The sequence below is a fragment of the Schistosoma haematobium genome, chromosome 1 (assembly GCF_000699445.3).
Source record: "Schistosoma haematobium chromosome 1, whole genome shotgun sequence".
Taxonomy (NCBI): domain Eukaryota; kingdom Metazoa; phylum Platyhelminthes; class Trematoda; order Strigeidida; family Schistosomatidae; genus Schistosoma; species Schistosoma haematobium.
The window spans coordinates 79560842-79705020 of NC_067196.1; the positions used below are offsets into that span (position 1 = coordinate 79560842).

At 36.3% G+C, this 144179-nt stretch overlaps 4 protein-coding genes across 6 annotated transcripts in view; 3 read left to right on the forward strand and 1 right to left on the reverse strand.

The window, feature by feature from the left end:
* Positions 1–3617: 3617 nt before the first annotated feature.
* RFX7 (Regulatory factor X, 7) lies at positions 3618–25045 on the forward strand. Its single transcript, XM_051209786.1, has 12 exons — positions 3618–3871; positions 3911–4249; positions 8492–8608; positions 14935–15431; positions 16582–16680; positions 17407–17759; positions 17938–18221; positions 18451–18739; positions 19445–19888; positions 20489–21146; positions 21998–22071; positions 23605–25045. Exons 1-12 carry the CDS (start codon positions 3789–3791, stop codon positions 23656–23658), a joined length of 3291 nt encoding a protein of 1096 aa, XP_051075250.1. The 5' UTR covers positions 3618–3788; the 3' UTR covers positions 23659–25045.
* A 5495-nt stretch (positions 25046–30540) lies between these two features.
* Positions 30541–53111, forward strand: ABCA3_4 (ATP-binding cassette sub- A member 3). Of its 2 annotated transcripts, XM_051209788.1 has the most exons (11): positions 30541–30835; positions 30881–31039; positions 31077–31193; positions 31224–31308; positions 34927–35182; positions 36207–36303; positions 42787–42851; positions 45537–45679; positions 46783–46838; positions 50820–52617; positions 52642–53111. In XM_051209788.1, the coding sequence occupies exons 1-10, from the start codon at positions 30757–30759 to the stop codon at positions 50888–50890; spliced, it is 1128 nt and encodes a 375-aa protein (XP_051075252.1). In that variant the 5' UTR covers positions 30541–30756; the 3' UTR covers positions 50891–52617; positions 52642–53111. The 2 variants fall into 2 exon arrangements, with proteins under 2 accessions (XP_051075252.1, XP_051075251.1); XM_051209787.1 differs by having other exon boundaries at positions 30881–31193; positions 31224–36303; positions 46783–53111.
* Positions 53112–57258: 4147 nt separating this feature from the next.
* Positions 57259–105967, reverse strand: MS3_00000935 (uncharacterized protein). Its single transcript, XM_051208502.1, has 34 exons — positions 105864–105967; positions 105677–105832; positions 105484–105640; positions 105363–105454; positions 104077–104317; positions 98770–98859; positions 97048–97246; positions 96679–96821; positions 95728–95794; positions 94069–94197; positions 92981–93216; positions 92211–92387; positions 90915–90974; positions 89245–89339; positions 88382–88623; positions 87681–87907; positions 86347–86508; positions 84105–84198; positions 83877–84004; positions 82203–82415; positions 77513–77683; positions 76805–77057; positions 74986–75428; positions 74088–74268; positions 72856–73268; positions 72263–72351; positions 69262–69552; positions 67239–67284; positions 65480–65582; positions 64036–64221; positions 62198–62407; positions 60532–60925; positions 59079–59682; positions 57259–58346 (listed from the first exon to the last, which is right to left on the reverse strand). The coding sequence occupies exons 1-34, from the start codon at positions 105941–105943 to the stop codon at positions 57963–57965; spliced, it is 6756 nt and encodes a 2251-aa protein (XP_051075253.1). The 5' UTR covers positions 105944–105967; the 3' UTR covers positions 57259–57962.
* Positions 105968–120068: 14101 nt separating this feature from the next.
* The window catches only part of MS3_00002213 (uncharacterized protein), a gene marked incomplete at its 5' end in the record, with an annotated part of 26267 nt that continues 2156 nt past the window's right edge, over positions 120069–144179 (forward strand). Inside the window, 7 exons of one of the 2 annotated variants that reach the window (XM_035731210.2) lie at positions 120069–121121; positions 133453–134200; positions 135980–136116; positions 137459–137600; positions 141005–141450; positions 142849–143019; positions 143752–144010. In XM_035731210.2, coding sequence (XP_035588303.1) covers positions 120069–121121; positions 133453–134200; positions 135980–136116; positions 137459–137600; positions 141005–141450; positions 142849–143019; positions 143752–144010 — 2956 coding nt within the window. Of the gene's footprint in view, positions 121122–130654; positions 130771–133368; positions 134201–135979; positions 136117–137458; positions 137601–141004; positions 141451–142848; positions 143020–143751; positions 144011–144179 lie in introns of those variants that run through there. The other variant, XM_051209789.1, reaches the window with a different exon arrangement.

The window sequence follows — 144179 nt, forward strand, 5'->3', positions numbered from 1 at the left end:
GAAAATGATTAGGTGCGGATGCTTGGCTGATCTTCAGCCAGAGGTGTGCTCAGTAAGACTAATAAGGTCGGAAAAACGTCGGTGACTTACAGAATTACTTATTCGAGGAGTTATATACATCTCTAGTTGAATTGAACTTAGTTAAAACTATTGTAGACATTAAATATTTGGTACTGTTAATTCTAAACTATTTTGGTGTTGTATCCGGTACAGTTGTTTATTAATAAAAAACATTTTAATTTTTTTTGTAATTTTGTTCTTCTCAAGTTCAGTTTATTTCGAACGGATAACTATTGTACTCTGATTCCATTACTTGTTGTCAACCATCATAATTGCATCTACTGTAGGCCTAGCACAAACATTCATATAAGCACAAAGGAATCAGTAGAGTAGCTTAAAAAGTGAAGAATGAAATCAACGCACAAACTAACACCTTAAATAACTATGTCTTAGGTTATGCATTAAACTGATAGATAAGATAATTTATCACAAACATGCACACAACATGGACACATACAAGAGCCATCTATATAACTGGCGAAATTAACAAGGACATGTACAAAACATGTGCATGTATGGAAAGCCCCGATTATCATTGAAGATTGTGAAGTTACTAGGAGGATAAAAAGGGTATCTAAATTATTATTATCTATTCGAGTGAGAATAAATTAACGTGGGTGTATGCAAAGTCATTACATTTCCTACATCAGAAGAGGTCCCAGATATCACTCCACCTGACATGTTAACTTGTTCATGTTTTTGTATTCTGGAACTAACAAATCGTATTGTATCGGGGTATTTCTCACCAAAAATGGGAGTGACTTATTTGAGAAACTATGTATAATTAAGGCAATAATAGGTAATAATGTACCTATCTATGCTACTAGAATATTTATTCACTTTGGGCTCACCAGTGTAGAATTATGGTCTGCTTCGTTATAAGTACTGCTCGAATAATAAACCGAATCCGAAAAATTGTAGATTTGTCATGATATAATTGCCTAATCTCTAAGATCTTACGTGGAATTCACATCATCGTCTACACTAACTCATTGCATCGTAACAATCACCAGTAAATGGTGGAGAACTCATTTATGTTGGAGATAGGAAAATATAATTAATATGAATAAAAGATATATGGCAACACTCAAGAGTGACCACTCTTGCAAGGTTGAGCCAAGCCATCCGATTCATTCGGATTAATTGAATTGATTCCTCCCGCCTTCTACATCGTTGGGTTTTTCTCCGTGTTAAATGTTGAATATCTATTTTCCCAGATGTTCCGTGTTCAGCATTGAGGATTGTGTGGTTAGGGCCCAACGCCACTACAGCCTGATCAAAATTTTTAAATTTGCTATGTCGTGACTTCGTAATCTATTGCATCTGAAGTAATAGTCACATCATCATCTATACTGGCCCGTCCTATCTTAAAAGCCACCTGGTTCTGAAGAACACAACCAAGATGGGGGTGGAGTAACATATTCAATATGATTAAATATGAGGTGATGAAGAAAGACCACACCTGAAAAGCCGACCTATGCCGTCTAAATTAAATCTTTTTGCTCCCACCATACACGATTTTAATCAAGTATTCAACGTTTAATGTAGGTCATCACAGTTACCTTATATGCGGCTTCAAAGATCGTGTGTTTGGGGACCAATACCATTACAACTGCCCAAAGTCGCTCACAAAATTTGGCTAGAACCTATTTCGAAACTAAACTTCATTGTGTTCCTCTGTTTTAAGAGGGATACCACCATCCTCGAACGCTAAGGAAGTCATTCGTACCAAATTATTAATCGCGATATTTATACTTAGAATCATTAAATATCTGACCTGCACAGTACGGAATGATCAGGAGCAGTGTAATCATAATAAGTCCTACCGTTTGCAATATCACTAATCCCAACAGGTCAATAATATGTCTTGGTGCTAAAGTGAACTTGATAGGGCGTCATTTTTGTATAGAGACAGTACAGAAAATGCGCGTGACTGTTTTCGTCGTCAAGACATGTAAAATATGGGGCTTACTATTAGGTGATGTAGTGGGCCTGTAGTGGTTTTGGTTCCTAGAAGCACGATCATTGATGCTGAACATTGAATTACTTAGAATATTTACATTCACCATGTAGCACTCGCAGGTGGCCAAAAATGATAAATGCCGGAACAAAATGGAAATTTCATGGCTCGACCATGTAGGCATGATCACTTTGCATGACTCAATCCTCTTCACATTAAACATGTTATCCTACCTCAAGACCGAATGTGTTTTCCGAAGGTGCTGAATATCAGATTACTGACTATCACTTCAGGACTAGTCAGTATAGAAGATGTGACTTCAACGTAGATAATATAAATTACAGTTGCGGAATAGATCTGTTGCTTTAGTAGCATAGATAAGTGAACTTATATCGAACTAGACTATAATTCTACAGTGCCTTTGGAGGATATCTGCAAAATAACTTTCGGCCTTTACTTTCTCATCACCAAAAAATGTTCAGACTTTTTGGTTCCTCAAATATCATAACTAGGGTTATGACTAATAATATTAGATCTATCCATTATTGTTTGGTAAGAATCAAATTCTTTGTATGCAGTGCCCGGTAAGATGTTATGGCTTTTTTATACCACAAAAGAACATCTGCATAGATGTGTGTGAAATAAGCAAATAAATTAGACTGACCAGAACACGAACGCACGAAGCTAAGCCACATACAGAATGGACCAGAATTTTTAAATGAACAGCACTTATCATGGCCTGAAAGCATCACCGAAATGGCCCATATACCATATTCTTGAACTTTTCTGTCTGGTAGGTATCATAACTATAGCCTTAAAATTCAACCTTTTGATTCCCTGGTTAATCAAACATGTCGGCTTTTGAGATATGGCTTGTTTTTTCTTCTTGCAAAGCCTTCCATTTTTCTCAAATCTTTCTCAGTTGTGAAGATGTCTATCAAGCAAATCTTACAAATATCGTTTTAGTTAAGGTCACCAAACGTAGGTGATCTATACCGCATGATTAAGCACCTTTCGAGTGAGACAGGAATAGTATGACCAGTCAACTCATAGTTAGTGCTTAACGTTGATTAACCTTTCGTCATATCCAGGTACTATAGTTGCATTGATGACCATGCAACACAAACGACATTATCACGAAAATATATTGATGAGTGGGTATAAGGAACGGATTGCGACCAATGTTGCATGGCCCATTCCATGGCGTGCAATCTATTATCACGCACTGATCACCCTTTACCTTGACGAGGATCAGAAAACCGTTTGCTATTCATTGACTCGATTGACGGATGATATGGATAGGGTCCAATGTCATTTCACTGGTCCTGAAGGCCTGAAAGGATGTAATAAGACCATTTTAACCTTTAATCATAAACGTGATCTACAAAGCAGGAGATTAGATGACTGAGATGGAGTTTATTTGAGCAACGACACCAGTGACAGTATGGTCGATCAAAACTTAGTATATGTCGATTTGGATAACTTTTTTGATGTTTTATAACGTCAAACAAGCATTTTACAACAGTGACTGTGCGTGAAACAAACACATCATTTTGCACAATTAGCATTGAACCCTGAGCGAATAATTATTTGTGGTGTTTGTTTAGTCGCATGTTATTGCCTTTCACCTTTACTGAGGCTCTTTGTTCAATTTCGCCTATTGTGGAGGCGTATTATGCATTTTAATTACCTTATCACCGTCTTTGAGGATCTACAAAACAATTTAACAGGAGCCTAAATCAGGAAAATATCTCACTGAATCACTTTCATGCTGAAATCTGAAGATCAAGATGAGGATTGCGCCAAGAATGGCTATGATTTTTTGAAATCAAGCTTATCTGGCATTATAACGTAAGTTGCTATTCTTTTGTTATATTATTATCTTCCTAGTCAGGACACACGCACTAGGATCGACACACTGATTCAGGAAGTTGCCTCCTTGAAAGATGTTGAAAAGCTTCTTTTTTGCCTACTTCTCCCAGTGGATAATACTCACGGTTCTCATTGTATCAGCAATACTTCTTTTGGCTTTGCGGGTGATGAACTGGAAGTTTCCTCTGGTTACGACGTCAATTCTCTGGGTATTGGCCTTTTCTCACCGGGTGGACAGTCTTCGCTTCACTTATCCAATCAAGTAGAGCAAAGTCAAGCCTACACGTGGATTATGTCTCATCTAGAAGAAGATCCATCAACTTGTTTAAGAAAAGATGAAGTATACGATGACTACAGGTACCTTCAGCGTTTAGCTTATAGCCTTGTAATGTCCATAGGATCCGTGTTCTTCAGATGTTAGATAGCGGTTGAATTCTAGGTATATAATTTCCGACTCTATTATGATAAAATATCGACATTTCTTTTTAAGTAACGTGGTACCAAGTGTTTTATTCGGATTGTTTATTTTAGTTATCTCGCCAGCACTTTTCGATTCGCAAAATGTTTCATTCATGGTTTAGAAAAGTTATGGAATGTACCATCATTTTCGTAACTGTTATGCCCAAATTTAGTTGGTGATAGATACCAGTTTTTCATAGCACTTATCATACGTTCTAAAAGGACTTGGTCATTCAAAACCACCGAGATGTATTAGGTTTAATGACCGAAATATAGAATATTGACCGATAACTAAAGTCTCTGATTACTCGTAGTCTATTATCCCGTGTAAATTTTAAGCTATGTACCGTAAATTCGTGACATTCCTGTAGATGTTGAACATTTTCCGTATTTCTCACGACAATCCTTAGATTGTGTTTATAAGCATCAAGTCGTCTGTGTGAATACCGGGGGTAATTAGTAGGAAAAAACCCATTTCCGGTAGTTTAATGTCTTTTGCACGTCATATTACTGAACTCCATCACATTCTTGAAGACATACTAAAAATGTACAAATATAACCTCAAATTAAGATAGGACCACAAAATCAAAATATTCACTTCCAATATGATATCCATTAGAAACTTTCTGATAAACTGGGGCACTACCTGCAATATAGGTATAATAAATATTTCTCCCTACTTTGTCTCGTTCATGCTAGTAAAGATGAGATCTTGTGATAGTCATGACATCTAGTTGGGTAACGTTCCAAAGTAGTTCGGAGCACAACTAGTTAAGGGAGCAAAGAGGTTCGTCCTTATGCACACATCAAGTTATGTAAAACCAGACATCTCCAACGTTTATGCGATAAGTACTTAGTTGATTGTATACACACATTAAATTCTACACTCATGAATATCTGAATTCACGTAATCTCAGTCGATTAATAAATCATTATCCTCTATGAGTCTCTTCTATACAGAAAGCTGGAATTCGGGATTACAGTCTTCTACCGAACAAGTCTACTAAGGAAGTTGCAGTGATACTGCATCAAACTTAATACACGCTTTCGAAAATGTAAATGATTTTATACTATAGGTGCATTGGTTGCTTTTGTTGAACATAGTTCATCGGTTTGTTGATGCTCAGACTGACGCATTTGCTATAACAATATGAACTACTGGAGTGTTGTACTCTGTCTTGGTTGTCTTCCAAGTGTCCTTTTAGGAGTGGATTCTGTAAATACGGCTCATTAATAAGTTATTTCTAGACCCAGACGGGCATTTTTATTTCCTTTACTATAGCATATTAAACTGTAGGTAACTGATAAAAAAAAGAAAACTGTGCTTTAGTGAAGCCAAAACTTGCTGAAAAAACTAATAATCACAAAGTCATATTTTAGGCAGTAAATTTCTAAAATTCCATGTCTTGAGGAACAGTTCGCGAACCGAATTCATTTGTCCCATTGTGCTAGCGATCTTGTCTACAACATCATTTGATGAATCAACGACATCTAGTAAAGCAGTTCGAATGTAACATCCAGATGTGACACATCAGGCAGCCCTTAAATGCCTTGCTACGGCTGGGAGTGGGGAGAGTCGTCTGTCGAAATTCCCTCACATGTCCACGCGTATATAGCCTCTGCCTTCTCGTGGCGGGGGTGGTTTACGAAATTGAGAGGACGAAAAGCAGATGTCTGGCGCTTTAACTAGGTTGGTGGACATGGAGGTCCACCTAGGGGAGTTGGAGAACCCTGATTCCAAACCAATGGTGCACATGGGCTCCAGTACCCTGAGGGGACAAATGACGTACAAACCAATCGTTGGTCACCGGCTACCATGGGACTGCATCTTCTTATGATGCTCCACTCCCTTGTGGATCAGTCCTTTAGGTCGAAGGCTCCGAGTGTGGCCTCCTATGAAAACCACATGCTTTGGTTTGAGCACCCGGGCAGTATCCCAGCCCTCACACAAATTGAATGGTTTATTTGGCGCATATCTATTTGATGCCTCTTTGTACCAGTGCTTGTGTTTAGATAAATAAATAAGATTAACCTCGTACCAGGAGATTCACTTACTGTCGTAGAATACCCAGACAATACAATTCTGTTTGGTGATGCTCAATAAATTCTGAGTCCCTTGATCGCTTTGCGCAATTATGCAGCCATGCTTGTGATGTTTCTCTCCTAAATGCAAAACACTGCTTCGGGGATGGCTTGCACCAACTCCTAAACTAATGTTAGTGAATAAAACGTATCGACCATTTCATTTATCTTAGAAGTCTCACTAACCCTGGTGGATTGGTGTCTGATGAAATCTCGGAAGAGATTCGGAAAGCTCAGTTGGCTGACACCAACTTGCGTCGCGTGTGGAGTAGGCGAAATGTCTGTCTACCAAACAACGATGGAGTGTACTGCCTAGTAGTAGCTCGCCCTGTTCTACTTTCTAGATGTGAAACATGATTATTAAAAATAGAGGATATTTTGTAGGTTACTAGTATTTGGTCACAAGTGTCTTCAAGCCACTAAGTGCGGAATGTTTAAATTAAACTCAAGGTACTGAGCAAGAGTAGCCGATTAGTTGTTAAGATTGTGGATATTTGTCATCTGAGATGGTTTAGACGTGTATTACGCATGTCAGCCTACTTTCACACGCTATATTGGCTCATGTAAAAGTAAAATAGATAGCTGGGGACGGTCAAACTAAAATATGGCATCAGTCTATGAATTTGTCGTACTGCAGACGGCTCATGTGTCTATACTCGAAGATAAGACCATTCATTTATCATCAATAAAGAATCTTGAGCGGACACGTTTTCATGCAATGTCCCATATTGTAATATACGTGACTTTAATTCTGAAATCCGTCATTAAAATCGAGATCGGTGTTCTTTCATCTGCCACACAGTCACCAGGATTCAACCTGACCGTCGTTTATGGCGTAGGCGAGATATCCGTCTACCAACCAAAGGACGTGTTTACTGCGCAGCAGTTCGTTCCGTCCTACTTTATGGCAGTGAAACGTAGCTGGTAAGAGTAGAGGATATTTGCAGGTTACTAGCATTCGATCATAGGTATCTTCGAAGCATTGCTCGTATATCCTGTGACCACCGAGTAAGTAATGTAGTTGTTAAGAAACGGGTACTAGGTAAGGATGGTAAATCAATTGATGAAGTAGTGAAACCTCATCAGTTGAGATGGCTGGGACATGTGTTACGTATGGTCAACAACCGACTGCCTCGACGAGCAATGTTTCATGATGTAGGAATAGGTTAGAAGAAAGCTAGGGGCAGTCAGACCAAAACATGGCACAAATCCATGAAGTCACTGACAAGTGGATTGAGCCATGTTGGTAGGTGTAGACAACCTGGTTGGCATCCACGAGACGGTAGCAACCGATGATTAGAGACCTTGAATGACATGGCTCAAAATCGTTTGCAATGGTGCAGGTGCATCCACTCTTTGTGTTCTCCCAAATTTTAATCTTCTGAATTCTTCATGTCCCTTTCTTCCTCTTTCCAAATTTATTTCACTGCTCCTTGAATAACATCTTCAGCGCTAATATTTCCGATTATCGCTTATACTTTTACTACCTCTACCACTATGGGATTTGAATCGACAATTGTATCTGTGTGCTAATGTGGTATGGCAACTCGGACTGATATACGTACATACGAAGTTCTACGTTGTTACTGACTGACCAGGATTCCAACAACCGAGATACAAAAATTCTGAATTACAATTTGCTTACCTAGAACTCCATTTCGATACAGAAATGTCAATTGAAGTTCATTGAGCCAGAAATAAACATCATATAGTTTGTCTGCTGTGAGGTTACTCGGAATCATCTTTATCATGACGTTAATCATTTATTGTAACAAATAATTTCGGAAATCCACGTACTTATCTATTTACTCAGTTATCGCTTTTTACGTAATAACATGGGAAACAGTAAGATGCGCCCAGGATAATGAAGTTAGTCAGTCCAAATCTCTCGTACATTTTGTCGCATACTAATTCATATTTCCAATTTTTCTGCCTAGGTCGGTTACCGGTTTTCACAACGTTTTATAGTGACTTTTCATCGTCGCATTATTTGGAGAAATTAGATTGTCTGTGAATACGTATACGAGCGCAAATTTTGTCTTTATGTTTTCTCTTTAGAGCATATTGTGAGAAGCACCACATGAAAACTCTAAATACGGCAGATTTTGGAAAGGTCATGAAACGTGCATTTCCAAATGTAAAACCACGACGTTTGGGTCAACGAGGACAGTCTCGGTAAGTCCGTTTTTTCACTATCCTCGTCGGTTACTCTTTAAAAAACGTAATCGTATAAAAACAGCATGCCAGTCGTACAAAGTTAGTTTATGAAACACTGCTTTTCATTTTTTAATATGTAGTCTTCAGTTTCTCATTTGATTTTCATAAACGTCTAGACCATTTCATATGTTACCTATAATTCTTCAATATCAGTGAGTTATTACTTATAAAATCTCAATCTCATTAAACAATCCTAGTTCTGATGAATTTCAAATATATTCCCTAGTACTTATTTATTATTTGGAACACAAACATTGGTACGAGCGGGCACCAAATACATATGCGTCACACAATAACAATGAGAGTGTGAAGAGATAAAGAATGTAAGGCACGTATAAGTAAAAGTGGAACAACAAAGAACAGAAATTAGTGTATGAAAGTGAAATAATAGTAATGGGAGAGACAGTTCAATTAGCAGAGAGAATTCTTCCAGTTAAAGAAGCTACCTCCTTTTTTATGATGCGAAATAGTTACAGCAGGATCACCACTGGCTTCTGTTTTGAGCCATATCTGATAACATCTCTAACCACTGTTGTACCATCTCTAGGACCCCAACCAAGGAGTCGTGAAGGTCCAACAAAAGTCAGTCCTGTACAGCTTTCTTTCATACCATTACATCATTTTATACACTGACCACCTCTCCGCTTTATCCAACTAGTTCCAGCGTCCGCAAACAATGCACGATGTGGAATTCTCTTTAACGACATTCGTAGAATATGTTCAAGCCACCGAAGTCGATGTTTCAAGATAGGGACGCAAATTGAATTGTCGTCTCTGTGCTCGAACACACGATGCCGAACCTCTGCATTACTAACATGATGTTGCCAATGAATGTCAACAATCCTTCGGAGACAACGTTGATCAAACACAGAGAGTCGCCTAACATCCACAACTGGTAGAGGCCAAGCTTCACAAGCATAGAGCAAAACTGCTCTCATCGACGCGTTGTAGATCCGAAGTTTTACAGCCAAACTAACATTCCTAAGGCGCCAAAAATGGTCCAGATTGGCATAAGCCGTTCTGACCATCTCATCACCCATGCCACCACCAGCACTTATGCAGCTACCCAGATACACGAACTTATCGACTGCTTCTATCTGTTCACTACCCATGGTGAGCGCAGGATCATGATTCTGCCATTCTAGTGAAAGTACTTTGCACTTGTAAGGTGCAAACCACGTACCAAAATTATGGACTCATTCCACGATGTTGGGACACTCTCTAACTCCTAAACCTTTGTAAGCAACTCAATCAGTTCCATAACCAGGTCTCCACCATCTTCAAAAAGGGCCGGAAGTCATCTGAGCCCGGTGATTTTTAGAGCTTCAGGAGTTGGAGTTCCTTGCGAACTCCTGCCTCATTTGGTTGATCAGTCGTCACAGGCCATGGAGGGCAGGGCAGTGTGATCGATGTTGCCGGGGCAGCAAACCAGTTGAACTGCTCCTCGAAAAAAGAGGAGCAGTTGTTGCTACCTCGACGTGGTAGTCGGGCTTGCCTATCGTAATGAATCAGTTGAGCTATACTGGCTGGAACAGTCTTTTCTCAAGCTCCTACCATGCCAGACAGGTCGGGTGAAGAACGGTAAGACTGAAGGCAGCAAACCCAAGGTCCGAGAGTGAAGTCGTACTGACGACTGTACCGAGGTATGGCGGCAGTAAGGTGTTTCCTTCAGACAACCAGCATAACAGCAATGCTACCTTCCCACATGGAGGGCTGGGGTTAGAAAAGGTCGATCCTAAAAATGCACACCTCGCCTTATCCCACGGATATTCGTCTCCGGTAGTAAGGTCTCAACAAGTACGGAGCTAACACGAAAATCACTCATGTGTGACCGGCTTCAAACAGTTGTTACTTGGGCACTGCGGTCACGCTCTCAGGTCACTAAGACCATCTCTAACTCAATTTCCTCCTCAGGTACCTCCAGAAGAATCCTTCCACGGTGTGGACAACCTGGAATTGATAACCGCCCTCAATTCTAACAGTACTCAAGACCACTGTATTCATAATCAACCTCCTTCAATTCCTAATTCCTCGAAAAACTGCCTATCGTTTAAGACGTCGATAGATGTTAGCGATTGGCATCCCATCGTCTTCGCAGATTGTTTCGCTCACACCAGACTTCTTACTGCCAGTGGCTCGGATGAGTTGAAAGCGCTTCCGGCAGTTACCAGATGCAACTTCTGCTTCCAACTCATTGGCACGCTCCGATCACCAGGCTTCTCGGTACTTGCACAAGCTTTAATCAATTCCATTATGTAACAGTCTCCATTTATGGCCATACTCGCGGTCACCGAGAGTAGACCAACGGGCTTCAATAAGTTGTAGGGAGCCAGAATAAACCGGTGCTTATAAGTGGGATGTTTTGCGAAGCCACAAGTGACTTTACTCGTCATCTTCACAGCGTCGTGCAATCTCAGTTGCTCATCTGTACTTTTCGGTGGAATGTTAGGTATCCTTGAAGCTAGCTTGGTTTGATAGTTAGTTGCAACAGGAGCTGAAACCAATTTACTGACATCGATCCGTTAAGGACGATGTATTTGTTGGCCGCGGAAAAGTAAGGTAAGATTAACGCAAACAAGGGCTTGATCAAAGTCGAGATAGGTACTCCAAAAGGAGCGGCAGTCTTGTAAACTACCACACCAGCGGTAGCTTGTCGTCATGTGGTCAATCTGAGTCCAGGCTTGGGATGCAGAGGGAGGAAGCCAGTTAGTACATCGGTGATTACTGTGGCGGTAGTTAGTGCTAGCCAGAAACAGGTTGTAGTCTGCGCACAGTTGCATTAGACGGTCCCCGTTATCTGACCTGCGATCAATAAGTCCTCATCAGTCATCTAAGCGACTCTTGTTTGCCTCGACGCCCGACCTAAGCATTGAAGTCTCCAGTTAGTACTGCAATATCTGTCGAATACTTGTGGTAAAACTCATCCTTGATGGCATCTGGGTTGTAATCTATCGGAGCATAATCGAAGGTGACGAAGAAACGTCGGTTCTCACACCGATTTCTTTATACTTTCTAGAACTTTCTAATCTAACAGCACATAACCAACTGTTGTTGGGGATCCAATCGGTTAGTACTGCTCAGCTCTAGTGCTTAGTGCGACTGCAAAACCAGACGAAAATGCCACACGATCCCCAGACAAACTTACGCTTTAAAAGCCTTTCGAAGGGACATATGTAGAGCGAATTTGGGTTACTTCACTATAGTCTTGAATACGGGTCTCTGATAGAAAACAGACGTCAGTATTAAGACTTTCTAAAGACATAGCCGACTCTATCTGTTGTCCGATCTGCATTAGTTATACGAACGCTGAAGGAGGCCAGTTTGAGTGGTATACGTTGTTTCAGAAAGACTCAGTATTCGTAGTCGATGGCAGCACTCGACTTCTAACCAGTGACTCGAGATCATTTAGATAGAACAAGGTTTCCACCATGGACGAGCTGCTGTGTAAGTTGAAAAATGAAAAACGCATAATGAGAATAAAGGAGAATACTTAAGTGTAGTATAAAAGAAATAAAAGACGAATGTTATCAAATGATTATGAGTGGGATTTGCTTGGATGCAAGTTGAAGCAAGAATGATTTTTCCAGTAGCAATTATCATATGGTTTGTATGAGGGCTGTAATGCTTCCGGGGCGCCCAAATCGAAGTGGCCTTTCTGCAAATGAATACGACGGTAGTTCACTGATCCAAATCTCCTCATTTCCGAACAATGATGAATAGAGGAATGTTAAAAAATGTCTTTACTCTATACAATTCTAACTCATTGTTGATTTTCATGAAACTATCCTTGTTTTAACTGCATATAATTTTCAGAATTTGAAGGCTGCAAATTATTTTCAAATTACTTACGTCAAATCACTTATATTGCAGGATCGATACAGGCTGACGTTTTGATTTTCCCTCTCCTCGAGGCTGAGGAGTCCCATACCGGGACGAAACGGCCGTCCAGTGCTTCCATGTTTTCAGTGGTGGTCTAAAATTCATCGATTCGTAACCTCAGTCAAAATTTAAATTTGCTCGTTTATCATAAGTGACTAACCATTTTGTTTAATAATAATTGGTAAGGCTCTCTCTACTTTGATTCCAGCCTAATATGAAAGACGATCAAACGAGTTACCACCCTCAGACATCCTAGTTTGTAAATGTTCAGCCTCATCGAAAAATCCATATTCTGTATCTTAAATCTAACCGGTAGGCTAACATGCGTAATACACGTCTAAACCATCTCAGATGACAAATATCCACAATCTTAACAACTAATCGGTTACTCTTGCTCAGTACCTTGAGTTTAATTTAAACATTCCGCACTTAGTGGCTTGAAGACACTTGTGACCAAATACTAGTAACCTACAAAATATCCTCTATTTTTAATAATCATGTTTCACATCTAGAAAGTAGAACAGGGCGAGCTACTACTAGGCAGTACACTCCATCGTTGTTTGGTAGACAGACATTTCGCCTACTCCACACGCGACGCAAGTTGGTGTCAGCCAACTGAGCTTTCCGAATCTCTTCCGAGATTTCATCAGACACCAATCCACCAGAGTTAGTGAGACTTCTAAGTTAAATGAAGTAATTATTATAAATAGTCAGCTTTATAAATGACTAATATCCTCATCATATTTAATTAATCTGTCCTAGTCAAGACAGACAGGTTAAGTATGTACACCCGTTTTGCAAACCAATGTCATTGTCCTAGGCTATCAGTAGCTAAAGGAAGTTCATGGAATATTTAAATCAGTGTAACGCTACTACAGTTGTTTTTTTAATGTATAGCGCAGGAAAATTTTACCAGGTAACTTTTATCCACTTCATGTATACAGTCAGGAGAGCAGTGCTTTTTTCATCTGAGATCTCGTCTGAAATTCGGACTGTGGTTCACTGAGTTCTCATTTGGGCTTACTCACTTCTGCATGTTATCAAATATATCGAGTCGTTATAACAGTCGTAAATATGAAAATTTTCAGTTTTTGACACATTTGTTTTTATATTGATAGAGATGTGTTATTTCTCAGCTGTTGTATATTTAAATCACTCATTTAGTTTCATTTAGTGGGTTATTTGCCTGAACTGACTATGGAAATTCTATTTATATAACTGTTGAACACTATCAGAAACTATTCATTGGCTACCATTGGCACTACTAAATCCAGTGCTACAACGTTTGGTAAAAATCCCAAACTTCGTCAAGTTCTAATCTTCTGGAATAATTTCCTACCGATTTGATTTTTAATATAATTCTAATGAATAAAACTCTTACTACCAATAATCCCTCAAAATTCTTACATTTTCAAGCCGTATTGCTTTCAGCCTTTGTTTTCTGTACGTGTGAGTCAATAGCATTTTGTCTACCAGCCTGCGTGACCCTTGATTATTCCTATCCTTAGAATTTGTTGTCTTGTAGAGATTAACCGACTCGAAACCTTTAATCTATGTAACTTTCAGGCCTTAATATTTACAGGGTGGTTTAGTTTAGCTTTGTCTACAGAGTGAATAGTTTGATTCATTTAGTGATAGCTAGGTTAACAATTACAAATATATTTGAAGGGAATAAGCATTAACCCCCCTAACTGAACTGTGTTTCTATTGGTTCGTGTGAATTTCATCCATTTTTCTCTCACTCGTATAAAGTTGGGTCATTCTTATTTAGACTAAATCTCTCAAAGTATTAAGTGGTGTTTATTCCATTTTAGTTGTCTGGTTTTGCCTGTCGCTCATACAAACTGATTCAGGAAGTTTTACACAGTTTTCAGATGATGTTACCTGTCTGGGCGTAATTACTTCTACGATGTAAAGAAACTTATTATTTGTTCATATTTCAAGCTGAATGTAATTTGAATATTCTTCCCATACACACCAGTTAAATTGATTAAATGCTTGCATCTAAACGTACCCTGTAATATGTATGAGTTAAAAATTCATTTCAACCACTAATATTTCGTTTATTTCCAAATCACTTTATGTAAATCACTTTCATAATCTATATTAAGTATATTCGAATTTCTCTTTATACCTTCTAAATTAAACATTTAAATGTTAGAGCTATTACATCAAGTAAATATTTCTCAAAATAAATACTCGTTCCCTTTGCTCTATATGTTTAAATTTATCTGTATACCCTGCAAGCTCTATTCAAATCTTTGATTATTTGAAAACATTTCTCTTAAATGGTAAATAACGCTTTAGAAACCTTTGTACCGAATTGTCCTGATTGTAGTTTAAATCAAATAGTTGCATCATTTAGTTTACATATCTATTCAGCTTTTTAATGTTTGTTATTTTAGATACTGCTATGGTGGAATGCGTAAAAAGACAGAAATTCAACCACCCTACTTACCTGATCTCACCAATGAAGCTCTTGGTATTAATTCTCAAAATATATCTGGAAGGTCTGTCGGTTCACCTGGAAGTAGTTCTGGTGGAAGCTTCGAAGCTGGGTCTCAAAGGCATATGTCATCAAATAGTCCACTAATTCGTCTTTTAAAATCCAATGGATCTGATGCTGATATTAGCAGTTGGGCTGATGATCCATCTGTGCGAACTGTTTTAGGAATTCGTGGTTCCGTCGTCGCAGACGTGGCTCATATTCTACTGGAATATGGTCACCAAGTTTTTGGCATACAATTCAAGTCACTATTTCAGCTCGCCCAACATCTTGTTGCTAACCGTTATGTTAATTCTAGGTCCAAACATGCGTTTGCCTTGATCGCTCATGCTGCTAATCCTCCGAGCTCCTTTTCACCACCACCCTCTACAGCCCTTGCTGAAATGCTCCAAAAAGGTTCGTTGATCTATTTATTAACGCAAATTTTTTGAAATTCTTATCAAACAGAGGACCCATGAATTTATCATATATTTGTTGTAACATATTTACATCTACCAGAAAACCTACACAAAGTCCCTCTCATCCTTCAGTCGTATGAAATCTGTCTGACATATTCAATCCACTAAGGTACTGCATATGAAGTGGCATCATTTAGCTAGCAGTTCATGGCTTATGATGGCTGAAAATAGTAAACTCGGATGCTCGTTTCTACTATGTTCTGCCTGGCCATTCGTTATTCTATTTTTAACCTTTATAGCTTCGACTTAAGGCCCACATTCATGATATATCTCATCAATTATTTTGTAATCATGTAACTTAATTTTAAACATAGAGGTCACATTTATTCGTTTATTTTTCTCACGACATTGCGTTCACACCTGTCTGATTTACATAGATAATCATATAGCTGAGTGTATCTAGTCTTTTTTTTCGGTTTTGTAACATATCCGCTCGATTTAATAACCTGGTACGTCTAAATATTCTAATTTATATGCAAGAACCATTTTCTTTGCATAAGTAACTAGTTCACATGATGATGGTTTATCAACTGGTAATTGGCAATTCAGTTTGTGAAAGACGACGAATATATGGTTGTACGCAACTTTTAAAAATAAGTTTTCCTTCTCTTGCATTGTTAGGGTATCATAAATTCACTTGTCAGATAAACTAATTGTTATTCTCCCTCTAATGTCACTTGATTCACTATGGTGATTTTTCCTATTCAGTTCACCTGTTTCACCGGTCAATAGTTTTGTATTGAGCTGGATTTTTCAGTGTTTTGTTATGATAAGTCGTAAACTTTAGTTATAATACACCTGTTATTCAATGTTCACTACCATTAAATTTCAGCATCTAGCTCATCAGTGTATAGCATTATCTATTATCCTCCAAATTGCACATCTAGATAGTTTCATAAGTCTTTACACACTAAAAAGATTAGTGCCCCTATACCCGACTAATCAGTTCCTAATGAGATTTTTATGAAGTTCGGTCATTTATTCTTGTTCTTTAGAGATTTTACCAAGTTAAAATAATATTATTAAACAATTTTCAAAAGTCTGACTGTTTGCATCTTGTTAAATAGTTCATTTTTTTTATAATTCAGGCTCTGTTAAATCAGCATTCGGTAAAATACAAAACAAACGTCAGAATTCGTCTACAAGTGATTTATCATCCTGTAAATCGGAATGTACTAAAAATGAAAGTAGGTTTATCTAGTTTCAATATTTTAATTACCGAGATTTCAAATACGACTATCAAACCTAAATACGTTTTCTAAATGATTCAATTTGTAGGTCAATTGTTAGGTGGGTTGTATTTAATTCTTATTTTTTGCTACATGCTAAGTACTAATTTAATGTTTTAATTAAATGGTGGGTATTCTCATACATATGTGATGTTCTACTGTAGATATGGCCGACTAATATGATTTCATAATCTTTAATAATTTAAGAGATATCCTGAAAAGTAATTTTACATTTGATTTTTAAAATAGTTATACTTGTTTACCCATAACCTTTCTCATTGTCATAATTTTATATCGGTGATCAACAAAATGCGGTGTTTTAATCGTTCATTAAACACCTTGATTTTACGTTTGGTTATTATTCTTGTTTATATTGAAATGATCCTCTAGATTCTAGCATCCTAATCGATTGATCTTGTTGTGTCACAATCATTGAAAGAATGTTCATTTATTTACTGCTAATAATTCAAATTATTTTTGGCAATGATTATGTTAGTCTATATACCACAAGTTCTTTTTGGGAAACTCATTAAACTATTCAATCAATTACCTTTTTTGTTTTGGTTATAATTGTACTGCTTTACGAACTAATTATTATAAAGTAAAATTATCCACATTGCTTCTCTATAATTTGTTTACAATTTTGTGTCGACATGACAATTATTAGTCATTCTACATTTATAGGTTTTCATCCACCTTCAACAAACAATGTTGACTCTCCAGTCACCAATGTTTCTCGGTCAACTGTACCAGATAATAGACATTTAAATCTTCCAATTCCTAACCTGAATCATAATTTAAATAATCATGGATTACCATCCGTCCCATCTCTCATTGGTTCTGGCGATAACCCTGCTATGCAAATGCCTCATTGCAGTACTCCTCAACGTGGTAACTGTTACAAGCCCTATGAACTACAAACTTCTTTGCCACAAACTAGTGGGGTTGGTGCATATACAGCTGCTGTCCTGGCATCTCCGTCTGCATTACAGTCTTCCCATCAACAATTGTCTAATAACCCATTCAGTTTTACTCAGGTATTCTACCTTTATACGTTACATAGTTCATAAACATTCCTAAAGTTTCTTTCCTGCCTTAGTTTATTGATATATATTCTGTCTAGACGCATCATATATATATATATATATATATATATATATATATATATATATATATATATATATACATATTTGAATTACTAACCTCTCTTTTTAGAACTTCCGAAATAACTCGATCAATCATCCATATTCCCATAGTGGTACACCTGGGTTAACACATCCATCTACAGCAATGGCATTGGCTGCAGCAGCTGCTGTTGCAGCACATCAAAAACAACAGTCTGGTGTGTCAAAATTTCCTTCATGTGTTTTGGGGTCTAATTTCCCTTCAGCACTTGGTCCAATTCCCGGTCCCATATCGCCATCCGTTGACTCACGACATATTACTGCAAACACTAATACATCTACCCCTCCTATTGCCCACACCGAAAAACATACTAGGTATGATTATCATTCCACATATGTGTTTTAGAATTTTACAATTAATATCATATGAAGCTCCTTTTGCTCTTATATATATATATATATATATATATATATATATATATATATATATATATATATATATATATATATATATATATATATATATATATTAATTTGTGTATATCTTTGTGCTGATTATAGTAGTATTTTATACGTCTAGCTGTTATATTTGTTTCATTTAAAGCATTTTGGAACCATCCACACCAAAGTCTCAATGTGATTCCGCGTATACAAACTTGGGTGGTTATCATTCTCCGATAACAAATAGCTCAATGTATCCAGCCCATCAAATTACATCTCCATACCCCAGATCCCAGCAACCGCCTGCCCCACTCCCTCCTGGTGTAGGTGCACGCAGCCCATATGCCCAAGTGTCGCATCTATCTGCAGCGAGTACGGACTGTAGTCAAGTAGGGTTTAAGCGAACTGTCCTACCACATCCTGGAGAAGCCCCAGGTGCATATGAACCATCGGTATGTTTTACAATCTTAAATATATTCAGTTTGAGGCGATTACTTATCTTACTACTTTGACCCTTGTGTTCATATTAAACTTTACTTCCAAGTAGCATTGCAACCAGTTGATTTATATCTGGTGATTAGTACACGGGAATCGTACTAAAGTTAGAGGTAAAGATTACAGTGCTGCTCTAAATTTTGTGAATAAACAGAATTCCCAAAACAATTGATAATGTTAACTATACCTGTGTATCTGCTTTGAGCAGTTGCTTATCGTAATTTCTTGAAGTACTTCGAGAATAATATGCCTCTCCTGTTTGTTGAAACTTTGTTACTGTCCTTCCTTATCGACATGGTCCAATTGAATGTAGTTGTCATCATATGTATATAAATACCTACAGCTTTGACTTTTAGCTCTAAATTCTTTTGAAATATTTTCCATCGTAATTCATAACGCGTAATGTTGTCAAATATTAATCCTAATCATTCAGTTTATTTCGATTCTAATATTCCGGTTTCTACTGTATTAATCGCCCACAATACTCCTTGTACAGTTTATTTGTTTCTGCACTGAGGAAGTATGTTCTCCAGAGCATAAATGATTATGTATCACGTTCTTTAAATACCATTATTTAAAGTGAACTTTAGCTATCACTGTTTTCCGCTTCCTAGTACTATTATTTGAGTTTATTAAACTTTTGTTTCCCAATTTACTTGTAGCCACGATTTCACCTAGGCGGTCAAAGTCCCAATAAACGTGCTCGTTATTTATCTACAGCCTCTGGTTCGAGTTCTAATTCGTTATCAACAGATGGTCCACCACTCAGTGGTGGTAGTTTTCCAGAAGGTAATGAACGGTATTCTGAACAAGTAGCACCAGTCATTACTCATAACGCCTTAGCTGTTCCTTCACCTGCAAGCAGTGGAAGCAGTTCATCTAATCCCCCTCAAATTCCAACCAACCCTACAGGATATTCTGGATCATGTGGTACTTCCCGGCAGTACGGCGTAAACACTCTTGATCAGTCACCATCTATGCCTTCTCCTTATTATCCTGGTCGGTATGAAGGACTTGAGATGCATAGCCCTGCACCACCATCACATGGACTTCTAAGACCTCATCATGTACAAAACAATACCGGGTCGTCGAATTCGTCTTGGAATGTGAGTTTTTAAAAAAATAAAGATCGTTTGAAGGTCTTCATCTCAGTAATTTTCACTCAACGTCTGATGGTTATTAAAATTGAAAGTTTTACTTTATCCAGCTCATTATCAACACACTTTCGATAAAATGCAGGTACCAGGTATCCCCTCACATTTATCTCTTTTGTCTTCAACCAAATTGTTTTTACTCTGATGGAAGTAAAAATTACAAAATTGTGGAGAAAAGATACATCAATTAATAGTTAGCGTTAGAAGTGAAATTTATTCAAATAAAGTTCTTTGTAGAGTGTTGTTAGTTTAACAACTTTCTTACAAACTATTTTAACTTGAAATAGTTAAATATTTACTTTAACATAAAAAGTAAAACATACAGTAAATGATTTTATCTGATGTTCATCATAATTTATGTTACTTTTTCCTAATATTGGTAAGGAGTCTAAAAACGGAGATTACAATTTTAAGATTGCCATTTTATAAAACACTTAAAAAATGATCAGACTTTGAGAGAAGAATCATTAAATACCTACTACATTCTTTTTATTCCTTTTTCATACTATTTAAATAAATTTAAAATGTATAACCGATTATTTTATTCTTCAGATTCCCGGTCCATTATCATCTAAGACTAATCTGTTTGATCAGCAGCCATCTGATTATGTAATAAATTCTAGAAGTCAAAGTTATAACCCCAATCTTTCTGTTTCGACCTCTGAACGTACAAATGTTGCTACAGTGTTTCGTCCCCCAATTACCCCGTTTACTCTGGAGCTGGAAAGTGAAGATGATGGAGACAACTTGCCTAGGTTAGGCACTTCTCCAGGACCACAAATACCTCCTAGTTCACCCACAGAGTTCTTACCGTTTTACTCTGAAGCTGCTAATAAATCTGCTCAAGCTCAACTACGACAGAAACATTTTACTGAACTTACTCCAAGGATTCATAATACACCAGATAGTGACGATCGTGGAACAAATTCTGATAATAGTTCTCCGTGTATGACGCTTGTAAATCGAGAGCGATCGGATATTCGAAATAATTGTCATATTAAATCTAACGAATTTGTAACTACTACTCCAATGACCAACCCTGTTTCACATTCTGATGAAGTTTTGTCCCCATGTTCATCAGATTCAAACGATCGTACTTTAACCATTCTTGACAATTTAGGCGAAGTAAATACTCCGCCAATGCCAGATGGTTTGGCTGATGCACCATCTCCAAGCGAAGTAATAAAAACTAGTTCCATGGTGCGAAAACGTAAGTTATTGTGAATTTTTTAGTGATAATGATATTTCGTTTATTTTTTAAATGTTCCAATAAATAACATTCAAGTGTTTAATATGGTACCATACATAACATTTAGTTTACTCTTATTCATGGGTTTAGCTTATTCTCCTTATTTGTTCTTTCATGCTATTCCAAGTCGGTGAATTTCACACATGACGTTATTAGAAATAAAACAAATTTTACTGCATTTTTAGCGGTTTGTTATGTCAATTCAGTTTTCTTGTAACTTATCTTCACGTCGTACTGCTGTCGTCAGTAAGAGTAATACCCAAATTTAGGCTTCGGCGAGGAAAATAATGCAGATCATTGATCATACTTAATATTATAAGTCCTTAGTTTATTCTCGTTTCTTGCAATGGTGATCAGTGGTATTAAATAAGAACGCTTCATTGTTGCTTACATACTTGTTAACGTGTATGCATGATAATAGCTATCTATACTTGTGTACGCAAGTATTATATGTCTAGTTACTTATCCTCATGTAGTTAGGATGATTATCATGTCCAGAATTATCACTCTTGAGACAACATCGTGATAGTTTTAATAAGAGAACTTGACTTAAGTTTTGTTGTGTTATATACTCCGAAATTTCATGTCCAGTTTTTTTAAGGTGTTCAAATCTCAATAAGTTAGCTCGACATTCTTAGACTTAACAAATTCTTGATGTTGATTTTACTATTGTAAGCAACTGATAAAGCAGCCAGTCAAAGCTGTAATGTCCGTTCAACAGGAAATGTGAGTCCAAAGTTATGGTAAAAATGATTAATTTATGAATTATTTATGTTTATAATTACTGATTCAATCTCATCCGTACTGTGTAGGTGAAGAATTACAACATGAATTGAGCACTCCTGGTCCAGCTGATGGAAGTAGATCCCCTTCTTGTCCCAGTAACGTGAGTTCTCTTGGCTTTGTTTAACTACATCATTTTCTAATCTCCATATTTTACCTGTTCTGTGCTATAATACTACCCATATAATGCTCTGTGATTTCTTCTAAGATTTTTGAATAGTTTAGCGCTTCCTCTTTCCTGTTTTTTTGAGTTGTTTCGTATAAAAACTAAATGTACTTGCTTTTCTTGTTAACATGCTAAGAATAAATCACATTTTTCGTCTATATGCATCATTTAGGTCATAAATGTGAAATTTATTAAAAAAATCATTGTCTCCATCCCGCTTTCTTTTTATTTATTTCTCATCTTATTAGTTTTCACACTTCTGTTCGTATGAATCCGATTTTTGACAGTGTCAACCTACATCTCATTGATAGAATGTGTTGAGTTTATCTAACTCTGTGTACGGTTTGAAATATCCTTCCATACCCTTAGTGAGCATAATACTTCGAAATTCAATAGTGTGTTGTTAAGTTCCTACAATTTTGCAATAACTAAATAATTTCTTGAATTCTAGTGTCAGTCAGTTCGTGACCCTGTGTCTACGCTTTTTGATGATTAGCTATCATTAGCACAGCATACCTGCGATCTCGAGTGAACTGATTCTCGTGGGATCCATATTCAAGTCAGTTTCAGACATCACCACTGGCCGATGAGGACTGCAATTGACTCTTTCCACGGTTGAAATATTTACATTGACAACCGACTGGTATCCAGTGCCATCCTAGTTAAGACCTTTGTGCTAACAGTATTCCATCCATCAAGTTTCATCCTAATTTTATTTTCAAAAAACTTGATTGTGACGGTTAACGTACATAATCAACAGAGAACCTGACGCAGATTCGTCTCAGCTCGAGTTACCATACACGATGACGAGACAAGAATAACAAAACAGATCAAAATAATGTAGTAACAGTGATATAAAAGAAGACTGGATCTTTGAAATATGGTTTAAAAAGACAGAGTGGAAAAATATATGTGGGGAAATATGGCGACTCAAGTTTTACAAGGATATAAAGCATGAATGAACCTGTGCTATTGTGACTGATTCCTCGAAATCACCTCGTCTCCAACCACTGGTCACGATTATAATGTGGACCACAACTAAATAATCTGCATCTACCAAATCACTCAGACTTACAGTTAATGACTTCATGGAGTGATCCTGCATCTTAGTTCGGTCGTTCCTAGATTTCTTCTTACTTCCGCACTAGAAAGCGCCTCATATAGGTAGGTGTAGACATTCATACGTAACGAGTTCTGACCACGTCAGTCGTTTGTGATTTAACATATCACGACTTCAACATTGCTCATTCATTCCATGAAAGATAATCAATGTTCCAGGATCCTTCATAGAGTATGTTTTGCATCGGCAAAGTAAAAAAGGGCGAACTCCTGAAGTTTTTTGTGTGGTTGTATTGGTGCTTTCTAGGAAAAACGTTTGATAACTAAACAATAGATCAGACTTTTGTTTTCTCTTTGGCAGCTAAGCTCTATATTTGTATGAAACTCGCCAATATTTTCTATCTTTTTCAGTCAGCCTCAGTTCAGTGTTCAAGTTCAGCAGATGTGAGTATCACAGCGTTTTGAATTTTGTGTGTTCGTTTCACAAAGAATATATGGTCCCGCATTTACTTATTTTCAATTCCGTGTGTTATTGTTGAGAAAATATTCCATGGATGAACGCGCTTAGTTCATTTTTTAAAATTCAGCCATCGTTCATCTCGTGATAATTCTGGACACAAAACGACACAATCTCTAGATTCTTTTTTTGATTTAGCAAACGCTATTCTACCTCCAAAAGGTTTTAATAGGCATTACTTTATTTTTCAAACTTGAGAATTCGTACAGCTTTTCACATTTCACCTTATTTTTTTTAATACGATTTTGATATGTACATTTTTATATGACGGTTGTTTTTCTGTATCTGTTCGTGCTTGGTGCATTCCTCTTTTATAAACTATTTTTTCACTTGGTTTAATCAAAACAACCAAAGAGTCTTTTACACTGATATCCGATCAGTTATATAATTTAATCAGATTCTCAGCTTCCTCTGTTGCATACTTTGGATAGTTTTCCTACAATCCATTAGATAAATGACAGTGAAGTTGTGGTTATAAGTTTTCCCATTTTTACTGTTTATGCATATACCAAAGTTTTGTAGTTTCATATTTGACCAACTGAAAAGCCTGTAAAGTTTTTTCTCCATTTATTGGCTGAAATACCATTCATCTTTTTGAGTGTGAAATTAAATGCATTTTATTAAGTCACACTGGCTCATGTTCACGTTCTTTTAAATGGTAATTATAAATTAAAAGGCGAACTAAGTTTCAAATAAAAAGTTGGGTTATTAGTTCATTATGTATCTGTCGGGAACGGACAGTCAGCGGAGACCTTTTATTATGGCCGTTAGAGGTATGAGGGCGGTTATCACTTCCTAGCTGCCCACATTGTGGAAGGGTTTTTCTTGAGGTATTTGAAAAGGAAATTTGCTTAGAGGTGGTCTTTGCGGTCCGTTCTCCAACCGACCTGTCTAGCATGGTAAGACCTCAGGGAACGATTGTCCCAGTCATTATCGCTTGATTGGTTCATCACGATAGGCAAGCCCCACGATTACGTCGAGGCAGCAAAAACTGGCGGGATTTTGTAATATACCATTGTGGGCCGGTGTAATTTTACGTTAGTTTTCAGGGGAACTGAACACTATGCAGACTTTTACGTAACAACCGAAAGCCAGTGATTGGAAATTCTGTGCGACGGCTCAAAATCGGTCGCAATGGCGTGGGTGTGTACGCTCTACTATGAGACTAAAGTCGTTTTATATCTTTCTGTACTGTATCCTTATACACCCTCTCTTTTATATATTACTACCATTAAAGTAAGTACTATGAATTCGGTGCTCAGCTTAGTGTGCTAATGAGGTCATAATCTTATACCTTGTGTCCCGTGTGAATTTTTCGAACAGAAAACTGGGCATCCTCAAACAATTAAGTCATCCAGTTAAGAAGTTCTTAAACTGCTCCAAATGGTTTATGAGATGACCAAATTCCTAATGTTAAGGATCATCTCGACTGAATGAACATATCAATCTGAAGGGTGAGTGCGGTGATCCCATTTTAGGTGTTACGACTCACTAATATCGTTGAGCTCCCGCAATGATGGTCTTTGTATTCTGTACATCTGCCTCCCTGTCTACAACGGTCTTAATCGCTTGTGCTTGTTGAGACTTCAACATTTGTGGGAAGCATAGGATACAGTGGACAGCTGGACGATCTAGACTGTGGATGACCTAGCTCTTCTATCACACACGCAACAAAAAATGCAGAAGGCCAGTGTAGCAGCAGCAGTGGATCTCAATATACACAAAGGGGAAAGCAAGATTCTCCGATACAACACGACATGCACCAGTAAGGTCATTCTTGACCGAGATGCTTTGAAGGATGTAAGTGCCTCTACAAATCTGGGCGGCATCGTTGATGTGCACGGTAGACTTGATGCAGATGTGAAGGGCGCAAATCGGCAAAGCAGCAGCATATTTACAGCTGAAGAACATCTGGAACTCGAAACAACTGCCAACCAACACCAATGTCAGGGTTTTCAATACAAATGTCAACACAGTTCTACTGTCTACTGGGGCGGAAACTTGGGGGACTACGAAAACCATCATCCAGAGGTTACAAGTGTTTATTAACAGTTGTCTACGCAAAATACTTCAGATCCGTTGGCCAGACACTTAGCAAAAACTTACTATGGGAGAGAACAAACCAGACTTCAGTGGAGGAAGAAATCAGGAGAAGGCGCTGGAAATGGATAGGACACATTGAGGAAAGCATCTAACTATGTCATAAGGCATGCCGAGAAATGGAGACAGACATAAGAAGAATAAACAAAGATTGGATGGAACTAGTATGGAAGGCCCAGGACAGAATGGGTTGGAGAATGCTGGTCGGTGGCCTATGCTCGATTAGGAGTAACACTCATAATTAAGTAACAAGACTGACCATGCCTTCACGGCATGTTTTCACGTGGTCATCTTTCTTGATGCCTAATCGTGAGATGTTGAATTTAAACGTTTTTAGTTGGCTCATGTCCAGCTTCAAGGATTGTGTAGTTAGAACTACTACCATTTCAACTCGACCATACAAAAACCTGATTGGAAAAGGATTCTTAATTTCTATAAATTCTTACACTTATATTCAGGAAAATTCATGGCTTGGATTAGGAGTGTATGAGTATTGTATGGTGCTTAGTGAGTGATCAGAAATCAGACGTTAACGAACAACACAGGTTAACCGTGGGGCATGCACATTTTCAGACCGATAACAAGTGTCGGACAGACCTAGTTCGCTTCTCCTTGTTCATAAATGAACCTGTTCCGTTAAATTCAGACGGCCTTAAAATCAACGTGTAATGAGTTTACTGGACATCAGAACCCTACTGGAAATTTAAGTGACACTTTATCTGACTATAAATTGTTTGATGACGGCAGCAATCCTCGTATATAATCACTGACTTGCGTCATTGAATAATAGAATGAAATCACTCGAACGCGAGGATGTATTTTGAATACGCATGTTTCCTAAAATCGTTGAGCCCGACAGACCAGAAAAACAAGTGGTAAAGCGAAGAGGTGACAGAGAGACAAAAGAAGTGACGCGCAGTGGAGTGGTGGGTAAGTCAAGTCAATTTGATCAAGTGTGAATCGATATTTATAGTTAGGCGAAGGTAAGTTACAGACACGCGATAAATGAGGCAAGCAATTAACGCACGTGAAATCATGTAAAATGCAGTCAGGATTAATAGGTGACGTTGTAAACATTTGGCTTGAAAAGAATGAATGTATTGGTCTGTCCTGGAGCTAGAATAGACTGTGTAGGCTTGACATAGTACCAGCTTTTGCAAAATGAGCTTCTTTCTAATATTGGCAAATGAAGAACATCAGTAGTTATAAAACCTGATACATCTGCATTGTATTTTTCGATGAATTTTAGCATTACATTCGTTGTCACAATAAAAGTTTTTTTATTTATACATATGAAATGCCATTTGCATTCCTCCTGGAAATCTTCGTAAAATGGCTTTTGTTTGGGAGTGTGCATTATGCAACACAAAAGAACATAGTTTATGGTCATAGTGTGCCGTTTCTAATAATTAAAGAAATATGTCTCCAACCTATCTATAGAAAAGTATAGCTGTTAAGCGATGTGAAGATGAGTGTTGCATCATCAGTTTGTAACAGTACTCAAATTGGATTAAATTGAGGTATCGGCGTTTAGCTTTATTACTATATAGTTGTCAACTCAGTGTTGATATGACAATTCGGGAGGAAACTTTGATGCTGACGCACGACATTGCATCTGGAAACGCTCAACGACAACATCTGCATTCATTCTTCTTGATGATAAACCTAACTAAATTTTCGTTCACTCCTGACGATAATATGTAGTAGCAGGTCACCTTACGCTACGTTCAATGCGATCAGTTAATTATAAGCGTAAAAACTAGTTGCGAATAACAATATTCACTTGACCTCCAGTCCTTTCCTATACAGACTGAAGAAATCTGTTGGCTTAGTTTGGCATGTTTACAAGTTCTGCACGCTATTCATAAAGAACAGTGGTATTTATTCTCTGAGTATATCTTATAGTATTCATCGTCAAATTACATATCAAGACCACTGTTTATGCATTGATCGAGTTCATTTCAGTCGAAGTAATCCTTAAGAGTACCGCTATTTTTCTAGAGATGCTTATCATCTGTACTTTACGAGCGCAGATACAAAAAATTAGGGTATTGGTATTTATTCTCCACCGTTGAGTATATCTTTGAGTATTTTTTGTACCCATAGATGTTAAAGTCTCTTTGTAACTGCTGAATTCAGATTTTTTTTATTATCGTTAGGTACAGTGATATACAAACCTGCTTTTGTTTATGTTTAGTGTCTATCGCTTATCACGCTAGAAAAGACACTTTATCTAGGGATCAGTTTTCGCTGTGAAATCACACAAGAAATTTATAGTGCAAGTAAAACATCGTTGTGGCAGAGCTGGATGCTCTGGTTATTCTATTCTCATAAACGGCCTTCCTTATTCCAACCCTGACTATCCTTCCTTCATTTGAACTTACTCCACCATGGTAAATATCACAACTTATTGTTCTTTATTACTGCACTCTCTCATCTGGAGCCTCTGATCACATTTCACTCTCGCTACAAAATCTAGTATGAATTTAACCCAGTAATTTATCTTACCTCTGTCTATTCCACTACAAAATGTTAAGTATTGTTTAACGTTCAAACTCGAGTGCCCTCTCTTTTTTCAGAATCTTTCTCTAAGGGCACAGCTTTGGAATTTCTGACATGTGGAACAAACTGGACGTACATGTTTTCCAAAGGTCATATTTAACACCAAGCGATCTACAAGTCTAATTTATAACAACTATAAACTTTAAAAGTTGAATTGAATAAATAATTAGCAAGACCAAAATTCTAACACAATTATGCCGGGATTGGATCTGCTGCGTAGCGTGAGCACGATACCACTTTGGAAAATATTTTGACGTTTACTCAGTCAATCTTAAGGAATGAACTGATATTCACTTTTATAGACTGTATCAATTTAAAATGCATACTGAGAAGCAATAAATGTTGCAATTTGTAGATCATGCCTGCAAAAATGGCGCGTAACTTCCCTTGCATAAATATATTATGTCTATATCTATAATTCGAATCCGGGAATCTCAGAGAAAATATGAAATGCAGTTGACATAATCTGCACTCAAGCAGTCTTAGAGACTATTCTCATACATAAATTACAGGACAAGAATGTAGCATTGGATTCCGAGCTTAATCAAAGAAGGGAGTGAAGCTGGAATGATAGAGGATGATCAGGAAAACTCAGAGGCTATGAATAACTATTTTGGGGAAGTTTTCACTCAGGAACTTCTAGACGAAGAACCAGACTCACCGATGGCTTTGATTGAAACGATAAACTTAATGCTCTTAGCACCTTAGACATGGAAAAGTCAACAGGACAGGATGAACTACACCCAGAATCCCGAGACATATTGCATAATATTTCTTAACCCTATTCACTCTGATATTCAGTATGTCACTTGACCAAGGTGTGTTACCTATGGAATGGAAGGACGCAATCGTCATTCCCAAGCATAAAACAGGACCAAAACCACTTCCTTTTTACTACAGACATGTCAGCCTCGCCAGTGTTGTAGTTAAAATATTAGAATGTCATAATGACATTTGTGGAAACCAACAACATGTTAAACAGCGAACAACATGGTTTCAGAAATAGTTTATCTTGCAAAACAAACCTCCACATAACAAGAGAGCTCTTAATAGAGGCACTAGACAACGGAAACTCAGTGGATGTTGTCTACATAGACTTCATTAAGGCATTTGACAAGGTGCCAACAAATACACTGTTATTAAAGTTGAAAAATCTTGGTATTGCCAGGCCTCTCTTAAAATGGATTACGGATTTCCTAGTAGGTCGTAAACGGAGAGTAAGAATAAATCCCAATTGCTCCATCTGGAGACCAGTACTTAGTGGAGTACCTCAAGGTTACGTCCTAGGTCCTTTACTTTTTATAATGTATCTAAATGATCTTCCAAGTATAGAACAGTCTCCAATGTTATTGTACGCTAACGATGTAAAGATCTAGTGGGCAATAACCGGAGATACAGACGCATGTGCTCTTCAGGCAGACTTAAATAATATGATTAACTGGACTAAAGAGTGGCTGATGCCTATCAACGTGGCAAAGTGTGTCTATATTTACTCTAGAGATACAAAGGTTATTAAGTACAGCATAGAGAAAGTGCCTGTACCCGTGATCCGATTTCATAAGGATCTTGGGGTGACAGTGAATCATGATCTCAAGACCGCGGCCCATTGCCTGGAGGTCGTAGCTAAGCGGTTTGGAACCCCCTAGGCTTTAAGCCGGATATTCACCAAATTAGATACTACTGCGTTCACTACAATAAACAAAACCTCAGTAAGAACTAAGTTTGAAATTTACATTCAGGCTGCAAGCCCCTGTTTGAAAAGTGACTCGAATATCCTGGAAAAATCACAGAGGGCAGCTACCCATGCAATTTCAGATCTACAGTGTTTAACATGCAAAGAGCGTCTTGAAATCTAGGCACCTTCACTCTGTCCTATCGCAGACTAAGTGGCGATCAAATTTCGACGTATAGAATACTAAGAAACGATTTTGGACCTAATATATATTCTCTTTTTCTTCCCACTAGGCTGGGACATCTCAAAGGACATAGCAGGCGAGTAGAAAAGCTATGAACGAAAAAATACCCTTGACATACACATCGAGTCATCAACACTTGGAACCTGTTACCCGGAGCAGTGGTGTCCACACCTTAAATTGATTCATTCAGGTGAAGGCTGGAAAAAGGAATAACAGGCTGTAGGCATTCTGTACTACTACACAAATCTGAATCTTCTTTAGTATGATTGTTTAAAAAATTGATGGTCTACTGTTTGTGTACACAGTGTTTCGTTAAGATAGGAGTTTTTTAATTTCTTCGCCAACCATTTGACCACTCAATTGTATGTCGTTATATTGGACGTGGCACGTCCTCTAATGACCTTGTCTGCATATGCATACATTACGAACTAAGTGGGAAGTTGTTGCTGTTCAGTGATCGTTTATGTCATGAAGTCTCTTCAGAATTTCGATGCTTTTGCAAAACCACTCAAAGACTTTCGTATCAAAACGCTGTCTGGAGCTTTGGGTATTTTGCTTGCATTTTTGGTCTAGCTCACTTCATCGTTTTCAGTTTCAATAATAAGTAGTCTAATCATCGGAATTTTGTTCACATCAGAACTTCTCTCGTTTATGCGCACACGGAGTAAGCAGGAGATTATTGTAGATGTCAACCGGGGAGAAAAGATGTCTATCTACTTGGATATAACGCTAAACTTTATCCCGTGCAGATGTAAGTCAAGTTTGTGCGCCTTGGATGCAAACTTTAGTTTTAAGCCTAGATACAATGGACACGACGGGCGCGCAGCAGCTAAATGTTATGCACGAAGTTTACAAAACTAGTGTTTCAGTTGATGGCACTCCTTTATCGGATAGTGTTCGCCATGGTAAGCTCATACTCAATAATATTTTCCCAGCTGTAAATGATGCTTCGGCTATCACAACGACGAGAGATCCCAATTATTGTGGCTCATGTTATGGGGCAGAGTCTCCTTCAAGGAAGTAGGTCATAGAACTACTGAGTTTTTTTATCAGTGTATATATTATTTGTAAGTTAAACTTGCGTTTTGTCTTCACTATGCCTACCTCAGTTATTTGCGTCAGATTAAGTAACGTCTATTTGACTGCATTCAGTATCAACTGTAATGATAATTAAACTGTCGCTTTGAAATCTATTTCTCTGCGGACTCTTGGTACGCTCGTGAATCGTCATAGAAATGTCTTTTCGATGAGACTATACCTTATAGATGCCCTTTGATTCAGTGTAGTGTAACTTTGAGAAGACAGATAAATTCTGGTGTCGAAAGGGTTTTGGATTGGGATTAGAATTTAGAAGTTAAGTTTAGGAATTACGGTAAAGGTTTTCATCACGAATTGACACCAGCTGTAATGATGAAATACTGTCTAACCATATAGATAAATGAACTTAGCGCTAGAATTCGAGACTTGCTATCGTTAATATCATTGATTCCCGTTAATTATGGTGTTGTAGTCTTTTCTAATTTTGAAAAGCAGTGATGTGTTCCTAACTAAAGCAAAGAAATTATGCACACTTGCCCCATCCAAATTTCTTAAATATCTTGCTACACTAAACTCTGAGGATACTGTAATATCCTCTCTGCATGTCTTTTGAGGATCCTGAATTGATCTAAACTATCCAAAGTTACTTATTTTACAACAAGCTAGATAAAATTGTGTTGTTTCAGCATTTACCGTGTATCTTTATGGTGTTCAGTTCGTCATAAGCACTCTGCATATTGTTCCCTCGGTAACAAGCACCCTCCCTATCCCACGTTATTCAATTCTATTTTATACGTTTTGGCTACGCAATAGATGCACTTCCGTTTGGGATTACCGCTGAGGCAAAACACATAGATCAGATGCTGGAAAAGTGTCTGTTGACGACTTTCGGAATCCCCGTTTATTTTACGTATATTTATGGCTACAGGTGGTAAAAATAATGATAACTTTAGTGAATATGTATATATGAAGAATCAACTAGAATAGTTTTCACAACACCAAGTAGAAAGTATGCACCATGTATTTTCGGAATCTAGCAATATGACAACAGCTTAAACGGACAAGATGTACGTAGAGAGGTACGTTATGGTGAATGATAATCAATGTAACATATATTTTCCGAAGGGAGTTAACAGTTTGATTCGAACAACAGTTTGGAAACGGCAAGACGAATTGTACAAACGGGACACTATGAAAAATATTAGCAATCATAAAAATTTCGTAAAAGTCTAAGTTAACCATCTATATATGCTACCTGAAATGAATGGGACGATTGTTAGAGATACTAAGGTTTTATTGAACGTCTTGACTTATTGATCTAGATTCAGTAAATGACATTGTTATAATGCAGTGGCTTTAAAATTTGGATACACTTCACCCTCCATCATTTCCATTCCCTTTTACTGAGCCTTCTACATATGCTTAGTAAATCAATCAGATGTTTGTAATGGTAACGTTAAATAATCGTTCTTTGTGCTAGGGTATCACTTCTGGTTCTCACGATGATTTCTCAGTTCATTCAGTCAGTCACAACGTAGAAAATGGTACGTATGTACATCGGTTTAATTTGTCATACCACATTAGCACAGAGAGATGAAATTTTCAGACCAAATCTCAGAATAGTAGAGTTAGTAACATTATCATTGGTAATAGGAAAGATTAGGCATCAAAAATACAACTCAAAAAAGATATAAATTAGTAAAATAAAAACTGGAAATTTAGGAATCCAGGATCTCAGGGATTGAGGGAAGGCAAAGAATCGATACACCTGTGTCAACTTATGTCATTCAAAGTCTCTAATCATTGGTTTTGATAATCACGCGGACCACAACCGAGCAATCTCCACCTATTAACGTGGCTAAATTTAATTGTCAGTGGCATCTTGGACCGATGCAACGTTTTGGATTTTCCGCCCCTAGCTGTCTCTGAGCCTACTTCTACACCAGAAAACATTGTCAGTCGAGGAAGATAGTGGTTGGTATACGCAACATATGTTCCAACCACTTCAATTGATGAAGATTTACTACCTTCTCAATTAATTCCCCATATTTATTTAGTGCTATGATTCTGTGGTCCTAGAATACACGAGCAATGATTCGTATACACCTATGATCGAATACCAGTAGCCTACGAATATCTTATACTCTTAATGGCAGTTTCATATCCATAAAGTAAAACGGAGTGAACTGCTGCTCAGTAGACTTGCCTTTTGGTTGAAAGACGAATATCTCGACTACTCCACAAGTGACGCAAGTTGGCAGGAGCCAATGGAGCCTTATATGTCCGTGCTGAGATTTCGTCGGAAACCAGACCATCAGTACTGTGAGGCTCTCCAGATAAATGGAGCAGTCAATCCATTTAGCTACTTCATCCTCTATCACTAATTCAGGTGGTGACGTAAGCCAATCTCGAAGTAACAGTTTGCATTGGGAGGGAGAAAATCGCATTCCAAACATCCTTAGATTGTTGCTTAAGGTAATCGGAAGACTGTATTTTGTCAGTGCATCCAGCAAACAATACTATATAGTCTGCGTACTCTAAGTCGACAAGTGAATCTCCCGTTACAAAATTAACCCCTGAAAAAGTCAGACGATGGATGTACTATCGCTAAAAGCATGTCTGTGACAAAATTAAATAAAAATTAGGAAAGAGGACAGTCCTGACGAACATCATTTGAAGTAACCAATTCCGATGACAGTTTGCTAAGCTCTGACTCGACCAGAAATTTTCAGGTAGTAAGTCTGTACAAGGTTAGTGTACTTCTTTGGTACTCCTTTCAATGACAGACACTGCCACAGAACCTCACGATAAACAAAGTTGAATGTTGCCTTAGGATCAAGGAATACAACTGTAATCGGACGTCGGGGAGCATGTCTACGTTCCATAATTTGCCGGAGGGTGAATATTCGGTCTACATGTCCAGGTCCATGCCTGAAACCAGTCTGGTTTTCTCGGGTTCGCTCTTCAAGAGCTCTATTTACATACCGAAGTATTGAGGCTAATATTTTAGATGTTATATTAGATAAATTGATTGCTCTGTGATTGTCACAAGAGGATTTTTATCGTTTCTTATGAATTGAGACGATCAGTGATTGAGACCAGTCAGATGGACTACATCCAGTTTTTAGATGTTAGCTAGTAGTTCACTTATTCTAGCTGCTCGAACTGAGCCACCATCCTTAAAATTCTGAGGGATTAGTTGATCAGGTCCCACTGTTCTCCTTCTCTTTGGATTGATTATAATCTCTTCAACTTCACTAAGAGTTGGAGGACTTACATCAATTTGCCATTCAGGTTGCTTAACGCCAGCCAAGACTTCTCAGGGCACCAACCCAATAAGGCTGATGAGACTCGCAAGATAAGTGAAGCGGTCAACGCTTTCTGTGAAGAATCTAGGTGATGTAATCGGTCCCGAAAAAACATTTTTGATTTCTGGGGAAAGAAACTCTTTCCGAACATACTCGTTCAAGAGGCTCCGTCGGACCAATCCTTTCATCAAATAGGACTGTGTCAGCATACTGTATGAAACTTTGTTTTCATATTCCCTGATTTTGATTCGTTCAATAATCGATGTATATACTGCCATGACTATATTTTAAGATGCTGTAATACATGTGAGGAAGTTCAAATGGCGTATAATGAAATGCGATGGGTATTTGTAAATATTTCTGCATTTGAACAGTGCCGAAAGGAAAACTGGAACGAGATTAAACAAAAGATAGGCAGTGAAGGTTGCAGAATTCATGGAAATTTAACAGTTAATCGAGTTGGTGGGGCGTTTCATATTGCTCCTGGTCATAGTTACACTGAAAATCATGCACACTTTCATAGCTTTCAAAGTCTCGGTCCTGTTCAGGTGAGTTGAAGTTTAATTCAGGGTTATAGCATTGAAAACAGTTTCGTCCACACTGAGGTTCACTTATTTTGTTATCTGTTTTTGTATTCTTAACAGAAATATTTGATTGAGTAGTCTTCGTACTTGATACGATACCTGTCACAATAATATATTTTGATAAAATTATATAGTTTTTCATCTGACGTGCGCCTAATTCTAGAGGCATCATTTATATAAATACTCAAACTACCATGTGATATATAATTGATGATTTTGGCATATCAGTTATATTGGTCAAAATTCAAATCATAGATAATTATATTTACCAAACATTTTCTGCGCAAGTTAGATGTAATTTGATTCAATTCTTCTACTTTGCCACACTGATTTTGAGATTAAGACTTTAATTTATAAGAGCAAGGTCAACTGCAGGATTTTCACTAGTTAAGGACAACACAAGATGCAGATATGGTAGTTAACAACAAGTTTTTTATGCTTTTGGATTTTAATTTGACAACTGGTCACCAATTTATGAGGTAAATAACCAGACAATTTGTCTAAAACTTCATGTAAACATACTCATGAATGCAAAGAAGATATAAGATCTGCAGGTGTTCTCTTCATTTGATGTCAGTAGTCAAGAGGAGTGCACGAAGTAGTAGGTTCACAACAGTTACCTTATGTTATTGATTACGTTGATTTACTACAAACTATTACTGCTTTTCATCTATCCATTTGTTAATCGCTTTAGTATGCTTATATGTACTCAATTCTTGATAATGAATTTATTTGATCGTTAGAATCTGACAGTGGTTACTATCGCCCTTGTTTGTTTATCTTGATTAAGTTACGCCCCCAAAAGAGAAGATCTTTTTCTTAATAACACCGGTTTAAAGGCTGCTCTGAAATAACGCTTAATTATGCAAGACATTTCCTAAATTAGTCATCGTTTGAAAAAAAACTGTTCATTCCCTATAATATTTCTTTACAAAGTGTTTTCATTATAATTATAATGCTGTGATTATACAACAATGTTTTAACCTAGTTCAACGTGTCTCATTCAATCGGGGAGCTTCGTTTTGGTGACTCATATCCTGGTCAAGTTAATCCACTAGATGGAACAAAAATGGCGGTACAAACACGTAAGTATTAATCTGTATTTATTTAGAATGTCTCATCTTTGCCTTGATAACTTAAAAATAAACACTCGTTCACCACCCTGATGACACATATGGCACCCCTGACGTTCAGAGACACCGCCGAGTAATTAGTAGAAAAATTAGAGATGACAATTCCTATGGGAGGTAAATCTCTTGATGAAGTCTAAATTGAATAAGAAAAAGAGAATTCAGCGAAGAAAATTTTCTTTTCGACGAAATCATTTACTTAAGCTGTACATTCGTATATATAGTTATATGGAAAATGTATGTCTATAGAAGGATAGAAAGGGTTGTATCACAAAAAAAATGGATTCGACAATAAATAACAAATGAGGTTAACGTACTAATCAAGGGGTAAGGAAGAACAAAATTTAAGGGTCAGATAATAGTCCAATTGACAGATTGACAGATATGAAGAAAAACGACAAAACAACAAAGGTCATAATAATAAACTGAATGATAATCAAGAAAACTTGTAAAAGGTAATAATAATAAATGATTAAAGTTTAAAGTGCAAAATAGTAATTTAAAAATATGGATAATAATAAAAGTGCATTAGGAAGTCTAAATTTTATTCGCCAAAATATCCGACGAAATGCCTTGCATACGCCTAGCAGTCACCTCCCACGTATCATATCGATTTATTCATGGTAGTGAAATCCTGAAAGTAAATCTATTTCAGCAGTGCTTACAGACTTACGAGGTTCCAAGAGTATTGGAAATTGATAATGAGTAGTCAGTTTCTTGGCCGTAGTTGGTAAATTTAGTCACTAGTCATACTTGCTTATTGCAATGGCCGGTTAAAGACTGCTGAGATTAAAAGCAACTAATTTCAAATTTGAGGGTGAAATCATACTGTCGGCTGTGTTTGAGGTTTGACCGCATTAACCTATTCTCCATGGTTAACCAAGATCTTCAGTTATACTCCCTTCTCACAGGTGTAAAAATGAGACAGAGAAGGTCTCCCCTAAAAACGCTATTAACTCTTGGACCATGTATATCCAACACTAAGCTTAAGTCCCGAAAGTAGAGGACTAACATAACAAAAATCTCATATAACAATCCATTTTACTCTCAGATGTCAACTGAAGAAACATTTTTCCACAATGTGGAGAACCGAGAATCATTAACCATCTACACAATCTGTACTCGAATCCCTCTGCTTTAGTGAATAATTATTAAACAATAAGAGCTGTAGTTATAAAGAGACTAGTCTTTGCACTATGTACATTTATACAAAAGTCGTGGTCACAAGTAGTAAGTACTTCAGTTGCGTTTTATTCGTTGGGCTGCATAATATAACGATGAGATTCTTTTGAAGAAAACTAACAAATTATATTGAATTTCGCTTACTACAGTGAGTATACTCCTGCTTCCTTAAAAACATTACCTTGGTTTGCTCAACAGTTTTCAGTGCAATAGGATTATTCAGTCATTCTTCTCATAATTAATCTCTTGAAAGATTTCATTAACATTTAACTCATCCTAGTAGCTACACTTTTATTTTCTAATTATTAAAAAAGGAGACAAAGAAAACTCAGGAAAGAAAATCTTTCTTAGATGATGACTTCATTTACCAAAGCTGTACAGTTGGACTTATAATTTTAATAGTTGAGATCATGAGTCGATTGAAGCTAGACCATCATGAAAAACCTGGAAGCACTAGGTGGCCGTTTCGTCCTACTGTGTGACTCCTCATCAGTGCACATCCACGTCTCACAGTATGACGAAACGTCCTCCCAGTGCTTCCAGGTTTTCCATGATGGTCTAGCTTCAATTGACTCATGATCTCAACTAATAAAATTACTATAATATCCACAAAACCCCTTCTGGTACTTATAATTATTTAGTAAAAATAAAAAGACCTTACTTCATCAAGTATTTAGAGATTTTAAGTGTCGCCCGAAAATTACACAATGATTTTAAGGTTAAAAAATTCTTAGATTGTATATAGTTTGTTGTTCACGAGTATGAGATTATTGTCCACTTGATAGAGATTAAAAAATGAGAATCTTGGAAGCACTAATTATAACTGATTACTGAATAAAATTAAACTAGAAGAGGCGGTTTTTTTCTCCTAGATTACCTTTATTTCTTTTTTAATACCACGATAGCTCATTCAGTGATCAATTGATTTTAATCAGTATCACAGAACAGATAACAATATTGTTTATAATTTGACAACTAATCTTTGAACACAATAATTTTTTGAATTGGATTTATTCATTATTACTATTAGTAACATGTTAAAAGATCAACAAAATACATAGTAACCAATGAGAGGATTAGGAAAAACATTTCTGATAACCATTTAAATATTGTTAATAGTTACGTAAGATTAGAAAAAAAAACAAATGTTACAAGTAAGATCGGAAGAAGGAAAACAGATTTGGAAAAAAGTGAAGTAATAATTCTATTCTAACACGTTTATGTTGATGGCCAAGGTGGGGGAAAGAAAGAGGTTGTAAGGAGTTCAATTGAATACATCATTTAAGTTCATTGATATGAATTCCGATCGCTTCGGAAATATGAAAACGATGCACACAGACTCCGCCTAGAGTCCCTCCAGGAGCTACTGCCGGTCCCAAGCCCAGATAAAGGAGGAGGGTTGGGCATGGGGTTGGCGTCCCCATCCCGTAGAAAACCAACTCGCTAAAAAAACGCTAACCAGAAAAAATTACTCAAACCTTTTAAACTCTGCCCTGGGAGTCAGAAGGTCTTCATTTAGAAGAACTATGACGCCTCATGATGAAAGCCGAATTCCTTCGGAAGTTACGAGGCCGATGGCCCTTCTGACAACCAGAGCGACCATTTATTTAGGTACATGGAATGTTCGTACAATGTGGGACACCGGGAGAGCCTTCCAAATTGCTGCAGAAGTGAGAAGATACAACCTAGAGGTGATTGGGATCAGTGAAACGCATTGGACACAAGTTGGACAACAACGACTAACTTCAGGAGAACTCCTGTTATACTCCGGCCATGAAGGAGAAAAAGCTCCACATACACAAGGAGTTGCATTGATGCTGTCCAAACAAGCGCAAAATGCGCTTATAGGATGGGAATCTCATGGACCAAGGATCATCAAAGCCTCGTTCAAAACAAAAAAGAGGGTATTTCAATGAACATCATCCAATGCTATGCGCCTACCAACGACTACAATGAAGAAGCGAAAGATCAATTCTACAATAAGCTGCAGTCAATCATCGAGAAGTGCACAACAAAGGACCTGACCATTCTGATGAGAGATTTCAACGCCAAGGTTGGAACGGACAACACTGGATATGAAGACATCATGGGACGACACGGACTGGGAGAAATAAACGAAAATGGTGAGAGATTTGCAAATCTATGTGCCTTCAATAAGCTGGTCATAGGCGGCACCATATTCCCACATAAACGCATACACAAAACCACATGGACTTCACCGGATTACACCACGCAGAACCAAATCGACCATATTTGCATCAACAAAACGTTCAGGAGGACTATAGAGGACGTGAGAACTAAGAGAGGAGCTGATATAGCCTCAGATCATCACTTACTGGTCGACAAGATGAAATTGAAACTCAAGAAGCACTGGACAACGAGGCGGACAATATCACAAAAGTTCAATACGGCCTTTCTTCAGGATACTAACAAACTCAACAAATTCAAGATAGTCCTCAGCAACAAGTTCCAGGCCTTCCATGATCTACTCAATGGAGAAGAAACTACTATGGACAGCAACTGGAAGGGGATCAAAGAGGCAATCACTTCAACATGCCATGAGGTCCTGGGTCACAAGAAGCACCATCACAAGGAATGGATCACTGTTGATACACTGGATAGGATTCAAGAAAGGAGGAACAAGAAGGCAGCAATCAATACCAGTCGAACAAGAGCAGAAAAAGCCAAGGCACAAGCTGAATACACAGAAGTAAACAAACAAGTGAAGAGGAGCATCAGAACCGACAAACGTAAATATGTGGAAGATTTAGCAACGACGGCGGAAAAGGCTGCAAGAGAAGGAAACATGAGACAATTGTATGATACGACAAAGAAACTCTCTGGAAATCGCCGCAAACCAGAACGACCAGTGAAAAGCAAGGAAGGCGAGGTAATCACCAACATTGAAGAGCAACAAAACAGGTGGGTAGAACACTTCAAAGAACTCTTGAATCGACCAGCTCCACTGAACCCACCCAACATCGAAGCAGCACCCACAGACCTCCCAATCATTGTTGACCCACCAACAATTGAAGAAATCAGCATGGCCATCAGAAAAATCAAGAGTGGCAAAGCAGCAGGACCAGACAACATTCCAACAGAGGCACTGAAAGCAGACGTAGCGGCAACTGCAAGGATACTCCACATTCTCTTCAATAAGATTTGGGATGAGGAACAAGTACCAACAGACTGGAAAGAAGGACTTCTGATCAAAATACCGAAGAAAGGCGATCTCAGCAAGTGTGATAACTACAGGGGCATCACTCTTCTCTCAATACCGGGAAAAGTCTTCAACAGGGTATTGTTAGACAGGATGAAGGACTGCGTAGACGCCCAACTTCGTGACCAACAGGCAGGATTCCGTAAGGATAGATCGTGTACAGACCAAATCGCAACTCTACGGATCATTGTGGAACAATCAATTGAATGGAATTCATCACTCTACATCAACTTCATTGACTACGAAAAGGCATTTGATAGCGTGGACAGAACAACACTATGGAAACTTCTTCGACACTACGGCGTGCCTCAGAAGATAGTCAATATCATACAGAACCCATATGATGGATTACACTGCAAAATCGTGCATGGAGGACAGTTGACAAAGTCGTTCGAAGTGAAGACCGGTGTCAGGCAAGGTTGCTTACTCTCACCCTTTCTGTTTCTCCTGGTGATCGACCGGATCATGAAGACGTCAACGTCTGAAGGGAAGCGCGGGATACAATGGACATCTAAGATGCAGTTGGACGATCTAGACTTCGCAGATGATCTTGCCCTTCTATCCCAAACGCAACAACAGATGCAGGAGAAGACGAACAGTGTGGCAGCAGGCTCAGCAGCAATAGGTCTCAATATACACAAAGGGAAAAGCAAGATTCTCCGATACAACACAGAATGCACCAATCCAATCACAATTGACGGAGAAGATTTGGAAGATGTAAAAACCTTTATGTATTTGGGCAGCATCATTGATGAACAGGGTGGATCTGATGCAGATGTGAAGGCGCGGATTGGCAAAGCAAGAGCAGCATATTTACAACTGAGGAACATCTGGAACTCAAAGCAACTGTCAACCAACACCAAGGTCAGGATTTTCAATACAAGTGTCAAGACAGTTCTACTGTATGGGGAGGAAACCTGGAGAACTACGAAAGCCATCCAGAAAATACAGGTGTTTATTAACAGTTGTCTACGCAAAATACTTCGGATACATTGGTCAGACACTATTAGCAACAACCTACTGTGGGAGAGAACAAACCAGATCCCAGTGGAGGAAGAAATCAGGAAGAAGCGCTGGAAGTGGATAGGACACACATTGAGGAAAGCACCGAATTGCGTCACAAGACAATCCCTCACATGGAATCCTGAAGGCCAAAGGAAAAGAGGAAGACCAAAGAACACATTACGCCGAGAAATGGAAATAGACATGAGAAAAATGAACAAGAATTGGACAGAACTAGAAAAGAAGGCCCAGGACAGAGTGGGTTGGAGAATGCTGGTCGACGGCCTATGCTCCATTGGGAGTAACAGGAGTACGTAAGTAAGTAAGTAAGGTTAATAAAATGTTTAGAGGAAACGTTTATTTTATCCATGCTGGATACAGTAGTCAATAATCATTCGATTATGCCAACCAGAAACAAAGATAAAATGTTTGACTTCACCTCATCCATGTGTATTTATCATTTTTACTGCTCACATCGAGCTAGTCACATAGGAAACACAGGTAGGTAAGTACATCATCCCCTTTTCAAATACCATCCCGTGTAGTTAGATGGATGACAATTAACGATGATTAAGAACTCAATACTTGATCAGCTGATAAATATAGAAAATCAAGTAGTTCGAAATAAATTTTTTCAAGTCATCTACCGTATTTCATCAAATATACACGATTTATGCGTGAATCTTCTTGATACTGCATATGGCATTCATATCAATAAACCTGACTTAGGCATTCAGTAGAAATGTGTACAATCCCTTTCTTTCTCCACCTTAGCCATCAACATAAGCTATAGTAGAGTAGAGTTAGAATGCACTTATTACTACGCCTTTTTCCCAATCTGTTTTCCCTTTTCTGTTTTTGTTTTTTTGTTTTTTTTTTACTCTTACGTAATTATTAAGAATTTTTGATTAATTATCAAAAATGTATTTCGTCTGAATCGTCTCACCAGTTATTATGTAATCTTTCAACCCTGTAACTGCACATTTTAGTTTATTTACAAATAATTACTATTTGTCTTATTTCCGAACTTTCAGATTCTCAGATGTTTATTTACTACTTAAAACTGGTACCGACTATGTATACCGGCGTTAACCGAAATGTATGTTGTAACTCATATGTGTGTTACACTTAAAATCATATTGGTAAAATTTCGTAAATCCTGTACATAATATTCTTTTTTTTGCTGGAAGTTTTTTAGCTCTTCAACATGTAGTTGTTAAGACGAATATTGAAAAAAAATAATTCAACGAATTAAATTATCTTTTCGACAGTGTCATTTTCTTTAGTTGTGCAATCGTATTTATCAGTAGTTTTACATATAGTATTCTGTCATAATATAAAGGAACAATTACATCACTGGATAAATTTACTAAAATTTATTCAAACCTCATATCATATTACTGATAAATACTATTGTATAGTATAAAAAATGACATTCTAGAAAAGAAGATTCTCCTCTTTAGAACATCTTCATTCTTTTTAATGACTTGATAAGTTTTCTTCGTTGTTTCAAAATACAACAATGAGTTAAGAACATGATAATATTCAATTCATTGATATTCCTTAGCGTACACATCTAAATCATTGGTACTAAATACGAAGATATACTATTGAACTAATGAATATTGAATATCTTATGTTTTAAAACATTTGTAGTGTCAGTTATTATTTTAAGCCCATAGTATATCTTATTCTAGTTTTTGAACAAACCAATCTATTCATTCTACTTGAGTCATATTTTGACCATGTTAGTTATTCGCTTATCAGTCTTGACTGTTTTTATATGAGCGTATATGTGTGTACATTTCTTATCTCATTACATACCACATGTCTGTAGTTTATTTTGTCTGCCTATAAATATTGCGCAACGCCTGGCTAGAAATGGAGTTGGCTTACCAGCAGCCATCTCCCTTGCGCGTCATTTTGCTGTGTTCTATCACTTTCACTTTACATACAAAATATATGTATTCAAAGGCCATTCTCGTTAATTGACCTATCTAAATTCCATTATTGACTAACGTGATTTAGGTCGATAATTGTATACGAGGATAGGTGATAACGAACATTCTTACGATCTAAATGGAGTCAGATCCACGGGCCACTAAACATTCTTATACAACACTGATTAACATTTCAAACAATATTTTGTCTGTAATCACTTCATCATGGTAGTCATCATTACTTCAAATACTTAGTTCCTGTAGTTATTGTACTTTCTTTTCTCTCATTTGAATGGTAGTACAATTTTAAAAACATTTTAAAAAGGATTATTTTATTATGATTCATTTGATATCAATTGAGTAAAGAAAAATACAATGATCTAACCACCTACGTAGTTAATGTTGCTCTTAAGAACTTATTTTATTATACCTTACTGTGTGTTCATGGATGGCATTAGAATAGCTAACTTTCAGAAAGCTTATCTTGATAGATTATTTACCTTATATTCTAATAAGTTGTTATGTTACGATTATTTGAATAGATCTAACTGACTGCTGAGACTTATTTCAAAAGAAAAACCGTGTTAACACAAAACTTCGCATTATGTCCCACTTCAACTTTCCTTACTACACAACATAGATAAAGGAAATCGATAACAACAAAAAATATGAAAACAAACAAAGCAAAATAAATACGAAGTATTATGACGTTGAGAATTTAGGAAGTAAATGTTGGTGCATATTTGCATAACTATCATAAATTTTAGACTGTTTCGTCTAATAGAATATTTAGCTGGTTTCTGTGATATCAAAATCCTTTCTCATAAAGTGTTCGCTTCTATCTACACTGTTCAAACTAGCTGTTAGTAATTTTAACGACTGATGCTATGCCTTGGTTTGAACACTTATTCCAGCCAAATCTTACTTTAGCTGACATTGCAAACAAAGATAATTAGTAGCATGTGTAACTCCTGAATCAGTCTCTTCATCTAATAAAGTTTTACAACCTCATCAACTGATCTACCACCCTTATCTAAAACATCAATTTCATTCTCAACAATGCTTATCGAGTGGTTTCAGCACATAATTAATCTTCCAAGCGAAACGCATGATTGAATACATGTCATCACACAAGTCTTAACATCTTTGTAACACAAAATGGGATTCCACTCAGTAGTTTGGAGTCACAAGTAATGCAGGGCGTGATACATAGGTACCACACTTCACATCACAGCAAGAGCAAAATAACGGTATACTCACTTTTCTATGGACAGTCGACTATTTCTTACAACATAAGTGATATTTGTTAACAAATGACAAAAGAACTATGACCATCACTACCAAGATGTTATCGGTGACTTAACCACTAGACCTGACTCAATCACTCGAACCGCTTTCAGGTTCAACCATCACTCTATACTTTTCAACTAGATGACGTTCCAGATCAATTCTGGATCATTTTCTTAGCATTTTACTAACTTGACATTCACCTTCAACTAATTTAAACAATCGAAATACAGAAATTAGTTGCAAATAAAAAAGATGGACAATGAAGAGTTAACATCTACTAGTTATCCATTCTGTAAGGAAAAACTTGCTTTAATCTCACTGCTGATATGATATAAATGACTATCAGTTACTTATACCGATTCATTATATTTCACTAATTTAATTTGAAATTTTTACAAAAATGAAACTATTATTAGTTTACATGCATTAATCTATCGTTAACACAGGCTACCACAAATTTTAACGTCCAGTGTACAGTTTACATGTACATTTTTCTAAAAAACTTAGTATCTGCTTACTTCGTTAATTCTGATTTTATCTGTGTAAATATGTAGGAAAGCACTGTGATAACTAATCAGTACTCGGCTACATGGCATTCAAAAGGTACGCCTCTATCTGGTGATGGTCAAGGATTACCTGGTATATTTTTCAATTATGAAATAGCCCCTTTACTTGTTAAAATTACTGAAGAGAAAAAGTAAGCACTCTAATAAAATTATGTCGAAAATATTATAATGTATATAAAAGACATTCACTTTATAAAATTGTATCCTTTACTGTGACTTAGTTAATATTTGATAAGATGAATAAAATTGATACTGATTGATAAATGATGTTCAGTGACACAATGTGGCTGCATGCAGAACTGTACTGTTAACGTCAACTCGTCAGGTGAACGGATATCAGAAGATAAACAGCTCGGTAGAATGGGTCTTCTTTGCTTAATAGCATAACAATTGTTATAAAGTCGGACGAATCTTATTTTATTAGTCACTCGTTCTCCAATTTGTAATTCCTTAACTATTAGGCTTCCCTCTCATATCATATATGCATTTTACTCAACCTTACATTTCTTAAGTGTAGATCGTTATCTGTTATTATTGTTGTTGTCGATACAAATAACTACCGTCTTAAAATGAAAAACTTGAATATTTTCCAACTAACTTTATTATTACATTAGTTAACATAAATCTCTTTATCGTATTCCGATTGACTTTTAAATCTTACTTACGCCTGTCACCCCTCATGGAGGAGCATAGGCTGACCACGAACATTCTCTATCGGACTCTGCCGTAGGCAATCCTTTCCAGTCGCTATTCACCCTTTTAATATCCGCTTCCAATTCTCGGCACAATTTGCTCTATGCTATCGCTTGCTTCGCGATGCAGTTCGGTGATTCCCGCAATGTACGTCCTATGCACTTTCAAAGTGTTTTCCCTAATTTCCTCTTCAGATGGAAGCTGGTTTGTTCTCTCCAACAGTAGGTTGTTGCTGATGGTATCCGGTCAACGGACATTCAGTATCTTGTGTAAACAATTGTTTATAAATACCCGTACTTATTTGATGATGGTTGTAGTAGTTCTCTAAGTTTCAGCTCCGTACAATAGAACTGTCTTGACGTTTGTGTTGAAGATTCGGACTTTGGTGTTGGCTGACAGATAGTTGATATGAGTTCCATACGTTATTCAACTGTATGAATGCGGCCCTTACTTTTCCAATACTCGCCTTTGTATCTGCATCAAATCCGTCTTGTTCATCGATGATGCTGCCCAGTTTTAAATCTATCCACTTTTTTTCCAGGTCATTTATACATTTCCTAACAAATACATGTGCAATTATTGGGGGAGTATTTACAGGTGAGAGTATATTGGGCCTATTTTCTATGCTAGAGCTTCTTTTTTACATTACGGTTTACAACATTGTCGTTAAAAATTTACTTAGGATGTTTTGCCATTAGAAATAATAATGGTACATCGTTGGTTGAATGCTGTACTTGGTAGATTCAGTAAATATTCTTAATAAGTTATTTTTGAAATCATTTCCATTCTCAATTTATGTCAGTTAAAAAAGTATTTTGAACTAGAATAAAAAAGTAATAGACAAAACTATTCAGTTTTTTCTTAAGATTTTTGATATCACGTGGCTAGATAAACTTGCGTGGTTGAAAATGATGACTGAATACATGTGATAACAAAGTTTATCAATGATGTCACAGACGTTCACTTTCTCTCTGTCTATGTTTTCCTATGTGCTGTCATTCAGTTAGTTTTAATCAACCTGGAACTTCACCTTAATATGCGTTATCCTAGGTTACCATACTGCATTGGCACGACTCGATGGAATTAACATAAACAGAATTGCAGTAAGAATAATTGTTGTAGCGATGAGCGAGAAAAATGAAACTCTTAAAACACAGTGAGATGGAATGAAAAGATTACACTTTTGGACATCGCTCTACATACTCATGTCTAATAACTAGGTAATAACATCAGCTCTTATAACCTATTGTATAATATACAAGTATGTGGTAAATAATTTGCCTGGGTTTATTTGCAGGATTATAACTTACTCAATGACTTATTTTAATTGCTCATTGAGATTAGAAATTTAAAACACTGGATCTCGGCTCAGTGCTCGCCGTGTGACTTCAAGTCTCGAGCTTGACTCACAGTGAGGTCGTGGATGCATACTGCCAAAACGTCCCTTACTAGCATTAAACAGCTGTTCAGTGTTTTCTCGTTTTGAATGGCTGTCTAAGGTCAGTTCGTGAAGATCAGTGACCTCGATTAATCACTTATAATGTTTTAATGTTTTTCTTATTTCTTATAGGTTATATTACCCCACTGTTATACTATGTTAGATTACAATTATTTTCTTATATACTTAATCTAGCCTTTAGATAAAAGTTACAGACTGTTGATGAACAGTCACGTATATTTACTTTTACTTAATTATTGACAGCATCTCTCGTGTAAGCATTAATGACATTGTTAAGTTAACCGAATCTTGTTAGAGGAAAGGGTAGTTTAATTTTTAACTTATGAGTGTTAGTTTACACGTTACATGTTCAATAAAATTTAGGCATATCATAAGTTATCACGTGTTAAATATATTTTAAACTTCATTCATTTATAACAAATAAAGTTTGTTACTTATCTGCCAAATAAACAATCATATCATTTAGTTGTAAACATCAGTAGCTACTAATTACATGGTCTTGTTTGGTGACTTCTGTTTATCCAATCTCCATGTTGTAATATCCCGACTGTAGCTGCTACCTTGACGCGATGGTCGGGCTTGCCTATCGTGATAACCCAAATGAGCTATATTGGTTGAAACATATGTTCCTGTAGGCTCTACCGTGCCAGGCGGGTCGATTGGAGAACGGCAAGACTAAAAGCAGAGTAAGTCTCAACGTTGGACCCAAATAGATCACATCGCTATCAGCCACCGATGGATGGGCTCGATAGAAGACTGTCTCTCATTCTGGAGCACATGCCTAGATTCAGATCATGCTCTAGTGCGAGCGCGTACTTGCTTGCGTCTTACTGGACGTAGGAAAGGTGCTGCAAGGAAACCTCTTAGGGTCTTACTTAATGAAGACCAAGCTGGGAATATATTCCAGGAAAAACTAGAAAAACAGTTAGGCAGCTATGTAAGTGATGCCCACCCCGAGGCAGCGTTGAATGACATCCGAGAAGCTGTGGAAACAGCAGTGATATCTGCTAGTACGGTAAACCATAAGGTTAGGGAAAAACACTGGATCTCAGCAGCATATACCGCACTGGTAGATGCTCGAAAACTCATTCCATCTGGATCTGAACATAACGAAGAGCGGAGTCAGCTTATGTACAGGCTGATAAGAAGCCTACGCAATGATCGCGAACAGTGGTGGATAGCGAAAGCAAGAGAGATGGAACAGGCAGTGGCAATAAGTAACAGCAGACAACTGTTCAGAGTCGTTAGGGAAACCGGTATTAGGAACCCGACTGTTAGCGAAACTGTCTCGGTAAAAGATGGACATATTATGCATTCTCAGTCGAGGCGATTGGATCGATGGGCAGAACACTTTAGGGATCAGTTCAACTGGCCTTCAGCCACACTTCAGTTTCCCACGATCTCTAGTCCACCTGAATGACAAGTTAATTTAGGTCCTCCGACAAATATAGTGTCTAAAATATTAGCTCCAATAATACTTCGACGCCTAGCCAAAGCTCGTGAAGAACAGACTAGAGAAAATCAAGTTGGTTTTCGACCCGGACGTGGTTGTATAGACCAAATATTCACACTACGTCAGGTTCTAGAACACAGACACACGTTCAGACGCCCCACAATCGTAGTATTTCTCGACCTTAAGACAGCATTTGACTCTGTTGATCGTGAGGTTCTATGGCAGTGTTTGTCACTGGAAGGAGTACCAAAGAAGTACATTAACCTTGTAAAGGCTCTCTACTCGAACACAACTGGTCGAGTGAGAGCTTCTGGCGAACTGTCATCAGAATTGATTACCTCAAGTGGTGTTCGTCAGGGCTGTCCACTCTCCCCATTCTTATTTAGCTTTTTCGTTGACGTGCTTTTAGAGATAACACTCTCCTCATCTAAATTTCCAAGGGTTGAACTTCTACCAGGAGGTTCACTTGTTGACTTGGAATATGCAGATGACATAGTTTTATTTGGTGAAGACGCTGACAAAATGCAGAGTCTTCTGACCACTCTAAGCAACAATGCAAGCACGTTCGGCATGCGATTCTCTCCCTCGAAATTCAAAATGTTTCTTCAGGATTGGGTTACGTCGACACCCGAACTAGTGATAGGGAGTGAAGTAGTTGAGCGTGTCGACCGCTTCACTTATCTTGGAAGTCTCATCAGCCCTTGTGGTCTGGTGTGTGACGAAATCTCAGCACGGATACAGAAGGCTCGACTAGCTTTTGCCAACTTGCGTCATCTATGGCGAAGGCGTGATATCCGTCTATCAAACAAAGGACGTGTTTACTGTGCAGCAGTTCGTTCCGTCCTACTTTATGGCAGTGAAACATGGCCGGTAAGAGTAGAGGATATTCGTAGGTTACTAGTATTCGATCATAGGTGTCTTCGAAACATTGCTCATATATCCTGGGACCACCGAGTAAGTAACACAGTTGTTAGGAAACGGGTTCAAGGTAATTATGGTAAATCAATCGATGATGTAGTAAAACTTCATCAGTTGAGATGGCTGGGACACATGTTACGTATGGCCAACAACCGACTGCCTTGACGAGCGATGTCCAATGGTATAGGAGTAGATTGGAAGAAAGATAGGAGCGGCCAGACCAAAACATGGCACAAGTCCATGAAGTCACTGACAAGTGGACTGAGCCATGTTGGTAGGTGTAGACTACCTGGTTGGGGGCCGCGAGATGATAGCAACCGATGGTTAAAGAGCCTGAATAAAATGGCTCAAAATCGTTGGCAATGTCGAAGTGCATCCACTCTTTGTGTTCTCCCAAATTCTAATCTTCTGAATTCTTCATATCCCTTTTTTGTCTTTCCAAGTTTATTTCGCTGTATTATACTCCTTAAATAACATCTTCAAACCCTAATCTTTCCGATTACCGCTTATACTTTTACTACCTCTACCACTACGGAATTTGAATCGACAACTGCATCTCTGTGCTAATGTGGTATGGCAACTGGAACTGATGTACGTACTTACGATGTTCTACGTTGTTACTGACTGACTGATGATGTAATATGGTTATGTTTACTCAATTCATAGATGACTGAACGAACTTCTGATCATTTTTTGTAATTATTTCATTTAATCAGTACACTGATATTTTTGTTTTAATTGATTTTAGTGGCGAGTCTTCTGGATGCATTCATTTATCACTCTACATGTATATTACGTAACCGTCATCATAGAAATTAACATTATTAAATGTACAATTATTTTGTAATTTATTTGTTCTCTACTTCCTTTCTTATGTTTATTCGTCCTTCGTTCTATTTTCTAACATTCTAATTTGTGTTGAAGAAACTGGTTTGGTGTAAACATTGCGCGATTCCTCATGTCTTTCGACCCCCACTATTTGCTATTTTTTCTTTATGTGTATACATCGGTATCAATATACTGTATGTAAATTCTTTTTGAAAATCCATTTATTATGAGCCTAGCATTCTTTTTTGTGATAATTGGTTTCGTAAAATGTACAAATAGAGTTATAGCAACGAACATACAATACGTGTTTATGTATTACTGCTTCACTCAGATGACATCATCATTCTCTAGCTTAATGGCAGACACCGTAAATATGACAACTGATGTAAGTAAATGATTTAATTATTATTCGCTATTCTAAGTAGATGATAAGCAACTGTCTCTGTTTACGCTCTGACCTCAATCAAAGTAACAATATTACTAGGGAGTCTTCTCCTTTCTTATGTAATTATGTTAGCTAATAAAGCGTAACCAATAAGGTCATTCGTATGGTATGCTACTTACTGATCTGAAGTAAAAGCTAGCAAAAGTTGGAGGATCCTAATAGCCAGATAGGGACTCATTTTTTTACTTGCCACCTACCTACTCTGACTAAATCCTAGCACCATGATGGAAATGTGTCCTAGCCAAGGATTTATCTAAATATAACAGGCAATGTAAGGTTACAAATAATTCACCTACGATAATTCGTAGTTCTCAATGTATTGTTTTGTATCTTTATTACAATATACTATCTTCAATACCATGACTGAAGTAGTAAATATCGATAATAAAGGGGTAGCGATGAGGGTATTTTATATCCTAGCTTTTTGTATTAATGTATTTCCAACAAATATTTTAGGATCCAAAAGGGTCAAACGATTATTGTTGTAAAATTGTTTCCCTCGCTTGTTCGGAAACGGGTCTTTATAAGTTGTGATAAACTTTCATTAGTGGATAAAATTCCAAATAATAATTTGACGAGTCATTCACACTCAACTACTGATTAAGTACCATAAAGTGAATAAGTTAATGATGTGCGCTCCTATTACTTCGATCGATTTTATTACGAAATTGAGGTGTGGAAAGGTAACAGGTTCTATCTAATTGTTAAGAAATATTGTCATCGGTATTAGTGCAGAATTACTAGTTAAATAGACTTTGGCTGAGGTAAAGTTCGGTGCCCCAAAATGCCCTGGTATGGGCGAGAGTGGGGTGGGTTCGCCCTCTCTCTCGAAATACTCTCACACGGCCACGCGTATACAGCCTCTGCCAGGGAAGTCCTACTCACTGCCTTCTCGTGGCGGGGGAGTTGTTTACGAAAATGAGAGGACGAAAAGCGAATGTCCGGCGCTTTAACCGGATTCCAAATCAATGGTGCACATGGGCTCCAGTATCCTGCGGGAACAAATGGCGTATGAACCAATTTTCGGTCACCGGCTGCCAGGGGACTGCATCTCCTCACGATGCTCCACTGCCTTGTGGGTTAGACCTTTAGGTCGAAGGATCGGGGTGTGGCCCCTAAGAAAACCACCTGCTTCGGTTTGGGCACCCGGGCAGTATCTCAGCCCGCACACAAAAACATGATAAACTATCTACTTATGAAAAATATTACTCTCGCTCCAAATAACAATCAAGTGACTCGCAATATTATTATTATTATTATTATTATTATTATTATTATTATTATTATTATTATTTACTACGTCTTTATTCACCCTCTTTTATTCCCACTCTATTGATACTTTTTTCGACTTATACAGCAGCTCGTCTATGGTGGAAATTCGACTGCATCTAAACGTTCTCGAGTCACCGTCCGGTTGAAAATTGTATGTTACCACCGAATATGAGTACTGAAGCAGTTTTTCTGAAACCACGTGCACCATTCAAACTGGCTGCCTTCAACGTTCGCACATTTATGCAGGTCGGACAACAGATAGGGCTGGCTATGTCTTTGGAAAGTCTTAATATTGATGTTTGTTGTCTATCCGAGACCCGTATTCAAGACTCTGACGAAGTACTACAAATTCGATCTCCATCTGTCGCTTCGAAAAGCTTGTTTTACGTGAGTTTATCCGGGGACCCTGTGGCATCTTCGCCTGGTCTTGCTGGTGTTGGTGTCGCATTGAGCGCTAGAGCTGAGGCAGCACTAATCGATTGGATCCCCATTAACAGTCGGTTGGTTATGTGCTGTTAGATTAGAGAGTTCCATCAAAGTGAGAAGAAATCGGCGTGAGAAACGATGTCTTTTCGTCATATCCGCCTATGCCCCGACAGATTGCAGCCCGGATGCAATCAAGGATGAGTTTTACCACCAGTTATCTGTTCTTCCCCAGAAAGTGCGTCCGACAGATATTGTAGTACTAGCCGGAGACTTGAATGCTCAGGTCGGGTGTCTAGGCACAGAAGAGAGTCGTTTAGGTGGCCGATGGGGACTTCTTGGTCGCAGGACAGATAACGGGGACTGTCTACTGCAACTATGCACAGACCACAACCCGTTTCTGGCCAGCACTAACTTTCGGCACAGTCATCGCCGATGTGCCTCCTGGCGTCCCCCTTCTACATCTCAAGCCTGGACTCAGATTGATCACATCGCGACCAGCTACCGCTGGCGTGGTTGTGTACAAGACTGCCGCTCCTTTTGGAGTACCTATCTGGACTCTGACCATGCCTTGGTCTGCGCCAATCTTGCCTTACTTTTCAGTGGACAACGAAGTGACCGCCACCAACGGATTGATGTTAGCAAGCTGGTTGCAACTTCTGTTGCAAGTAAGTATCGAACCGAGCTAGCCTCTAGGCTAGCTACCACTCCACCGAAAAGTATAGATGAGCATTGGTTGCAATTGCATGACGCCATGAAAATGGCGGATACAGTCAGTTGTGGGTTTGCGAAACGTCCCGCTTTTAAGCACTGGGTTTCTTCTGGTTCCTTACAACTCATTGAAGCCCGTCGGTCTACTCCGGGTGACCGTGAGTTTGACCATAAACGAAGGATGTTACGTAAGGAAATTGGGCAAAGCTTGCGTAAGGACCGAGAAGCCTGGTGGTCGGAGCGTGCTAATGAGCTGGAAGCAGCAGCTGCATCTGGTAACTACCGGAAGCTCTTCCAGCTCATCCGAGCCACTGGCAGCAAGAAGTCTGGTGTGAGTGAAACAATCTGCGAGGATGATGGGATGCCAATCACTAACATCCATCGACGTCTTGGACGATGGGCAGAATTTTTCGAAGGGCAGTTCAACTGGCCTGCTGCTCCGACAACATCGGTCAGACTGTCCTGCCCTCCATGGCCGGTGACGACTGATCCACCAAACGAGGAGGAAGTCCGCAAGGAACTCCAACTCTTGAAGAGCTACAAATCACCTGGCCCAGATGACTTACCTCCGTCTCTTTTGAAAGATGGTGATGACTTTCTGACTAAGGAATTGACGACGTTGTTTACAAAAGTTTGGGAACTAGAGAGTGTACCAACGTCATGGAATGAGTCGATAGTTGTCCCTATCTTTAAAAAGGGTTCACGTCGTTCCTGTAACAACTATCGGGGGATAAGTCTACTTCCGATTGCATCCAAGCTATTGGCTTCCGTTATATTTCGTAGGTTGTTCAAAACCCGAGAAAGATTGACTCGCGAGGAGCAGGCTGGGTTTCGTTCTGGTCGAGGATGTATTGATCATATCTTCACCCTCCGCCAAATGTTAGAACACCGCCATATTTATCAAAGGCCAACAATCGTAGTGTTTCTTGACATCAGGGCTGCCTTCGATTCGTTGGATAGGACTGTTCTCTGGGATTGTCTATTGAAGAAGGGTGTGCCTGAGAAGTTTATTAGCATCCTAAAAGCCCTATATAAAAACACCTCAGGCAGAGTGAGGGCATACAACCACCTCTCTCCATTGTTCCATTCGAGCAGTGGGGTTAGGCGGGGTTGCCCAATCTCACCATTCCTCTTCAACTTTGCCATCGATGATATTGTGGAAACAGCTCTGATGGATGTAAGTAATGGTGGTGTGGATCTGTTGCCTGAAGAAAGACTTCTCGACCTTGAGTATGCGGACGATATTGTCTTACTGTGCGATAATGCCCAAGCCATGCAATCCGCACTTAATCAGTTGGCAATCAGTGTCCGTAGGTATGGTATGTGCTTTGCACCTTCGAAGTGCAAAGTACTTCCACAAAACTGGCAGGATTCTAATCCTGTACTCACCCTGGATGGTGAACAGATAGAAATAGTCGAGAAGTTCGTGTATCTGGGTAGCTGCATAAGTGCTGGTGGGGGTGTGAGTGATGAGATCAATGCACGAATAGTGAAAGCCAGAGCGGCTTATGCCAATCTGGGCTACCTTTGGCGCCTTCGTGATGTTAGTCTGGCTGTAAAAGGTCGGATCTACAACGCGTCGGTGAGAGCAGTTTCGCTCTATGCTTGTGAAACCTGGTCTCTCCGAGTTGAGGACGTTAGACGACTCTCTGTGTTCGATCATCGTTGTCTCCGAAGGATTGCTGACATCCAGTGGCAACACCATGTTAGTAATGCAGAGGTTCGGCATCGTGTGTTCGGGCACAGAGATGATAATTCAATTGGTGTCACCATCTTGAAACACCGACTTCGGTGGCTTGGACATGTTCTACGAATGTCGTCCTAGAGAATTCCACGCCGTGCATTATTTGCCGACTCTGGGACTGGTTGGAGAAAGCGGAGAGGTGGCCAGTGCATGACATGGTATGAAAGAAAGCTGCAAAGGGCTAGCTTCTGTCGGTCCTTCACGACTCCCTGGTTGGGGTCTGAGAGGTGGTGCTACACAGTGGCTAGAGACGTTATCAGATATGGCTCAGAATAGAAGCCAGTGGCGATCGTGCTGTAACCTTCCTTTACTTCATAAAACGTGGTTGTACCTTCTTTATCTGAAAAATTTCTTCTGATTGTATCCTTCTGTCCCCCTACTATTACTATTATTATTACACTACCTTACATCAATCTCTTCGTTATTGTTTTTTTTACGTTCCTCACTTTTTTTCTTTTTCTTCTTAAATTCTCATTGTTTTGTGTGACGCATATATATTTGCCGCACTCCTGTACCAATATATGTGTTCAAATAAATAAATAAAAAGTTCGGTGCAACTTATTTCCCAAGTTGCACTACCTGTCGAGGTAGATTTATTGCTAGGATTATGTAAATCATTCCAACCACCTCAATCGATAATGTTTATTGTCATGAGTGAAATCATCTGGCTAAAATGCTCTACTTAGGAATGTAAGATGCGGATCCCAGTTAAGAAATATGTAGGGACAGTATACCTACTGATCTAATCTCTTAATTATACACGCACGTAGCAACAGTAGAGTCAAAAAAACTAATTAATTATACGGATAACTCACAGGTGACAATATAATGTTTAGTATCTCAAGTTGATGTCTGTCCAATAAACATGATCAGTAGCTAGAGACGTTGAGTACCATGGTTTATGATTGGTTACATATAAACTCACTCTACATCTTTCTCTAGATTTTAAGTTCCAATATTCTTCCACACATTTTTGAATCATACTCTCCAATATATATCTATCTTCTCACCATCATCGATACTAGACATATTTCGACTCTTTATCTCGTTAATTTCCTCCCATTGTGCTGATTTGGAACGGAAATATGGGCTGATGCGCAATTATGTCAAGTTCTACGTTGACTAAGGTTGAATTTCAGTATTCACAAAAAACCAGAACGTGGTTTAAATTTATCGATGACTGGTAAATGTCGAGTAGGATTTCGAATAAACTGAAAGACTCAGTTAGTTTTCTAAGTATTGACAAGTCAGCATCTAAACCCAATCTGATCAAACAAAGCTAGGTGCTTAAAATAAGTAGAGTCCAACCAAGTTCCGCGTTCCAGATAACTGTGTGGTGATCTTATTGAAATAGATTTACTGTAACAGCCTTAATCATGTACTTTTTTGTATGCTTGACTTTTTTGATACAATAATCCTGGCAGATATGACAAGGTGGACAATTACCATAAATTTTTTGTTGAACAAAATATGAGCATCAAATAACTAAAACAACTTAAATACTGAAGACAGAATCGACCTTTTTGATTGTTTCAATCGATTTAAATATATGACTTGTAGTCACTAGAACTGTTCAGCATTACAATAACAAGGTAACATGTAATTAGCTTTTACCGCAACTTTCAAATGAGACTACTTACCCAAATCTGAATTTATTGCGCTTCTTTTATTTGAATTGGTTACCGTTTGGCAGATATACATCTTACAAAGACCAAAATATTATATGTAACCTATTCATTTGAAACAAAACTCTACTAATGTTTATCATATGTTTATTTTCCATGAACAATTCTATGGTCATTTCTTAACGAATATTTCTATATTTTAGACAGATAATTCACGAATTCAAAATTGTCATCCATTCAGTTGGACTTTGACACCAGATAGACTTATATAATCAAAATTAAAATGAATTTTAAAATATTAGCTTTTCAATGTTACAAATTTATCAAAATGAAAACCAAGTAGGGTAAAACAGTACAGAGATTTACTTAAAATAAATAGGAGTTTTTTTTCAAATCTAAAAACCATTTGTGAAAAATACAATACTCTATGTAAACATGGCAGAACCTTCTTGAAGTGAAACCAGTAGATAGCATAGATAAAAAAAAAACAACTGCATGATAGAATTGGATACAACCAAGTCTACTGTTTCATTGTATTTTTATTCTTTTAACTAAAACGGGGACAGGGAATGAATAATTAAAATAAGAATCACTCATTAATGAGATCTCATATTTAGAAAAATAATGATACCACGAGTCAAAACTGCATAAACTTAAAAGGTAGGTATAGTGATCCCCCTTAGTAAAAATATGTTTTGCAATTTTCTCAAAATAAAAGTATGCTAGGCAACAATAATGACTGAACAACTGGGAAAAAACATTAGATGATGTTAATGTTGAATTTCCGCTTCTATTCTTAAATTGTTTCTCATTGTAGAGAATATATGATAAGCTGTTTAATATTTATGGCATAATTGATTTGAATGTACTAAGAGCTTCTAAAAGGACAGCACGTCTTTGTTCTGGTCTCAATATCGGCAAACTAGTTGCGATTTGTGATAGTTTATCTAAAATATCTTTTTCCACATCATTTTCTGTTGAGTCACTCATCATTGTTGATCCTGGTTGATTTTCTTTATTATCACCGACGGTATCGTCCTTCACTTCACTCTCTTTACTGTTCTCATTCATGATTTCATTATTATTGTCAGGCAATGTCGAGGATGTAACATCCCGTTCATCAATGGTTTCATTAGGACCAATGAGACTAGAAGTTACTACATTTTTATCATTAGTGTCGTTATTATCTGTTAAGATGGCAATTGTTTGGGAGCTTGAACTATTATCCTACATTTTGTAAAAAGAGTAAGGAAAAAAAATTAGTAAAAAAGGTGAATATTTTAAAGAACACAAGTATTCATGTATTTAAAGTCTGCAAGGAATTAGATGTTTTGCAACTAGTTATCTAATATATCACACTAACAAGAACAACCTAATAATGAAAGTAGACAATATAGGGTATTATTGAAAATAAATTTATAAGTTGCGATGCATACCTCATTGGAAAATCAAGGGGATGATCTAAGGCCGCTTTTTCAATATCATCGAGTAATAAATTCACAGTTAATGAAAAGGGTAAAATATGTAAAAACATTTCTTAACTTATAATGACAAATTACATCAACACCCTACTGAGTTTAAATCATGGTCTTTTTTACATTGGTAGGATTATTATACTATAGATTATTAATCTACTCGTGTAATAATTCATGTTTTGCTGGCCAGTCTTAAAGATTGTGTGATCATGACATTTTCATATACAGTCAGTTAAGTTAGATAAATTCAAGAAAAGATATATATTCACACCGTTGTTCAAGTTCAATATTCTTAGAATTAAATGAAATTAATCAAATTTACGTTCAAAATATCTATAATTTCCTTTTGGAAACACCAAGGAAATGATACATTCCTACAATAACATCAAATACTGAGAAATATTGCAACACTATATAGTGATATAACGATATAGAATTTGCAGGACAAGGAAAAAATTAACAATCATCATATAGAAAATATTACCTTTGTATCACTATTATTATCATTATTCATTTCTGAACTCTCTTCTACATTGATAGGTGAGAAGTTATATTGATTTATTTGACTATTCATTGAAGAAATCAACTGATCTTCGGTGTTATTGATTTGACTACTACCTTGACTCCCTTCTATTAATATGCACTCATCATCAACATAACCATCAGTAGTAACAAATTCATCCTCCTGTGTTTGTTTATTAGAGCGAGAAGAATTGTCACCGATGTCATTTGTTTGCAGAGTACTTTCCTCTAACTGAGTATCTGCTATCAAGGTTGACTCACTGTCGATTACAAGGATATTTTCTTTTTTATTCATATGAAGTGATTCTGTTGATTCACTTGTTTTTGAATCATAGGAAATCACTTCTGTTTGATGAACAGGCTCCATGAATAACGGTCTACCTTTGGATGACTTTAAAAGTTGGTTAGAACTTTGATACTTATATCCAGATGAGACTTTTTTAATCGGTAATTCCCGTCGTTGAGGAGAAGCTGATTTACGACGATGATGTAGACTTGGTTCAAAACTATTTTCTGATAATGTACTGGGAGCTGTTTCTTTATCAATTTCTGTAGTAATCGAGAATCTGTATAATTATTTTGCACAGAAAAGAAGACAATTAATCTTAAGTCAACTACTCCTGAAATAAAAAGTAAACAGGCAACTTGGAAAACACTGACGTTGAGAATTTGAAAATGTAGCACATTTATCATTGCAGAAAATATTTAGATTAAGTTAGATAAAAAAAAGTCAGTGTGTCTTTAGATAAAAAATATGTAGATTCTATCAGTCAGGCGTAGGCAACATAGATCATGGAACGTTCGTCCACCAATTCAATTTACCATACCATATCAGTTAAGAGAGATAAAACTATAGATACAAATTCCAGAGTAGTGGATTAGTAAAAGTACAAATAGGAATATAAAACATTCAGTATAGATTATATAAGTTAACAGATAATTAGGAATTAATGGAATAGAAATAAGTGTAAGGTTATTCTAAAGCTTAGGATTCAAGGGAAGCCAAGTAATGAATGATTCTGAGCCATTACTATCGAATCTTTGATATATATATATATATATATATATATATATATATATATATATATATATATATATATATACTAGATTTATATTTAATGGTAGCACCAGTTAATAAAATAATTAATTATCAGATTGAGCTATGTTAGGTGGTGCAGATTAACTAATTGACTTCTGCTCGATAATAGCAATCAATAAGGTTAGATACGTTGAGTGACGTATGACGCAAGATTAGTGTCAGGTTTTAGATTGACTAAGATTGGCTAGCTGATTAGAAAATAATTATTAGCGAAATAAACCTTGAATGCTTGAATTTCTTTTCATATAGACGATTTTTTTTAGTAAACCACTGACAATCTTGAAATACAATATACAAATATACATTTAGAACATACACAGATTGTGATGAATCTTGTGAAGCATCTAAATCAACAGGAATCTGTTTCGATGTGACATCAGCTTGAATTTTTGACATAGGTATCCCATTTATTTCCATCTCTTCATTCTTTTTGTTGGATTCTTTCAATTCTTCGACATTACCGTTAATTACTACTTCGTCAGGTTCATTTCCATTCAAATCATTAAATCCCTCGTATTTATCACCATCATCATCATTACTGAATACGATTCTTTCTCTATTAGTACTGAAGTCAATTTGATTATCATGATCATAATCTTCATCGGATTCTTGTTCAATAGAATTCGTCGGTTCGATTGTATAAACTACTGGTTGTTCAACAAACGATACACGCTGAGATTTTTTCTTTGACCATAAATTCCGTATAATACCTTAATAAAGCGAAAATAAATGAATCACATTAGGAAAACACCACAATGTTTTCTTAAAAAAATTCAGATTAAATTGAATGAAACTCAGTAGGCAAGTACGTATTTGAAAACTGTTTCAAGTTATAAATGTTGTGGTATGAAGGCTGATGAAATTACCCGGTGGTTTAAACGAAAATAAATAGAATTGAACCAGAATGTGCAGCCAAATGTTTCGAAGAAAAGTGCCCTATCTGGTCAATAACCATTATGATTAACAAAGAATAATTTTAAAATATGGAACCTGTTACAATGAAGTGACTTGAGTTGTTTTTATTAAGTATACAATTATTCAACAGAATGAGAAGATAATGTAGTTGTTCTCCCTCCCCATTACTTCAAGGCTATGAAACAGTATTTTCAAAGAGCCACAGTGTAATCCTAAATGAAAATAAGGGATCGACTGATGTTTAGTGCCTGTTTTTGACTCCGTAACGATCTATTGATAATGACGTTAATAAAATATATATCCTATTTACTCCATATATATTTTGTCGATTAACACATTAACAACAACGGTAAATGAAAAGCCAATTACGAAACTGTTCTTATATATATATATATATATATATATATATATATATATATATATATATATATATATATTTCAGACATCCATTAGTGCGGAAAGACGACGGCGGATTCGAATTTCAGATACCAAACAGGCCAGTTCAACCTTATAAAAGATGAATGATGTATCAATTATCGATAACTAACTAGAGTATGGACGACAGACTCATAGAAAGCAAGCACATGTAAAAACTCACATTATATGATCAACAAAGTCATAGATAACAGAGTATGTAGGAAGAATATAAAATCTCTAAGTTAGAATAGCCAGACAAAAATAGACTACTTAGGAGTGTGATAAGAGCTGCTATAAATGATGAGGCTGTTAATCTTTATTAACTTAAGACAAAACCCTATGTTGAGTATTGCGCGAGTAGGTTGGGACAACACTAGAAGATGGAAAATAGCGGAATCATTGACTATTGTAATGTCAATTTATTTTATAATAACATGCAGCGTAAGAACTTGTAAGTTAAATAGTTGTTCCATCTCAGTCACAGACTAATTATAACTAAACAATCTAGGTTACTTTTGATTTCTATCCAATTTTGTTCACATTCACAGGACCTACTCTTTAAATCATAACTATTAAACACATTGATCAACAAACAATGAAAACACACCCCTAAGGGTTTCACAATACAAAAACTAGAAAAAAATAGCTACCAGATGGAGAATCTGCTACCGAAGGATTGAGTGTCGAACGAGATGAAGAAGCCAGCAAATTTAACGTTGATTTTCGTTCTGTCAGTGTAGGACTATTATCCAAAGACAGACTACCACTGTTATGATCTCCGGAAGACGATCTCTGACGTGCAGTCTGTTCGGCGGCTTTTTGTAAACCTAATACAAGCATTTTCTGAGCACGACTTGATCCTAAGTAACGAGAATGTTTTTATAGAAAGATTTCTGATACGTTACGAAAAAAATCCTATATATAAGAGAAAGGAAATTAGAAAACTTACTTAATGTGACGAGTCTCCATACATTATTTCTGAGATTTTTTCCTTGGATGGTTTAATCTACTTATCACTTGTCTCAACTCGAATTAAGTCGATTGTTGGTAAGTATTAATTAATTTAGCGAAGATTAACCTACATGCTATTATGCTTTAAACTACTCTTAGCATTAATTTAATTTTTAATGGTTTGGATTATACCATTTTAGATAGTGACCAGTCTAAGTTGACATTTGTGCAATCTGCGAGAATTGTCTCGATACAGACATTGAAAAAAGAAGAAACGCGTGTCCTGGATTTCACTCCTAACCACATTCTATCTATTCGATATTTACATTTTTTATTACTTATGTGAAATCTCTTCATATAACTGATCTGAATATGAGTAACAATTGACAAGTTACACTTCAATTAACTGAAAACAAACCCACCAAAAAAGTTGGTTTTTGAAAAATAAGCTGACTAGCTGTTTTCAATACTCAAGCAACACATGTATCTAGACTGATTTTGATCTATGCCGACTTAGTAAGTGAGGATGATCTTAATAATTATATACATCAACCTTATTGCATTCTTGTACACTTGAAATGACCAACCATTATTTGAACATAGCTATATTAACTAGCCAAGCTTAACTATTAAGTACATTATGTTACAACTTACAAGCTAATGATCAATATTTTGTACTAACAGCTAATATATAAATCCATTTATGTCAATGACAAAATGACACTACAATTTTGTTTAGTCTTCAATATTGTAAACTTTACATATGCTTATAACTGTAAGCAGTAATGGACCGTGGCTAGCAGTGGAATTCAGGAGTCAGGTTTCGCTCTATTTGGTTTTTTCAGATGGGTGTACTTTCATATAATTGGATTTTTAAGATAGCAATGATAAAATCTAAATGATTTTGATTTGTTGTATGTTGATTGCAAGAGCTTTTGCTCTAGATGTGTTTTCTAACTTTATGTAATTCTTTACGCAAGATGTTAATCAATTGTTGTTATAAGTTCTTTATAATTATCATGGACGATCATTGTCCAAAAAGTGAATTTACCAAAAAAATATGCTACAGTTGAAGATCGATACTTTACCATTTACACTGAGTGTGCAATCATAGTAACGTATTTTCATCAGCCTACGGATTTCAATTAGAATAAATTTCGATTTATTAAATTTTAATTCCTAGAGTACGTCGTATTACTTCTCGGAGGTGCGTCGATAAGACGGTGTGATACCAGCAAACATAACGTTCAGTTATTAAGAGCAAGGTAAAAAATTCAAGAAGTGTGATTATACATTATTTTAAAAAGTAGAAAAAGGACTAAATCACTGAAAGATGAAGATTTATAAAAATGTAATTTAGTGGAAAATTACTAATTGACTTTGCACATTCCATACACAAAACGAAGACAATTAAAATAAGTTTATGTAAATAAAACCTACAGTATGCTACATCTCTATAAAACACCTGGATCATTTCTATTGAAAAAAAATTATTGTTGATAGTAAACATTTTTCAAGACAAAATACGAACACTAACCTCTTATTAATGGGCTAGATAATGTATGATTATTCGGACGAGAGGTTAAAATTGGTGGAATAGACACAGTAATGGTCGGAGGTGATACCTTATCGTTTTCATCTTTAGGAGACTGTTTAGGCAAAGTTGTTGAAGGTAAATTAAACGACTCGTTAAACTGATTTGAATTTGTTTGACCGGACAAATCTGAAAATATTTTAGATGAAATTAAAAAGATTGGAAGTCATTCACTGAGGTACGTAAAATTCAGTTTTAATAATACTCATTAAATCCCACTGGATACGTAATGGGAACTACGCCACAATCAATTTTTTCCAATTCTTTGGCTAACCTTCATTCTATTAAGGAATTCATCACATACAGTTTTTAGTTTACTTACTTTATAGAATATTTTTGAGTTAACAGCAATTGCTATTTTGTACGATATAATACTTCAAACAAATCTACTTTCTCGTACATATTATATTCATCTATTGCGAAGGAAACACCCTACATTCCACCATTTAATGTTATTAATCACCTTAATCGTACTAGGAATTGAAAACAGGACTAATGTTATTGGCATCATTGATGAGTCAGTGCGTATATTGCTCTGATGATTAGCCGTTAAATTTACAGCATCTTTTCTAATAACCAATAAATAGGAATATATGTACTTCCTTTGGTTGATAGCATGGCAATCCAAACAATGTTATCTTACATTTCATTATTCAACCATATCGAGGTACTAGAAATAGTATTTGAAAAATCCAGATATATAATTCAAGAAGATGGAGAAACTTTTTTGAAGATGCGTCATCTAAGCTGGGTTGTTATTCAGTTGTGAAGCTTTAATTCTCTTTCTAGACAACATCATCAGCACACACTTCAAAAATAAGTGAGCTGATAGGATTTCTCCACAGATGACTAACGAACGATTTGATTATTTGTTGTCCGTAATTGGAGAAAAAAAGATGTAGAGGAAAACAAATAAAGTGACGGAATTTTGACGAGTTTTAGAACTTACTATGGTTTCAGAATCATGCTGAGAATTAATAATATATTAACACAGATTAGAAGTAGTCGACCATAACATTATTTTAACTTTATGAGTGCAATTCGCTCAAAGTCGTTCAAAATAGAATATTAAGTGGGCCAAATCACTAACACTAGTAAGTTACGATACGACCTAACCCATAGTTTTAAGAAACATTTGAGTCAACAATATCCACTTACTATCTACAGAGCGAATGAGCTCTCAGGACTCGGTGGTAGCTGCGACCAACCAGAAAAAAGTGTCAAATTGAAGGCGTAACATTTATATTTGGCAATTAATCAAAAAGTAAGGTTATGGAAAAATTAAAGTTTTTACTAAACAAAAGGAAATAAAATACAGTAAATAGCATTTAGGAATTTCAAATAATCATAAAAACATGTTACACAAATTTATACACATTCACTTTACCAGATGTATTCAATCTAGATGAGATTTCATCAACACAATCTAATTCGCATTCTGTATTAATTGTCTCAGTATCTTGTATGATTTCAAAGTCATCCTTCAGATCCTGTAAGTTAGGTAATACAAATTAAACTTGTTAGTATAGTATAAATAGAAAACTCATAAAAGAATCTGTTGTGAACTGTGACTGGTTAGTATGCGAAATAAAACACGTCTACACCATAATTAGTAACATAAATCTCAATACTAGAAGTTTGATTTTAATGTGGATTGCTTGTAATTGCTGGTTTATTACCGGGTTTCCAATCGCTGAGTAGGACATCATGTGAGTTGTGTATATGTATCTAACACAGTGGTCTAATAATCTCATGTTTAGTGTATCGATCTAGTGCCCAGATGGTATAACATTGTGGTAAATGGAGATTCTATTTTTATTTTCCGTCACAATATTGGCCACAAATCTACGTAATATTATTAACAATTTGTGATTGTATATATTTTTTTGTCAGTCAAGAATGAATACTTGGGAAGACTTGCTAGGTCTATTGGAAATAACAAGTATTCTAAAAGAAAAACTTAGCGATGTATTTTTATTGCGGAACCTACAAAAGGTGAAAAAACGTAACATGTATAATATAATTTATGCTCAGAAAAATCATCAAGCGAATACTACAAGTTCTGTGTATGCAAATGTGCACAATGCTTACAAATAATGTGTGAGTTATGTATAGATAACGTTGATTGATAGTCAAATTATTCACAACATTGCAGTACAAAGATCAAACACTGTTTCGTGAAGGAAGAACAATCATATACTGGATGAAGAGGCAAAAGAAAATTGACGTCAGAGTGTATAATGTCAATTATTTCAAACGAAGCTAAATATGAAATCCTACGTAAAATCTTCTCGAGGAAGCTAGTGTGGGCTGTGAATGACTAGTAAACGAAGAAAAACATCCACGCCATAATTTGTAGCATAAATCATTATCTCTACACTAAAACTTTGAAATTACTGTCATTCCTCTTTAAAACCCGAAATTCTGAAGGAGACCTTAATAAAGAAATTTTAATGATTTAACAGAATTTAGGTGAATATTTATATTTTGGTTAGTCATTCAAAGTTTAGGCAATTGTGTAAATATGATCTGTAAGAGGTATAAGAAGACAGATCAAATTTAATCTTGTGTAACAAGTAATCATTAGATATAACCAACTCATTCATCTGGCTGAAAAAACACTGTATCAGTAAATCCAAATCAATAACAGAGTTGATATTTATGTGTCGGAATCTGCACTACACTTTCGTAAGTGAGGGGCTGGGCTAATACAACAATGGACTGCTAAACTTGAAATCGAAATGATTGAAAAAAGAGCTTTGATCATAATACTGTCAGCCTTGAAAGCACCGTCAACTACGTTGTAATGTTGTAAGTGAATAAAATTGTATATATTAGCGATGAAACTATTTTTCAACAAATAAATTGACTATAAAGAAATTCTTTAGTCAAGACAGTTATGTCAATTGAGAGCAACATTGACGACCTAAAAATAATGTGTGTTTGTATGCACAGATGCATACGAAATCTGATATAACTAAAATCAAGGAATCAAGAGAAGAAATCGGTTTCCAATTAGTTTTTCATTATGGCTTTAGACTAATATAAATGATTTACAACAATGAAGTAAAAATCGAGTAGTTGCGTAACGTAATAATTTTATAATGAAATATTAATTATAGCTAAAATCATCAACAAGGACTTACAGATTCTTTCTCAGTGAGAGGATCAATCGATGGAGATAGAACAGCTCTAAGTATTTTTTTTAAAAATAAAAAAAAAGCAAAATGTGAATTTCCACAACAAAAATCCTCATAAACATGAAATACTGATTTTATAGATAAATCATAATTCACAGAAAGCGAATCGATATGTTTAACATTGAATAAACACAGAGGGGCTCCAGGCGGAGTTTTCAATAAACACAGAGTTCTGGATTAATGTTACGTATCTTACAATTATATATATATATATATATATATATATATATATATATATATATATATATATATATATATATAATAGGCAATAATATTCGTTACAAAAGTATAATCAAAAGATAAATTACACGAATAATATAAGATACGAATGTGAATACAAGAGAAAATATATAGATTTATCATCAGAATGATTGAATTATAAACAATTTACGACATTGCATACATAAAGTTTGAAGGATTGCTACTTCCCTTTACTCTTTATTATATCATGTAAGGATTAGCAAAGATTAGAATTAGCCCGTTATTGATAATCAAAACTGAACTTTGATTAGACTTTGTTGTCGTATGCACATTAGTGTTTAGAACGATATGTACTGGGTTTCGAGTGTAAAATAGGAAAATTGACACTATGATTCATGTACAACCCCAGCTGCCAAGTCTAAAATAAGTCCAAATAAGTATTCTGGACTTTATTGCTAACTAGAATTTATCTATTCTATAAAACTTGTTCTAGATAATGTCCTTTTTTTCTCAAACTAATGAAGTTCCATAAAGTAACACTTTTTTTTGCACATTATCATTAACGACTAAGATAATTAACTGAAATCAATAATAAAGAGTATATAACTTATAGATCTTCTGATTAGTTGTTTCATAACGTTTCTTTGTTACTTTGAATAGTTTTCTGTTTTATTGACCAAAAACAAATAAAGAATAATTTTAAAAGTTTAATGGTTAAAATAAAATAAAAGTGGAGATAGAGAGAGAGAGAGAGAACTAAAACTATTCATTTAGAATGATAACAATAAACTGTCTCTTTTACATAATAAAATAAAGTAAACAATACTAACACTTAGATGAACTGAAACGAAGCAGTAATATTTACATTGACATTCTAAACTTTTAAAAAAACCTTACACAACAAAAATAATACAATAGAGAATAAAGAAATTTGTGTGGTTTGGACAAACATGACCAACAATAATTAAGAGAACCTATAAACGCTTAGAAGTTTATTTAGTTATCAGATAGTGATAGGTAAAATAATACAATGAAAAATGAAAGTGTTTCAATAAAGTGAACAGATGTAAATTTTGATAGTCCGGTATTGGAAGCAAGATGGATTTGAGTTTTAAATCAAGATTTTTTTTCTAAAATCGAATTGAATTTCACGAAAGTGAAGTGTTAACCAACATCAAGGAAATATTCTGAACATTTTGTCGAACTATTACCACTAAGAAAAGATTAGTTATGATTTGTTATTAAATTTGCTGGAAGGACATTCCCTAAATGTTTATTTCATGTTTGATAAGTTTAATCAATCGAAAACACTCAACTTTTCTCTTGAATGGTATATTAATACACATTTGTAACTATTAGAAGCATGATTTTAATGTCTTGAAGAATCTTTGAAAAAGCAATTGAATTATTAGTAGTGCTATTGATCTGTGAGTGTGACTCTACAGAAAGCAACAGCCAACTGTTGTTTGAGAATAGTTAAATAGGACTCCATATGGAGAAATAAATTCATTACTAGACATTAATTAACTATCAATGTAGAGGCTAATATGATTTAATATATGAAACTTATTATACTGTGAACTAAACAAGAGCTTAACGTTGAATTGATGATTTTCAGTTCAGGCGCTGTGTTCTCTACATTAAAAAAAGAAGAATCGATAATGTTGTCCAAAACGAATGAAAGCTCCACTCTTAAACTATGGTGAACAAAGTACACAATACCATAAAGAGTTTAGTTTTTTTTCACTGGAAAAAGATATATACTTACTTGGTAGGTATGCATTCGGATTCCATGCAAAGTGGACTGGTAGAATTCTTAACAGTAATATTTTCGGTCTGACTGCTTTCGTTGTTCAACTCCTCTGTTACATTCGGTTTCGTATGAGAGTCCAGTGGTTCTAGTGTTTCAGAGACTTCTTGACAATCTTTGTTGACAGATGATTGAGGACTGAATTCAATTTGAGACTGCGATTCACTACCACCGCCCCCACCACTTATGGAAGACCATGACTGTTGACTAATATCTAATTCATTGTACATAGTAGGTATATATTCACGTCTAGTAAATAAATAAAGTTTTAAGTAGGCAAAATATTAGACACGAGTAAGAATGTTGACGATAACAAATTATGTTAAAATCTCATAGAAAGAAATTCAAGTTTTCTGGTAAATCAAAATAAATCTTAGTAATAAAACTGAATCTAGGAATATAGATAGAAGTATTACACTCAATCAACAATATATATTTACAATTGGAACACTGAATAATGAAAAAAATTATAAACTGCTTAAAAAGTTTAGTTGAATTAATAAAGAGTTTAGTAAAGATTATGAACATTTTACATTTTTTAAATCATGAACTCAGATGTGAGACAGTTATTTGCCACAGGTAAGGGAAGTTGGTCGCACAATTTTGTGAATCGATTACGGTTAGTCATCAACACCATTGAATCCAGGCTGTAGTTTAGAAGTTGGTCATAGTTTCAATGTCTGTATGCGGGGTCATGGATGCACATTGCTAACAAGTACCATACTAGGATGAGGTGGCCGTTTAGTGCTTTCAGGTTCTAAGTGTTGGCATAAAATCAGTTTGTGATCCATTCGAATATGATTATATAAGTTTGATAAAAATGATTTTAAGTTGTATTCAATTTTACTATTAGCCAACAAATATTCGATTAATTTCAATAGGCCATATCCTGCCCGTTGTTGCTACCTTGACATGGTGGTCAAGCTTGCTTATACTGGCTGGAACAATCATTCCACAAGGTCCTACTATACCAGACAGGACGGTTGAAGAACGGTAAGACTAAAAGCAACAAACCCAAGGTCCGAGAGTGAAATCGTACTGATGACTATACAGAAGTGTGACGGCAGTAAGGTGTTTCCTTCAAACAACCAGCATAACAGCAATACTACCTTCCCACAAGGAGGGGTGGGGTTAGAAAAGGTCGACCCTAAAAATCCACACCTCGCCTTATACCACGGATATCCGTCTCCGGCGGTAAGGTTTCAACAATACGGAGCTAACACGAAAATTACTCATAAAAAGGCGGTGTGTGACCGACCTCAAGCAGTTGTCCCCTGGACACTGCGGTCACGCTCCCAGGTCACTAAGACCACCTCTAACCCAATTTCCTTGTGAGGTACCTCCAAAAAAACCCTTCCACGGTGTGGGCAACCGGGAAGTGATAACGGCCCTCATACCTCCAAAAGCAATCAAGACCACTGTATTCATAATAGGTCATATACACACAGTACGATCAAAAACCTCTAGAATGAATAGCAACTCTGTTAATTTTGGGAAACAACATAAAACACAATGTATCTTATTAACCTACGATGCCATAAATATATGGTAAAATACCATTTAATATCTAATACAATTTACTTTCTGCCAATATATCATAAGTTTCAACCCCGCAACATCTCCTTTGATAGCACGATGATGGAAACCCTAACCCTCAGATATGATTAACGCAAGGATCAGGCTTAACATTCAAGTTCAATTTAATTGAAGAGTAAGTGACTTACGAAACTGATTTCCTTTAATCGTATATGATATTTAATCATACTATTTTGTTAAAGAAAAAACGTATTTATCTTGGTTAGTTGTCTTGTCTTCTAATATCAGTTTCATTTGAGGTATAACATCAATAATTTAGTCAGTCAGTCAGTAACAACGTAGAACTTCGTACGTACGTACATCAGTTCGAGTTGCCATACCACATTAGCAGAGATGCAATGGTCGACTCAAATCCCGTAGTGGTAGAGGTAATAAGAGTATAAGCAGTAATCGGGAAAATTAGTGTTTGGAGACGTTATTTAAAGAGTATAATCCAGTGAAAAAATTTGGGAAGAGGAAAAAAAGGGACATAAAGAATTCAGAAGATTAGAATTTGGGAGACCACAAAGAGTGGGTGCACCTGCGCTATTGCAAACAATTTTGAGTCACGTCATTCAGGGTCTCTAACCATCGGTTGCTATCATCTCGCGGTCCCCAACCAGGTAGTCATTGACGTACTTTTAGAGATAACTTTCCTGGTCTAGATTTCCAGGGGTTGAACTTCTACCGGGAGATTAACTTTTGACCTAGAATATGCCGATGACATAGTTTTATTTGGTGAAGACGCTGACAAAATGCAGAGTCTTCTGACCACTCTAAGCAACAATGCAAGCACGTTCGGCATGCGATTCTCTCCCTCGAAATTCAAAATGTTTCTTCAGGATTGGGTTACGTCGACACCCGAACTAGTGATAGGGAGTGAAGTAGTTGAGCGTGTCGATCGCTTCACTTATCTTGGAAGTCTCATCAGCCCTTGTGGTCTGGTGTGTGACGAAATCTCAGCACGGATACAGAAGGCTCGACTAGCTTTTGCCAACTTGCGTCATTTATGGCGTAGGCGAGATATCCGTCTATCAAACAAAGGACGTGTTTACTGTGCAGCCGTTCGTTCCGTCCTACTTTATGACAGTGAAACATGGCCGGTAAGAGTAGAGGATATTCGTAGGTTACTAGTATTTGATCATAGGTGTCTTTGAAACATTGCTCGTATATCCTGGGATCATCAGTCTCATGAACAGCCATAATTTGGCCATTTTACATCACTGTTTATTATCTATCAATTGGTATCCTTTTGCATCATTTCAACAATCAAAAATCCATTCATAGAATCCTACTTCATAAAAACTTGGCATTAATCACTATTTTGTTCAGAAGGTTTTGGGAAACTAGACTACAAATAATAATAAGTATAAATAAAACATACAGTTGCTCTTTGAAACGTTCCTTCTGATGAGTAGTTAAATAGCGACGTCGTTTCTTCACACTTTCTGATTGAGGTGGGATGAAAATAAACTAAAGAAGATAAATTTTGAGGAAAAATCAGCACAGAAGAAAGAATAGAGTTTGGGCAACAGTTTTTAAACAGAAATTACTAGCAAACCAATTTACAAGGAATAAAAGTACACAGAATTACATAAAGCTGAGTATTTTTCGAGAAACCGAGGTCAATTTCTTTAAGCTAAGATGGAGTATATTTTTTCCGCTAGAATGTGAATAAAAATCAACTTTTACTCAGCTAAATCTAGTTACTGATCACCCTACAACACATCGCTTGGAAAGGTGAATTCAAAGTAAATAATACTAATTACCCAAGAAAAGCAATCTTCATGCTAATTGCACGATTTTGTAATAACCCCAATAAAATGTCAAAAGAAAAAAAACGAGATATTTCAATAATTATCTGACGTATCTATCTATGTAATAATGAAATAAATTATGTGAATTGTGGGTTGAATAATACTGAAATAAAATGAATCACGATAACACCACACTGACAAATTATTTTATTCAACTTACATCACAAGTATCTTCACAACAAGTTGAAATAGTTACAACCTTAGAAGTAGTGGTATTTTGTTCCGAGTCAGAGAAATGTCGTTTCCTTGTTGGTTGTAATGACAACTGATTAGAATTGTTTGATTTACTTTCTGTCACTGGCACTTCCTGTGGTCCACCGAATAAGCGGCGTTTAACCAATGGACGACACGGAAGTGGGCCAGGAGATGTTACTGTAGGAGACCAATTATGATTATCGTTTTCATTATCTATGAGACTTGTACCAGGTGGAATTCCAAAAGCTTCAGCAATAATACCATTTGTAGGTGATGGTTTAGGAGAGGCAGGAAAAAGATTAACACCTTTTCTACCACGGCCACGCCTAGATGAGGAATTAGATGGAGCTGACTGAGTAATATTTTCTGTTTGTTCAACTAAATGAGGATAGAAATGAGATAATATTTGAGAATTTCAATAACTTTAAATTCCAATAACGGTTTACCTATTTTAAACCAAAAAATATCTGTAAAAAAATAATTAGCTTTACAGTTCAGTGGCACTTTAGTCACTAGAAAATAAATAAACTTGTATTGGAGTTTAAGCTTATAAGGAACTTCATAACCTTGTAATATATTGATTACTGGTTTATTAACGATACGTAACAATATGTACGAATATGAATTACATTAGTACAAACAAATGTTTAGTCTTTCAACAAAGACTAAGCAAAGAACCCATTGAGTACTTAAAAATTTCTTGATAAGCAAAAGGATTTTCACTCTTTAAAAATATTCAATACTTCTTTAAGTAAAGGGGTAAAAATGATATCAATGATATTAAATGAGAGCTCTTGTAGTTAAAGGATTAAGAATGTTCATATTCTCCACTCTATGGCTTCTGTTTGTCAGTTAATCTTACATTGAAATCGGAAATAAAAAAGATCATGATGAAGTAACTGACAATACTTTTAATCGTATTTGTTGAAGTTCTACGAATGAGTTCAATATTATTCTTGATGTAACACGGCGATGAACAGTAATTTTATGTTAAACAGTAGTTATAGAAAAAATATTTTACATCATTTAGGCTAATGGCATAAACGTAGAAATAAACAAGCATAAATTATTCACCACAAAACACTTTTTATGTTTTAGTACCAAGATCATTTTCGTTCAAAGAACTGTAGCTTTCAATTACGTAAAAAGTAATAAATTAAGAACTTAGTTCGGCAATAATAAACAAACAACACTTACATGATCGTCGAACAGGTGTAACCATTTTTTCAATTGGACTATTAACTTTTACTAATGAAAGGCGCCCTCGACGTGATCGAATAGAAGGGTTATGTGAAGGTTTTTTAGGATCATTATTATTCTGCGAAACAAGAATATCAGAGAACAAGTCACCCACAATTGTATTTGGTTTCCGGGACTTCTGAATTTTAATAAATTACCAATTATTAATGTGATGGACAAACAAAACACATATAAATAATACTAAAGTAAATGATGTTAAGACCGAAAATTGTTTAAAACACACTTATATTCTTTCATGTAATTATAAGCAAATTATAAAAATGGTTATTTGCTGTTAACATTAGTTCAGTAAATTGATCCTTTCCAAAAACTTTCCAAGATTTCCAAAATTCTCCAACATTGTTTGTCTTGTATGACCTATGATACTTATTTAAAATGAATTAGTACAACAGATGAACATATTAAGAAAATGATCAATTAAAGTCCGAAACATCAATGGGAAGATTCAAGCAACCAATATAAAAACGAATCAAACTTCAACCAATTATACAAGCTGGTGGCCATCAGGACTCAGTAGTTGAGTGGATAACGTGATGGCATTTAAGGCGAACGGTATTGGGTTCGAATCCCGGAGTGGACATTGACTCTGGGATGCAGGTACATCCAACTGAAGAGTCCCAAATCGGATGGAACGCAAGTCCTGGATTCCACTGCTAGCCACCATTCATCTTTGCCTATAATGCTAGTGACTTAAGGCAATATCGAGGAGATCCGCACAGGATACAAATGTGTCAAAAAGACTGATTAACTGCAGTCCTCAACACCAAGAGAAGGATTCAGACAGCCAATAAAAAATGAATATATTTTTTTTATAAAAATTAATTTAATAAATTACCTCTGGTTTAAATTTATCTTTAGCAAAAGATAATTTTTTATCAGAACGTGAAGTGGTTACCAAAGAATCAATAGGAGAGTTCTCTTCTATTTTCAACTTCAGATTATTAGAAATTACTGGCGATTGGGAAGAAGAAGAGGAGGACAATCTTTTTGATAAACGAGACAGACGTTTAGTTGGTTCCGACTTGGGCGTTTTGCGAGAAATAGATTTACGCCTGGAGGTACTCTTTTCACTAGGACTTAAGTCAGTCAATTGTTGAATATTTGGATTTAATGTTCGTATAATAATTTTTTGAAATTCAGGTTCCAAATTAATCAAAAAGTTTCGAAAATTTAATAATTTTGACGAATTACTTTTAGTTTGTTTTACACAATACTGGTCGACTAAATAATTCCAAAAACCGATGAACCAATTCATGAAAGTAACAGACAATTGAAGTGCTGTAAAATAAAAGAAAATATGAAGCACTCAATCATAAGTCCATCAAAAAACATCTCAGCTTCTACTACAGCGAGAAGTTAATAAATTAAAAACCAAGAAAACAACTTAGGTTATGACTATTACTATTGAAGTCTACAATAAATGATTGTTTTTAGTCCACATATAATATGCAGAAGCAAAAACTGAAAGTCTTAATTTCCTATAATAGATAATCTCATATATAAGCTTGGAAATCAGATTTGTAAAAATATAAAGGTTAACGTGTACAACATCTAGGTACAGAGTATTCTGCTAACAAACTAGTGTTAAGATAAAATGAACTGTAATTTTGAGTTATTTTTAACCTATCTTAATAATTACATTGCAATTCGATGGGCAAAACTCAACCGAAACTAAGGACTAGACACAGTAACTGTCAGTACTTACTAACTGTTTGGTAAAAGGCAAAAGAATAGCTGACATAAAATTTTTTCAGTGAAGAAATGATAAGATTTTCGGTTCCAGAAAGATGAACCTTTATGTCGAAAAATTCCAACACAGTTTAGTACATACATGAGTAAGTTTGTCCATATATGTAAGTTGACCCAAGAAGCTAACACTTTCCGAGAGAATGTTTAAGTATTAGGAAGCCTATTTTCTATGGGTGACGAAAAAAAGAATCTAGTCAATCTACAACAAATTGAAGCATTTATTCAAAATATTTTTAACTTGTGAACGAGACAGACTGTGTTTAATCTTAGGTAATGGGAATAATATAGGTTTTTCATACCGCTTAGATAGTAGATCGAGTTTGATTTTAAATGGCATTTTTTAAGGTCTCAGTATAAAGTGAAGTCTTTCCCTAGAACAATTTTGCTTCTGGTAGTTCTTAAGCATATTTCCAGACGATTTTGTAAGACACAGAATTCTATGACACCCAAAAGTTTTGTCCAGTTTTCTCCTGGAACTGTCGATTTTAGAACAAAAACACTTCAGGAACATAATTAATTCCCCCGAAGAACTAGATAAGAATGCAACTATTGCAAGATTTTCATAATCTAAATTACATATTCGTCGATAAACATAGGGGATACCCACACTATAATAACACAATGGTTGGATTCAGGAAATTCACAATCAACGGACTTTGAAGTAAAAACATAATACTTCAGTAAATATTATAAGCGATGTGTTATCGGTCATATACTAAACTAGTTTGAGAAGAAAAGACAAAACCAGCATGTAGCCCTTCCTTTCTTTTAATTATTACCAAGTAGTGCTGCCTAATCGGAAAGTGAACCTCTTAACTGATTACTAGTAAAACGCAAGGACAAATAAATAAAAACGAGTGATTATATATATATATATATATATATATATATATATATATATTTACCACATTCACAAGATTCTTGATTCGATTTCACATTGTAACCACACAGTGTGAGTGATAAGCTGAATATAGCTTCATATTGAGCAATCGGATGTATGGAATCAGATATTTCCGAATTAAATACGGGAGTGGTAGCCGGCGTTTTCAGATCTTGTTTATCGGGAATTGTACGAAACATGGACAGTGGATTATTGATGGATACATTGGGAGGAACAACTTTCATCTGTTTCCAAATGCATATGAATACTTCCTCCAGCTGATAATATTAAAAATCACAATTAAAATGAAAATATATATTCACAGTTATATACGGTAACACAATGAATTATTCAAGTATAAAACTACTAATTAATAATGATATAAAGTTCATAAGTTTTTATAAAGTATCCATTAGTTTTTGAACAATCGACTTTTAACCAACGATTTTCATACCAATAAACCTACTGAGGTTCGGACAATTGAATAATATCAGATACGTCTATGAAAGAATTATAACTCATGAATTGACGTGTGGTGGACGATAAAAATAATTGATACCTTTGTCTTCATTATTATATTTAAATATAAAGCCTTACCACACCACTGGAGTATACATTTATTATTTTTAATCGGCTTGAATAATTAAAGATATTATTTTGATTGAACAGTATGAAATTTGATTTCTAGTCATATTATACTAGATAAAAATAAAGGTCATTAATGGTGACTTACTGCTAATTTAGCATGTTGTCTGTGTTGAGTAATTAAAAGTGGTTCATCTAGATCTGTTCCTGCTTCAATAACAGCTTTTTCCGCTTTTACACAACAGTCAACCAAACGAGTTAAACTCGACTCCAGCTTAGAAAACATTGACAAGACAGAATCTGTCTCATGAAGATGATTCTAAATTGTTAATAATAACAAAAATAACAACAGTTAAGATTAATATGAAATGCAGTAAAACGTTATTTTAGTCTACCATAAAAGCTTGATTGATATAGCTAAGTTTGATAAACTCCAACTTCCATGTTTAAATGCTTTAATTTGGATACCCATAAACAGTATTTTCAGATTCCAACTAGCTAATCTATCAGCAAACATTTTCATTGGCTAAAAGCGAAATAGTTTTCGTTTAGTCCAACTCAGATGCATTTACTCTTTCTCTTCTTAGTCAGTCAGTCAGCTACAACGTAGGACCAGGCACATATATGCATCGGTCCAGGTTGCCATACCTCATTAGCACAGCAAGATGAACACCGGATTCACAGCAGTGGTTAGGTCAAAGGTGGTAATATATAAGAGAAAGATTGCATATAGAGATATAGTACAAGAAGAAAGAATTGGTTCGTAGAAAGGTATGAAGCGATTTTAATCTCTTAGTTTAAGGGAAGACAGGGAGTGTATACACCGACGCCACTGTGAACGATTCTGAGCCATGTCACCATGAGTCGCCAACCATCGGTTACGACAGTCACGCGGACCCCAACCAAGTAGTCTGCATCTAACAACATGGCTCAGACTAGAAGTTAGTGTCTTCAAGCACTGATGCCACTTTTTGGTTTGGCCGGCCCTAATCCTCTTCCAACCATCTCTAACACCTGTTAGCATTGCACGACGTGATAATCGGTGTTTATGCATACGTAACACGTGGCCCAACCATCTCAGTCGATGAAGATGAACAACCTCCTCGACTGATTTACCATCATTCCCTAATACCCTGCGCCTAACCTCACTATTACTTACCCGGTGATCCCAACAGACGCCAGCAATATTTCTAAGGCATCTGTGGTCAAATACTAGTAGCTTACGAGTGTCTTCTACTCTTAATGGCCATGTTTCGCTGCCGTAAATTAAAACAGAACGGACTACCGCGCAGTATACTCTTCCTTTTATTGATAGACGGATATCTCGCCTTCGCCAAAGGTGACGTAAGTTGGCAAAAGCCAAGCGAGCTTCTCGAATCCGTGCTGAGATTTCGTCAGACACCAACCCATTAGGGCTGATCAGACTTCCAAGATAAGTGAAGTTGCCAACGCGTTCGACTACTTCACTCCCTATCCTTAGTTCAGGTGTTGACGCAGACCAGTCCTGAAGCAACAACTTGCATTTAGAGGGAGAGAAGCGCATTCCAAACATTCTGGCATTGTTGCTTAGTGATACCAGAAGACTCTGCATTTTGTCAGCGTCTTCACCAAACAGGACTATGTCATCCGCGTATTCTAAGTCGATAAGTGGACCTCCTGGTAGGAGATCAAAACCCGAGAATTCAGTAAACGAGAATGTTATTTCCATCAGTAGATCTATGATGAAGTTAAACAAAATGGAGAAAGTGGACAGCCTTGACGGACACCACTTGAGGTTTCAAAAGCACATGACAGTTCGCCATAAGCTCTGACTCGACTAATAGTGTTCGAGTAAAGAGCCTTCACAAGGTTTATGTACTTCTGAGGTACGCCTTTCAATGACAGACACTGCCACAGAATCTCGCGGTCTACCGAGTCGAGAAAGACCACCATTGTCGGACGCCGATAAGTATGCCTATGTTCTAGGACCTGACGAATGGTGAATATATGGTCGATGCAGCCACGACCAGGTCTGAAACCAGCTTGGTTCTCTCGCGTTTGCAGTTCACGAGTCTTAGTTAAGCGTCTGATAATTATCGAGGATAGTATTTTAGATATTATATTAGTTAAACTAATCCCTCTATGGTTGTCACAGGATGATTTTGACCCTTTCTTATATATTGGGACGATAAGTGATTGTGACCAATTAGATGGGATAACGTCTAACTCCCAGATCTTAGCTAAAATATTAGTCAACCTAATCGCTAAAATTGGACCACCATCCTTAAAGACCTCTGGAGCCAGTTCATCTGGACCAGCTGCTCTTCCTCGTTTCAGATTAACTATAGCCTTTTGAACTTCAGCAAGAGTTGGGGGACCTACTTCAATGTTCCATTCACACTGTCTGGGAATGGAGGGTAGTTGTAGAGTAGCTGAAGGCCAGTTGAATTGTTCTCTGAAATGTTCCGCCCATCGTTCTAAACGTCTGGACTGGGAGCAGATGAGAGTATCGTCTTTTTCTGATATAATCTCACTTACACTTGACTTATTAATTCCAGATTCTTTTATTAGTCTGTAAAGCTGTCTTGTGTTCCCTATAGCCGCCGCCTTTTCCATCTCTTTTGCCTTCGTTGCCCACCACTGCTCACGGTAGTTTCTTAGACTTTTGCTTAACCTAGATCTGATTTGTTGTCGCTCTTCATCGTGTTCAGAGCCTGATGGGATGAGTTTACGAGAATCCATCAGTGGAATAGACCTTGAGGAAATCCGTCAGTTCTTTGTAACCCTGTGGTTTAAATCACTGATAGATGTCACTGCTGTTTCCACAGCTGTTTGTAAAGCTTTCCAAGCAACATCTGGGTCAACCTCGTTTTCACAACTACCTAAGTGTGACTTCAGTTGTTCCTGGAACCTACTTTTGGTTTTCTCGCTACTCAATTCAGTTCTAATGGGTCTTTTTACTGTGGCTTTTTTGAGTCCAGTGAGGCGCAAGTAGATGCGTGCCCGTATTAGGGCATGGTCGGAGTCCAAGCAGGTACTCCAGAATGAGCAACAATCTTCTACCAACCCTCTCCAACGATGACTGATGGCAATATGGTCTATTTGAGTCCATCGTTGGTTTGGTGAAAATTTGTGTTTGCTAACAATAAACGACTGTCTGAGTATAGTTGCAGCAGACGATCACCATTATCTGTTCGCTGTGCCTGTATACTAAAATACCCACCTAAATGCCTTTCTTTTTGGTTTAAACTACCTATCTGGGCATTAAAGTCACCTGCTACGAGTACTATGTCTGAACGTTTAGCTTTCTGAAGAAGTTCAGATAGCTTTCTGTAAAATTCATCTTTCACTTCATCTGAGCTGCAGTCGGTGGGAGCGTAGGCAGAAACGACGAAAAGGCAACGACGTATATCCCTATCCTTCCGAGTTCTTACGGAGCCATTTAGCCGAACAGCACATAAACGACTGTTAACGGGGATCCACTCTAACAGTGCTTGTTCCGCCCTCATGCTTAGTGCTATCCCTACTCCTGCCAGTCCACGAGAGCTAGCCGTCGGATCACCAGATACACGGAGGGTGTATCTCGTCGGCTCTCCGTGTTGCCGAGGCGAGGTCAAGTGAATGACCACACTAGGATCCTGTATGCGTGTTTCAGAGACACAGCATACATCAATGGTACGAGATTCTAGGGTTTTAGCCAAGGAAGCTTGTTGACCGATTTGACATAGGGTGCGTACGTTGAAGGCTCCAATGTGTAGTTTGGAGCGAGGTTTCAGTAGACCTGGGACAGTGTTTTGAGCACTAGAATCGTTCGTCATGATGACATTTGAGGAGGAAGCCGAAAAAGGAAGTTTAGAGGTGAAAGTCGATGTAGGAGGAGTAATAGAAAGTGAAAAGGGAGGTTGATTATGAATACAGTGGTCTTGAGTGCTGTTAGAGGTATGAGGGCCGTTATCACTTCCCGGTTGCCCACACCGTGGAAGGGTTCTTTTGGAGGTACCTCACAAGGAAATTGGGTTAGAGGTGGTCTTAGTGACCTGGGAGCGTGACCGCAGTGTCCAGGGGACAACTGCTTGAGGTCGGTCACACACCGCCTTTTTATGAGTAATTTTCGTGTTAGCTCCGTATTGTTGAAACCTTACCGCCGGAGACGGATATCCGTGGTATAAGGCGAGGTGTGGATTTTTAGGGTCGACCTTTTCTAACCCCACCCCTCCTTGTGGGAAGGTAGTATTGCTGTTATGCTGGTTGTCTGAAGGAAACACCTTACTGCTTTCACACCTTTGTACAGTCAGCAGTACGACTTCGCCTTCGTACCTTGGGTTTGTTGCTTTTAGTCTTTCCGCTCTTCAGCCGACCTTTCTGACGTGGTAGGACCTTGAGGAACAGTTGTTCCAGTCAGTATAGCTCGGTTGCTTCATCACGATAGGCAAGCTCGACCACCATGTCGAGGTAGCAACAACGGTCGGGATAGTATTATAGGCCATGAAATTCAGTATCCTTCCATTTATACTTTTCCACTGTGTCTTTTCAAACCATATTTTCAAGGTTCAGTTTTCCTTTATATCGGTGTTACTACGTTGTTTCAATCTCCTTTGTTATTCTCGTTTCGTCGTTGTTTTATTCTTGTACGGTAACTTGGGCCAATCCAAATCTCTACCAGGCTCCATGTTGATGATACCCGTTTATGAGTCAGATAAAATGAAGGTTAATTTGTTTTAAATTATTTCTAATTGATAAATTTTTCAGCCAGTTGAAGCCGTGCATCATCGTTCAAAGATATAAATTATGAATATATATATATATATATATATATATATATATATATATATATATATATATATATATATATGACTTACATTAAGAAGGAATACAACTGTCTCTAAAGCATCAAGTAAACCATAAGAGACCTGATTACTATTTGCAGATCGATTTATGGAATGAACATTATTTGCAGACTTCTCATTATTCAACTGATTTGTTCGAGTACGAATGGATATAACGGGAGGAGATGTCAACCACTGAGTAGTTGATTCCTGAGCACTTAGATAACAGGGAGGTGAATCATCATTCTGTAAATAAAAACGTGTATTAATTCTTAAATTCTGATGAGGTACAAATATGTCTATGTGGACTACATATATATTACTTTCTATCATTACAAAGTGAATATAATTGTGTCAAGTGAAAAGATTACTCATAGAGTAGTTGCGTTGTGTAATAGTGATAATACAATTATTACATAACGCAACTGCTCAATGAGTATTATTTCATTGTTGTAAATCATACAAATGCTATGGAGAAAAACTAATCGAAAAGAAATTTCTTTGCTCTATTCCTTCATTTTACTAAGTATCAAAATGGGAACATTCAGTTAACTGAAAACCTGCCTTACATTGGTATTACAAATCAGATGATAACAATAGTAAGAACATACCAACAAATAATAAGGTATTGAGGATAAAAGATCGCGAAAAATCACATAAACGATTAGGTATGACAGTGCAACAATACAGAAGACAATTATGTGTAAAAATAGAGGCCATATCACAGTACACATTTTCTCGAAAATATATTTAAACTTTGAGTATTTTCAATGCCAATCGAAAAAAATTACCTCTCAATAACAAGCTAAAGTGCTTCTTAAAGAGTTGGCATTATTGAGATGCGTTAAATAATGCACATAACTAAACAGTCGATTATTCAATATTAGACAAAAATGTTTCAGAACACACGTATTACTCTTTTCTGGGTAATATACAAAAATATGGAGTGAGAAAATAGGTAACTAGTATATGTGTGGTAAAAAAAGAAGAATAAGGGAACTATATCAGTTACAATAACAAATCCTGTGTAGCATCAGATTACGTCACACTAAATGTAATAATTCCAAAGGTTTAATCAAAGGTTTGAGGAATATAATGTAACTACGAATTGCGATCTGTTGGCAGCTACAATCACATACTGCATAATTAAAGTTCACAGTATTATTAAAGATATAAATTACTGTACGCAGTAGAAATATGAATATTGGTATTTTTGAAAAAATTTGATTATCAACTCATCAATGTAGTAATTGGCAAATTTGGAAAAAGTACCAAAGCGCCAATTAGTTTGAGATCAGAGACCTCAGGTCCGTTAGTCTGATATCATGACAAGTATGTAACAAGAGACTCAAGTACAACAACAGGTAACTGAAATCTAACTTATAATCAACAGTTTTCTGGTAGACCATATATCTGATAATTTGTATATTACCGATGTACTTCGGATGTGAGGTGTAGTAATGTGGGTAGAAACACACTCGTTCTCTATAATTGACAGACTGAAGAACTGTAATAATATTAGGATTCAGAAGTCAGTCATTATTAAAGTAGAATTTGGTATAAATGTGCGTCAACAAATACAGCGAAAGTCAGGTGTCAGTAACTATGTTTATGTTCTAAAATCTGACCAAGAGTGAATATCTATTTGATCAATACCTGTATTTTTACTCTTCAGAAAAACAGTGACACAATAAGTTATTTACTTACTTCAGTTTGTGTTGGAGGGTGAAGCCATGGTATATATAACAGTAATGAATTAAGCAAGCTAACTAATCCAGTAAGTTGACCAAGTGGTTGATCATCAATTTTTACAGAAGCAAATGTACAGTGTGTATCTGAAATACGTTCAATAGTAAAACATTGCAGCATCATGAAGTAAAGTGAGATAAATACGCATAATGAGAAAATGGAAATCACAATTTATCTTAAACGTACCTTTCTGATTTCCCTTTTCTTCATAAATTTCTGCACTTTGGGCTAAACAATGCACAAAACGGCTAATTAAATGCAAATTAATGTTTTCCATTACCTATGAAATGAAATTAGAAAAAAATGTCATAAATCTTGAAAACTCTGACTTAATGTAATATTATTAGTTAAAAGCATAGTTTTAACAATTTACGGAATTATTAATCAGAATTATTATACTCTGAATGAAACAACAACAATCCTTATTAGGTTTGATTGAAGATCGAAAGGTATGATACTGGGAACTAAACACTTAGATCAAAAGAATAATAACTGTTTAAAAATCCCTATATAAAAATATATGAGCGAAAAGTATTCTTCTAAATAAATTCTCTTTTGATCCTACAACTATATATCCAAATTAATTGTCTAAAAAGTGGCCAGGTATTAGAGTAAAATACACTGATCATAGAACCAGTATACGTTAATCTTTCTCAAAAATTTATCGGTTAATTAATTCGCAAAAGTCGGTCCGACTCAAGGTCCCGAAAACTCCAGAAACAGTAGCCGTTCAGAGGAAAAAGAAACTGGAAGTATGTGTACAAAACAAATATGTTCAACCTGTTCTCTTATCAACCCCAGGACCAATAATAAGTCAACAGTAATCTTAACTATAGAGTGATATGATTTAATTAACACACCTACCACCTCTCGTAATGAAATATTACTGTTTATGTTATTTTTACTACCATACCTTTAAATGATTAGTATTGCTATTGGTTTAACATTATTATTATTCTTCCGAACACATGATTAATTATTCAATAAATTCATTTAACTTCATAGACTATTTAATCTTCCACTAAGTATTTGATCGAATTTGTAATTGAATTAATATTTCTCCCATCTTATCTTATCAATATTTATTCTGATCATTAATCTCCCAGTTTCATTTAATGTATAAGCTTACTCAAGTTAGTAGTACATATTAGTTATCTCAACATTAACAATTCTATTTCATATTACAAACAATCCTAAATTCATGTACTATAATTTTAAACGATGTATTTTGCCTTAAAACTGGCTACTAATTTGGATTTAGAATTGTAGAACTTGAAAATAAAATTCTTCGTTCATAACTAACTACTAGTTCATATCTCTTTTGAGCAATATATGTTACTAAAATAGTGTAGTGAGAAGACAAAATGTCAATAAATTGAACAGAGATTTTTACATGTAATCAATAATATTGTTCCTAAATGTTATTCATAAACTACTGAATAAAAACAAATAGTCTAGCATGAAAAGCACTTCAACTTGAAGAAATTATATCTCCATCTCCATTCAACTATTTTGATTACTGATGACTATGAAGTATTTATTTTGTGAGTGATAATAAACATTAAATTACGAAAAAAATTGTGGTAAGTTAAAAAAAAAAGCGATTTGATTAACAAAGATAGGTTATAGACATGTTAGGCACTCACTGGAATCAACTACCCGGTATAAAACACTAACTGTGGAAAGAAAGGCTAAATACGGTTAAATAAAAATGACATTAAACACTGAAGGTATTGATCGTTCGGTTAAGCCATAAAGAGAACGGTTATTTACAAGACGACGAAATAATCCTAGGTAGAAAAATTGTTAGATCTACATCAACTGAATATGAATGAAACTATTACGAATGATAAAAACTAATACCTACTACTATTAAAAGTTCAGTTCTTGACTTCAACATTACTATTTGATATAGTTTAACACGATACAGTGATAGAATCTACTAAACGAATACCACTTGCGTACATCTATTTACACCTTACTAGAACTTGAATACAAAAAATAATTAGCTCATATATAAATAGAAGATAACGAAGGGTTTGTTCAACTAAATCTTTTTTAAAAAATTTTTCATTTTACAACACACAAAACCAACTTTAAATTTTTTTCTTTGGTTCAACACTTAAAAATAATGTACACATGTACGTACCCTTCTTCACTTAAGTATGACGTAGCATTGCTACTATAGAAACGAAAATAAAAGCCTGGGGAAATAAAATCAAACATCAGTGATTTGATGTTAGCCGACTCAGAAAATGAAACTGAAATTAAGCTCATAGAGTAAGTTTATGAAGTCATCTATTATTCTGTAAAATATTGACCAACAACTGAGTTTAAGAACAGTACAAAATTTTGGCACTTACCCCGAATTACAAATCAACACTTCGTTTTGTAATAAAAATCATAGTGACCTATATAGAAAACGTACCTTGGGTGCATAACTTAAAATAAGTGTGGATAGCTTGACAGATAGTTGATTAATCCAAGCATTTGTAGGAACTGTTGTTAATAAACAACATTCCTGATGAAATGCTGAAAATAAATTAGACTGGCGCACTGATATAGCCAAACTATCTTTGAATGAGAGGTACTAGATAAAATATGAAGAAAAAATGAGATGATAATACATGTCAGAAAAAAAAATTTAGATTCAAATATTCAATTCCAAATTAAAATGTAGTGCAAAGAACGCATTCATCGTGAATTAATACGACTAAAGCACCAAGTCCTGTGACCAAACTACTACTGAACACAGTGTACATTTTTTTATTTAAAGTTCTTTAACAGTGAGCACACCAAATTATTTCTAATTATAACATAATAATAGCTAAGCGAATAATGAATACTTTTATTAAACGGATGTAACATCTCTATGGACTTTCTGTCTAATAATTTACAATATTAATTATAGAAAGGTCGTTCTAATGGATGAAACACAAGAATTTTAATTATTAAGTTTCAGATTGAAAACTCACTTCAGTTACATCGATTCGCTAAACTGATTAGTGTTATTAGCAGTTTATATAAAGAAAAATGACAAAAAATCTTTATTCGATGAATAAATTACGTTATTTTATCCATTCAACTATACTTTGTTATAGATTGAGGATAATGAGTACGAATTTTTTTTCTTTTAGGGAACCTAATATTTTTTTGTTACAGAATATAGATCGACAAACTTAAACTAAGCAAAAATTATGACTGCAATATTGCACAGGAGAAACACAGTGATTTTGTGAAGTTCAGGAATTGCTTGAACAACAGCTACACGTATAGACATCTAATTTTGCATAAATGTCCGCGCAATTAATCTGAATTATCATATAATTTTTAAAATGAAGATGATTTCTAAGAAAATAATTCCATGTCAAACATCTATTGTAAATTAAACCTTCTCAAATAAGTTTTGTATCTTGATTGTGGATTTCTTAATGATATACATCTTTGAATATACAAACCAAAGTTCCAGGTGCTTACATTGACCTGTGATATGTAAAAGAAATTCTAACTGTAATTAACCACTGGTACACACAGTCCATTACATCATATAACAACAATGGACGACATTTACAGAATGTGGTTAGATAATTATCGGCTGTTTCCTGATTAGCATTATATATTCAATTGATATCAATTTATTATCAAGCTTATCTCCATATGGGATACTAATCTTGAAAATATAGGAAAACGTTATTGCATTTACTAAATCACTGTTAAAACGTCAACCCAACGCAGAACAATGAAAATAAAACAGCAAAATACCTGGAAAGCATCAGATGAACTATCGTGATTACCATTGATTGTGTTTGGATGTGAAGCACCAGCCAACCAGAATGGCATTAGCAGCGCAGATTCAACAGTACTCAAATCGATATCTATGGCTGACTGATTCTCAGATACTCGGTGTTCATCTAAAATGAACTGAGTTATTCGGTCAACCAACACCGACCATACACGCAGGGCATCAGGAGAAAAACGAACTGGTGGACCTAATGTCAAAAATAAATAAGAACAAGAGGTTTAAAGGATTATATTACTTAAAAACTGGTTAGTAGTAGGTTTGGATCAGATACACAATTCCCCTGAATGAGTATAGAAAAAAACCTGCATTACGAGAATCGAAATCAAAACAAAGTAGATTTGAAATATCCCAATGGTTATAGAATGGAATTTCTGAAGTTTTACGATCGAGTGTAAATAATTTTACATCGAACATATAACCTTATATAAGCTAATACAAGTTTGTGAATGTAATCGTTTATATTCTAAGATGAAATTCTTTTGTTATTATAAACAACTCATACAAATTCGAAGTAGAATAATATTGCATAGCGACGCATTGTGATATATTTGACCGGTTTCAAATAAAACTGCTTAAACTTCGTCAAAAACTAAATTACTAAATCTAAGGAAATTAAAACAAAAAACATTATTTGGCAAATGAACAGTGGAAAAGAAATTACAATTTGAAAGTGAAAGTTGAGTTGAATCATCGTTAAAACTTGACTGTGAAGAAATATTGCTTGATATGAATTCCACAAAATCTGACAATAATCCAATTAAAATAAGGCGGATCAAATTGAGAAAATGTTGTTCTCCGGTTAAACGCAAAATGTGCATCGTAATTGATTTATTAGACAAGTTTAAACGAGGTTCCATATCAATTAGACGAATAATTTGAGTACCCCAACGATGAAAATCATCTCTGAAATTTTAATAAAAACCCAAAATTTGAACCATAAAACGCATCAAAATAAAATGATGACATTTTATGAGGTGTGATGCTTTGGTATGCAACATCCATGATATACACAGATAACAAATTTACAGTTTAATGCAAGGGGAATCAGTTGTCTGATAACAGTTATAAATAAGTCAGAAATCTGATATTAAATGCACATAGATAAACTTAAAGTTTATCAAGATTCGAGAGTATTCACATAACCCCCATCAATTTAAAGTTTTATCAACAGGCATCATTAAGTATGAGTTTGTACCACTTTATATATAGTACATGACTTGGAACCAGTAGTAAAACATTACGGTTGATCACTAACATGAACCTTCAATCAGTTAACAAGACGTATGGAAATTAAGAGGCGAATTTACACACGCTTTAATCGTTGTATTTAATCTATCCTGAAAAACATATGATTTGACCTGTTTGGAACTCTACGATTTACTTTCTCTTACAAAACTCTACAATACATTCAAACAACAAACCAAAAAGATCTACTGGTCATTGATGGTAATGATTACTAAAAGCAACAAAATAAAATTGCATAAACAAATACATCAATAAAGACAAGTAAAAATAAGAACTAACTGGGATACACAAAAAGTTTTACGCGTTGAATTTTCCTTTAGCCAAAAACCCCCAAGTTCCACAGATTTTACACATAGAGAAGATATCAAATCGATCTGAAAATGTACAAAAACGCAGAGTGCATGCACGAAATGACACTTAGAAGCTCTATTACATTTATTTCGAACAAATAATATCCAACAAATGTAAATCATAAAGTGAGTTTAATATGATATATTTCAACTGTTAATACACGCTCGCAATCACTAACTGACTTACCTAAACATAAGAAAAAACAAATTATGAAGCTAAGATATCTAATGGTGAAAGGATATACATAAAGATAATGTGTACTCATAGGTATACAGACTGATAGAGAGGGGATATGAGAGCTGTGACCTTGGCTAAGTGAATAATCCATGAGGAATTCAATAATCAGACTGTTAGAACAAGAAATTTCATCAACCAGTCTTTTCTCTATTGAAGAATAGTGTACATGCGTAAGAAAAAATGAAAGAAATTCAGTCCATTAATTTACCTATAAAGTTGTAAGGAAAAATATATCTCATTCGAGTTTAGCGTAGCTGTTTCTAATAGCTACATCGTCTGTATATGTGGCGTAACATCAATGAAGAAACGTCAAACGACATCCTAATCAGACATTGATTTAAAGGATAAATAATTCTTTGAATGTTTATGATTTTCATAAATAGCCACTTATTATTTTCATCCGCATATACACTTAGCGAAAGGAATCTGTAAGATTCCACAATTAAGTCGAACGGGTAGACATCATCTTTCAAATGGAAAAGTTTTAATACCTCACTTCTGTCACAGGTTCATGCTAATGATATTGTTCAGGAAATTAATGAGCTTCACGACTAAAGTATCCAGCTCGGAGAACGAAACTCCGCCACAAACTACAATTGTAGTGGATAGACTTGCCACGAGAATCGAAAGGTTGACCAACTTAGAAATATTTAAATAAATATATTGTTGTAACTTATCATTACCGAACATGAGTTGAAATAGTCGGATTTGAGTTGCCCTTTCTGCAGGAGAGCTAGTGGTATTATATAGTTGTGTAAAAAAAAATGCATAGAGTGGAACGTGAGACTGCAACACATTGATTCAAGGTCATGTGTTATAAAAGACTAAAAGATAACTTCACAGTGAACTAAACACTGATGCAGACTACTTGGTTGGAGTCCGTGCGACTATCGTAACCAGAGGTTGGAGACTCTGGGAGACATGGCTCAGAATCGATCACGATGGCGTAAGTGTATACACTTGTCTTCCCTTAAATTGTGATATTAAGATTACTTTATACCTTTCTTTCTACGAACTAATTCTTTCTTCCTGTATTATATCCTTACATACAATCTTTCTTTTATATATTAATACCATTGAAGTAACTACTTCTACGGATTTGGTGTTCATCTTGATGTGTTAATGAGGTGTGGCAACTTGGACTGACGCATATATGTGCCTGGTCTTACGTTGTAGCTGACTGACTAGCATTTTCACGATTTTTTCTAAAAATATCAAGAAATTAACATAAAACAATCCAGACTAACAAAATTGCTTATTAGTAACTAAATCAAACAGGTGAATATATGATAACCAAATTCATAGAAGTATGAAAACCATTTATAATTGTAGTTGTATGACACTAACATGCAAAAGCTCACCTTTTCCTTATCTGGAAGTTTAAATTCTTCTAGCAACTGAATAAAGTTCTGAATAATGTTCTACGAAACACAAACGAAACAGATATGAAAAGAACTATTAAATTGATGAGAAACAATTAATAGGAAAGTGATATTAAAGCATATAGTTATACACTGTGACACAATGAGACCAAAAAAGTACTTAGTTTCGTAAAAAAACAAATTGAATGAAAGTACTGGTGATTACTTGAACAGTAAGTAACCAGTATATTGTAGTAGTAAGCAATCCCACGACTTCCAGTCACGAGACAACTACTGATTATCGCATTTAAGGAGACCCTATTTATTCCCCTTTCTCAAAATACCGAACGATAAATAAATAGACTACTGAATACAAATCAGTCTACGTTACACATTATTTTTCTGTTTGATTTCAGGTAATTAATTTCTCAGTTCTTGACATTTGTCATCGTAAAAGATTTTAAATTGTTCTCCTGATTTTTTTGTTATCCTCTGATGTGAAGTGTGACAAAGTGAATTTTTGAATGTTTACACAACAAATACAGTTAAAAGCTTAAAAACAATAAGTGTCCATGTGTACAGAGTTATATTGAATTAAGTTAATTTCCATTTAAAAACTTAACCAAAAGTTCTTAATCTAAATGAGCACCTAGAATTTCACTACTTCACATCATAACTAAGCTTACCTATCGTAAATACTCAACTGAAATACCATGGATAAAACATTTGTTTGTTAGTGTTACAATAACAAATAGGTCATTTAGAAAGACCAAACTAGTACACTGAACTATTGACCATACCGACGTATAACAGTAATAGAATGTTTCATATGGAAAACTAGCATTACCAGAAATGTCGCCTTCCTATGATTAGAAGTAGATTTTAGAAAATGAAAATCGTAGATGTGACCTAGCTACTACTTTGTTTAATTGATTTGCGATATTAGAGTTTGAAGATTACGAAGTCAACAACCCAAACTGAAAATAAGCAGTCAAAGAAAAGGTTACGTTTTATCGGGCTTAGAAAGTCTTACGTCTAGATTTGGGGGCATTATTCCAAGTCAACAAGACTATGGACATTAATCCGGTATATTCAGAAATTCCTCAAGAAAAAATAATTTATCATAACTTTGGTATGCAAAACAGCCACTCAAGAAAAGGACTGTTCAATTTAAGAAAAACATTTAGTTAGGAAGGAATCTTAATGTCAAGCAATTAAAAGTAAACGGAGTAAGGTAAATAGTTCTAGTTACCTAAACCATTGTGAAAAACGCATTTTAAAAAACATTTTACGAACCAAGCTTTCCGATGGAGATGGGCAATATTGTATTGTGTCCAGACCAGAAGATGTAATTAAATCGTGTGGTTGGATTAATTCACAAGTTACAGTTACAATATGTTGCCAAACGGATAAAATAGCTGAGCTCGAACTCGAAGCACGCACAGAGAGGGATGGGGATTGAAATGGAGTAACCTTCGTATGAAATACAAATGGTAATTGTTAGTAGAATAATAACCATTAAAAAATAGTAATACGAAATGATCCACAAACAGTAAACGTCTATCCTACAAGGTAACTTTTCTAGAATTATTGCGCTCATGACTATATTTATGGATAGATCGACCAATCCTATTTTTAGATAAAGAATAATATAGATCACAGCAACCAATTAAAATGAAATAAAAATAAATAGATTTGTTGGAAATTACGAAGACCCATATATACATATACACTAGGCCATGGTTATTTTCAAAGATTTATATCAGTCAAAATATATCTGATTAGCTCATTCTGAGAATACTTTGCAGGGTAAAGTACATGTACGCTTGAATGAATGGTTCCTAATGTTTTCAATGGCTATCATATAATTTAAGAAAATATTCTAAATTATGTATACATTCCATGTTATACTGATTAAGACCGGTTATTTTCAAGTTAAAATGATCTAAATATTGAGATTCTTGGAAATGAAACTGTGTCGATCCCTAAGATGATGTGTTTATTACAAAAAAAAAATGAAGCTACGACTTCATATATATACAACCAGAATACAAAAACAAATATACCTTCTTATATGTTAGGGGCTCTTGAATTGATTTGGATATTCTAAGTAAATAATTTACACAACCACACCAAATTACATCAACACTTTGAGAAGGTAAACAGTGAGAAGGAATTTTCAACTTTTCCGGAGACCATGAGAAACGATATTTACAAACACTACGTATCCAGTATAAGAGGCCGACCAAAAGTGGATAACTGTTTTGAGTCAATAGTTGATTATTGACAGATAAACGAGGAACTAAATAAATAAAAATAAGCCATATCAAAATATGAACTGAGAATAAAAGAGTACATCATACAATCAACTTAGCCATCAAAAACCACTTTAACATGTGTCATAGAAAAATGATAAATATGTTCTGTCTATCCCGGCCTTCACGCGGTGGGTGTTGTTTACGAAATCGAGAGGACGAAAAGCGAATATCCAGCGCGTTACCGGGTTGGTGGACACTGAGGGTCCACCTAGGGGAGTTGGAAAACCCTGATTCAAAACCAATGGTGCACATGGGCTCCAGCATCCTGAAGGAACAAATAGCTTATGAACCAATTATTGGTCACCAGCTACTATGGGACCGCATCTCCTTACGCTGCTCCACTGCCTTGTGGATCAGACCTTTAGGTCGAAGACTCCAGGTGTGTCCTCCTGAGAAAATCACCTGCTTCGGTCTGTGCACCCGGGCAGTATCACAGCCCTAACACAACACCAAGTGACTTGTCTGGTGCATATGTATTTGGTGCCCTTTTGTACCAATATTCATGTGTCTAAATAATAATAATAACTATCTATGAATTTTGACATCAACTGTGAAGAATAAACTCTAATTTTGCACTGTGTTTGTTTGATTCTCTCCGATAAACTTAAAGATCAATGTTAACGCCAAAATTACTATCAATCACTAATTATTAACCATTGCAATAATATATCACATAGTTCTGATAATCTTCTTCGTCTTATTACACTATCGAAATTTTCAAAGGGACTAATTGCTTTAAATAAAACGCCAATTAGTAAGACTTTTCTTACGTTAGTGATTTATTAAGTAGGATTTATTAGCTCCATGGGTAAGATTACGGATGACAACAAACTTACCGTTTAACTGATGAAATTTAACTGAAGATTCACTGAAAAAACAGCTATATACATGTTGAACAAGTTCAAAGGCTTTTGCATTTCCTTCATATACATTTCCTTGACTGAGTTTGTATGGGTGAAGTTGAGCTAAATGAATAAAGTTAGGAAATATGTACACTTGGTAAGAGAAAGGAAATAACTACACCAAACAAATAATAACAGTCAAACAAATAGAATGAATTGATAAACTGAGGAAAGAACTATACGAATAAATGATGTGATGATTTAAAAGCTGTGAATTAACCCTACAAGATAAAAAAGAATGTGAAATTTTACACAATAGTGTGTTAGCTCAAATCTTCACTCCTACCAGAAAGAAAATATGCAGCACTCCCTGACTTATTAATAAAAAAAGAACAAAGTAGACAAATCAAGTGAGAAAGAACACCTAGAATGGTAAATATGACGGATAACCTGAAGACTAATAGTAAAGTACATTTTATTATTAACAAATGGTATATCAAGAACTGGATCATTGCATAACTAAGATGAATATGCTTTATGGATTGTTGAAGTCGTGCAATGCTTTTCTGACACACATAAATTACATGCAACTTAGTACCCAGAAACAGGTCTATATACTTATCTTTAGTATAGCATCCACGATCCCGCACTGCTGAAGAGTCCCGCAATGGGACGAAACGGCCGTACAGTGCTTCCAAGTTTTCAATGGTGGTCTAACATCAATCGGTTCATGATCTCAATCAAAACTTAGCAATCTCCACAACCCCTATACTGATAATTACCATATACTCACTAGTGACTAGCTTCGTGAGAAAATTCTCAGAGTTCTGGTGAGAAGCCGTGACCAGAGGAGCTAATCCATGTCGGGTAGAAACAGGCATCTACCTCAGTACAATGGAAGATGGTTGCGCAACTTCGTGGATTGGTTGAGGTTAGACATTAACACCATTGGATGCCGGCTCAGTGGTCCAGTAGGTTAAGCGTTCGCGCGCGAGACCGAAGACCCTGGGCTCGAGTCCCGCAAGCAGGATCGTGGGTGAGCACTGCTGAGGAGTCCCACGATAGGACGAAACGGCCTTTCAGTGCTTCCAGGTCTTCAATGGTTGTCTAACATCAATCGGTTCATGATCTCAATCAAAAATTATTTTTAGGCTAAACTTCGTTCCATATAAAGGCTATTTTTATTTAGCTTACCACTAAGGTACCTAAACCCAAGTAGATGGAGTAGGGATGAAATCTATGATCCAGTGATCAAACGTTGAACGCTTTGACCTCTATAATCTGTTACCAACCTAAAACATTATGATGCAATGATTACAGTAAAAAGTGAAAATATTGGGTCTCAAATTGATGGAAACACAACATTACCATTGAATGTGAGTAAAATATCTTTCCCTGATTTCAATGATGTAAGACAGATAAATGAGTTACATCCCAAAAATTATTATCAAAAAGAAATCATACGGTAACAATGTCCTTTGAGAAAAATTACTATTCCATAAATTAAACACAAACATACCTGACAATTAAGTTTACTACAACTAATCAAATAAAAAGAAGCTCAAATACAAATGAACAGTTTACCATTCAATAAAGGTTTTGATTTTGCTTAATAAAAGTAAATATCGATGACATTTGTGTCCTAAAACTTACGATCTCCTTGTGGAGTACTGATGCTCAAGTACCGTCCCAAAAGGTTTGCCAGGAAAGGAGATAGAAACTGTAAAACAAAGCATTGCAGAAAATAAGATAATCTTTTTAGGGAAGACTGATTATATGTATGAGTAAACAAACACTGACAGGTGATCATAGTAACTGAACAAAAGGGTGAGGTAAATACTGACTGCATAATAAAAGAATATTGTGACTTAATACATAATCCAACCAATTAGTTTACTGCTGATGATTCTCGGAAAGGCCTCACTAACGTCTTCAACCACTGAAGGCCTCGAATCAGTCAGCTGTGAGACTATGTATATTGAAAACTGTAACACAAATTCCATTCATATTCAGACTTTTAGGTCTCTGTCGATAAAATAATTGAATAAAACAATCATTATCATTCCTTCATCGATTTTGAATATTACTTTAGTTGTAGGCGAAAAAGAAAGGGATCAGTTAACAGTCTAAACAATAGCTAGACATCGTTATGTATCACGGCTAGAACACGAAATGTTATAAAAAGGTGAAGGATCAAAAGGATTTCAAGTGTCTTATATAATCCTCAACTAAACGACATACAACACACAATCACGAGCTATTCACAGGTAAAGTCCAACTAAAGTTAAGATGTATAACAGCGTCGATACGTCATTGTACTTGAGAAAATAATTTAACTTAATGACTACATACGGATTTTAATATAAAAACTAAGTAAAACTTAATACCAAGTAATCAGTAAAGTACGTCAACTATACGATCTCTTTCCGTAAACTAAAGTCGGATTCCATTTATCACACTTTACAAAAAAAAAAACTAATTATTGCAAATCTATGTACTGACCAATAAATAGGTAACAGTTATGAAGGAAATACCTGTCATGATTACAAGCAATAATGAGACAACTAATCATATAAATAAATTAATAATCAATTTATAACTTACCTTTCTAAAACCATCAGTAAGTAAATCTGAATTTAAGCAGCAAATAAAATGCCACCATGCAAATAGGCGAGCTTCTGAATGAGCTAATGTAGTTGGAAAAGCTCTAAGTAGATCAAAAAGCTGGAGTAGTAGTCTAGGGAGATCTGTTAAAATAAACCAAATCAGAAAAAAAGATCAAATTTCAACCTATCTATTTCTATTACACAAATATATCAATAAAATCAAAACAAGAAACTAATGATTCAAAATAAAACAACGATTTCAAAGCGTCAGACCAGCTTTATCCAGTATTTTTAATATCATGACCAAATGTATCAGCAACAAGCGTAAACACTGAGTAATTTGGTTTAAATGAATGAAAATCCATACCATTAAACTTTGAACCATAACTGGATAAAGTTGTAACTAGTTTAATGAAGATATCCAGAGATAAAACAGCTGGTTCTTCAGATATTTCTTCGGGATCTTTTGTTTCGTTATTCATGTTACCTATATCTTGAGAAGGCATACGGATTGCACACATTAGGATTTCGATTATTTTAACTAGAGACGGTTCGTCCATTATGAACTGAAAAGGATTATGAAAAAGACAATAGAAATAAACTGATTTAGGTGTATAATATACTTGAAATTTTAAACAAAATTATTTTTGGAAATTTTGCTTACCAGTCGTGACCGGAAACACAAAAGCTTGATACATTTTGTTCTCAAAACTAATGTGAATCCGATCAGAATCATATATAAAATATAACGCATATTTATTTTCCTTTACTGGTTTCTGAAAACTTTATATTGATTGTCTGCACAAATTAGTTTCTTCATCGGTTTATGTAGTTAATAAATGGTTGTGCTACATAGTGTTAACGCATACAATACCCGTGATACCTGAAGTATTATAAAACGCTATCGACACCTAGTTGTTAACTGTTATTTGACTTGAACAGACAATAAAAACAACAGTAAAATTTGCCACTAATCCAAAATTCATCAACTTTTATCAAAAAAATTGAAGGAATGGTACTGCTTAAAAGTTGATTTAGCACTCCTTTGGATGACTCCATTAGCTCAACACAACCTAAAACAAATGTTTGATAGTTGAATCCTACATAGAGCTCTGTTACTAAGACTACTGTTAGTATGTAAGTAATACTACTGGTTACCCAAGAATACTATGGTAACTTGTACACACTATCTATAGAATAGATATAAAAGTCAACACAAATTCCGAAAAATTTTCATGTGTTAAAGTTGCTACATCTTACATCTATTGAAGAGAAATCCAAAAACTAGGGATATTAAACCATATAAAAATAATGTATTTCGAGAGAGAAAATGCTTGGCAACAAAATGCTCAAACACAAACTGGTTTCGGCGACTCAAATACAACAATTTTTTATCTCCCCCAGGATCCTGGGTTTCAGTGTTATCATGTAATTCTTATTTATCGAAGTAATTTCTTCTTAATCAAACCGTATTGTTTTATAACAATTTCTCTTGCTATCACTAATAATAATAATACGACGACTATAGTATTCATATCATTAATTGCATTCGCTGTGTTGTGTGGCAACACGATATACCTTTGTGCCAGGTCCTATGTTGCTGATCACTGGTTGACTAATGACTTCAAAAATACATTTACACTATCACAGGAAAACAGCAATGTCACCTACGGTTTTCAGCTACTTGTTATTACCATACCAAAGACCCCATTGAACCTTCCTACGCAAATCACTATCAGCCACCTTATGAACTGCTTTAGGAACTCATTGCTATTCCCCAGCATATTACTGACTCACATGACACAAAACCTCAGGACAACGATTTCGACTGTACTGCAGTAGTATCAGTAGTATCAACCAACTTACCTTCCAGGTCCTGGACCTCAAGATTGCTCGATTGCTAATATCTCCATACGCAAGCAGTCCATCCAAAAAACTTACGATCCAGACAATAACTAACTAGTATCGATAGATAGCTAATTTAGTCAGACTTCCCAATGGGACCATAGAGGTGGACTGTCTTTTAGTCATAACTCCTAGGATGAAGAACAAAACTATTTTATCTTGATGCAAGTAACTCAGGACTTACGGCAGGAAACATGGATACAAGTTGCTTGAGGATAACCAGCACTGGACCAGGTTTCTGCAACAAAATATCGGCTATCATTGAAAGCATTTTCTGAAAATAAAAGCATGTCATTTAAAATCACTGGATAACATATTCTTATACTATTGATATATCTAGAACAAAAATATAAATTCGCCCCCAAATGCCCAGGTATGGCCGGGAGTGGAGTGGGTTCGCCCTCCCTCTCGAAATACTCTCACACGGCCACGCGTATACAGCCTCTGCCAGGGAAGTCCTACTCACTGCCTTATCGTAGCGGGGGTGTTGTTCACAAAAATGAGAGAACGAAAAGCGAATGTCCGGCGCTTTAACCGGATTCCAAATCAATGGTGCACATGGGCTCCAGTATCCTGCGGGAACAAATGGCGTATGAACCAATTTTCGATCACCGGCTGCCATGGGACTGCATCTCCTCACGATGCTCCACTGCCTTGTGGGTTAGACCTTTAGGTCAAAGGATCGGGGTGTGGCCCCCTAAGAAAACCACCTGCTTCGGTTTGGGCACCCGGGCAGTATCTCAGCCCACACACAAAAACATGATAAACTATCTACTTATGAAAAATATTACTCTCGCTCCAAATAACAATCAAGTGACTCGCAATATTATTATTATTATTATTTACTACGTCTTTATTCACCCTCTTTTATTCCCACTCTATTGATACTTTTTTTCGACTTATACAGCAGCTCGTCTATGGTGGAAATTCGATTGCATCTAAACGTTCTCGAGTCACTGTCCGGTTGAAAATTGTATGCTACCACCGAATATGAGTACTGAAACAGTTTTTCTGAAACCACGTGCACCATTCAAACTGGCTGCCTTCAACGTTCGCACATTTATGCAGGTCGGACAACAGATAGGGCTGGCTATGTCTTTAGAAAGTCTTCATATCGATGTTTGCTGTCTATCCGAGACCCGTATTCAAGACTCTGACGAAGTACTACAAATTCGATCTCCATCTGTCGCTTCGAAAAGCTTGTTTTACGTGCGCTTATCCGGGGACCCTGTGGCATCTTCGCCTGGTCTTGCTGGTGTTGGTGTCGCACTAAGCGCTAGAGTTGAGGCAGCATTAATCGATTGGATCCCCATTAACAGTCGGTTGGTTATGTGCTGTTAGATTAGAAAGTTCCATCAAAGTGAGAAGAAATCGGCGTGAGAAACGATGTCTTTTCGTCATATCCGCCTATGCCCCGACAGATTGCAGCCCGGATGCAATCAAGGATGAGTTTAACCACTAGTTATCTGTTCTTCTCCAGAAAGTGCGTTCGACAGATATTGTAGTACTAGCCGGAGACTTGAATGCTCAGGTCGGGTGTCTAGGCACAGAAGAGAGTCGTTTAGGTGGCCGATGGGGACTTCTTGGTCGCAGGACAGATAACGGGGACTGTCTACTGCAACTATGCACAGACCACAACCCGTTTCTGGCCAGCACTAACTTTCGGCACAGTCATCGCCGATGTGCCTCCTGGCGTCCCCCTTCTACATCTCAAGCCTGGACTCAGATTGATCACATCGCGACCAGCTACCGCTGGCGTGGTTGTGTACAAGACTGCCGCTCCTTTTGGAGTACCTATCTGGACTCTGACCATGCCTTGGTCTGCGCCAATCTTGCCTTACTTTTCAGTGGACAACGAAGTGACCGCCACCAACGGATTGATGTTAGCAAGCTGGTTGCAACTTCTGTTGCAAGTAAGTATCGAACCGAGCTAGCCTCTAGGCTAGCTACCACTCCACCGAAAAGTATAGATGAGCATTGGTTGCAATTGCATGACGCCATGAAAATGGCGGATACAGTCAGTTGTGGGTTTGCGAAACGTCCCGCTTTTAAGCACTGGGTTTCTTCTGGTTCCTTACAACTCATTGAAGCCCGTCGGTCTACTCCGGGTGACCGTGAGTTTGACCATAAACGAAGGATGTTACGTAAGGAAATTGGGCAAAGCTTGCGTAAGGACCGAGAAGCCTGGTGGTCGGAGCGTGCTAATGAGCTGGAAGCAGCAGCTGCATCTGGTAACTACCGGAAGCTCTTCCAGCTCATCCGAGCCACTGGCAGCAAGAAGTCTGGTGTGAGTGAAACAATCTGCGAGGATGATGGGATGCCAATCACTAACATCCATCGACGTCTTGGACGATGGGCAGAATTTTTCGAAGGGCAGTTCAACTGGCCTGCTGCTCCGACAACATCGGTCAGACTGTCCTGCCCTCCATGGCCGGTGACGACTGATCCACCAAACGAGGAGGAAGTCCGCAAGGAACTCCAACTCTTGAAGAGCTACAAATCACCTGGCCCAGATGACTTACCTCCGTCTCTTTTGAAAGATGGTGATGACTTTCTGACTAAGGAATTGACGACGTTGTTTACAAAAGTTTGGGAACTAGAGAGTGTACCAACTTCATGGAATGAGTCGATAATTGTCCCTATCTTTAAAAAGGGTTCACGTCGTTCCTGGGGATAAGTCTACTTTCGATTGCGTCCAAGCTATTGGCTTCCGTTATATTTCGTAGGTTGTTCAAAACCCGAGAAAGATTGACTCGCGAGGAGCAGGCTGGATTTCGTTCTGGTCGAGGATGTATTGATCATATCTTCACCCTCCGCCAAATGTTAGAACACCGTCATACTTATCAAAGGCCAACAATCGTGGTGTTTCTTGACATCAGGGCTGCCTTCGATTCGTTGGATAGGACTGTTCTCTGGGATTGTCTATTGAAGAAGGGTGTGCCTGAGAAGTTTATTAGCATCCTAAAAGCCCTATATAAAAACCCCTCAGGCAGAGTGAGGGCATACAACCACCTCTCTCCATTGTTCCATTCGAGCAGTGGGGTTAGGCGGGGTTGCCCAATCTCACCATTCCTCTTCAACTTTGCCATCGATGATATTGTGGAAACAGCTCTGATGGATGTAAGTAATGGCGGTGTGGATCTGTTGCCTGAAGAAAGACTTCTCGACCTTGAGTATGCGGATGATATTGTCTTACTGTGCGATAATGCTCAAGCCATGCGATCCGCACTTAATCAGTTGGCAATCAATGTCCGTAGGTATGGTATGTGCTTTGCACCTTCGAAGTGCAAAGTACTTCCACAAAACTGGCAGGATTCTAATCCTGTACTCACCCTGGATGGTGAACAGATAGAAATAGTCGAGAAGTTCGTGTATCTGGGTAGCTGCATAAGTGCTGGTGGGGGTGTGAGTGATGAGATCAATGCACGAATAGTGAAAGCCAGAGCGGCTTATGCCAATCTGGGCTACCTTTGGCGCCTTCGTGATGTTAGTCTGGCTGTAAAAGGTCGGATCTACAACGCGTCGGTGAGAGCAGTTTCGCTCTATGCTTGTGAAACCTGACCTCTCCGAGTTGAGGACGTTAGACGACTCTCTGTGTTCGATCATCGTTGTCTCCGAAGGATTGCTGACATCCAGTGGCAACACCATGTTAGTAATGCAGAGGTTCGGCATCGTGTGTTCGGGCACAGAGACGATAATGCAATCGGTGTCACCATCTTGAAACACCGACTTCGGTGGCTTGGACATGTTCTACGAATGTCGTCCTAGAGAATTCCACGTCGTGCATTATTTGCCGACTCTGGGACTGGTTGGAGAAAGCGGAGAGGTGGTCAGTATATGACATGGTGTCGTGATATGAAAGAAAGTTGCAAAGGACTGGCTTTTGTCGGTCCTTCACGACTCCCTGGTTGGGGTCTGAGAGATGGTGCTACACAGTGGCTAGAGACGTTATCAGATATGGCTCAGAATAGAAGCCAGTGGCGATCCTGCTGTAACCTTTTACTTTCTTCATAAAAAGTGGTTGTATCTTCCTCAACTGAAAGATTTCTTCTGATTGTACCTTTCCGTTCCCCCATTTTTACCATTATTATTACACTACCTTACATCAATCTCCTCGTTATAATTCTCTCTTTTCTTCCTTCCCCTTAAATTCTCATTGTTTTGTGTGGCGCATATATATTTGGCGCACTCTTGTACCAATATGTGTTCAAATAAATAAATAATATAAATTCACCAACGATATTCAGATCATGATAAATGAAAGGTTAAGTAGATGTGTTGTACGACTACGGATATCAACGCGTAACGCAAAACACATATTTTCTACACATTGTATCTTCTTATAAGTTTAAGTGTAGAGAAACAAGCTCAAAAATAAAAATCACATTTGGAAGACAACATCAACTTATTACTCATGCTTTAAAGTGGTTGGATGACTAGGACAAAAAAATACTCATTTCAGTTGAAGCAACTATAAAGGTGTGATCGACTATAAATTCTTACTTCTCTTAATCGTGTCTTGAATATCCACATAGTACCTGCGGTTAGTATATAGAATGACAATCTGGTATAGTAGTAGAAGAAAAAGTAACAGTAGTAGTAATTTCGTTAATTACCACAGGTTTGATAAACATTGGTAGATTTCACGACCATAATACCAAAAGAAATTTGTTGGGATATCAGAGCAGCTTTACTGGGACTTTATTTCCTAGTTATAGTCGTTAATAGGCAAAAACCGTCTAATAAATCCCAATCGAAAAACAGACATCATTAACATAGAGCCTGACACAGATGTGCGCTGGTCCAAGTTACCATACCAGATTAACGCGACAACGAGACGAGAATAACAAAACAGATCTAAATAATGTAGTAACAGTGATATAAAAGAAGACTGAATCTTTGAAATATGGTTTGAAAAGGCAGAGTGGAAAATTATATGTGGAGAAATATTGAGACTCAAGGTTTATAGGGGTTTATAGGGTTCATAGGGATATAAAGCGTGAATAGACCTATGCTATTGTGATTGATTCCGAAACATCACCCAGTCTCCAATCACCGGTAACGATTATAATGTAGACCACAACTAAATAATCTGCATCTACTAAATCACTCAGACTTACAGTTAATGACTTCGTGGAGTGATCCTACATTTTAGTTCGGTCGTTTTCAACTTTCTTTCTACCTACTTTTGCAATAGAAAGCACCGCCCGTCGAAGCAGGTGGTTATGTGTATGTAATCCATATCCTTACCACCTCAGTCGATGAGGTTAACTTTGATGATGGTTTATAGTTAACAGGAAGTTTTGGGAGCTTAAACAGTATATCAATATCATCAGAAATAAACAAATGAAACGCATGTCAAATTCACTGTGTAAAAAAAAGCTGGCGAAACTTTTACACCGATAAATTACGAAAATAACATAGGCAAAAAATACTTTTACAACTAGATAACATTACAAAGGACACAACCAGATGATCTGAGTAAGCTCACCATGGGAGATAAGTCAACAACTTCTCGCATGCTGAAAAAGTGGGCCTTCGGTACTAAACCACTACTCTGTAACTTCCTTTCGACATCGATCAGTTTTCCAGACAAGCGGCTTAACTTTTGTATATATTTCTCCGGAACAAGCTTAGCCAGAGCCATGCCAAAAGCCAGGGTTTGGACCACAGAATGTAAAGCCGATAAAGTAGGTTGGCGCAAAAACAGATCAACTTGGGACTCCCACAGCCTATAAATGAACGGCAGTTTTGTTACTTTACATATGATAGGAAAACTACCCAGGATGACCTGGACAGTTTTTGAAAACATGAACCTAGATCATGTAAACTTCCACATCAAAAAAATTCGTTCTACTTCTATTTACCCACACAATTACGGATTATTTACTTGAAACCATAGATAAAATAATTCCGGCTCATTATACAGGAAGTAGAATATACCTACAGAGGAAATATCAGTTCATTATATCTTCCTCTAAAACAAACGAAAACACGAAAATGTTTAAATAGCTACAGGGACAAAACGATAGGATACATTGCGTAATAGTGCAGCAGTTTAATTCTTTTTAATTTGTAACATGAACAGTAAAACCAGCTGAAGATATGAGTGAAGACGACTAATCGAGAAAAACATTCTAAGTGATACGAATAAGCGTCCGAAAGAATACAAAGAATAGATGGCCCACTGTTATATTGAACGATATTTGAGTTTTACCAAGAATCCTAAGTCATCAATCCCCAGCATCTTGAGGACCTCATCTAACAACACAAAGTGCCTAGAAGGAAACAAGTTAACTGACCGATGAGATGATCCAAAATAATAATTCGTCAGTCCTCGGCCTCATAAATTATTCAGGTTGCAAATTAGACACTGAGTTTCATTCTCAATCCAAATAATTGCAAGACGCTGATTGGGATACTATATGTGCATGCTACAGTCACCACAATAATCTAATGACATTCAAACGATGTGTGCCAGACAAAGAGACACATTTACAACTAAGATGTCACATGAATTGTAAACGACCTAACACTAGGGGTAGACATGGGTTTAACATCGGTAACATCATCAGGGTAGATGTGAGCTAGTTTGCTATCAGTTAAAGAAAACATTAGATTCGTACACTTTAACGAAAATGTGATACAATCAGATATCGAAAAGTACAACGATGTTTGTGGAAAATTTTATCATGAGCTCAAAGGCAGAAACATAGATCACGTAACCACTTGGTCCGCAATTATAATCAGAATTCCAAGACAACACGCATAACTTACCTATAGAAAGCGGCGGATGCTTGCTCCAAAACTTGAGAGCTTTTTGTGGCAACAGTATGTATCTGCAGAAAGAAATCGCATGTCATATCAGACTGAAATATAAGTTAATATTTAGCAGTACTAGAATTTTGGAAGAACCAATAGTCTCAGCAAGATTTTCGTTTGTCAACAGTGAAAGACAGCTGATCCAAAGCTCTTCTTTCCTGCTGTTTTTCGTAACACTTAAAACCACAGACACAAGATGGTCCTTTCGTTTGAGATTCAAAAGTTTAATTGATCTGCTTCGTCAGAAAATGTTATGACGTCAAACCTACAATATTCCGAACCTTACAAGCATTAAAATAAATTCAGCTGCATATTCGCTCTTCTGAGTGGAGGATTCGCAAAATCTAATAAGCCCTTCAGGACCAAACACCAACTTCTCTAAGTTTGCACACGAAATTCCAGGAAAATTGTTAGTTGAGAGAAGACTAAAAATGACACGTTAAATATATTTTGTACTTCTGGATTTCGTCAAGAATTTTAGTTGGGTCTGCTCCAGAACGCATACATTTCATAAACCTATCAACTGCATTGGCCATTTGGCAACAAAAACACTTCTCGCGCTGATCACTTATACCTTCAATCTCGGCATATTAAAACTCATTTCGGTGAACTAACACATAGTCATCTTTATGAGTCAGATTAGTGGCCTATGTTAATTTTTTACAACTACTGTATTATATTCCTCTAAATAAATTCAAATTGTTCTGAACGGAATAGAAGAAGCTCTCACTTGACGAGCTCCTGCATCCAGTAGCAGTGGATCACCAATGCTACCAGGTAGGAACCTAGATATATTTGACAACAATGGGTAATAAATATTAGTAGATCATGTTGAAATACTGTCAAAGGTTCTCTTGCCTTATGGTCACATCACCGAGCATTCAAATGCTTTGACGAGGAAATGTTTTGAATTTTGTATCCCATCTATGTAAGACCACACTTAGAGTACTGTATTCAGGCAGCTAGCCCATATCTGGTAAATGATACTGATTCACTTGAACGTGTTCAGCGTGTGGGAACAAAATTATTGAAGGGTCTGATTAACTTTGCTGACTGAAAAACTAATCCTGCACGCTCGAAGTTCTTTATTGTAAATTCGTCCCATTCCTATTGTTTTGCAAATACTTTACTCTATTTCCCTATTTTAATGCATGTACAATCGGTTTCCTAACTTAAAATCGTTTTACCGACGGCTCTTGAAAAGCTAAGTTTAGATAAATACGAGTTCGACCATATGATGAATTTAGGAGTTATCCGGCAATCAAACAACTCATCGGCACCTCCCATTGATATGATCCTTTAAAAGGATAGCAATGGTTGTTATCCACTTGACGATTATGACGACTCATCACGAAAACCTTGTAGAAATGTGATCTACGTTCGTTATTAGTACTGCTCTAACGATAGACCTAATCCTAAAATTTTAGATTCATCATGATGTGACTACCTAATCCTTAAGATCTTATGCGGAAGTCACACCATCGTTTATGCTGACTCATCCTATTACAAGAATTACTAATATGATGTTGCCCACGTCTGGTGAACATATTCAGTCTGGAGATAGAATGATATATTTAGTATGAATAAAAGAGATAAGTTACAAAACAATAACCGCGCTATCAAAGCTGAGCCATGCCATCCGATTTATTTCAACTGAATATTCCCGAGTTCACCATTGTTGGCCTTCTCTTCATGTTAAATAATGAATATCTATTTTCCCAGTTACCTCACTTTCAGCTTTGAAGATTGTGTGGTTATGACCAATACCATTACAAAGTCACTCGATAGCACATCAATAGCCTGACAGACACCTTGAAGGACACAACTGTACTCCCGAAAATCGACTTCGTGAAAGCGTATAACCGAATTCGTATAGCTGCAGGCCACATTCCTAAAATAGATAAACAGCACCTGTAAACATTTGTGATCCTTCTCGAGGCTGTTGCGATTCACCGGATCGAGGTATAATGCTTCTGATACTTGCTCACTGACGCTTGTTTCCCGTAGTGAAGGAGCATAAGCTGCTCACTAGCATTCTCCACCCAACTCTGTCCTAGACAAATCTTTCCAGTTCTTTCCAGTTGCTATTTACTATTTTAATGTCTGCTTTCAGTTCTTGACATAGATTGTTCTTTGGTCTTCCACTTTCCCTTTTCCCTTCAGGATTTCAAGTTCGCGCTTACCCTGTGATGCAGTTTGATGATCTCATCAGTGTATTTCCTATCCACATCCAGAATCTTTCCCTAATTTCCTCTTCAGCTGGAAACCAGTTTGTTTTCCTCCACAGTAGACTTGCTGGTGGTATCCGGTCAACGGACATTAAGTATCCTACGTAGACAATTGTTTAGAAATACTTGTAATTATTTGATGACGATGGTAGTGGTTTTGGAGGTTCCAGCTGCTTACAATGGGACTGTTTTGAGGTCCGTATTGGAGATTCTGACTTTGATTTTGGCTTGCGAATAGATGTTTTGAGTTCCATATTTTCTTCAACTGTATGGGCGTGTCTCTTACTTTTCTAATCCTTGCCCTTACGCCCGAAGCATGTTCGCGTTTACTGTCATGTCTGACTTCACTGTTTCAACTGGTATACTGTCAGGTCCTGATGTTTTCCCACTCTTGATATTTGTGGTGACCATCGTAGTTTGTTTTGTAGCTGGTGAAGTGACATCTATAGGAGGGTTTGCGTGTGTTGCCTTGGTGTCCGGTGGATTTAGTGAAGCTGTCCTATTCAAAATTTCTCAAAATGTTCCACTCATTTGCCTTTCTGTCCTTAAATCTCAGTTATTGACTTGCCTTCTTTGCCTTTCACTGGTCTCTCTGGTTTACTATATTTGCCTGCCAGTTTCTTCGTCGTGTCATATAGCTGTCACACATTTCCTTCTGTTGCAGCTTTTTCCTCTGTCGTCCTTGGGTCTTCCACATATTTCTGCTTGTCAGCTTTAATGCTGTTCGTCACTTGTTTGCTTCTGTGCATTCAGCTTATGCCTTTTACTTTTCCTGATCATCTTCGACTGTTGTTAATTGCTGTCTTCTTGTTCTCCCTTTCTTGAATCCAAAACAGGGTTCCGATAGAGACTGGATTCCCTATAATGATCTTGTTGTCTCCCAGAACCTCCTGACATGTTGAAGTCAATGCTTCTCTGATCTCTTTCCAGTTGTCCTCCATAGTAGTTCCTTCTTCATCTAGCAGATCCTGTAAGGCTTGAAACCTGTCATTGAAAGTTATCTTGAATTGTTTGAGTTTGTCAGTATCTTGAGGTTGTGTTGTACCGACACTTTTTACTGCTGTTTCCCCAGCTTTCCAGTGCTTCGCTAACTTCGGTTTCATCTCGGTAGCCACCAGACGGTGATATGAAGCTATGTCAGCTTTTTTCTTTGTTTGCACGCTTTCTACTGATCTGAAGTTTTAGTGATACAAATCTAGTCGATCCGATTCCTTGTGGTGGGATCCGGTGAGATCCATGTGGATTTTTGTATGAGTTTTTAGGGAAATATTGCGCCGCCCATAACCAATTTGCTGAATGCAACTAAACTTGCAAATATCTTGCCGTTCTCGATCCTTTCTCTTAGTCCATGTTGTCCTGTGATACCCGGTGTTTTCCATTCCGACTTTGACATTTAAATCTCTTATCAAGATGGTCTGGTGCTTGTTTGAGCACTTCTCTACGATCGATTGCGGCATCTCACGAAACTGGTCTTTACTATCGTCTTTGCTATCATTGGTGGGTGCATAACATTGGATAACAGTCACTGTGATTCTCTCATTCTTTATTTTGAATGGTGCTCTGTTGATCTAAGGTCCATGAGACTCCCATCCTATAAGCGCAGCACGTGCTTCTTTGGACAGCATCAAAACAACTTCCTACGTGTGAAAAGCATTTTCCTCTTCATGACAAGAGTACAGCAACATCTCTCCGTACCTAACATTTGATGTTCAGCTCAGATCCAGTGTGTTTCATTGATTTCGAGTACTGCCAAGTTATGTCTCTTCTCTTACGTTGCCACTTGACTGATACCCCTGGCCTCTTAAATCGTCCGAGCATTCCATGTACCTGTAAAAGCTGTTGCTCTGGTTATTAAAGGGGGTGTCGGTCTCATGATTTCCAAAGGATCTTGGCTTTCACCGTGAGGCGTCATAATTCTTCTTTTAACTCGATGAGCAGAGTCTAAATGGTTTAATTCGTCTAATCGGATTGGCATTCTTTTAGCAAGGTTATTTTCTACGGGATGGGGATGCTGACTACTTACACAATCCTCCTCCTTCACTCGGGTTCGAGACCGGCATTAGCCCTGGTAGAGCTATAGGAGGAGTTGTGCTCCTTATAGGTAAGTCCTAAATATGCGTTTTGTTGTGGGGTATTTTCAACCCTGTTAAAGGCCGAGAAGTCACCCTGTTTATCCGCCACGAACCTCCAACTTACGATTTTAACTCCCCCTCAAACAGTTACTCACCTCGAGAATCATGACAACCAGATTACATCTCGCGATCTACTTCGATGCATTGCTCAAACCTTCGCAAACAGCAACCTCAGGGTGAAACGGATTATTCGGCCTTCCATAAATAAAAATGTGAGTGTGGGCACCTTTCTGAGTAAACTGCCAAAACTACATGGTAATTAAACATAGTGCATTTTACTTAAGCTTATATGCAACCCATAAACCTCGTCTCAATCACACTCATTTTAGTTTGGTGGAACATTTTCCAAATTAAAAGTATATTCTTGTTCCTCAACATATGTGTATTGTCTCATACGATGGTCTTTCAGAACCATTACTACTGAAACAGTTCCTTTCCTCCTTCGTTGAACTATGGGCGTCACACTTTGACTGCCCTTTGACAATTACGACTGACCATGGAGTTTCCCTCTATCTCGCTTATCTCCTGATGATTACATGAGTCCAAGCAATTTCCAAGACATTTCTATGAATTCTTACGATCTAATAAGTTACAACCAAATGTGTCTAATCTTTTGCGGCTGGCGAAATCTAATAAAGAAAAATGTAATGTTATGTTGAACAAACTAATTGAACTTCATACTCAGGCATCATGCGTATTATCTAATCTCTCTCTTGTATGTCGTATTAAATTTATGAATTTTTGCAGTACTGTGGTTGCTAAAACAAATCATACTACTAATTAACAATGTGGAGATGCGTATGACATGTACGTTAATAATATACAGTGTGTTATTGCGTGAAAATAGCGGTGATGTGGCATAGCATGACAAACAAAAGTAATGAGAATACCGTCATTTAAAATCTTGGTTTGCTAACGATAATAATAATGTACAGAACTGTTACTGACCCCCCAAAAAAATGAACTGCCTATTTTTTTTTGTGTGTGTACAACAAATGAATAATTAAATAGAGTTTACTCGTTTATTATTGTAACAATTTTTTTATAAAAAAAATGTGACAAAACGAATAATTGTGGGGAAAAAATATGGTTAATTATGTACACTGTAAAAAAAAAGAAAAAAAATCATAGATCTTGTTGGGAAAAATCGGGTGAGTATAATGGTATAGTACATCAGTAATTGTTTGTTTAGATTTTTTTTATTCGGCGAAATGTACATAGCGTTTGGGTTGTTTTACAGCTCTGCCTGAGCGCGTTAAGCAAGTAGGTTTGATACTCAGTTTTTCTTCCATGTCTGCTGTAGTGGTGGTTGCTGGACGGGGTTGGTTCAGTGAAGTAGTATGTTCTTTGTCGTGCTGTGCTCCGTAGAAAGCAGGCTTTATTCTATCGATAGCAATAGTCTCTTTCTTTCCACACTTGTTGATTATGAAGTGTTTGGTCGTTCTATTAATTACTTGATATGGTCCTTCATAAGGTTATTTCAATGGCTTTTTAACAGCATCAACTCGAACAAAGACAAATTTGCATGTTTCTAGATTTCTGTTGAGTTGTATTCGATTGTTATGTTCACGAGGCGGTATGGCTTTGATTCGTTGCATGGTTTGCAGCAGTTGGCTAGCAAAACGACTTGGGTCCGTTGGTGTTAAAGTGTTTGGGTCCACTAGTTGACCTGGTAATGTAAGGGTTGTACCGTAAACTAGCTCAGCGGCTGTACAACCTATATCTTCCTTTATAGTTGAACGGATACCCAGGAGTACAAGTGGTAATGCGTCACTCCATTTTGTCGTATCATCTTGTGCCATCAGCGAACTTTTCAATTGGCGGTGAAATCTTTCGACCAAGCCGTTAGCTGCTGGGTGGTAGGCTGTTGTTTTGATGTGGTTCACGCCCAGAAGTCTTGTGAATTCCTGAAATAAGATAGACTGAAACTGGGGACCACGGTCGGTAGTGACGATAGAAGGTACTCCGTAATTCGCTATCCAACGGTCAAGGAATACGCCGGCTACTGTTTCTGCAGAAGTATCAGCAATAGGGCATGCTATGGCCCATCTTGTGAACCTGTCCACCGCAGTGAGAATGTGCGTGAATGAATTAGATGGTGGCAATGGACCAACTATGTCTAAGTGGATATGTTGAAAACGTTTTTCCGGCAGGGGATACTTGCCAACTGGACTGATCGTGTGCTTCTGAATCTTGCTGCGTTGACACTGTAGGCAGCTTCGCGTCCATCGTTTTATATCTGAATTGATTTTTGGCCACACAAAACGCTCAGTAATCAATTTGGTTGTGGCTCTGATTCCTGGGTGAGAAAGGTCATGCAGTTGACGAAATACCTGTCGACGACATGCTAGTGGTACGAAAGGGCGATTGTTACCCGTTGAAACATCGCAAATGATAGATGTATTTGAGAAAGGGATGGGTACTGGTTTAAGGTTCAAGTTAGACTTCTCCTGGCAGACCTTCAAATCTGCATCGTCTACTTGTAGTTTTGCGATTGTTTCTAGATCGATGTCTTGTTTACGTACCAGGGTATTTACGTCCTTACGTGACAATGCGTCAGCTACGACGTTGGCATGTCCTTTGACAAATTGGATATCTGTCGTAAACTGGGAGATGTAATCCAGTTGTCGTGCTTCGCGAGGTGAGTGTCGGTCGTACGAAGTGTTGAATGCGTAACATAAAGGTTTGTGATCGGTCATGGTGGTGAAAGTTCGTCCTTGTAGTAAGAAGTTAGTGTTTAACGGCTAAGTAGATAGCAAGTAACTCCCGTCCAAAAGTACTATAGCGTTCCTGGGCTGGTGACAGTCTTTTGGAGAAAACCGCTATGGGAGTAGTCATGTTGTTTACCTGTTGTTGTAATACTGCCCCGACGGCTTTTTGAGAGGCATCCGTACATAGAATCAAATGAGTTGTGGGGTCACTATTGAGGTGTTGTAACATGGTGGCGTTGGCTATCAAGGGCATTGCTTTTTCGAATGCCATTTTGGCGTCAGGCGGTAGCTCGAATGTTTGATTCTTTTCCTTACTCATACCATTTTTGTCGCTTTTCAGTAAATTAGTTAACGGCTGTAGCACATCCGCACAACATGGTAGGAATCGGCGGTAGAAATTGCATGTCCCGAGAAAACGGCGTAATGACTTTATGGAGGTTGGTTCAGGGTAATTGGTAATGGCTTCAACTTTTTCTGGGAGTAGTTTGATGCCTTGAGAGTCAATGTAATGTCCTAAAAACTCTAAGGCTGGGACGGTGAATATACATTTAGAAGGATTGATAACAACGCCATGTTTCTTAAAACATTCAAAGAGGATCTGAACATGCTGGGCATGCTCTTCTATTGATGAGCTTGCGATCAAAACGTCGTCTATGTAGGCGAATACGACGTCTAAACCTCTTCTGACATCATCCATGAATCGTTGGAATGTCTGGGCGGCATTTTTCAATCCGAATGGCATTCTTAGAAACTCAAACAGACCAAAGGGTGTGATGATGGCTGTTTTCTCGATGTCTTCTGGTGCCATCGGAATTTGATGGTATGCACGCACGAGGTCGAGTTTCGAGAAAATGCATTTACCGTGTAGGTTTAATGAAAAATCGTGTATATGCGGAATTGGGTACTTGTCGGGAATGGTTTGATTGTTTAATCGTCGATAGTCACCACACGGACGCCAATCTTGGTCCTTCTTTGGTACCATGTGTAACGGCGAGGCCCAGGGGCTGTTGGATGGTCTGATAATACCAAGTTGCATCATATGTTCGAATTCTCTTTTAGCTACTTGCTTGGCGGTAGTCTCCTCGCCCTGGCGCTAATAGGTGGGCCGGTGGTAATGATGTGATGTTGCACCTGATGTGGGTTACATTCCTTTTGATAATCTGATTTTGTGATGCACTCGTATTCTGACAGGATGTCGTTGAAAACGTTGTTTACAGGCTTCATTATTCGAACACCATGGATTTCGTTGTCGTTGGAGAGTGTACCATTTACCTGTAAACGTGTGTTTACGTCGATTAATCTCTTGTTGGTCATATCTACTAACAGGTTGTACGCACTAAGAAAATCGGCCCCGAGGATGGGTCGTTTGACTTGAGCAACTATGAATACCCATGTGAATCTTCTGCGGAGCCCGAGATCTAATATAAGTGATTGCTCACCGTACGTTTTGATAATTGATTCATTAGCCGCTACTAAGGACAATTTAGTGCTTGTCGTATGTTGTCTGCGTGAGAGATAGAGTGGGATGATGCTGATTTCTGCTCCAGTATCGACTAAGAAGTCTGAGCCAGAAATACGATCCCTGATGTGGAAGAGGCGGCTGACATGTTGGCCAGTAACAGCTGCCTCTATTACTGTCTGGCCACTTCGTTTCCCTGATGGTCTGGCTTGCTTGTCGTGAAGTTGCACGGTTTTGTGCAACGACGTGCTTTCTCACCATAATTCGAATGATACCAACAAATTCCGGCTGCCCGCTTAGGTGACCTAAGACGATGTCTGGATACTGATCTCCTTCTGGACGTAGATCTGGGGCGTCGAGAATGGATGGTGGAAATAGTCGCCTGCAGTGATGCTAGCTGCTGTGTTAAGTGTGCCATTTGTTGCTGAATGTCAAGAGGAGGGTTCATAGCGTCTCTACTAGAGGGTTGTACTGCGTTAATTCCCCGACTATCGGGATATATTTCCATCATCTTATCAGCCATATCAGCTAAATCGTCAAGAGTGACAGAAGTTCCTGAAATACTGAGAATTTGTCTAACATTTTGTGGTAACCTTTGTAACCACATTTGCTTAAGCAGCGTCTCGTCTAATTTGTAGGAGCCTGCCAGTTGTCTCATATGTCTAAGCAACTGTGAAGGTCTTTTGTCCCCTAACTCGCATGCGGTGAGTAGTTGCTGTAAGCGTTTTTCATCAGACTGCGAAGTACGGTGGATTACTGCGGCTTTTATTTTGTCATAGGGGTCCGTTTCTGGTACGTCATCTATCAGGTCTCCGACTTCTGCTGCCACTTCTATGGGTAATGCTCCAACGATGTATGCATATTTTGTCGCTTGCGAGCGTATACCTCTCGACAAAAATAATGCCTCAACCTGTGCAAACCAGATCCTGGGATTATTAACACCGTACGTTGGTAATCTTAGTTCAGAAATAGCGTTGATTGAGTTTAAAACATTATCTTCTGGCTGTGATGAATGAAAGGGGTTGGTTGATGGGCTATCTATATCGATAAGCTTATTAGGAGAGTTCATAATGCCAAAAACAAAAAAATGGTGTCGTGCCAATTAATAATAATAAAAAATTACGTAGATATATATAGTAAATGTCTATAAAAAAAAATAATAGAGGCTCACCAAATAATTGTGGTGGACCAGACAATATATAAACGCAAAAAGTATCAACAAAGTTAATAACAATCAATAGTAATATTAATATATACAAGTTGAATGTTACAAATACAATAATAATTAAGGACGTTACTTAAATTGCCCAAACGTTGCGTGTTCTGATTAAGTCCAGTAATGTAAATCCACAATTATAAATGCTTGATGACTCTGAGCAGGTTGGTGAACTCTCTAGCGATATAGTCCGACTTAGGATGTGATATATTCCGATTATAGTCTATAAATGTAGATAGTATTTGATTTAGACTTCCATTACCTCAATCACAAATGAAGATAGAACGAGGAATGCGTGAGTAGTAATGTATTTGTTAACCAGCACGAATATGTCACGCTATGTAGTAGCTCAACGGAAAGTGTCTTCAAGGTCATTGACTAAAACAACATGTACAGTCATTTAATGGTAAATGTACATACAGTGAAAAATTGACAAACAAATACAAATAATATTAAAAACTATTTACAAAATAAGCTTGTCAGTCATATCTCCACAATATGGATTACCTAAAATTCATAAACCTAATATTCCATTACGACCAATTTTGTCTATGCGTGGTTCTCCCACACACGAGCTAGCTAAATGGTTAATAAAACTGTTAAACCCAATTCGTACTAATCTATGTAAGTTTTCTTTAAAAGATACATTTGAACCAATTGATTTTCTTGGTGACATTAATATTAAAAATAAATCTTTGCATTCATTTGATGTAAACTCCCTCTTCACGAATGTACCGTTAACAAAGACGGTGGATTTCCTTTGTGACTATATTTCAAAAAACTTTCCCCTTTCTCCTATTCCGTTACCATTTTTGAAAGAATTACTTTTATTATGTACAGCTAATGTTCAATTTACGTTTGATGGTGAATATTTTCGACAAGTTGATGGTGTAGCTATGGGTAGTCCTTTAGGGCCTCTCTTAGCTGAGGTATTCATGTCATATGTAGAAAATATGACGATCGACCTCATTGGTGAGACAACTCTTTATAAAAGATATATGGACGATATTCTAATTATATGTGATAAGGATTTTGATGTTTACCGATTACTGGATAAACTCAATGGTGTTCAAAATCATATTGTGATGACACATGAACCAGAAAGTAATGGCCAATTAGTCTTTCTAGACATACTTTTAAGTCGAAGGGATGATGGCACTATTAGATGGTTCGTGTATAGGAAACCAACTTGGACGGGACAATACTTAAATTTCCATAGTTTCTGTCCATTGCAATACAAGAGAGGTCTAGTTAAGTGCCTCTTTAAGAGGACTCGAAGAATATGTACCTCTGATATGGTGGAAATAGATGAAAAGTTACTGACTGACACTTTAATAGCAAATGGTTATCCACTCAAGTTTATTAATAGGTGCAAAAGTCAGTTAATGCCAAGACCTCTAATTTATTCAGTGCCAAAGAAAAAGGTTTATATCAGTCTACCATATAGAGGCGAATCAAACAGTATAGTTTTAAGGCAGAGATTGAAAGCAGCCATTGAGAATACGTATTATGCTGCTCAGTTGGTAGTGATTGAAAAGTCTAAGGCCATGATTCCTAATAGACCCAAACAATGCACTAATGATTACGTCACATCCCATTGTATTTACCAATTTACATGTTTGCGTGGACACACATACATAGGGAGGAGTAATCGAACAATGCAATCAAGGGTCAATGAACATGTGCCCAGATGGCTTCAAAATCAATGTGTGTCAAATGATCCGATCAATGTAGGAGGTAGAAAACCAAGTTCATCGATAGCAAAACACATAATTGAGACGGGGCACAAAATTAACATTAATACAGCATTTAGAACGTTGTATAGAAATTGTCAAGGTCGAATTCTTAAGTTTATTGAAGCCTTAGCTATTCGTAAATTTAAACCCCCCTTATGTGTACATAAACAATTTGTCGTAACCTTGAATTTACCTTGGTAATCCTTAAGCCATTCTATGGCCTGGGATAACGCGATAATTTCTTATTCTTTCTCTCCCCTTAGTTATTTTAATTGTACTTTTATTTGTTTGACCTTTAATGACCTTTATTAATTTTCATATAAAAATGCCTTGACAAGTATATGTGTGACCAGATTGTTCGAAATGTATAGCGCAAATACATCGCATTTTTCAGATCAACTCCGTCTTCTCATTGTTCTATCGAAATTTATAAAAGGGACTAATTGCTTTAAACTTTTACATATATGCTAACGGTTTGGCGGAACGATATCTCTGACATCCACAAACTTTACTGTCAGCTGTAGGAATATTACAATAGACTGGCGCTCTTTCACTCGTGTTACTCGGTACTCGCAATTCGTTGATGCGCCGACGTCGAAATCGTTTGCGGTACGACACTTCGACTTCAACGAGAGTTCGTGGATCCTTCATTTTAGTACATCTTAGTACATACGTTTTCGTACGTTGTGACATATTCCGCCAACCCCTTAAATCTGCACACGAATGACCCTATGAAGTCTTCCGTCACAAACCAATTTTTTATTCTATTTATAAGATAACATCATGATTTAATGACTAAAAACTGCCTGCTTAGGAGACAACTCCTTATCTGTCAACTCTCTCACTAGACAATCGGGCCACATAATTCCTACGACTTATGTGAAGTATCTGGTTACTAGTAACCACGACAAAACTTTGTTGGTATCCGATGACCGATCTGAAATGAGGCGCTCATGAAGATCTATAAGGTTCCCAGAACACATTAAGGACTATTGCATTTAGAACCTTTGCTTAGCTTACTCTTTTCTACCTCGTTTCGCGTGTTTTACAACTATTTCGTTGCATTTTAAATTTTATTGTGTCAAAAATGGAAAGGATTTCGACGTTTTAAACGTTCCTATATACATATATTTTATAAAAAACGAGTCCAGATATTTTCGACATATCGTGAAGTGACTAATCTAAGTTAGTTAGCGGTTGTATATGTGTAGCACGGTGTACCCACTCGTGATTTAGTGCGGATGCATGACCGAGCGACCTTAGCTAGGTGAGTCCAATAAAACTAATGTGGTCAACATCAAATATCGAGGACACACGGAACTATCGATTTTGGGGGGTTATTTACCGCTACAACACTTATATATACGCACTGTCAAGAGTTAAATGTCCATGGCATTTTGTGGTTACCTTAGTAGACACAGATGCAAAATCTTGAAGTAATGAATAAGAACATTATTTGGAGACGAATAAAGATAGACCCACTTTAATTTTTTTTAATTCTTTGAATCCAATACTGACGGTTTAGTTTTACTAGTAACTCACAAGTTATGTATGGAGAACTTTCTTCTCTTATAAACAATACTAAACATTTTTCATATGGGTAGCATTTGCTTCTTAATATTATGAGGATTAGAAGTACTCATACTCCGCCTGTACCTCTTCTAGAGATACTGCATGTCCAAAGCCCGGAAAAATAATTCGAACCATTTAAACTCTGCCCTGGGAGTTAGAAAGTCTTCATTTAGAAGAACTATGACGCCTCATGGTGAGAGCCGAGTCCCTTCGGACGTCACGAGGCCGATGCCCCTTCTAACGACCAGAGCAATGATTTTTATAGGTAAATGGAACGTCCGGACAATGTGAGGGACCAGACAAATAGCAACGGAAACTAGGAGATACAAATTGGTAGTACTGAGAAACAGCAAAACCCATTGGACTCAAGCTGGACAGCAATGGCTAGATACGGGAGAGATGCTGCTATACTCCGGACACGAAGAGTGAAATACCCCATATACTCAAGTAGTTGCTCTAATGCCGTTCAAAGAAGCACGAAATGTACTCGTAGGATGAGAATCTCACGGATCCAGAAGCATCAAAGCATCATTCAAAACAAAGAAGGAGGGAATTACAATGAATGTTATCCAGTGTTATGTACCCAACAATGATAGCATTGAGGACATTAAAGATCAGTTCTACGATTGGCTGCAATCAGTCATGGCGAAGTGCCCAATAAAGGACCTCACCATCCTGATCGGAGGCCTACATGCCTAAGTCGGAATAGACAACACTGGATATGAAGATATCATAGGACGACATGGACTGGGAGAGAAACAAAAATGGAGAAAGATTTGCAAATCTGTGCATTCAACAAATAGGTCATAGGCAGCACAATATCCCCACACAAACGTATACACAATGCTACATGGATCTCACCGGACCACACTACAGAAAACCAGATAGATCATATTTGCATCAATAAAAAATTCCAAAGGACAATAGAAGATGCGAGAACCAGGAGAAGAGCTGACATAGCTTCAGATCACCATCTAGTTGTAGCCAATTTAAAACTGAAGCTAAAGAAGAACTGGACAAGTGGACAAACAGCACTACAAAGGTTCAATACAGCCTTCCTTCGAGATACTAACAAAATCAACGAATTCAAGATAGCTCTCAACAACAGGTTTCAAGCCTTACAAGATCTACTGAAGGAAGAAGAAACTACTATGGAGGACAACTGGAAAAGTATTAAAGGAGCATTAACTTCAACGTGTCAAGAGGTTCTCGGTCTAAAGAAGCATCATAATAAGGAATGGATCTCTATAGAAACACTGGACAAGATCAAACAAAGGAAGAACAAGAAGACAGCAATTAACAACAGCCGAACACGAACAGAGAAAGTCCAAGCACAAGCTGAATACATAGAAGCATACAAGCAAGTGAAGAAAAGCATTACAGTCGACAAGAAGAAATACGTGGAAGAACTAGCAACGACGGCAGAAGAAGCTGCTAGAGAAGGAAATATGAAACAGCTTTACAATACAATGAAGAAACTAGCAGGTAGATATAGTAAACCAGAGAGACCGGTCAAAGACAAAGAAGGCAAGACAATCACCGAAATTCAACAACGGAGGAACAGATGGGTAGAATACTTCGAAGAGCTCCTGAATAGGCCGGCTCCAATGAATCCACCGAACATCGAAGCAGCACACATAGATCTTCCTATAGATGTCAACCCATCAACGACGGAAGAAATCAGAATGGCCATCAGACAAATCAAGAACGGGAAAGCAGCAGGACCCGACAACATACCAGCTGAAGCACTGAAATCAGACATCAAAGCAACCACAAGCATGCTTTATCTTCTATTCAAAAAGATTTGGGGGGAGGAACAAGTGCCGATGGACTGGAAAGAAGGGCACCTCGTCAAGATTCCAAAGAAAGGATATCTGAGCAAATGTGAAAACTACAGAGGCATTACACTATTGTCAATACCAGGGAAAGTCTTCAACAGAGTGTTGCTGAACCGGATGAAAGACGCAGTATACGCCCAACTTCGAGATCAACAAGCTGGATTCCGTAAGGATTGGTCGTGCACAGACCAAATTGCAACACTGCGGATCATCGTCGAACAATCAGTTGAGTGGAACTCGTCACTGTACATCAAATTCATTGATTATGAAAAGGCATTTGACAGTGTAGATGGGAGGACATTATGGAAACTTCTTCGACACTACGGAGTTCTTGAGAAGATTGTCAATATTATCCGGAACTCATACGACGGACCACAGTGCAAGGTCGTGCATGGAGGACAGCTGACAGATGCATTCCAAGTAAGGACCGGAGTAAGACAAGGCTGTTTACTCTCTCCTTTCCTCTTCCTTCTGGTGGTCGACTGGATTACGAGGACCTCGACATCTGAAGGAAAACACGGAATACAATGGACAGCTCAGAACCAATTAGACGATTTGGACTTCGCAGATGACCTAGCCCTCCTATCGCATACACACGAACAAATACAGATGAAGAAAACCAGTGTAGCAGCAGTCTCTGCATCAGTAGGCCTCAACACAAATGAAAAGGCAAGATCCTCAAATACAACACAGAGAACACCAAGCAACACAATCACACTTAATGGCGAAACTCTGGAGGATGTGGAATCTTTCACGTACCTAGGAATCATCTTCGATGAACCAGGAGGATCAGATGCAGACACAAAGGCGACGATTGGCAAAGTAAGTGCCGCATTCCTACAATTAAACAACTCCAAACCAACATAAAAGTCGCAAACTTCAATGCGAACGTCAAGGCAGTTCTACTGTACGCAGCTGAAACTTGGAGAACTACCACAACCATCATCAAGAAGGTACAAGTATTTATAAATAGTTGTCTACGCAAGATACTCAACACCCATTGGCCGGATACCATCAGCAACGGCCTTCTGTGGGAGAGAACAGACCAGCTTCCAGATGAGGAGGAAATACGATGGAAATGGATAGGACATACATTACGCAAATCGTCAAACTGCATCACAGGGCAAGCCCTAACTTGGAATCCTGAGGGGAAGCGGAAAAGTAGAAGGTCAAAGAACACAATACGTTGGGAAATAGAAGAAGATATGAAAAGGATGAATAACAACTGGAAAGAACTGGAAAGGATTGCTTTGGACATGGTTGGATGGTGAGTGCTGGCGGGCGACCTATACTCCTGCACGAGGAGTAACAGGCGTAATTCGCAACTAGGAATCTCCGAAATATTGCAATTTAAGCCAGATAGAACTAAGTGAGCACAGACGCATGTATTGCGTTTAGAATGCGAAATCAGAGGGCAATCAAGTACAAAAGAATTAATAGTTCGTGCAAATAACGCAAACGACACTGTTTAAATTGGAATCTACATTTCCGCAATCGATTGTACGTCTTCTCCTTAGGTTCATGTGTCTATCAGACTGGGTATTGGATGAAGACTCTGTATACTCTAGGATATACTCACGAGTATTGGAACTAACAACCGAAATTGGAACAGACTCACCTGGTTCCTGGAACTGCATTTGATCAACATGTCAGTTGTGTATACCTAAATCATTGAATTCGAGCCATAGATTTTCCAATATTCTTCACCGCAATCCCCGTAAGCGATTGACAATCATTTCCACGACAATATGTAACTCCTGCAAACTATAAACACCTCATATTCGAACGAAGAATCCTTCCTTTTAGTAGTTTTGATGGAGTCTCTTTCGATACAGAATCTTTAGCATTCCTATATTGCAGAAGAAATGTATCTACTCCCCTCTCCAGTTCATCAAATATTGAAGCAGCAATTGAATCAACAGCAGTTTTCAGTGTCCTGGTGAAATTTTCTACCTGAATATTAGAACAAGGGTACCTGTGAGCAGTGAACAGATGTCTACACACTGTACCATTCAACTAGGTAGTGACTGCGTCCGAAGCAAAATGAGAGCCATTATCAGTCACTAATACCCGCGTAAGTATATGATCCCTTATGACTGTGCAGAATAATTTGGGACCATAAGAATCACCTTTCTCATTAGGATTTGAGTAACTGGACTTAATATTATTAGTAGCGAAATGAAGAGCAATTTTACACGTCGACTTTATGTGTCCAATTTTGCCACACATAAAACATTTTGATAATGAAATACACATGAGTTTCGTAAATGAGGTTGACCGCACGATAAACACTTAACACCTTTGTACACCTCATTGAATTTCTTTGATAAGTCGTTTCCGAAGTTTTCATGAGAACGGGAATTATCTTAAATTTAAGCGATACATTGGAATTCTTTGTATCCTGAAAATCAGTTATATGTACTCCTTCATAATTAATACATGCATTTCTAGCATTTTGAAAGAAGCATTTTGGGATTTGTGTGTGTTTATTCCTGCACTTGATCGATTGCTCAACTGCATATGAAATTGATCACCAAATTTACATTTAGTGGCTTGCTTTTGCAGTTTCAGAATGAATTCTTCAACCTCCTGGTTGTTTTTATGAATAGTGTTGTGAAATTTCGCTCCCTTATGGCATTCGAAATATGTATACCTAATATGATTTAGTAGTATTTATTTGAGTGTTTCACAGGGAAATGGATTCAGTTAATCTGGAATCGCCATTTTTTGGTAAATTGTAAGTATATTTTCAAGTGAATGTCAGGAAATGAGCAACAATTTTATCGTCTTCAGCATCTTTCCTATTCATGTACCAGAATTCGAACCTCTCCATGTACCCCTCGAAGGCTTTAGAAATTGTATGAATTTCCTGAAGATGCTACAGGTATTTGTAGTTTGACAACACTAACCAGAAACACCTCCTATTATGAATCGTGCCTATCCAGTGAAATCAAAAGTCGGAGGCGAGGAAGTTCGAAGATATATTTGATAGGTTATCAATATATCGAAAAGTGACTGGTCTAAACTGAATAGCGGTTGTAGAAGTTGAGCACGGCCTACCCTGTCGTGATCTGGTGCGGATGCATGACCGAGCACCTTCAGCTAAGTGAGTCTATTACAACTAATGTGGTCGGCATAAAAATATCAAAGACTTACCGAACTATTGATTTCGGGGATTTATTTACCGCTATACTCCAATAGCCCAGTCGCAAGTTCTATCACGATCCAAATATATTATCTGAAAATGTTCGCATTAATATGTTAATTAAGAACCCCCGGAAATGCCCAGTCTATATCAGATGGAAATTGGTAGGCAAAACTAGACTTTTTGTATTTAGGATTCGTAATAGACTCAGAATAAAGTTCAAAGGAATTATTAATCAGAACAAACACTACACTTCGGTTATGCAAAGACTCTAAGTTAGACAGCCTAGGGACATTTTCTATAAAATTCATCCGCATGTAATTAAGCCGGACAGTAGGCTTGATTCTCATATGAAAAATCTTAAATACAACGAAACTCATGTCATGGATTTCACTCATACTCTTTATAAGGAATTTGATCCAATGAAGTGAACGGTCAATAAACATGAGAACTGAATTGAATTTATATACTATCGACCAGTCTGTTGACAGGATCACGGATCCTCTGTGAATCTTCTCATATAGGCATCACACTTAACTGTATTTAGTTAAGTTATTTGATTATTAACAAACACTTTGTAGAGATTTGACAGTTATTAAACTATTTAAGTTATTTTTGGCTCGTCTGTAAAATAGTTCTCTTTATTTCATGTACACCTTTTGTAGTGGTTAGATTTATTATTTTTAAGTTGTATGAAGTTGATGGGTAACCACAAATTAAGACGAATCCATGTTATTCTGCTTCGTTCATTGTTCTTGCTTCAGCCATATTTTATATACGTTCGGAAACCTAACTAAACTCTTGTACACGATGTTGGTTTATTGTACTGATTCAATAGTCACAAACTTCCGATTTGGGGTAGTATGGTGTTGTGTCCTCTTGAACGCTCTCAAGCTAGGCTGGCTGTCAGGGAGATACTTCCCTATAAACTTATACCACTGACTCTTGACTTTAAGGCATCTTGTTCAGCCATAAGAACGTTTAAGCCATTAAAGATTGCGAGATAATATAGAATGGGAGCCTTTGTAAAAATCCCCAAACCTAAAGGCTTATCTCTACCAACTCAAAAAGGACAGTGTTTGAAAAGTAAAATACATAATTCCGTCCATGATAGTTCATGTAAGTTATATATAATATATAGCACACATGTAGTTTACTTATGCATAAATAAGGACCACTAGTAAAGCATAATCATAAATAATTAAATACATTAATCCTGTGAATTTAGAAAACATTGGGTAAAACAAAATATGCACAAAAAATAAATAAATAAAAAACTGAGGTAAAATTAACACAACCATTTGACCGTATTATACGCTTTATCATCCTCAAAAAAGAGAAAATGTTGTGGCCAATTAAAATAACATAAGAAACTCTAAAATTAGTAAGAACTTTCAGAATGATATTAGATTAAAGCTATTTGTAACCATTAAAAAGAATAACATCATTAATTTACTCTTTAACAAACCAACTGATATAAGAGCAAAATAGTGGACGAAAGTAAACAGTGTTGCAGGACTCTTTATTTGAATTTATCTAATAGTGAAGCTTTAAACCTAACACAGATAACATTGAAGTTATCTAGTGACTTAATTATAGGACTGGAGTAGACAGCAAAGAAATTATGGCTCAAAAAAATACATAAGAAGTTTATTTACAAAAATACTTTTATCTTATCAAGTAGTGATAGAAATTTAATTCGATTATGTAAAGTGTAATTCATGTGAAACAATTTCCCTTATTGTCATAGAATGTAAACAGTCAGTGTCAGAATTGCAATTCAAACAAATTACATTGTGTTTCTGTTAATTATTAAAGTGGTCATATTCAAAATATCTGATTCAAACCAATGAATTACATTTGTTTTTGTATAAGGCTAACGAAAAGAAATTACTCAGCTCACTCTTTCTAACTCAATTTGAGTTGCATAAATTACTAAAAGGCAACTGAATCTGTAATGTAACTCATCTTGAACTAATTAACGATCTATGGTTGATTAATTTGTAGCGTGGCGTCGAGTTGAGATTAACTATGAACACCGCTACCAAGAAACACGTGCCAAATAAATCAGAAGGCGAAGTTTGAACGTAACCAGATTTATTTGGTTGGCGATCTCGTGGTATTGGACGAATACCGAGATCGTGCCAAGGATTGGTACAAGTGGAAGCAGAAGACAGGAGTACGTGCGAACAGTACCAAAAACCGCGGAACAATGATGGAAGGTAATGGAAGCACAAAATGGCTATAATTAGCACAGTTAAACAAAAGCACATTAAAACAAACACTGGTACAGTTGGTTATAATAATAATTGTTTTTATTAAACCAGTCGTGTTCTCGTGATAAACGTGAGTCACTACAAATTTCGAATTTTATCACTTACTACGAAGAGCAGCACTGAATTGTTATAACGATGATTTCACGGTGATTAGTGCTCGCTCCAAGTAAAATCAAAGTACTAAAAATGCCATTGATGACTAGTCACAAAAAATAGAGTCAAACCAATAGACACTAGAATTGAGAGTCAAGAATTTATCTTCATATGAGATCATGGGATCATAACGACTAGAAGTTGTAAAGTATAATGGAATAATTGTTCAGAGCTTCCTTATTTTCATTTATTCTGAAGTTAATGGAAATCCATGCAAAAAGTATTTTCGTATGTTTCTAACTTTCTTGGCATATCATCAGCCTCTGCAATCAATACGAAAATATCGTATGATAAATATGTTCAACAAGGAAAGTGATTAGTAGTAGAATCCAAGACATGGATTTCGTCCAATTCGACGTTTATTTGTTTGATATTCATGCCTCCCACTGTTAACCATAAATTAAACCTCTAAGAGTTATAAAAATAAGCTGCTGATTTACTATGTCCACTGATTAGTTAATAGTCATCTCCAAATGCCGAGTATCATATAGAAGGAAGTATGTTCTGAATCCTTCTCGTTTCTATCATTAAAATATACAGTCAACATGTGTTAACACGCTAATATCGAAACATCCGCTTAAAGAATCCATATGGAGAAATAGAATGAGTAATTCAATCTTAAATATAAATAATTCGAAACAACAGACCTTTATGGAAAAAAATAGCAGTAGATTTGCAAATATCGTCATGACAAAATATTTCGTGCTCCTTAGTCCAATTAACTTTCAAGCTCTTGCACTAAACAACTAAGTTATAAATTATTCGGAAATGACGTGATCCTAATCAGAGTTTTCCTTAGATGACGAAACCACAAACCGCCTAAATGTAGTATCAGCATGTAATTAATATTATAAATTGTAATGGTGAGCTGAAGAAATATACTACTAAGTCACACAATAAGTATGTCACCGAACTAACTAGTCTCAAACAAGCTTAACGGTTTTCAATGTTTAAAGTATTTTCAGTGGCCCAGAAAAATTCTCAGATATCAATGAATTGTGTTCAACTATTTGAATCCTTTGGTAGAATGAGCTCCGTAATGCCATTCAAACCTGAATAATTCACAAAACTTAAACCATTTCAAAAACATAATTAAATGTGTGATTCAAACTCTTAGAAATCACGATTACAAATTCGGGATAACCTTATCTACATGAATATTACAAGTACTGCTTCATTTTAGTATCTTAGAGTTTACCCTAGCTTTCTTATTTCTAGAGTCCAGAATCCTAAGAATATTCTCAAATAATGAAAACCATTTACATCCTACTGATGATTGAATTCAAGAGAAAACATATGGGCTGTAGTCAAGTTGGAACTAGTGAAATTCAAATTATTGTTTGGGGACTTTATAGATTGAGTTAAACTGTATAGACGTACATCTTAATCATACTTTAAATTAGGTTTACATTAAGATGAAACATTTGTCTTTTTTTCCTACTTTTGTTTCATTATTACAGTAAAACGAATAGATGAATACTCCATACATAGTATTTGTAATAATTAGGTTTATTTAGATTTTCGGCTAATGATGAGTTGTATTCAAATAGTAACATACTACTGAGCGTTGTTAATAGCTAATTCTGTTACATAAAATGTCTAAAGTATACGCTGAATATTAAAAAGTTATTTTCATTTCTATTAATTTTGATCATGGTTACATAATTGGTTATGTCAATCATTCATTTTTAATAAATTATTGCCCTTTCATTAAGTTTATTTTTTTAATCATTTAAGTTTTCAAGTCCGAAGCAATAAGTTATATATTTGGAACAGCACTTATTGATACGTGATATCGACCATTTTCAAGATGACAAAAAGAAATATTCATTATAGACTTCAATAAAGTAAATCAATATATCTATGACTACACTGTTTGGTGAAATGATTTACACTCTTTAGATATCAATAGCATTTCACTGATAGGTACTGGTACTTATGAAAACTTAGTTAAGCAGTGGTTACTAGGTTTGATCATCAGCCGCTCTGTATAAAATGGAATACACATTGACAACTTTAAATATTTAAATGACAAATTTTCGTTAATTCTGGAAATATCATTTATAATAAGGACGTTTTCACTTTTTAAAAAGAAATATTTATATTAATCATTGTAGTGAAGTCATTAAAAAAATCTTTACAGCGAAGTAACTGTAATCTGATTAATGGATCAGTTTTCCAGTTTATTTAATAAATCACTCAGCTAGTAACCTAGAAATATCTAGAGACTCAGATTTTCATTTGACACGGGTCAAACTACCTATTTATATCGTAAACCTTGTCATCTGAATTTAATCCTCAATACTATCAACGTGACATTAAAATGAGTTGAAGTCAACAACAGTGTAGATGAAATTAATAAATATTTAGACAAATATTCTAAAGAATATATAAAAATATATTGATAATAAATCATCAACGAAGCAAAGAGTGAAATTAGCGAGCGAACATTATTTGACTTTTCATCAAGTTATTGTGTAGTGACAATCGTATTAAATACGATTGTAAGCTATTTGACACGTAATGGATAAGCAGAAAGCGTTGTACACAATAATGACACTTTAATCTATGAGCAGTACCTAAATAACTAAGTTTTTTTTAAAACTTTTTAAAACATATGAATGTTTACCAATTTCTGAGAAATTTGGCATAATTTCATGCTTCTTTGAGAAGAGTAGTCTACTTGAAAGCCTAGATGTCTAATAAAACCAAATGTTTAGGGGGTTATTATTATTATTGTTATTACTATTATTAATGGCTTTAGTTAACGTTATATTTTTAGTACAATATAGAAATCTCAGCACAACGTATTTCGACAGATTCCATTTACAAAACGAGATTAAAAAACCCAGTAACTGCATACAGGTATTCATGAATTAAGTAAATAAACTACTTGGAATTAAGTAAAATGTTTTTTAATAAGATAAGAATTTCTACAAGTTTAAATCAGAAACATGTTTAAGAATATAGGCTAGGTCAGCTCTTAGAAACTGTTTATCACAGTGTGTACTTACTGGATAAGGTATTGTAGAACTTTTATATCTTTGCTTGAGAGCATGGATTTTAATGTATTGACGTCTCGTTCTTCCAGAAGGTATACAAGGAGAAGGATGTAGATGAAGTAGACGGTTATTTTCTGATAAGATAACACTTGCCAGGAGTTTGCAAAATTCTAAATGTCTATCCAGAACCGTATTCCTAATGACCTCAAAAGATTCAGCACAAATTGTTAACTGTCTTCAGCACTCTCACCAAAATCTCTCCTTAAAAGCCCGGGAAAGAATAATGGGAAACAGTAAAAATTAATAGGTAATATCAAAGAATTTGTAAGTCGTAAAAGTAAATGACGAGTGATGCCAAAATATATGGCCTCTTTATATAATAAGTCAGACGGAAAACTTCTTTTGATAACAATAAAACATGAAAAGACGAAGAGAGATCAGAGAAAAATCTTACACCAAGATGGATGACTCTCGACAATTTTTTATTACAGGATGCTGTAGTATACTAAATTACTCAGACTAAATTTGGAGTTTAATATCAGTGAGATTTAGAATTTCATATTTTATGTTTATTAGATTCATGTACATACTTGTTTCTGTTCCCAATAAAATTCAAATCCAGTACTTATGCTTTGAACTTTGTAATGAGTTCAATGATTTAGATTAGCTACCCATTAGACAAAGTGGGATGAGTGATACAAAACCACGATTCATTATCATATCGAAGCATCATTCAGCAGGAAAAAACATACATAAGATAGGACAGTACAGGAACTACAGAGAGTTATAAACTCCAACACTGAAGTATCTATTGGTTCAAAATGTCTTCAGAAACCTGTCTAGTGAGGATTTAGAGTTCATTTCTACTAGTAACTTATCATTTTGCTCACTTTAAACAAACAAACCTAACAAACCCAACAAAGTATCTGACAAAAATAATCATGTTTGATTCTGGTGACTAATTGAATAAACTAAACGAAATTTACTTTGATGATTTGTGGAAATTCTCCAATCGGATATAAATAGAAAGAATAGATAACAATGGCGAAGATAGAGGAAGATACAGTCGACCAAGAAAAAGCCTGGTTATTTTGAGGTTCACATATGAAATGTTACGCAAACTTGATTTGCTCAGGTTAATATCTATTTTATTACTCCTGGTCTTCGAGTACTGTATGATAGTGGGGTTAGAGCAAGATTTCCTACCACGATCTGAATACATATTAACGACCAGCTTACTCTGGGGCGTAAATCAATGTTTAGATATCTTTTTAGAGGCAAAACAAAGTTTTATAACCCGCATGAACCCCAATATTTGTTAAACTACAGTTACTATGTCCGAGCTGATTAAAAACTAGCTTTAGTGCAGAACCCTTCTCGCGTCCCAATTTTGTGACTTGAAAAAGATATTTTTTATCGATAGATCAAAAGGAAAAAAAATTATTCTCGATATCAAGACAGATGTAAGGATTATTATTATCACCACAAGATGGATTCAACTGAAAGAACTTCAACCTGGAAACAAGGTACGGAAAAATACTAAGACCATGATAGGCTTCGCTTCAATGTCTTTGGGGAAGAGCCAATGGTGTCTGTATTAACATAACCTGTCATGCCACCCAAAATCAAATTCGATAAATAATAGAAAACACGTGACCAATGACTAAGCTGATGACAAAGGTAAATTTACACAATAAGCCAATTACAGCAAAGTAAGGAGTGACTAATATGTAAACATTGAATCAGGCTAAAATATGATTGGCTATTTTTAGTTGTCTGTACTAGATGTCGGTCTGACTAAAGACAACGACACTGCATTACTGTTTAGGTTGGTAATGTTCGAATGAGTCTGTAGCGGCAACCATTCGACTTGGTTAGGCTGCATAGATTTGGAGGTAAGATGTTGTGTGGATTAATAACATGCATTTCTGTGATGTATTTGTTAGGATTGTATGCCTCTTCATTATTCCGATAATTGAGAATGAGTAACTGGTTTCGGAGATAAATTTAAGCAGGCTTGTTAGGTAATCTCAGCCCAGTTAAGCAAATCGAACCGGTGAATTATACTTCTGCATAGGTAGATGATGAAGGCACAGATAGTTGAGAAAGTTATTGCATCTGTATTATCTGTTAATAACGAAAATAAAATTTTAGACAGTAACAAAATATACTAGTTTGTACAATGTTTGTAATTCATGCAATTCCGTCTACTCAGTTGTAGGCGGGATGCTTTTATTCCACGTTTCTGGAAAGTTTCCGCCAAAGTTAGTCACATGTGGTTTTTTAAAGAAAAAGACTTACACTGATGCTAACATGATTGTTAGTCTTCGCGACATAACATCTTTTAGATTTTTTGTCTAAAAACAAGAGAAACTATCAGTAAATTTTTATTTCTGTCAGACTCTTAGGGAAGAAAAAATTGTTATTTGCCAGGGATTCTAAGTAACACATTGTAGCTAATAACCCACTTTTGTCTTCAAACTCTTCAAGCAACCGATTATTGTTCTTACAGCGGCTTAACATCGGCATTGCTCGGTGACTCGGCTGTATGTACAAAGTATTTCACAAATGCACGTGGCTTATTACTTGCAAGCTACCCTTGTCTTCTAGTTTCATTTGCTATGCTTTACATACTGTCCTAACGCCTTACCCTGCATTGTTTTAACAGTCAGTCGCTACGTAGAACCTGGTAAGTATACACATCGGTCCAAGTTGACATACCTAATTAGTACAGAGATATGAGATTGTCAGGACAAATACCAGAGCAGTAGAGGTAGTAACAGTATCAGTGTTAATGGTAAAGTTTAGTCATCAAGGATGCGGTTCGGCAAGAAAACATACTGGTGCAATGAAAAAATTCTGAAGGACTCAGACAAAGAATAGATGCACCTGTGCCATTCCAAACAATTTTGAACCGTGTCATTTAAAGTTTAACCACTGGTCACGGAAATCATGCGGACCCCAACCAGTTAGTCTATACTTATTGACACGGCTCGATCTAATTGTCGATGACTTCATTATTTAGTGACAGGTTTTATTGTGGTCGCCCTTAGTTTTCTTCCAACCTACTCCTACAAAGAACATCGTTGTAGGCGGTGGTTGGGCATGAGTAACACATATCCTAATCACCTCGGGTAATAAAGATTTACTGCCTCACCAACCAATTTTTCGTCCTTACCTAGTACTATGCATCTAACCTTGATGGTCCTAAAATATACGAGCAGTGATTTTAAAATACCTATGATCAGACATTAGTAATCTACAAATGTCCTCAAGTTTCAAAGGAAAACTTTAGGGCTACAACAGAATAAACTGCTGAGCAACATACTGAACACTTAGTTGGCAAACTAATATCTGGCCTACGCCACGAGTGATGCGAGTCGGCGTAAGCCAACTGGGATTTCTGAATGCATGTTGAGGTTTCTTAAGACACCAGCCCATCAAGACTAATGAGAATCTTAAGTGAATCGGTTAATGTACTCAACTGGTTCACTCCCTATCATTTATTCAGGCGCTACTGCAGGCTAGTCCTAAGGTAACATATTTTGAAGGCAGATGAAAGTTAGGGACGGCCAAACCAGAACGTGGCATCAGCCCGTAAAGTTACTAACTTCTGGCATGAGTCATGTTGGTAGATAGAGACTACTTGGTTGGAGGCTGGTTGATATGGTTCGGAATCGGTCACAATTACGTAGGTCTATACACTCTTTGTTTTCCCTCACACTGTAAGATTAAAATCACTTTATATCATTCTGCGAACTAATTCTTTCTCCATATATCATATACTCATATGAAATCTTTTTTTACCACCACTGAAGTAACTGCTTCTATGAAATTGGTGTTCATTTTGTTGTGCTATTGAGGTATGGCATCTTGGATCGATGCAAATATGTGCCTGGTCCTACGTTGTAGCTGACTGACTGAAGTAATATTTTACATTTGGAGAGAGAGAATCGCATTTTAAACTTGCTAGTTTTAAACCAAAACGACGAAATTGTTTAAAGTGCCAACTTACAACTCAAGCCGTGGACAAGTAAAAGCCATAACAACTTCAGCTTTGAAGCAAATGTTTAAAAGACTCATTGTAAGGTTACATAGACTCGAACCACCTCTAGGTGTAAGTCCATACTATTTTATATATTGCAAGACGCAAAATAATAACAAGGAAACCATTGATTTATGATAAGTGGCAATATAAAGACTACCTAAGTAACATTTTGGCTTACTAAAGGAGCGTGAGGTAGGTTTTCACCCTGAGCTAACCTGGTGTTTGGAGTATGTCGTGAAACCAACAGTCATTTCTGCCGTGATTATATTCAAAGTTGCAAACAGTGTCTCACTCATAGTTTAGCAATTTATGATATTCAAGTTCTACCTCTCAAGCTAGAATACATTATAAGCTCTTTCATAACTTTTAGTTTACGGTTAAAGTTTTATAGGATGTCATTTCTCTTGGGTAACACACTATTTTTATTGTTTTCTTGACTTTTCAGGAATATAGGATTGATTTATAATCCTAGCAGTTAGTTATTTTAAAGGATAAAATAATGCTTTATTGAGTTCCCTTATCTTACCAGATGAGCCATTGTCCTGTAGAATATTCAAATCCTAATTCCCAGAATACCATATCTTATATTACCTCAGATTCTGTTATTAGTGTCTCGTTCGCAGATTGTCAGTCGTCTAGTCCTTCATACCACTCTCTGTCATCAAGTACGACTCTTCCTGGTGTTGGCTCTTTCTTGGATAAATCAAATCACCTTTCACACTATTCTCCTAATAAATATTATGATACAGAACCTACTGTAATTCCGGGACACTCTTACGTTGAGAACACTGGCGTTTTCGATAACAATCTTCCTTATCCAATAAAATCGGAGGCCATTCACGAAATAGTATCTGGGACGTTTATTACTCCAGATGCACACAACCAATCATGTTTTACATCTTCACAACCTCTAAAATCATTAAACCCAAGTCTTCCTGTCCAATCAAGTGAATCTTTGTTAACTGGTTTCACTCATCCACTTTCTATGGACCATACTGTTTTAGAAGACGGTGGGTTAGATTTGGATCGAGTGTTTGTCGCTATTATTAATGATCGAAATTCTGAACATGATATCTTTAATGATACTGATGTTAATTGTGACAGTGAACGCTGTTCAATTGATAAATCAAATTCCTGTAACAAACAGTTACTTAATAATAGTATTCAGTCGTCTGTTAACCAAAGTATGCTAACAGATGATTCAGAGGACAAAAGTTTATTACAGTACTATCCTGTAGTAGATACTGAGAAGACAACTCAACATCAAACCCATCCAAGTAAGTTTTTTTTGTATGATTGACTCATTATAGGAAGAAAATCTATTTTTCTTGTGCACTCATCTTAAAGCTTTTATCTCCCAAATATTTCCATATATGATCTTAGATTTTGTATAATCAGGGCTGTCCTATACAAAGGCGATTCAAGTATGAATATTTAGTAGATTTTACGTTTATAAATAAATGACAACGCAATTACGTGCTCCTAGATTGGTGGCTCAATACTTAAATGTTTATATTTACCAAGTCTCGTATTGTAACATGTTGTTGGAGGTAATCACACATATGACTTCAAATGATGTGAAAATGTATGGATTTAAATAATTGATCAACCGATGTAGCGCTATATTTCGGAGTATAGGATATTCTTCATTACTCTGTTTCCAAGTATATATGACTGAGTTTCTCGAATCAATACACCAAATTTATCGTTTTCCAAGCACAATCATCTGTTTTCATTCGCGTGATGAGAACTTGTTATTCAGTTGGAAATATACAGAATGTAAGAATCTCCTGTTGTTTATATCGTGTTAACTATTGAACGGCTTTTAATTGTATCTAAAATCCAAATACTAGTTTTAGTTTAGTTTATGTAACTCGGTAACCAAGTAGTGTTTCATTCATTTTAAGACACTGAATGTATACAAGCCTGTGGTACTATCCGACTGCTCAAACTCATTTAGTCGAGTTCAAAGCCGAAACCCGGTGGTTAAAAGCTTTAACTACTGGATTACTACTCACCTGTCAGCCTGTTGATATTCGAAATTTTTCGGTTTCTCTGAAATATGGCGGATAGCTTTCCAAAATGCCTCATAATGTAAGGCTTGTTTTATTTGGCTGGCACTACCATAGGTTTGTTGTTGAGAAGCTACTAAGGATGTCTCCTGGCAGGGGGATTATGATGAATGTCTTGGTAACTTGCAGTTTTTGGAATTGAAACGTGAATTCGATCACCAATGTAGAAAATTTAGTGTAAGCCTGCTACGTCAACCAAGCAGAATGCTAATTTCACTTGTATATTGAATTCTTATCAGACATAAGAACTTGTGGTTCTGGACAACGGAGAGTGGGTTAATAGATTTTAGCAAAGGTTTGTCGTATACAATGCAGTACACTGTAAGATATGTTGAGACATTAAAAAAATTCTACTACATGACGTGTTTGATGGCTAGACGTTTTCGAATGATACCAGGTTTGCATTACTGGACCAACCTTATGGGATAAGTTTTTTCGGAAAAATACGACGATTATCTTAAGTATCTTATCAATGTTTTTGAAGAGAAGGAAGTGCAACAACTAGGGTTAAAATAGTCTCACAAAACTCTTGCAACTATAAATCTACTTCACTCCTACCCGAAGATTTTGCTGATGTTTCGATAAACGAAGCGCCACTAAGATCCACATCAACTTTGCTTGATGTGGATGTCTGAAGTGAACCCATATATCTATGTATGATGGAGGTTAACTTTAGAACAGCGGTATTGATTATCTAAATGGTTCTTAGTACACTTGACCACTCCTATTGAAGGCATCATCGCAAACGTTTGGTATCTCGTATTTAATTATCTGAGTTAATCAAAGATCTTCACGGGAAAGTAATACTTGAGTTCTTGGTAGCTGGTTATTTTGTTCTTTTATTTACCGGTATCTTATCAGTTCAAGTATTCGAGTTTTGGCAGGTAGTTGGTATCACTAATTTTCACACATGCTTTGCTTATAATCCACTACTCGATTATTTACGAGGTTGACTATTTAGTTCCTGTTTACATTTCCTTACAGAAACATCCCCCATTTCAGAAGTTGACCAAACACGCAAGTCATCTGGATCATCCGAAGTTTCAACCCGAATGTGCGTAGTTTGTGGTGACAAAGCTTCAGGGTTCCATTATGGTGTGTCTACATGCGAGGGTTGTAAGGTATGCTAACTACTATGTTTATTTTTCAATACATTGAATACTCGAGTTTCATTTGATCTTAAAAGCATCCAGTGCGTCCGAAGATAGTCAAATTCAGATTTTCATAACTTCTCGAAAAAATGTATTTTTGTGTGTATTAAAAAACAGACATCTCAAAGTGATAAATGGTAAGGCTAAATCACACTCATATCTCCTGCAACAAGCAGTAATTAGTTTCAATTACAACTTACTTTCAAAAAATAAAACCACCCATAATGGTAGGCACTTAGCATAAGCAAATAGGTAAATAATTAGTTTAATATGGTTGGACGAATTCTAATCACATCAGACAATAAAAGATTCGTGCACCGAATGGTTACTCATAAATAACGTAAAATACATCTAGTACTCTATATCGTGTTTCAGATGATGATGATATAAATAGATATGAATACAAGGCTCTATAGCTGACATGCAAATTTGACTAGATATGTGTGTAGTGATAGACAACTAACAAGTTATACGAAAATTCTTCTATATCTTGTGGTCTCGTTGGGTATATTTTTGCCAGTACAGTGTACTTGAAAAAGTTAGGTCGTCAATAATATTCCATATATCTGCAAACTCGTCTCAAAGGGACTGTTTCATGTGTTCTGCACTTTTCTTCTGAGTACAGATATTCAGATATATCACAAGCTAATCTTACGGCTTGTCTTAAAGTTCTCCTTCACCACGTAAATGTGCTTTAATAAAAACTGACTTATTCTGCTGTTAGTCCAATGTTGTATTAATAAACTAATAATCAGATGGTTGATTTCCTCTCACTAGTGTTTTTTTTACCAAGGTTCTTATTTGCGGGTTGGGGCTGTTGTTAACCCCAAACCAAACCCTTCCCTTTTACCCAGTATTAAGTTCGGCATTAATCCTAAAACGGCTCCAGGCAGAGTTAGTCATATAACGGTGTTTAATTCGTTCTCAGTTGTACGTAAATTACAGCTTCTATTACATAATTTAAAATTACTGGGTGATAATAGGGCTATAGTCAACGACGTCACTTAAGGATGTAGTACTGATGAAGTATGACAAATCGGTTGATAGGATCGTGGATCTTCATCACATAAGGTGATTTGGATATGTACTACTTGTGTCCACTCGTTGTCTACCCCGACACACAATAATGCTTGTTGTAAACTGTTTGGATGGTTTAAAAATGAAATCTTTCCTAACATATTTTTCGTGTTTTAACCCACTTTCCAATCAACAGCTTTTTAATCTAAAGTTATGTGAATAAGTTTGTGATTTTCTTATTAAATATGGTACTTCTATAACCTACTTACAAAACACTATTAAAAAATTTACTCAGGGTTTCTTTCGACGTGCTATACAGCGTGACCAATCATATACTTGTGCTAAAAATGGTACATGTGAGATAAATAAAACGCTTCGTAATAAATGTCAACAATGTCGACTCCTCAAGTGCATTGCTGTGGGAATGTCGAGAGATGGTAAGTTGTTTATTTGTCGTTATTTTCAAAGAGGGGTTTTGTGGATATTTTAGTAATTTAATAGTTGACCTCATGAGTCAATTAAGACTAGACCACCATAGAAAACCTGGATGTGCTATGCGGCCGTTCCGTTCTAGTATGGGACTCAGCAGTACGCATCCACGATCCCCGCCCCACGTGATTCGAACCCACATACTATCAACCGTCCAGTGCTTCCAGTTTTTCCATGGTGGTCTAGCTTCAATTGACTCATGATCTCAACTATTAAATTATCGTTATTTGTTCATCTACATTATATTATGTCTTCTTTTATCGTGTTCCCGTTCAATGTATTTCTTAGTGTTGTTTTCTTGCATTTATTTCGTCCGATTCTACAAATCTGAACTACACTTAATAAAATTAACTCATCATCTTTCGGAATAGTTTAATTTGATGTCAAGTCTTTCGCAGGATGAGTTGGGATGGTCATTCTAGAAAAGGTTACCAATTCCTGAAAGTGACCTACGAACACTTATCAATTAGACATATTAACAAATCCGAAAATATTCATATTTCATTTTGAGATTCAAACTTGTGTTATACCATGCATTTTGTTATTGATTTATTTGTGGAGAGACTAATATCTTGCGAATTCTTATTATTTTTATAGTCTGATAACCAATTCACCCACTTTCTTAAATACTGTTTAGTTGAATAAGTTGAGTAACTCTAGAAAAAATTTCAAATTGATTAGTTTTATTAGTTTGACTCCATTTATTTGTTTTTAACATTTTGGTTAGTCTAAATTCACTAATAAAATATTTTGGCGAAAGCATATTTTACGGCATGTAAGAAAATCATCTATCATATACAACTAAGGTATAAGTTATTAAGTTTTGGAATTCGGTTATAAGATACTGTGCTCGATTTGTACCTTAGTACGCTTAAATTTGGTTCTAAATGAGGTCGAATTTTCGAAGATTCTCATTTTTCAATGGATTGATACCAATATGTTAAAATGGATCGAGAATCTTCAACTGAATAACCTATAAGTTAAAACACTAATATTATTAGTTAAGTTTAATCTGAGTGGGTAAGCATTGCAATACGTTCATTTGAAAATATTTTATTGTTAAGTCCTATAAGATTTACGATTGCAATTTATCCAAGAACTTTCAAGCTTCTGACTGACTTCTTTTATCTTATTCTATTTGTATTCCAGTCTTCATTTATACCAGTCAGACCAAAAATGATATCACTTTATGAGGTTATAGACTGTTTATATAAGTTATGTTTGGAGGTCCATACTTCTCGTACGGACTCCGCAAAATAGAGTCACACTATGTAACTATAGATGTTTAGGTGGAAATTTAAAACCGGTTGCAATTAAATGGCCATTTTCATATTTTTATCTCCCTCTAAATTTTTAGGACTAATCTTAACCACTTCCAGATTTCATCGACTCTTTTTAACCTTTATTTTTCATTACTGTCAGTACTATTATTTCAACTCCTTTGATTATTCTCTTTGTTGCAGACTTTACGAGTAACAGAATTTTCATTGTTTAACTGTGTATTTCCTAAATTATTTGCTTTTCTTTCTAAAGAATGAATTCTGTGTTGTTCAATATATTAATCTTATCATTTGTGTATGATGGGCAAACACGTGCTTATATGCAAATTCCATTTGAATTTGATTATCGTAATCATTAATCTACCTTTCTATCCGCTTTCAGATTTTCCGAATTAATTTTCCTAATCCCCATTATTGTGTAATATCATTAATATATATATTTCTAGTTAGCATTTTTTAGCAAGGTTTTTTCGACGGGATGGGGTTGTCAACCTCAAATTGATACCATTTCAAACTTTAAAATGGAATGAAATAATGTGAAATAAATATTTATAGGAGTGTTGTAAATAGTATTCTTGTATCTAAAGGCAGATATGATTGTATGCTTTGAACTAATAGTGATTAGTGTAAATAATATTTTTTATGAGAATGAAAAATGCTCAATTATCGTAGAATTTATCCATGTATATTCATCAAATGAGGTTTAATTCGTTGCCTTATTTATTACTGAACAGAAAACTATTAAAATTTATGACTCATTATCTTTTGGATTATTATAAAGAGCTTAATCTTTATCATTCAGTATTTCTATTAAAGAACAAACTATTTTAGCATAATCTTAGTAATTGTGATTGAATAGTTCATAGTACTTCATCTGTTTATCTAATTTGAGCTTCTTCAAGAAATTATCAGAGTAATAAAAATATATTTAATTTTAATTGGTGAAAATTTTTAAAATTGTCTAAACGACGCTTTCTGTTTGCGCGTTACTTAGTTTGTTCGTTGAAGTTTAGAGAAAAATTCATTGTATTAAATTTACATTTTACTGTACTTAACGTCCCAGATGTGTTCTATAAGAAAAGTAATGGAATCTGGTTGTACGGATTCTTTTCAATATGTGATGACATACTGTCTACCTAAATCGCACTTAATTAGTTCGCGGTTGAATTATAAAGCACTTTAAGACTGATAGAAACCGGTACATGCACACGCTGATGACTAGTATTTCGAAATAGTCAAGAAGTTTGTGTATTTTGTTAGTTATGTTATTCCTTATGACGAAGGCCACAGGTGACTATAAATTTTTTTACATGATATTACGTTAGTTTGGCCACGAAGTATTTTGTGCATAACATGGTAGTGCTCTATACTTTTGAAACACAATCTTTTTGAGTTAAAGATATCCAAAAATGCTGTCAAATACAGATTTTCCACGTTTAATGGCAATACTATACGTGTGAGGCCAAGGTTAATCAACTTGTTTTAAACATATTTCATGTAATGTTAGAATACCTGCTTCAGCATCTTGGATATGTACTGTGTGCACTAATCTAGCAGCTTTCATAATGAGCATTGATTAGTGACACTAAAACTAATCGGCAAAAGTGAACAAGTAGGAAGTTTATAATATACCACCTTGATAATAATTGGTGTGATTTTAGCTTTTACTCTTCGTTAAGCTGTGAAATTGTTCTACCTACATCAGGTGCTTAATACACCAGGTTAAAAACTAGAGACTTTGTATTCATTAAAACTGTTCAGAAAGTCCCAGGATGACTAAGCTGTGAGATGCCTTATATTCATGAAATCGTTAACATTATTGTAGTTCTGTCAGAAATAAACACTGTTGTAGTCATAGAACAATCAACATGAAATGCAATCGATATATTAGGTACCTTCAAGCTATTTAGTAAACTTTATCTATACAAAGTGTAAATAAGTCATTTCTTAAGTATAGTTAACCGTTTCCGTCAGTTTTCATTGTTTGTTCTAGTTTATTTCTTATTATTTTTAGCATTTAGAAACAAATATTTTCTATTGATCAGTAGTATTCCTATTATTTTTACCTACAGCTGTTCGTAAAAGGCGTCATGGTAAAAAACGGGAACAGTCTTCTTGTGAATCAGTTACCTTGCCTAGTTCAGATTCCTCAAACAAATATGAAACATCAGCATATTCGTCAGGTTCTGCAGACGTAGTTTTAACTCCATCTGAAGCACATTTAAATGAAACTACACTTAAGCCCCACGAAATGCCAATAACATCAACTAATTTTCAACCATCATCTTCATCAATACCATCTTCTACTAATATTTCTTTAACCTTATGTAATAATAATAATAGCGATAATAGTAACGGTTTGACTAAGGAAGATCAACAAACTCTAGACAAATTTGATCGTTTTTTAAACTATTGTAAAGATCAAGCTATCAAATATCAGGCGAATAGTTGGAATATTTCTAAATCTGATTATTATCACTTATCAGGATCTTTATCAAGACATCTATCTCCCATAAAGGTATGTTTAATGGGTGATTTTAAAAAAAATCTTACTTTGAAAACTTTTGTAATCAGTCAGTCAGTCAGTAACAACGTAGAACTTCGTATGTACGTACATCAGTTCAAGTTGCCATACCACATTAGCACACATACAATTGTCGATTCAAATCCCATAGTGGTAGAGGTAGTAAGAGTATAAGCAGAAGAGAAGAAAGAGACAAGGAGGAATCAGGAGATTAAAATTAGGGAGAACGCAAAGAGTGTATGCATGGTGGTCTAGCTTCAAGTGACTCATGATCTCAAGCATTGAAATTACTATAATATTTCTATTAGTTTACAAATTACTAATTTGAATAGATTTGTCTCGTTACTACTCTGCACATTCATATTTCATTTCTATTATTTGGTTATTTGTTCCTATAAGAAAAATAGCCCTATTCGTAGTTTTAGATTTCATCACATAGTTTGAACACATAGATCGCAAGTGATAAATTTATATGTAAATTAATTTAGACTTTTGTAGTGTTAGTTATCTTTACTGCGAATACTCGACCAATATCTGTCCTACCACCAGTTTCTATAACTATATGGGTATAGAATGTCTGAAGCATTCAACATCAGACTATGAACAAAAATATACACACCATAGAATAAATATTCAAATTTGTATTTTTCACAGTTGTACTAGATATCACAAAGGTGAAAATAAATTAACAAGACAAAAGGTAAAAAAACAGTCGGACTAATCAAGTCAACGTTATCTAAAATTGAAACAAGGATAAATTTTTAAGAAAACAACTATAAAACGAATAGGATAACACGGAGCATATATATAGAGGAAGATAATAAATGAATACATCTAAGTCACTACGACCAATTTTAAGCCATATTTTCTAAAATTCCCAAACAATAGAATATGATTATCTCATAAATCCCAATCATGAACAATAGTAGCGGTAATATAAAGAAATTTCAATGTTATTACTGTTGTAAAATAAATAGTTAAGACCTATGAAAAACGGATGTTGTTACATGATTTATTTATTATTGAATGAGTTCAATCATTATTAATCTGCTTGAACTTTCTTTCTGTTTAATTTCTGTTTGTGCATCTCATTTACAAGGAATTTAACAATTTTTCTAATTGAATTTGTATATTCATTAATCGTATCAATACAATGAAATGAATTCATAATAATATCTAATATTACTGGTACATATTAATGAGATAGTATCTTTCCTTGCTACAACATCTGCGCTATATGTGATTGGACATAATTCATAGTTCCAGCATTTCACATTCCTATGTAGTATGTATCATTTATATTTATGATTATTGTGTGAACAGTTTTTTTTGTTTCTATCTAGGATAATTTTATTATTATTAATTATTTTAATACCCTTATTTTTTTTAAAGCATACTCCCTATGAATTGGGTGAATCATTAAAGCTTCTTACAGTGGATGAAATATTTTGTCCTGCTCAACTTAAATTTACACATGAATTCGCCTGTCATTTAGAGCAGTTCATACGACTTTCTCAGCATGATCAATCTATCCTATTAAGAGATTGTTTGCCTGAACTTGCTGTAAGCATATTTTTATTTGTGTTATTTCAATGGATAAATCTTTTCTATCTATAATTTCAGTTATTTTATTATTTACTCAATTAAAATAGTTTGAATACAGTTAGTAAATTTACATTTCTTGACTGATCATAATAAATAATTTTTGTTGCATAAACTAACATGAATATGCTTGAGAAGTACTTGCATTGTTTATAATAGTAAGTATTTATTCCTTTGAGGTATTAGTATCCCAGTAAGGTTGGTTAAAAATCGGTAAAATAAACTTAATCTTGGGGTAAGGTAATTAATTTCGTTCATAGCTTCGATTTTCTTCATTTGTGAAATAAACAATTTAAATCTAGTGCTTGGAATTTCTTTCTAATTGTTTAAGATGATCTAAAATTTATAAGAGCGTTTTAAAGTCTAAATTTTTCAAAATCCGATATAATTTTCTCAGTAGAATTTTCAGTTAACATAAACGTATGCTGCCTGACTAATCAGAATAGAGAGAGCATCTTCTAAGATCATACTGGTCAGGAATTAGAATTAACCTTTCCATCATGAACTGATATCAGCTTTGATACAAGCTTTGTAATATTCATGCCTTAGTTCTTAGTCTAAGCATAATAACTCATTTATCTGTGTTGTCTCCTGATAGGTTAAAATTGTTAGGATCTCCAATTCATTAGATAGTTTACCAATATTCATGTTTATTTTACATTTATCTTGATTTTGGTATCATTCACTTGTTAGATATTAATGTTATGTCGCGAAAATCGGAACAAGACTCATATGAACTTTTCATCTACATCAGTAAATTATCAATTGAATTGTTTATTTAGTCCATGGTTTCCGAATGCAGTAGTTACAGATTCCTCTCTGGATTGTCTACATATGACTTGTGATAGTATAACTTCTCAAAGTATTTTTCAATTTGCTTCAAGACTTCAGCGATTACATTTGACAAATATGGAATTTGGACCACTTATTGGTGTGATACTTTTTACTCCAGGTAATCAGCTGCTAAATTATGTATACACAATAATTTTTCATATCAGACACATTTGTTTACGAATAGTTGAAAATTATGAGATTTCCATTGCCTCACAATACCTAGCTCATATATATTAATACTTTATAGATTAAAAATGTGTGAGGTTTCGTTGTTCACTTGGCTGGCG

Excerpts from the sequence above, each read along its gene's own strand:
- RFX7 (XM_051209786.1), top strand. The coding sequence starts at position 3,789 with ATGCTGAAATCTGAAGATCAAGATGAGGATTGCGCCAAGAATGGCTAT. Across the intron at positions 15,432-16,581 it reads TGCTGAAATGCTCCAAAAAG|GCTCTGTTAAATCAGCATTC; the intron begins GTTCGTTGATCT and ends TTTATAATTCAG. Across the intron at positions 18,740-19,444 it reads CAGGTGCATATGAACCATCG|CCACGATTTCACCTAGGCGG; the intron begins GTATGTTTTACA and ends ATTTACTTGTAG.
- MS3_00000935 (XM_051208502.1), bottom strand. The coding sequence starts at position 105,943 with ATGGCCAATGCAGTTGATAGGTTTATGAAATGTATGCGTTCTGGAGCA. Across the intron at positions 74,269-74,985 it reads AAGATAAATTTAAACCAGAG|AAGTCCCGGAAACCAAATAC; the intron begins GTAATTTATTAA and ends ATTAAAATTCAG. Across the intron at positions 59,683-60,531 it reads CAAGATTCATCACAATCTGT|ATTCTCGATTACTACAGAAA; the intron begins GTATGTTCTAAA and ends ATAATTATACAG.
- ABCA3_4 (XM_051209788.1), top strand. The coding sequence starts at position 30,757 with ATGAAGTCTCTTCAGAATTTCGATGCTTTTGCAAAACCACTCAAAGAC. Across the intron at positions 36,304-42,786 it reads AAAAATGGCGGTACAAACAC|ATTCTCAGATGTTTATTTAC; the intron begins GTAAGTATTAAT and ends CCGAACTTTCAG. Across the intron at positions 42,852-45,536 it reads ATACCGGCGTTAACCGAAAT|GAAAGCACTGTGATAACTAA; the intron begins GTATGTTGTAAC and ends GTAAATATGTAG.